General features: G+C 36.2%; 19 protein-coding genes across 22 annotated transcripts in view; 7 read left to right on the forward strand and 12 right to left on the reverse strand.

The window, feature by feature from the left end:
- The first annotated feature begins 2,802 nt into the window (after positions 1 to 2,802).
- LOC125470039 (probable E3 ubiquitin-protein ligase ARI8) lies at positions 2,803 to 10,450 on the forward strand. Its single transcript, XM_048568438.1, has 15 exons — positions 2,803 to 3,291; positions 4,481 to 4,605; positions 4,851 to 4,956; positions 5,079 to 5,169; positions 5,734 to 5,906; positions 6,435 to 6,539; positions 6,862 to 6,950; positions 7,600 to 7,707; positions 7,937 to 8,027; positions 8,135 to 8,224; positions 8,910 to 8,957; positions 9,152 to 9,223; positions 9,297 to 9,396; positions 9,472 to 9,598; positions 9,713 to 10,450. The coding sequence occupies exons 1-15, from the start codon at positions 3,109 to 3,111 to the stop codon at positions 9,981 to 9,983; spliced, it is 1,779 nt and encodes a 592-aa protein (XP_048424395.1). The 5' UTR covers positions 2,803 to 3,108; the 3' UTR covers positions 9,984 to 10,450.
- A 228-nt stretch (positions 10,451 to 10,678) lies between these two features.
- Positions 10,679 to 14,126, reverse strand: LOC103951942 (putative metallophosphoesterase At3g03305). 2 transcript variants are annotated; one of them, XM_048568437.1, is made up of 5 exons: positions 13,655 to 14,126; positions 13,263 to 13,504; positions 11,719 to 13,020; positions 11,458 to 11,640; positions 10,679 to 11,148 (listed from the first exon to the last, which is right to left on the reverse strand). In XM_048568437.1, exons 1-5 carry the CDS (start codon positions 13,980 to 13,982, stop codon positions 11,032 to 11,034), a joined length of 2,172 nt encoding a protein of 723 aa, XP_048424394.1. In that variant the 5' UTR covers positions 13,983 to 14,126; the 3' UTR covers positions 10,679 to 11,031. The 2 variants fall into 2 exon arrangements, with proteins under 2 accessions (XP_048424394.1, XP_048424393.1); XM_048568436.1 differs by having other exon boundaries at positions 11,458 to 13,020.
- A 94-nt stretch (positions 14,127 to 14,220) lies between these two features.
- LOC125470040 (ycf20-like protein) lies at positions 14,221 to 16,426 on the forward strand. The gene is made up of 3 exons (XM_048568440.1): positions 14,221 to 14,405; positions 15,021 to 15,190; positions 15,803 to 16,426. The coding sequence occupies exons 1-3, from the start codon at positions 14,394 to 14,396 to the stop codon at positions 16,245 to 16,247; spliced, it is 627 nt and encodes a 208-aa protein (XP_048424397.1). The 5' UTR covers positions 14,221 to 14,393; the 3' UTR covers positions 16,248 to 16,426.
- A 326-nt stretch (positions 16,427 to 16,752) lies between these two features.
- Positions 16,753 to 18,503, reverse strand: LOC125468168 (protein FAR1-RELATED SEQUENCE 5-like). Its single transcript, XM_048568439.1, has 3 exons — positions 18,337 to 18,503; positions 17,413 to 17,899; positions 16,753 to 17,072 (listed from the first exon to the last, which is right to left on the reverse strand). The coding sequence occupies exons 1-3, from the start codon at positions 18,342 to 18,344 to the stop codon at positions 16,872 to 16,874; spliced, it is 696 nt and encodes a 231-aa protein (XP_048424396.1). The 5' UTR covers positions 18,345 to 18,503; the 3' UTR covers positions 16,753 to 16,871.
- A 10,192-nt stretch (positions 18,504 to 28,695) lies between these two features.
- LOC103951943 (AP2-like ethylene-responsive transcription factor BBM1) lies at positions 28,696 to 33,243 on the forward strand. Its single transcript, XM_048568603.1, has 9 exons — positions 28,696 to 29,203; positions 29,396 to 30,176; positions 30,308 to 30,390; positions 30,595 to 30,603; positions 30,714 to 30,802; positions 31,265 to 31,338; positions 31,492 to 31,542; positions 31,734 to 31,810; positions 31,943 to 33,243. Exons 1-9 carry the CDS (start codon positions 28,876 to 28,878, stop codon positions 32,962 to 32,964), a joined length of 2,514 nt encoding a protein of 837 aa, XP_048424560.1. The 5' UTR covers positions 28,696 to 28,875; the 3' UTR covers positions 32,965 to 33,243.
- Positions 33,244 to 38,740: 5,497 nt separating this feature from the next.
- On the reverse strand, positions 38,741 to 44,051 carry LOC125469940 (phospholipase A(1) LCAT3-like). 2 transcript variants are annotated; one of them, XM_048568188.1, is made up of 11 exons: positions 43,157 to 44,051; positions 42,470 to 42,561; positions 42,247 to 42,374; positions 41,946 to 42,081; positions 41,787 to 41,838; positions 41,435 to 41,535; positions 40,696 to 40,800; positions 40,187 to 40,344; positions 39,744 to 39,798; positions 39,205 to 39,258; positions 38,741 to 39,060 (listed from the first exon to the last, which is right to left on the reverse strand). In XM_048568188.1, the coding sequence occupies exons 1-11, from the start codon at positions 43,383 to 43,385 to the stop codon at positions 38,887 to 38,889; spliced, it is 1,284 nt and encodes a 427-aa protein (XP_048424145.1). In that variant the 5' UTR covers positions 43,386 to 44,051; the 3' UTR covers positions 38,741 to 38,886. The 2 variants fall into 2 exon arrangements, with proteins under 2 accessions (XP_048424145.1, XP_048424144.1); XM_048568187.1 differs by having other exon boundaries at positions 40,696 to 40,875.
- Positions 44,052 to 44,188: 137 nt separating this feature from the next.
- Positions 44,189 to 45,808, reverse strand: LOC125469942 (60S ribosomal protein L38-like). Its single transcript, XM_048568189.1, has 3 exons — positions 45,658 to 45,808; positions 44,659 to 44,842; positions 44,189 to 44,415 (listed from the first exon to the last, which is right to left on the reverse strand). Exons 1-3 carry the CDS (start codon positions 45,658 to 45,660, stop codon positions 44,393 to 44,395), a joined length of 210 nt encoding a protein of 69 aa, XP_048424146.1. The 5' UTR covers positions 45,661 to 45,808; the 3' UTR covers positions 44,189 to 44,392.
- Positions 45,809 to 46,132: 324 nt separating this feature from the next.
- Positions 46,133 to 49,436, forward strand: LOC103951842 (peptide chain release factor PrfB1, chloroplastic). Its single transcript, XM_009363308.3, has 7 exons — positions 46,133 to 46,447; positions 46,846 to 46,905; positions 47,026 to 47,246; positions 47,525 to 47,728; positions 48,106 to 48,321; positions 48,596 to 48,782; positions 49,029 to 49,436. The coding sequence occupies exons 1-7, from the start codon at positions 46,270 to 46,272 to the stop codon at positions 49,331 to 49,333; spliced, it is 1,371 nt and encodes a 456-aa protein (XP_009361583.2). The 5' UTR covers positions 46,133 to 46,269; the 3' UTR covers positions 49,334 to 49,436.
- An 858-nt stretch (positions 49,437 to 50,294) lies between these two features.
- Positions 50,295 to 52,246, forward strand: LOC103932468 (acyl carrier protein 2, mitochondrial-like). Its single transcript, XM_009342089.3, has 2 exons — positions 50,295 to 50,553; positions 51,773 to 52,246. The coding sequence occupies exons 1-2, from the start codon at positions 50,329 to 50,331 to the stop codon at positions 51,947 to 51,949; spliced, it is 402 nt and encodes a 133-aa protein (XP_009340364.2). The 5' UTR covers positions 50,295 to 50,328; the 3' UTR covers positions 51,950 to 52,246.
- A 2,264-nt stretch (positions 52,247 to 54,510) lies between these two features.
- Positions 54,511 to 58,950, forward strand: LOC103951844 (calreticulin-3-like). The gene is made up of 14 exons (XM_048568555.1): positions 54,511 to 54,732; positions 55,121 to 55,231; positions 55,504 to 55,696; positions 56,241 to 56,499; positions 56,672 to 56,728; positions 56,831 to 56,878; positions 57,080 to 57,166; positions 57,507 to 57,564; positions 57,682 to 57,749; positions 57,829 to 57,921; positions 58,005 to 58,061; positions 58,149 to 58,238; positions 58,533 to 58,559; positions 58,660 to 58,950. The coding sequence occupies exons 1-14, from the start codon at positions 54,618 to 54,620 to the stop codon at positions 58,669 to 58,671; spliced, it is 1,275 nt and encodes a 424-aa protein (XP_048424512.1). The 5' UTR covers positions 54,511 to 54,617; the 3' UTR covers positions 58,672 to 58,950.
- A 645-nt stretch (positions 58,951 to 59,595) lies between these two features.
- Positions 59,596 to 62,530, reverse strand: LOC125470086 (ER membrane protein complex subunit 10-like). Its single transcript, XM_048568557.1, has 8 exons — positions 62,128 to 62,530; positions 61,603 to 61,665; positions 61,415 to 61,510; positions 61,067 to 61,114; positions 60,757 to 60,828; positions 60,541 to 60,599; positions 60,060 to 60,156; positions 59,596 to 59,960 (listed from the first exon to the last, which is right to left on the reverse strand). The coding sequence occupies exons 1-8, from the start codon at positions 62,476 to 62,478 to the stop codon at positions 59,808 to 59,810; spliced, it is 939 nt and encodes a 312-aa protein (XP_048424514.1). The 5' UTR covers positions 62,479 to 62,530; the 3' UTR covers positions 59,596 to 59,807.
- A 212-nt stretch (positions 62,531 to 62,742) lies between these two features.
- Positions 62,743 to 67,667, forward strand: LOC103932463 (putative RNA-binding protein Luc7-like 2). Its single transcript, XM_009342085.3, has 13 exons — positions 62,743 to 62,947; positions 63,041 to 63,093; positions 63,222 to 63,390; positions 63,489 to 63,552; positions 63,940 to 64,019; positions 64,158 to 64,311; positions 64,508 to 64,569; positions 64,731 to 64,793; positions 64,947 to 65,005; positions 65,333 to 65,414; positions 66,385 to 66,431; positions 66,555 to 66,800; positions 67,294 to 67,667. The coding sequence occupies exons 1-13, from the start codon at positions 62,801 to 62,803 to the stop codon at positions 67,310 to 67,312; spliced, it is 1,245 nt and encodes a 414-aa protein (XP_009340360.2). The 5' UTR covers positions 62,743 to 62,800; the 3' UTR covers positions 67,313 to 67,667.
- Positions 67,668 to 89,841: 22,174 nt separating this feature from the next.
- LOC125469971 (protein TIC 20-II, chloroplastic) lies at positions 89,842 to 90,666 on the reverse strand. The gene has a single exon (XM_048568271.1). The coding sequence runs from the start codon at positions 90,605 to 90,607 to the stop codon at positions 89,969 to 89,971; it is 639 nt and encodes a 212-aa protein (XP_048424228.1). The 5' UTR covers positions 90,608 to 90,666; the 3' UTR covers positions 89,842 to 89,968.
- A 7,077-nt stretch (positions 90,667 to 97,743) lies between these two features.
- On the reverse strand, positions 97,744 to 115,798 carry LOC125470025 (replication protein A 70 kDa DNA-binding subunit-like). Its single transcript, XM_048568370.1, has 12 exons — positions 115,788 to 115,798; positions 108,883 to 108,959; positions 103,253 to 103,400; positions 102,267 to 102,540; positions 102,061 to 102,160; positions 101,844 to 101,968; positions 101,692 to 101,773; positions 101,476 to 101,608; positions 101,161 to 101,318; positions 99,959 to 100,408; positions 98,103 to 98,255; positions 97,744 to 98,012 (listed from the first exon to the last, which is right to left on the reverse strand). Exons 3-12 carry the CDS (start codon positions 103,394 to 103,396, stop codon positions 97,985 to 97,987), a joined length of 1,647 nt encoding a protein of 548 aa, XP_048424327.1. The 5' UTR covers positions 103,397 to 103,400; positions 108,883 to 108,959; positions 115,788 to 115,798; the 3' UTR covers positions 97,744 to 97,984.
- Positions 105,637 to 108,876, reverse strand: LOC125470024. The gene is made up of 2 exons (XM_048568369.1): positions 108,036 to 108,876; positions 105,637 to 107,910 (listed from the first exon to the last, which is right to left on the reverse strand). Exons 1-2 carry the CDS (start codon positions 108,433 to 108,435, stop codon positions 106,511 to 106,513), a joined length of 1,800 nt encoding a protein of 599 aa, XP_048424326.1. The 5' UTR covers positions 108,436 to 108,876; the 3' UTR covers positions 105,637 to 106,510.
- Positions 115,799 to 125,346: 9,548 nt separating the features above from the next.
- Positions 125,347 to 127,790, reverse strand: LOC125470026. The gene is made up of 2 exons (XM_048568371.1): positions 127,231 to 127,790; positions 125,347 to 125,501 (listed from the first exon to the last, which is right to left on the reverse strand). Exons 1-2 carry the CDS (start codon positions 127,774 to 127,776, stop codon positions 125,439 to 125,441), a joined length of 609 nt encoding a protein of 202 aa, XP_048424328.1. The 5' UTR covers positions 127,777 to 127,790; the 3' UTR covers positions 125,347 to 125,438.
- A 509-nt stretch (positions 127,791 to 128,299) lies between these two features.
- On the reverse strand, positions 128,300 to 131,596 carry LOC103932461 (protein kri1-like). Its single transcript, XM_009342080.3, has 2 exons — positions 129,423 to 131,596; positions 128,300 to 128,603 (listed from the first exon to the last, which is right to left on the reverse strand). The coding sequence occupies exon 1, from the start codon at positions 131,458 to 131,460 to the stop codon at positions 129,457 to 129,459; it is 2,004 nt and encodes a 667-aa protein (XP_009340355.2). The 5' UTR covers positions 131,461 to 131,596; the 3' UTR covers positions 128,300 to 128,603; positions 129,423 to 129,456.
- Positions 131,597 to 131,734: 138 nt separating this feature from the next.
- On the reverse strand, positions 131,735 to 136,407 carry LOC103932460 (glutamine--fructose-6-phosphate aminotransferase [isomerizing] 1). Its single transcript, XM_048568368.1, has 11 exons — positions 136,008 to 136,407; positions 135,132 to 135,304; positions 134,896 to 135,007; positions 134,215 to 134,360; positions 133,941 to 134,105; positions 133,369 to 133,720; positions 133,045 to 133,295; positions 132,851 to 132,965; positions 132,472 to 132,727; positions 132,211 to 132,379; positions 131,735 to 131,976 (listed from the first exon to the last, which is right to left on the reverse strand). The coding sequence occupies exons 1-11, from the start codon at positions 136,240 to 136,242 to the stop codon at positions 131,893 to 131,895; spliced, it is 2,058 nt and encodes a 685-aa protein (XP_048424325.1). The 5' UTR covers positions 136,243 to 136,407; the 3' UTR covers positions 131,735 to 131,892.
- A 414-nt stretch (positions 136,408 to 136,821) lies between these two features.
- Positions 136,822 to 138,352, reverse strand: part of LOC103932459 (thioredoxin F-type, chloroplastic-like) — a 1,682-nt gene continuing 151 nt past the window's right edge. Inside the window, exons 1-3 of one of the 2 annotated variants that reach the window (XM_018643788.2) lie at positions 138,078 to 138,352; positions 137,212 to 137,311; positions 136,822 to 137,120 (exon numbers count right to left, since the gene is read on the reverse strand). The exon at positions 138,078 to 138,352 is cut by the window's right edge and continues 151 nt beyond it. In XM_018643788.2, the coding sequence (XP_018499304.2) occupies positions 136,983 to 137,120; positions 137,212 to 137,311; positions 138,078 to 138,352 (513 nt within the window). In that variant the 3' untranslated portion in view covers positions 136,822 to 136,982. The remainder of the gene's footprint in view (positions 137,121 to 137,211; positions 137,312 to 138,077) is intronic. The other variant, XM_009342076.3, reaches the window with a different exon arrangement.

The raw sequence follows: 138,352 nt of genomic DNA on the forward strand, positions 1-138,352 counted from the left end.
TTCTGCATTACTTGGGCCAAATTTTTACTTCATTTTGGATTGTATTTAGCTAAGGAAGGCTTTTTCCATTGTGTGTGATAGGCGTCACCACCTTACCGGTGCTTCAGAATCCCGACAACTCCATACAACCAGATTTTTACACAAACAAGATTTCAGACTTTTTGTCTCTCAAGGCAGCAACTGTATGATTATGTTACCCCTAAAGCCAATCTTGTGCTCATCTGTCATTATTTGGCTTTACCAGTCATAACTTCCATATCAATAATGTCCATGTAAATTTTATTTTCCAACCGGATATAGGTTTCAGATATCTATGAATTTGTGAAATTTGTTGTAGTGGAACTCACAATATATGTGTGTATGTATATAGATAGATAGCTAGATATATAAGTTTCCTTGTATCCATTATCCTGCGTATTCTTGGCAGCCAAATCAGCGCATAGCTGCAGGATGCAGTATCCGTATCTCGTGTTCTCGGACATGCTAAGGGAGAGTCTAATTTGTCTGAGTAGTGAAATTGAATGCTGTCTATTTGTTAGGGAAACTGAGACAAAGAACATGCATTAGAGACTTAGAGTTGGGGGTGGTTGGTTTTGAAGAACTCGGCGGAGAACAAAAGCTTGCTTCAAGGTGACGAAAGTTTCAAATCATGAATTTATGCTAACCAAATGACAAAGACCTCTCTACTTATGTCATGACAAAGGGCATAAGTGAATGTGTGTGCAATATCTATTTGTGAGGAATTCAATTTCCTTTTATATTTGTATGTACACGTTTGTGAAAAATAGTTTATTTTTCATCAATAACACTAATAATATCACAGCTTTGTATCAAATTTGCTGCCAGGGTTAGCAGAGAAAGAGAGCTGGTAGACTTCATTTTTTTGGTTGGGAATATGACACTATTAGAAAAGTAACAAAAGATGATGCGCAATGGATAGCCAAAGTAGTTACTATATGTCCAATCACATAAACAAAAGATGGTTCATAAAAGTTTACCATTACTATAAGATAAAATGAACAATTTGAATGAGAAGAACTCCTTCATGTTTATCGTGGATAAAATTTATGGTTGATAAATTGGTTAACTTGATTGTAGAGAGATTAAATTCATACACCTCAAATTACTTTTTTCATATATTTTTATTTTTTTAATATTTTTTGATATCTGCACAGCACTACCACTTGATAATATATATATATATATATATATATATATATATATATATTAAAAGAGTTAAGAAATAATTTGAGGTATGTGAATATAATCTCTCTTGATTGTATTGTATTGTGTTTTTTTTATCTATTGTAATACTACTAAACACCTCCCTCTTGTGGACAATTTTAAGTCATTGAGGCGGTTGAAATACTACCAAGTGACTCATTAGTCACCATTCACGATAAAAGTCGAACTTGACATCTTGTTACTTAACAAAAAATCTATCTTACTAAGCGGCAGTACAAGGGAGAATTTACACAAACAAAAATGCATAGTAATTTGATTTATCTTTGTAGTTCCAAAAATAAAAAAGAAAATGTTACCTTTATTTCTCGAACCATACTTACCTACTCAAAAATGAGTAGGAATTTCTACTCAAAATTCTTAGGATGTGTTTACGTATCCGTAATCAGAATGAAAATGTAGAATTGTATTCCGATTATGAAATACTCCGGTGTTTACCAAACATCGAAGAATCAAAAAAGCAGTGGGGCCCACACAAATTTTGTAATTTAATCCCTTGTATTGGTGGAATTTGATTCCTTAGATGTAGATGATAATTCAATTCCTGATTGCTTGGGCAATTGGAATGATCTTTTTGTTCCCTTTACGCCATCACTTACTTTTTTTTATTTCCAAAATTATCCTTTATAAACCCATTAACCCTAGTTTAATTATGCACAACTCCTTACTTTTTTTTTTTAATTTTCATGCTCATTTACATTATGCACAACCCCATGCATATGCCGAAGATATGAAAATACAACTTGAGCGAGAAAATTTAAACATGAAAGTAAATACTTAAATTTATAAAAAAAATAAACAAAAGCGTTTTAGTGTGTCTATGAAATAAAAAAACAATTTAATTTTTTTTCTTACTATTATGTATTATATCAAATTTTACTATAAAAAAGTATATAAAATATTTGATTTGGGACAAAGGCATTTTAGTAATCATACTGGTTTATATTCTGATTCTGCTTAATTAGTAAACAGTTTTATGGAATTAGTGTCATTTCTATTCCGATTCTAGAACATTTAAGTAAACAGCTTCAATAGGAATCCGATTCTGACTTCTCATTTCAACTCCCCCTCAATTCAATTTATCCTATTTTCATTACAGTTACATAAACGCGCAATTAGTGTTTTAATCACATAGCTTTGTACATATGATCATAATCGTTCATACTATAAATCACATAGTAAAGATCATTTTTGCAAAAAATAAATAAAAACTAAGGTTGTTTAATCAATCTATTGTAGCAAATGCATAGACAGTTCGTAATACTTTTACCAATTTTGTTCATTTGTTTTTAAATAGATTGATGGTCAACCGTTCATTTGTTTTAAAATAATTTGATGGCCAAATGATCTTAGTTTTAATTGATTTTTTGTAAAGTTGATCTTTATATGATGATTTATAATATAAAAAGTTTTAATTATAAATATGAAGTTCTATAAATAAACAATGAATTGTAACAATTTTAAGAAATTTTGAGTAGAATGAATTGTAATAATTTTGAGAAATTTTGACTAGAAATTCCTGCCCATCTTTCGGCAAAGAGTTCCTATTTCTCCCCCTACCGTGGCCATCCCAGTCATCATGAAAAGCAACATTTTCCTCTCCATTTCCATTTCCATTTCCATTTCCATCTCCTCTGAATCCTTTCTTCTTTCTTTCCCTTTCTTCAATCAACCAATCAACCAGTCAACCACAAAAAACGCTCACACTCTCTTTCCCCCTTTCACGCTCCCTTCTCCTTTGATTTCCATTTCTGCCACTCCCCCTCTCTTTCTCTAATCTAATCACCCCCAATCCCCGTCGGTCCTATGCAAATTAGGATTGATTCCCAATTAGGGTTTTGATCCTTTTGGTCAGAAATCCAAGAAATGGATTCGGACGAAGAGTTCGACATGCTCGACGCCAACGATGACGACGACGACGATTTCTACAGTGGCGGCGATGATGATGCAGCTGGCGCTATGGACAGCGACGACGCTGGAGTTGCTGATTACGAGTTCATCGACAACGACTCCGACGATTCCAATGATGTCGCCTCGCATCGATACCAGGTGGCTTTTCTCTTCAATTATCACAATTTCATATCTTCTCTTTTATTTTCTTTGAAATGATTTTGGTTAATTGATTTTTTATTCTCATGCTTCTTCTGGGTTTTCAAAGTTGAGCCCTTTTAGTACTTGTCCATATGTTAAATATGCTTAATTTTTATATTGGGTCTAATCATAAAAAAATTCTTCTTTTTTTTGTATTCGGCTTTGTGGTAATGTTAGTGTTGCTGATTTTGATCTTAGATTTCATTGATTTATCCGAAATGTAAATTTAGTTCGTGTTGTGGGAATGTTTTAAAAAGTCGGAGCCTTTACTTGTACTGTGGAAATGCTAATTCTGCTAGAATTATTAGCTTCGTTATAATGTTAACAATCCTTGATTTTGATATTTGGGTTAGTTGGGCTAGAGTTACCAAGGAAGGATTTCCGTAGTTGCTGCTATTCCTAACAAAAAAGAGTTTGCATAGATCGTGGGTAAACTATATCTGGTGTTTTTTTCTTTTGTTTACTTGATTTGTAATTTTTTTTTGTTCAGGCCTCGGGCACGTGCGCCCCCCCCCCCCCCCCCCCCCCCCCCCCGTGGCACTTTAGTTGATTTGTTAAAGTCAGGGACTTTTGTTGGTGGATAAAGCCAATTATGTTTATTAGAGAAATTTGGTATTTATTTGATTGGTAGCTGACCATGGTTGAAGTGATTGGGGCTTTTTTCTTTTAATTTTTTATTTTTTATCTTTGTGGTCCTTTGAAGGTTGTTCATTGTTTCGGTGAACTCCAGGGATTTGGTAGCCTTTCTCTTGAAGCATTTGGATCTTGGAACAAGTAAAAGCTAAAACTGATCCATATCGCAGAATGTTGTGTGCTCTCATTGTTGTGTCTAAAGATGAGAAAAGTCTTTTAGTTTAAGATACTGATACATACTAATTGAAATTTTGCACCTTACATGAAACTCGTTAGTGGATTTCTACACACGAATTCCAAACTTTGGAAATTTGTAATGAACTCTACTAGGCTGTGATATCTTTGCTTTATTTTCGCTTTTTTTATTTTATTGCATTATATAATCTCGTTTACTAAGTGTATGTATGGATCTTTAATTTAGGAGTTTTGGATGCTTGTCTATGGGCCAAAAATAAGTTTATCAGTTAGTTGCGGCGCTCATTATTGTTGTAATTTCGTTACATTTTTATTGCAGCAAAACTACACCGTTTTGACAGAGGCTGACATTCGTCAGCATCAAGAGGAGGATATTGTGAGGATATCTACAGTGCTTTCTATTCTAAAAGTTGCAGCTAGCATACTACTCCGCTACTATAATTGGTAAATTGCTGTCTCCAATGTTTGTTTTCTTTGCTTATTTGGCTAATTTCTTTACATGCTGACATGGATTGCCTTTACTCTTACTAATGGATACCTCGGTTATGTGAACCAAATTTAGTTTGTCAGATAATTTCCACTATACCTTGCTCAATTTGTTTGGTGTGCATTTATTTGGTAAGTTGTATACAATGGTGCATTGTTTTTCTGGATTTTCTAATGAACCTATACTTCCTTCATACTCACAGGAGTGTCAGTAAAGTACATGATGAGTGGTTTGCAGATGAAGGAAAGGTTCGCAGGGCTGTTGGCTTGCCCGAGAAACCAGTTGTTGAATACCCTTATGCAAGTGAAGTAAGCAGTCCCTGCTTTCGTATGTCATCAAGTTTGGGCATTTTTTGCTTCAAAGTTTTTTTTTTCCTCCAAACCGTTGTTATTGCTGACAGCTTTGATAACTTGTTTTTGTCTTTTAACAGCTTAATTGTGGGATTTGTTTTGAGACCTATCCTCATGATAAGATGCATGCTGCAGCTTGTGGTCATCCTTTTTGTTCCTCATGCTGGGCAGGTTTGATACAATGTCATATATTTTTTTCTTTTTTCTTCCATGGAAAAGTTGAACTTGTAGTGTGCATGATTTTTTCACTTTTCTATTATCACCAGGGATGCGTTTATATAAGGAGAATGCTGTAATATAAGAAAAGTATGTTCAGCAATTTAGTCAAACTTTTGTTTATAGGTTCCTCAATACATGTGGATCTCTTGCATTTGTGCAAGACCTGTGTTAGTGACTTTATGGTTGCACATAAAAGGCCAGACCGGTCCTCCTTTTGTCATCATTTAGTGGGTCTTTGTTTTCCCATCATATATAGCATTTTCTAGGAGCAATACGTGTAAATTATGAGTGTTGATAAAGAGATGTATTATATGTATTGTAGTTCCGTTTCTTGTACTGCGGATACAATTTTTGTATTTTTACGTCTCTGTCATCTAGTATCCAGTAATCTGAAGTTTACAAATATATATATATATATATATATATATATATATATCATTTTTTCATCTTGTTATTGTTTCCAAATGAGTTTTGAGTTTTGTCTTACGTTCTTTTATCATTTTCCATGTCTTGTAGGCTATATTGGCACGGCCATTAATGATGGCCCTGGATGTTTGATGTTGCACTGTCCGGATCCATCTTGTAGTGCTGTTGTTTTCCAAGATATGATTAATGATTTGGCTTCCTATGAAGAGAAGGAGAAATATTCGCGCTACTTTCTTAGATCTTATGTTGAAGACAATAGGAAGGTAATCCCACGATTCGATCCTTGATCACAATGATCAGCGATTTGTCTATTCTCCCAAAATAAATGCAAAACCTTAGCCGTTATATCTTCTTACTTGCCAAACGTTTAATTAATTTGAGGTTATAGTGATTAAAAACAAGTAGAACCATTCTAGTTGGCGAGTTGATCAATTAGCCTTAGTTGACCCATCTTAAATTCGGTACTAGTGTTTTATGTAAACTAGACATGCAGTTGACTTGGTGACGTCATAGTTAACAGTATATGAGTGAGAAATGTTTTGCAGTGGCAGCTTAGAAGTAAACTTAAAGATTGCTTCATTTCTGACAAGTGATTACAGAAAAATATTTATGTTCTGTACAACTTCATTGCCTTGCCCTAGTTGTTCTGTACAACCAGGGCAAGGTAATGCATGACTTTATGGATTTTCTGTAAGGTTTTAAATGTATATTTTGCATTTGGATGTATTTTTTTACTAGCCTTCATTCAATATTTTGTTGACCATTATTATTTCATGGATGTTTCTCTGTAGACCAAATGGTGTCCTGCTCCAGGCTGTGATTATGCTATAAATTTTATTGTTGGTGGTGGAAGCTATGATGTTACCTGCCGCTGTTCATATAGCTTTTGCTGGAATGTGAGTCTCTTTGAATTTTTCACATATAGTTTTTATCTTCGTTGAATATTGCATGTATGTGCATTTTGTATGGCGTACAGGATAAAGATATGATATGATGCAGCAATGTGAGAAATCTTCAAAAATTAGAATATGATATGTGTTGTAATGATGCATATATACATGGCTTGTTATTTTTTCTTCTTGTTTTATATTTATGCTTTGTTTTATGTTGCATATGAGCCCTTAAGCATTGTATAATACCACTTGGTGCTTCATATGAAGTTATCTTGTGCTTCATAGGTGCTCATGGCATTTACATCATGTGAATTTGACCTTGCAGTGTACTGAGGAAGCTCATCGTCCCGTTGATTGCGGCACTGTGTCAAAATGGATAATGAAGAATAGTGCAGAATCTGAAAATATGAATTGGTACGTAAGCATTAGTTATCGGCGGAATAGTAACCTTATAAAGCAGGAGAATAGTGATCAGATGTGAACATTGGACTTCTCCAGGTCCCATAGGATGATGGGAAAATAATCTATGTGCTGAACCCAAGTAATGTTTGATTAAAGCATGGCCAGTCCCTACCATAATAATTGCTAGACATGTCCAAACCTTATCCTGGAATCCTGGATATCCACTTTGATGTCATATCTACATGACAATCCTGTAGCTAGGCAGTGCGCAAATGCCAATGTTGAAGTGTGGGATGGTGCCGGCCAAAAGAAAAGGTCTGTAATGGTCCCCTTAGTATGGACTTTACAAGTTGGGAGCTGGGTTCTCGATGACTCCCTAAAATATTGTAGTAAAATATATCAACGTTTGCATGTTAAGCTTATAGTTTGGACAAAATTGTGCTTATTCCAGTTCCTAGTTCAAAATATTTTGACGGGTATAGCCACAGAAAGATAGGCAGTCAGGTTTACATCAGGGATGGACTAAAAGAAGACTTAAGTCTTCAAAAATTTCCTTGAGGGCCTATCTCTCTCTGATGCACATGTCATCAATAGCAGCTTCACAAAATATTTTTTTATTGTTTTTAGCTCAAAATACTAAAGTTATATTGATGGATTTCAGGATATTGGCTAATTCCAAGCCCTGCCCAAAGTGCAAACGGCCGATTGAGAAAAACCAAGGTTGTATGCACATCACTTGCACACCACCTTGTAAATTTGAGTTTTGCTGGTAAGCATTTTAGGAACACTACCTTTTGCATTTTGATTTCCTGTGTATAGCAATCATCTGAAAAATGATTTAATATCTTGTGCCCCTTTCCTAGTTTTTTACAAAGGCATAACTTTCTTATGTCAAAGCTTGATTTCATGTCATCATGCGCCTTGTTTGAACACTATCTGCTCAAAAGGAGAAAACAAAATCTTTCTAGAACACTGATACATGTAGTACATGCTTTCAGGCTTTGCCTCGGTGCGTGGTCGGACCATGGTGAAAGGACGGGTGGCTTTTATGCATGTAACCGTTATGAGACAGCAAAGCAGGAGGGAGTGGTATGTTAATGTAGTTTGCATATCTATTATGATGGTCGTGTATTTTCTCAAGCTATTAACTCAGTTTGTGCCATATTATATGATTCTTATCATATTGTTATATACAGTATGATGAGGCAGAGAAACGAAGAGAGATGGCCAAGAACTCTCTGGAGAGGTACACTCATTATTATGAAAGATGGGCAACCAATCAATCGGTAAGTACCTAGTTTGCCTAAGAATTTAGTAAAACTGATATCACTCAGATATCAGGGTTCTGAAGTTCTCATGTATGCACATAGTTCCTAATGTTTAACTATCTAAAAGGCATCTTTCTTAATGAGCCAAGTTCAGTTAACTTATTAGCTATGTTTTACCTCGGTAGTAAACAGTCATACATACATAATGTGACTCTGCATGAACACGTACAGAAGACAAGTTTATATATTTCCTTTACATTGCTGATGTCTACACACGTTACAAACTTGTAGGCAACAAATCTGTTGACAACTAATCATTATGCTTGCTATGTTCAGTTTTCTGAAGTATTGATGTTTGCTCATTGTTGGAAATGTCAATTAGTTATTAAAGTTGGTTGGTTTTTTTAATAAAACAAGTCATGTGGCTTTCTTTGACTTATTTGCTTACTCCTTGATGCTTTAGCAGATGCTTTCTTTGACTTAATGTCAATTGCTTGATGTTTATCATAGGCTTTTTGTGCATGTGCAGATGTTTTTATTTTTTAAATTGATGCTTTAGCAGTTTCTATTTTCTTCTTTGCTGGGGTATAAAATAGTATCTAATAATGTCAAAATACATGTTCTTCATGACAATCTACTATACTTAATAAAATACATTATGTTAGAGTCTAATTTCTTTTTTTTTACCTTTCCTTCACTGCAGTCCCGGCAAAAAGCACTTGCAGATTTGCAGCAGATGCAAACTGTGCATGTAAGTAAAACATTTTACTATCAGGTCTTTCTTGGTTAGTGATTCTGGTATAGGTGATTGATGTGAATATCAATTGTGTAGTTTGTGTTCCTGGGTTTATGCTTGGTGCAGTGTATTTTATATATGTACAATTTTCTCCACCTACTGTTTTCTGTTCAGCGTTTTTAAGTATACTGTCGATGTTGTTATTGTAGCTTGAGAAGCTGAGCGATATCCAGTGCCAACCTGAGTCACAGCTGAAGTTCATTACAGAGGCCTGGCTACAGGTACCCTACAAGTTACCACACTTTTCTACCAAGAGTGTTTTGCTTTTTCTTAGTAAATTTTCTCTATTTTCAGATAGTTGAATGTAGGCGAGTACTAAAATGGACATATGCTTATGGATATTATCTACCGGAGCATGAACATGCCAAGAGACAGTTCTTTGAGTACTTGCAAGGTATGTCATTTTCTCAAGCTTGAAGAGAGGCGATGCATCATGTTGCTTTGTCCTAATTAATATCTGTTTCTGCAGGTGAAGCTGAGTCTGGGTTGGAACGGCTTCATCAATGTGCAGAAAAGGAGCTACAAGTCTACCTTAATGATGAGGACCCATCAAAAGATTTCAATGAGTTCCGCACAAAACTTGCTGGATTGACCAGGTTATGTTCGACTAAAGATATTATGCTATAGTTTTCTGATTGGACGAGTTGACTCGGGTTACAAGGATATAACTTTTCAGTTTATTGATTTACGGTCAATTTCAATGAAAACAGCGTGACTCGAAACTACTTTGAAAATTTAGTTCGAGCTCTGGAGAATGGTCTGTCAGATGTGGATTCCCATGGTGCCTGCAGCAGGACAGTAAGCTCAAAGTGTTTGGGAGGTTCAAGTAAGGGAAGAGGTGGGAGGGGCAAGGCTTCAACATCCAAGTCTAGTGGTTTGAGTAGAAACATTGACGATTTAGGCCACTGGTCCTGTGAACATTGCACCTTTGCAAATGTCAGGTCGGCCAGTGTGTGCCAGATGTGTCAACAGCGCCGGTAACTTGTGTTTCCTATGCAAATTGGCCTAATCGGTTGTGGAAGCCTTGGTTTTGCCTCTTTGGCTGGCAGATTGCAGCGGAGAATTGGCCTGGCGGGTTGGGATTGCAAGTGCGAGGAGGATGCACAAAATAACAAGGGTGGGAGGAAGAGACTGTCTTGCTTGTTTATAGGAACATGAGCTGTATATAGTTCCTGTTGTTCTCCTAGCATTTACGTGGCTGTCTTGATTCATGCAGATGCAAATGCCCAGGATCTGTAATTTTCATGTCATTAATCAGTTGCTGATAAAATTGTAGCAAAGTTTGAATATTTAAAAAAGTCGGGGGTGGTGGTTGTAACTTGCAAGAGTGAACTAGTCCCCTGCTGCGCCTGCGCAAATTAAATAAGTTACGTACTATTTATCTACCTATTTTTCTCATCTTGAATGTTATCGAACGAAATCCCCTTTGGGTTTTCCTTTCGCTCCAATTTCCCTCTGAACTATTCTTTAATTTCCATTGTTTTCTTGTATCATTGTGCAAGTAAAATCCAAATATACGGCGATTTGGATTTTGCGTTCTGACTGAAGTTACATCCGGCGCTTGTTCTTATGATGCTCTAAAATATCGGCTTTGTTGTGACTGAATTAAGATTAACAGAGAATTTTGTATCAAACGGTATTTGACAAGATCAATTCTTCAGCAAGTTCACGTATCATAAGATGCAAAAGAGAGATGAATTGCAAATCCCTCCTCCTTAGAAGCAACCAAGTTACAAAAGTACAATATATCCCTAGCGTGGCCTAGGTGTTAGCTAGGTAGGGGCCTAGGGCTGCCTGCTTTCCCAACACAAGTCATCTCCAACCCCATACGTACAAATGCACCTGCCCTGACAGACATCTAAGACTCAAAGCACCAATTTTCCGGTCGTCTTATTTTGTCACCTGACCCAAACCCAAGTTTGCACGAATGAATCCGCCCTAACCTGGTTACTGGCAAGCAACAAGGAATGCTGATACAACTTGAAGAAATGCGAGTCGAATTTTGCTGCCTGCAATGCGCGCGTGGTAATTATACACTCCTGGTTTTGTAGGCAGTATAAGCCAACAGTAGTGGAATTGCTAGGCTATATCCTGGAAAATGGAGAATGGGATTCATCTCATATGCTTTGATGAGAGTCCTGCAATTCTGCAATCCAGAGACAAAAGAAACATAGAAACCAAAGTACAACATACATAAGTACAATATGCAAACTGATTACAAAGAAAACAAAAGATGCATCTTGATTTATGCCCTCATAGTCATTACTTCAATATGGTTCCCAGGACGATAGAAGCAAGAGAATTCAGTTTGGAGACCTCGCAACGTTTCAGAATGGTGGTTGCAAGGTTCCAAGCACTTCTCTTGCCTCCATTATCTTAAAAAGTCTGGAAAAGTATTCACATATTTACGACATATATTTTAAGCAGAAATGGGGGGCAGTGAAAGAAACCTTACCATAAAGTGCTTCCAACAAACTGCTAAGCAAAGAACCAAAAGTACATTTCGAATCCACCGGTTTCCAACACCAGAATTTGATCTCCTATTACCTGAGTAATCGTACCATAAAGATCTCTTTTCCTCTGGACCATAGTCATCTTCTTTCTTCCCTGTAACAGAGAGGAAATGCTCCCTATAGATCTGTTTTTCAGTAGCCAAAGCAGCAGTCAGGAAAAGAGCAGGAAAAACCACAAAGACGAGATGTGGAAGAACCACTACCATTACATCTGGAGATCCAACATACTCATGTTTTCCCTTCTGATTGAAAGATTTGACCACCCACCCCATATAGGTCATGTATCCTTTATCCTTGCTGTCCGTGAAAACTTGCCCAGTAAACCAGGGGAATAATATAAGGTAGAACAAGTATCCTAAAAAACCAAACCAGGCTACGGGAAGCCTGCAGAGCTCCTGAAAAACCAATCCTACAGCACTAACGAAGCCCTTATTCTTGTAAGTGAAATGCCTAACTGAGAAAGTGAGGATAGCTTTTGGAATAAGGAGGATGGAGAGTATGAAATATACAGCACACCAGAGCATTGGGTAATACAAGGCATCCCATTGACAACCCATGACCATAAATTCCTTCCAGGTCCATGAAGTCATAGTAGTAAGGCCATTAACAGAAAACGGCCTCAAATCAGATAAAATTGATCTGCCCATGAAGTCTGTTGCTTCTATTTGCAACCAATATCTGCTTGGGACTGGATCCTCAAAGGCTCTATGATTCCATGGAGCAACATAAAGATCTCCCCTGGAGGTGTTATCCCCAATCATTTGCATGGGTGCCTCAAATACCAGATTGAGAAATCCAGGTCTTGAGTCATAGATCTTAGTCGTAACTGATGCAATTGGAGAAACAGAAAACACTAGGGCTCTAACTGTGCCATAAGATAAAGGGACCATATCATGACATTCATACTCGTGATGGGATGAAGATGTTGACATGAACCGTGAGTCCAGGGGAAAAGTTGGCAATATGATAGTCTTTTTGGTGCCTGACTTGAAATCAATGTCAACATACGAAACATGGCCTCTATCAATGGCCAAAATTCTCATGGCTCTGCTCCTCCTCCAGTCACCCATCTCCCACTCCCAGAACTCTTTGGCGGCTGGGGCTTCAGTTGAACAGTTAACAGCACTATGAAAATAGGGCTGGTGTACATTAAGCTGGAAAAACTTGTGCAAGGATAAAAAGTGACGACTCAACTGATGGCGCCTCTTCAAGTTTCTGCCAAACCTAGAATGCAGATGCCCACATATATAAGCTGATATGGAATGATTGAGGAATATATCTTTTAGGCTCTTCCCAGAGTTTGAGGTCACTGAGAATGAAAGAGGAAAATGCCCAAAGGAAATCTTGCTTAATGGTTCTTGTGATCTAGAGTCCCACTGTGAGAGGTGTGTATCCAATTCTGCTAATAGTTGATCAGTTGGATGCCCAAAGAGATTAGTTGGACCTCGTAAACCAACAGACATTGTGGTATCGACTCCAACAAAGAGATGCTTCCGATCACCAGTCTGGATGGAAATGAAAGGCGTAAAGTTGGGGAAATGACGAAAAGCTTTTGAATTAACAAACATTTAAGGGAACGGTAGCATCTGTGATCAAAGCATGGGAATTGGGAACGTACATTAAAGTTGAACTGAATGTTGGGTAAACTAAGCACACAAGTTGAGTTGAGTTATTGAATACACGATGACATATAGATATGAAGCATCTCTCTCTGAAACTGAGAGTCTGAAAGTGAGAGGAATAATACCTGAAGAGTGACACTGTTGACATTCCGCCTTCTGCCCAACTGGCCACTGATGCTATACTTTGAAAAGAAATCAAAGGAGCCGCCGAGCTGTGGGACGCCAAAGTTGTCGTGATTTCCTCTGAGATCAAAGAAGAGGGTCTTGTCAAGTCGACTCCTTTTGATGACGTCCTCCATGACGTTGTGGTATTCCAGCCACTCGTCCTCATTTTGCTTCATTGTCAACAAATCCTTGCTTTTTCCATCTGATTAATAATTATACATGAAAATCCAAACATGAGTATGCACTAATCAATACTATGCCTGTGACTGAGAATATTAGTATTCACTAAATATGTTTCATTTCATACATCACCCGTCACCCATCATCCATGTGATGACATATGAAAACAGACCTGTGAGATCACCGGTGATGAAGACGAGAGAAGGGTTGATGAAGGAGAGGGCGGGACCCACGAAATCCTTGAAGTCGAGAGCTCTGTCGGGATGGTGGACGCTGAAATGGAGATCAGAGAGCTGAACCACCCACACAATTGAGTCGGGGCCTCCCTTCACATCTACCGCCCTCCTCAGTTGTTGTTGGAATTCTTCTTCGGATTCTTCAGTCGTTGGTACTGCTACCGCATACAGATTGAGATCGAGATTGAGATATAGAGGGAGGCAGTGGCAGAGCATTATAACCCAAAACACCATCATCAGAATGCCACTCGACCCACCACCCATCTTGTTCCTCAAAAATAAATAAATAATCTTTTGAATATTCCAGTTCCGCTCACCCCAATTCGCCCAATTGCCTTCATTTGCTGGGTCTTGTTCACTCTGCACTGCTGAGATTCGGAAACAGAACAGAAGACGCACACCAATGACCGAGTCATCGCGTGGAGGGCATTTTAGTAAATGACTTTCGTCTTTCGTTTTAGGGATGTATAGTAGTAAACAAAATGTTAAAAAGTGAATGGATTGTTGCAAAAAGTAGACCCAGAGTTACGCTGCTGCTGCTGAATCGCTGAATGAATCTATCTCATCTCGTCTCATCTCGTCTCATGCTCCGGTTTGATAATTGCTGCTTCTGAGACGAAGCCTTGCCACTGCCACTGTCTTCCGACTACTGGCACTTGTTCTCTTCAAAGTTCAATGGCGAGTAATGTAATCTTCTTTATCTTTATCTCTTGTAATTTTATAATTTTTATTATAAATGTTTCCTTATGGCTGGGTGGGTCATGGGTGACTGCGTCCGTCTGTGTCTGGCTTGTTGATTCTTCTGTTCATGCCAAAGGCTCCCGACTCCTGTCCCTAGCAGTAATTGGCTCCAAGTATTTTCCCTTTTGTTCTTTGGGCTTCTTTCTTATGATCATCTGTCTGCCTTGTTTGATTGTTAATTGTATTTTCGCATAAGAAGGGGTTTTTGGGAGGTCAGATCATTATGTATTTTGTTCATTTTCTCTGCTTCCTAGATGAATTCATGTGCAATTTGCTTTCTTTTCTTCATTTCATTTGGTTATGGATGATTGATATCAACAAGTCTATCAAATATGCCAAGACTCACTCACACTAGTATGATTATCAACTTTGCCATGGAATCAATTAGGCTCCACCTCATTCTCCAAAATGAATTTATGTTCATAACTATACAAGAATCAAACTCAAGTGAGCCCCTGTAACAATCCTTAACCTTGAGTCATCATCATCACTGTCCAAATTGAAGGCTTGTGTTGTGTACTCACAATTTCATTTTCTCTTCCTGCCACCCCTCTATTCTAGTTCTTGGCCTCTCGAATAGGAACCGCACCACCACTGGAGAATCAAATCCCTGAAAGATCTTACGTAGCTCTTGCAACTTGTATGATCCACAACTGTTGCAGTGAACCAACTTTTTTCATGGTCCAAACTTCAAAGATTCGCATAAAGTCTCTGCCATTCCCCCAAAGGAGGTATACATATTTTTAGGTCACTCAAAGTTTGTATTGTTCTATGCTATATCTGACTGAGCTTTTGCATTTTCTTTCTGCTTTCTTGTTGTTTACAGAATAAAGTCAACTGCATTATATCTTTATATGAACGGATGACTTGAGATTTCTCGTATTCCTATCAATACCTTAATAATTAGTAGCACTTTATAAATAATGTGAGTTGTATGCATCCTTGTCGCATAGACTGCTTCTGTTGTTCTAGCATTCTTTCTTGGATTTCCTCTTTTTGATCTGCTGTATGCCCACCCTACCTATTTCGGAGTCCCAGAAAATTATGATGTGGAATGATGCCCAAATTTGCTGCAGATTTGGAACTTATTCCAAGATCCTGCCTTCACTAAGAACTAGGGGCTTAAAGGATTGGGAGAGGGATTTACAGAGAATGATTTCAGTCATTTTGGAACTTTTGTTGGCAGTCAACATTATATATCCACATCAAATAAAACTGGTGCCAACTGTATGCAGGAGTTATAAGTTTCCTGGTCCAAATGCTTGCTGTGTACTGATGCCTTGTTTCATAAAAAATATGTTGATGCCCTTCTTAACATGCTTATTTTTGGTATGCTGACGCAGTTTTCAGTCAACAAGACGACAGTGGAGAATAGCCTTTGCCTTGGACACAGGTGGGGTTCCTGATGAGGGTGGGCAAGAGGGCATCAATGGCAACAACTCTAATCTCAATGCCACCCGGTTGGGTCGGATAGTGACTGCAGGTGGGAGACAGCTACTGGAGAAGCTGAATTTAGCCAGGAGAAATTTTCCAATGAAAATATTTCTTCTTCTTTTGGGTTTCTACACGGCAAATGCGTTGGCTACAATCCTTGGGCAGACGGGGGATTGGGATGTTTTGGTTGCGGGTATAGTGGTTGCTGCCATTGAAGGTATTGGCATGCTAATGTATAGAAAGCCCCCCTCTCAATCGAGTGGGAGGCTCAAGTCGTTTGTCATGATGGTGAATTACTGGAAGGCAGGTGTTTGCCTAGGCCTCTTTGTGGATGCTTTTAAATTGGGTAGTTAAAGGTGCTTCTACAGTTGTACCCACCTCAAGTTTGGAAGATGGAGATTTACTACTAAACTTACTTGTGTTTTTAAGTTTTAACGCCCTTTATCCGTCGGTAGGTTGTCCAGTCTAGATCCACCTTTATTGTAAGATGACCAATCTCAACTAAATTTTTGCGAATAAAAGTTTGCCCTGTACATGCAGCTCTCAGTTTAACGTACAAAGCTACTGTCTTACTAAATGAATCCTGCATAAACAAATTTCTTGAATTATGCCTCCGGGGGTTGGGATCATTAGAAGATTTCCCCCTAATGACCGCCAGTTTCGGTATCTTAGGAGTTGGGGGTGGCGGCGAGGACGATGGTGTTGGCGGGAATGGGAGCAGAACGGATGGTACAACCTCACCCCCATAGACCATAGTGCACACAATAATGGCTTAACCTCTCAACTCTAGCATGCTACATTCTACACTCGTTACTTGTGCCAGGACAACCATACGAGCATTTGGATATAGGGTTGGCTGTTTCAAACAAAACACAGCTAACTCATACTTAAGATTTCAAAGTAATACTTCTTCCGCAAAATAAAATAGAAAGTATCAAACTAATGTGAAAATATTCGATGTACATTAGAATGCCAGGCCTATCCTAGGCTACGACGGTTTTTCCCTTCTGATTCAAGCTCCTTGACATTGTCGACAACATGCTGAACTTTCTTCGACAGGTCTTGCGTATGTTCCTCAATGTGATTAAATAGAAGATCAACTATTTCTCTAAGTGCAGCAGACCGCTTTCTCTCGAGGAACAGCTCGTTAGTTAACTCTGCAATCTTTGTCTTATCGTCCTGCAAACACATGACAGAGTGAAAAAAGAAAAGAAGCCTATGGTAAATGAATTTCAGGTCATACTAATGCGATGCAACTGTCATGTCAACTTGTAGGCCTGTTCAATAATGTAACTCTCATATGAAGTCCCCAAAAATATGGCATTGAGCAACATGCGCAGCAGATACATTATGAGCTCTGTAACTCCCAAAAATCCCATTTAATTGACCAAATTAAGTTGCAGAACCTCAATATAAGATTGTTTCAAGTCTAATATGAGTTAATATCCATGACGAAAACAAAAAATTGCTAAGAACAAATTAAAGTCAATAACAACTGTAAAAGATAACGATAACTTACCGGTACTTGATCATTGACCAGTCCTTTTAGAGCTTTGTTGGGAGTCAATGCATGAGTGTGCTCCCTAACGAACCATGTAACAACCCATTTCCCAACACTGAGTTTCTTGATGGACAGCATTGCCCTACAACCTACCCTAGTTTGAGCCCGAGGCTTTAGGGTCTTCTTGTCACGCCTGTCAGGCTTTCGGAAACCCTCTTTGTTGCATACCAATGTCCGCCCAATGACGGTTCCATCGTGTTTGGATCGATACATATCGTTCATACGAGTAACGAAACCCATACGAGTGGCATAGGCATTATAAAATGCCAGTGCACTTTCTTGTGAGTCGAATTCCTGACCCACATACGGCTCATGTGGTTGGACTAGACTTGATCCATCTTTACAAGAATTTGGAGTCCTTTGATCATCATCATCATCATCATCCTGTCCAAAAAGATGACTCATATCTACAAGAGAAGTTCCTACCGATGCACCATCAGATTCACTGCAATAAATACATATTTACATCAAGTTGAGAAGAAATTATAATCGATGGAACTCTAAGGATCCATTCCTGCAGGCTGCAGCTAGTCTTCTAGTGCCAAATCACCCCTATTTCTTTATTCTATTCTATGAGCACTATCACTGCCTGTGGATTTCCCAAATCCGAATTCATGTATTTATCTAATAATATCTAAGCGGAATTAATTATGGATTATGGAACATCGGGAGGAATTGGAGGATGAAGCTCGAACAACACATTATACAATTTAAAAGAAATCAATTTCCATATTATTCCATGGTTCTAACTAAGAAAAACGAAGATTCCCACAAGTAAAATCACAATCGCGCCCAGAAACTAAAAGGAAATTGCAAAACCCAATTCTATTGAATTGACAGAAAATCAATAAGGAAGCCTGAGTAATTGCATGTCAAACTTACTGAGTCATTGAATTTTTTGGAAGCCCCTCCAAATGCTGGCAGTGGTCGCTCAGATGCACACAGACAGCAACCCTTTTGTTTAAAGCGCCAAGCTCAGGCCCTCCGCGATAGGGAACTGGGAGAGGCTTTCTGGTATTTCCATATTTCGTCGAAATAAAAAATAAAAAATATCTACTTATTTTTAAGTTTCTCGCCGAAATATTGTTATGAAATATTTTGGTTGCTCAATAGATAATAAAATTGCTTTAGCATACTTCATAACATTTTTTTTTCCTCATAGTCATGCAAAATATTTTGCGAAAACACAAAAAATATGGGTCAACACTCATAGTTTTTAATTAATTTGCAAATTTCAATAAAAATTATAAAAACGATTTCTCTTCAGCTTCACCATATCGTAAGGTTTTAAAAATCTCGTATAAGAAATTTTCAGATATATTCTTATAGACGGAACATCATTTTGTAAATATTTTAAGCCCCACTATTTTTTTTTTATACTTATTTTTAAGTTTTCAACTTATATATTCTATAAAAAATACTTCGATGCTCAATAAAAGGTAAAACTACTTTCAAATGGTTTATAACACTTTCCTTAATGCCCACACAATTTATTCAGCCAGAATACAAAATTCTATTGCTTTCACAAACATTGTGGGCTAATCAGTTTTGCCTTAAACCTTTCCTTAATACTCACAATTTTTAATCAGTTTTGTAAATTTGTAAAAAAAACCATTATAAAGCTTATTTCTTTTCATCTTTGCTGCACTGTGAGATTTTGAGATTCCACGTAGAACATTCTGGACATATTCCTGTGTGTAGAACTTCCTTTTAGCAATGTTTTGGGCCAATTTTTCTATTTATTTATAAGTTTTCGACTTAAATATTTTATAAAAATAATTTTGATGCTCAATAAATGGTAAAAAAACCGATTACAAATGGTTTGTAACGTTTTCTTAATGCTGACACAAAATATTTTGTGAAAATACAAAATTCAAAATGTTCACAAAAAATGTGGGATTTTAATTGGTTTTGTAATTTTTTTTGCAAAAACTATCATAAAATCTATTTCTTTTAATGTTCGTCACACCGTGAGCTTTTGAAATTTCACGTAGGAGTTTTTGGAAATATTCTTAAGGGCAGAAGACCGTTTTGTAAATGGTTAGGACCCCGCTAATTTTTTTCTACTTGTTGGCTTGAATCTCCTATATAAAAAAAAATACTTTCGTCCAATAAATAGGAAATTCGCCTTGGAATGGTTTATAACTTGTTCTTTTCACGATTACGTAAAATATTTGGAAAAAACACGTCTACCTTCATCCATAGGTCTTGACACAAGGTTATAATTCTAACTCTTCCAAAATGGTATCTCATTGATGGTTCCAACTTCTCAAAAGAGGGTCTTCTTTGCCTTCCACCTAAGCTACGCAGGAAAAACCCAAAAAAATTACTATTAAATCGACAGATAGGTAACATAACATGAAAATCTAATGAGAAAATAATTGTGAGATATCAAATTTACAAATTTTATAGAAATGTTTTATAAAAATTATGAGATATTAAATTGAAATGTTTTAAAGATATTATAAAAAATTAACATCAACCTCAAACCTAAAAAAATAAAATGTAATTTACCCTTTACATTTATTTCGGGTTGTACCTCTCCCTCAGGCTCCCCGCAGTGAAATAATAAACCCCCACAAAAGCACCAAGGGGATCCCCCTTGTGTCATTCGAGGACAAATCCTTTTACCTCAATGCCTGCACAACCCTTTTGCATTTATGGGACAGTGCCAACTCCAACACTATTCTCTCCCTCTCTCTCTCTCTCTCTCTCTACAGGTAGGCAGGCGGGCGGGCGGGCATGAATATGAGATGACTAATCCTCAGCCCAGACTGATCAATTAGTAAGTATTATGGACCCGGCTTTTATGGCCTCTCAGTTCCTATACATTTCTATTTTTTTATATTTTATGTTGTCAAGGTCAGGTCACATCAATATTGTATATTAATTTTTTTATAAAGATAATAAAACAAAAAATAATAATGATATAAAATATTGACGTGTCTTAATCTTGATCGTACAAATAGAAGAGAACTGAGCGGGCATAGTAACCAGGACCAACTATTATTCCAGGCAGGTCAGGCAGGGATCAGCACGGCAGGGCCTTGAATCTTGACTATTCTCTCATTTTCTCTTCTACCATTTACTTTCTAATTCAACAGCCTCCGCTTCTTGGAATTTGGCCTCACGCTCTTTCCAATATTTATAATAATAAAAATCAAACTTCCATTACAAAACAAACAAAAAGAAAGAATAGGAGGGGGGAGGGAGAGAGAGAGAGAGAGAGAGAGAGAGAGAGAGAAAGGAGAAAAATAACGTTTCATCAGGAGCAACACCTGTTACATCTTTTGCCTTCCCCTTCTTTAATTTCGCGCTTCTGTCCCCCTCCAAACTCCCGACTTAACCTTGCCCTTGCCCTCACTCTTCAAGGAAAGTAACGACTTAATATTTAACTCTCTTTTCCTCTGTACGCGCACTCCTCATGTATACTATCCATATACATGTTAACTATAGCATCCGCAAAATTAAATTGATAAATTAAAGTATAATATACAATGAATAGTTTTACTTTTAATTACATGAACGTTTTTTATGGACAACATTGATGTTATTAACAGTGAAATGTTAACTCATCTCTTTCTAATTTTAACAGAATATCATAGCGGGTTGATTGACTAATAAGTTTGTGAGACTTTACTTTTTTTTCCCTTGCTTGAAGTATTGGGGTCTTGCCTTGACTTCCTTTGCTTTGAATTACAAAGGGAAAAAAAATTCATCATCGAAGTGGAATCGGTTGCACTTATGGCTCACTATGTGGTCTCACGTGAGAGGTTTTGTTGAAGAATTTAAAAATCCCACATCGAATTTTAGCATAATAAAGTGCACTATACAATGAAAAGTTCCAATCCTAATTACACCAATGTTCGTTTCTGATAAAAAATATACGCTTGTCAAGTTGTGCATATGGTAAAATTTAAGTGAAAAGACCATATTAATGTATTGAGTAGTGAATCAATAACACTCTCTGAAATCTTGAGAATGACTTCGAAAATAATTTTATAATCATTTTGACTAAATTTTAACTTGAATATAAGAAACATGGTTGGAAATGCTCATATTCTAATTAAGTTCTATCGCTCTGAATTTTTTTCCTTGATTCCTTGAAAAAGAAGAAGAAAGAATACAAAAGGCACTTACAAGACTCAGTTGAGCTACAATATATGCGCATAGATTGTAGTGTAACTTAATATTGATTGAGGATAATGATTTAAGTTATGCCAGCAGCTGAAAATAATGGACTTCCTAGAATAGTCATTTCTGTTTAGGCTTCTTGCGCATTTGGGCTTCTTTCACATGTAGTTCAGTATCATAATAGAGAGTTACTCTTAATCTTACTCTTAGCCCACAAATATGTATACAAGTATTTTTAAATTATGGCTCTATATATGTTTTCTTTAACGTTTTGCTCATAAAGTTTTATTACTTTGGGGCTTCAGCATGTTTTGCTGCATGCTCTGAATTGTGAAACGTGAAGGCCATGGATTCAAGTAATGCATGTAACGTAACCCATGCTTTGCTTTATCGCAAATTCGCAATCACCATTCACCACATCCAGATTAGAACGCAGTTCAGCATATCTATATTGGAGCAAATATGTTTACCGGTCGGCATACATACATGTATAATGTATTCCATATGATCACGACTATTACTCCACGATCAGGTCATCTCATGATTGGTTATAATCTGTAATGATCGATTATGTCTATACAAAGTACACATGCACGTACTTATGTTATAAATATCAAAGACCAGAAATTCATCTCAGTCCTCCAAACTCACAAGTTGCACAAATATTTTGGACAATAAAACACCTCTATGTAATGTGTGTGTCATCTTAATTATAATCACAAAGACTGGTACATGCCTAATTATTCACTTCTTGTTATAATCTTTTCAGATTTTTCTTGTATTCTTTTTTGCAGGGCTTTCATTGTATTTTATTTTATCAATAATATATATTTTACTTTAATTAATGTTTGAAGAGATGAAAGGGTGTTCTGCTTGCCTAATCTTTCTTTATTCTCGATATTAGGGCTGGATTCGGTTCAAAACAGTTCGGTTTTTGCCAAAACTAAAACCGAACCGAAATTTTGATTTGGTTCTTTTTTTTTTTTTTTTGGATTTTTTTGGTTTTGTTTCAGTCCAGTTTGGTTTTTTTTTTTCAGATTTTTTTTTAAATAAGAAATTTGATAAACTAATAAATCTGGAAAGAAACAAATCTGCAACACCAAGAGCAACACAAGCACATAATCGATCAAAATACTATCTTAATCCACAACTCACATCAATAATTACATTCATTCATTTAAAATTCAAATAACTAACAAACCCATAACACCAAAATCGAATAAATCTGCAATACGAACCAAACCAACAACCCATAAATTTACACCAAAATTTACCCTTAAAAAACCCATAAATCGAAAAAATAAATAAGAGAGACTGGGGAGGACAATCACGTTCATCAGACTAGGCATAGACCCTTTGAAAAAGAACACAAGTCCCTCAGTGCCATGGAAGATACTGTCATGGAAATAGATGGCTGCGGAAGTTTGTTCTCACAAATATGAAGCTTGTAATAGAAAGGAGGATGCTCCGCGAAAGTCATATCAGACAGTTCATCTCAAGAAAAAGATCGAGAGGCTCAAAAACAAGGTTGTGGGTGGGCAGTCGAGACGGCAAGACGGAGAGACGACGAGAGTGGGCTGTCGGGATGAAGAGAGGGCTGGCTGCGGGTTATGGAGAAGAATGGGTAAATTGGAGGCAGGGACGAGAGAGAGAAGAGGGGAATGAAAAATAGAAAAGGTGCAGCTGCTACTACCAGTGGCTAGGGTTTTGTTGATCTTTATAAATAGTTTAGTCATATAATCATAACAAAACAAAACCTGTTGCCAAGTTGGTTTCACTGAAACTTTTTGAGCTGGAGCGCATCGATTCGGTTTGACAACTTCGGTTCGATTTTTTTTTTTTTTTTGGTTTTCAATTTTTCAGACCCACCCCTACTCGATATGGTGGTCATAAAAAATTCCGATAAGTATAAACAAATGCTACAGCAAATCAACATTGAGCATACTGTACATGTGGAAGTGGACGCGGCATCCAAAAGGGAGAGATTCTTGTCTCATTCTATTTCCTCGTAGAAAAAGTTTTTTCTTTTCATTGATTTGTGAATCTCAAGCCAATGACTACGCAGTAGAGGCGGAGAATTGAATGGAAGCCATATGTTGATATTGGTGTGTTGCCATTGCCATGTGTATCTCATGTCTTCAATTAAACTACTTGAGCAATATTTGACTACTATACAGTGTAATTCACTTCACTTAACTCGTGGGTGGGCAATGGGTCGATAACTCGACATGGCCACGGGGAGCTAACAGTAATTTCAAACAAAAGACGGTGAAATTTGAAAACTAATTTAAGCCGTTCTTGTTCAAATACTAAATAAATAATGCTCTATTTAGCGTTGTCATTTTGCCGACCCTAACCAAAAGATTGCCACATTGCTCAGTAGTTCTAGGTCAAAAGTCATACTCTCTCTCTCTCTAAAATTTCCTTTACATGATTTTCTCTGTCTAAGAAGGGGGCTAAAGGTAAGGTTAGGAATGATGATGATTTAGATTACCGAGAGCTTTTTTTCTTTTTATTAAATTTTTACGGTGGTAACAGGCTTTGATTAATAATTGTTAACTTATGTTGATAAAATAAATTATTTTTTAAAAATGGTATAGGGCCATGCGTTTTACCGTCTTTGGTTCCTTCCTTCCTTGATGGTCAAACTTATAGGAAGGTGTCTTTCGAAGCTTTCGAGGTGAATCTCTCTCTCTCTCTCTCTCTCTCTCTCTCTTCCTTTCAGCACCACCTACACCCCACCCACCCACCCCCCGCTTTAAGTATTTATTCATTCTTTCTCACTCTGTCACTCTCTGCACCCTAACCCTAAATTCAAATTTTGAAAATACATGCATATATGTGTGTGTGTGTGTATATATATACGTATTGTACATATATATCTAAGAATATACTCTTCTTCGTGTATTTCTATTGGAGATATATGCGTACGTACGTGCAGGATGAAGAAAATGATACCATGGAGTTCAGTGGAAAATATAATAAGGAGAGGTAGGGGGACTGAGAGGCAGAATTGACAAAAAGCACTGAAAATGAAAGGGAAGTGTATATCTGAGAAAAATGGATTTGAAAGCCTGAGTGAGTATAATTGAGAGATATATATAGTATAGGAATAGGAGTTAGATTTTCTGGCAATCGATCTGTCCCTTTCAAAAATGACTAAATTATTGAAAGAGAATGAAATTATAATCAAACTCATCAGACTCGCAGACCCACCCGGAAGACAAGGGTTAATGTCCTCGCATGGGGGTGCAGGCTTCAAGCCTCTCTCTCATACAATATCTCTGCTAGCTGGCTGCATGCCATATACACATATATTGTTGTTTTTCTTTCACTATATATATTCCTTATACAATAATTAAGACTACTTAAGGATTTCATCCCATATCTCCGCCTAACTTTCTCTAATTGTCTGCACTAATCAAACTAACAGTGTTCTTCTTCTTTTTTTTTTTTTTTTTTACAAGCGTGTGAGTCATATTCATATATGCATACATGATATAAGTATATATGGCGAGATAGTAGATAAAGGTAGACAAAGAGATAGAGAGACCCCCGTTTGAAGCGGGCCGGGGGAGCAGATCTATGATTAGGACGAGGGGATAATATATAGTTAAATAATGTGACATGGTTGGATGGAATGTGAAAAAGTTATGGGTGTATTTGTTTGTAAGCAGCAGAGACTCAGAGTCAGAAAGTAAAAGAAGAAGAGAGAGAAGGCAGATGTGCTGCAGGCATGGGCCGAGGCAGAGGCAGCGGCAGGGCAATGCAATGCTAATTGCAGTGAAACATAATGAAACGAAAATGAGAGAAAGATAGTACCAAAAAAAATGAGAGAAAGAAAAGTTAAGCTTTGGTGGAAGGGGATATTGCTAGAGAGAGATTCTACTACGTACGAACAGGTTTTTCACAACAAGCAAATTAAAGAGAGAAAGACATATAGAGTTACTGTCATGCATCACATGAGAAAAGTTAGAGAGAGAGAGATTATTAACCAAATACATGCACCATATGGAAAAAATTTCAATGCTACGTAGTATTAAATGATAAGAAAAATAAATGAGTAAGATGAAAAATTAGAATATCTAACAAATGTTGTATAGAAATTGTATCTAACAACTAAAACAAATCGTAACATTAAAGCTGGACCTAGTATATATACTTTTTTCTTTATTGAAAAGAATATTAATATTCTAAGGTAATTGTTATTAGCACTCCAAAAATCTCATCCTACACTCATCACAAGTGTATTTTTCTTTCTAATTATAGAAAGTTTGGAGTGCAAAATGAGATTTTTGGAGTACCAATAATAATTCCCTATTCTAATCTAGATTAAAGAAAAAATATTTAAACTTAAAATACAATGAGTTGAAGAAAAAATAAAAGAAAGTAAGTGAATTTTGTGAGAGAAGAGAAGAGAAGGGAGAGATTTTAGGTTTGGTAAAATAAAAGAAAGCATAAAAATTTTGTGATTTTTTTTCTTTTAGTGAACAATTAGAGAAATGACTGAAATATATGGGTCGCCCAAGATTAGAGAGCAGACATGAGAGCATCCCTCTCCCACAAATGGTTGAGAATATCTCGTTGATTACACTCGTTTGGAAAATCCTTTTAAATGACTGAAAGGGTTTTAAAAAAAAAAAGTTTTAGAAAATAATTATTAATAAAAATGCAAGTTAATTCTGGAAAAAAATATTTGAACTGCTTCCTACAAGAAGCACCAATTAAGTGAATTTTGAGATATTAATTGGTGTGTACACATATAGGCCTTGTTTGGTATGAAGGATTGGATTAATAGAGATACTAATCATGCATCACATGAGAAAAGTTAGAGAGAGAGAGAGAGAGAGAGAGAGATTATTAACCAAATACATGTAACATATGGAAAATTCTTCAATGCTACATAGTATTAAATGATAAGAAAAATGAATGGGTAAGATTGAAAATAGAATATCTAACCGGCGTTGTATAGAAATTGTATCTAACAGCTAAAACAAATCGTAACATTAAACATGGACCCAATATATATACTTTTTTCTTTATTGAAAAGAAATATTAATATTCTAATCTAGATTAAAGAAAAAAAATTTTGAACTTAAAATACAATGAGTTGAAGAAAAAACATTATATGCCAAAACAAATTCACCATTTACAAGAATTAACAAAGATAATATATTTCAAGAGGACAAGTGGAAAAGGAAATGTGGTCATGGACAGCTTGCAAGAACGGAACAATGTAATATGTAATATCTATATGTGACTACTTTGTTTTGGGAAGAGATCCCCTCCGGATCTCTCCCACCAAATTCTAAGGATACAGAGATCTAGACTCTTGAAATTTGATTAAATGATTACAATTATTATAATTTTTAGAGAGGTTCTACGTTTGTAGCCGTTGGATCAAATTTTAAGAGCCAAGATCTCCGGATCCCTAGAATTTGGTGGGAGAAGGAATCTCTTCCCCTTTGTTTTAAGATTACGAGAGCACTCATGGTCATAGTCTGCATGTATATTAATTAATATATATATATATATATATATATATATCTATATGTATGTATGTATGTATATAATATGAGACCCATGCATGTGTTAGCCAGTCTCATAATCTCCTATGATTATAGCAACTAATTAATTTGAACTATCTAGCATCCACATATAATAGGCTCCACTTGATGGATACACTACCAATTATGGATATACGAACACCTAAAAGGTTTAATTAGTTTATACATTCATTCTAAGTAGTAAACAATTGTAATGGAGTTCATTTAAAATATTAAAAATCAAATTCAATAATATTTTTTTTTTCTTACTCTCGGACGTGTACCTTTTTATTAGTATTGTTAATTTCTCATCTGTCAGTCAATGCTTAGCAAGCAATTCTTGGTACATAGGTCTAATTATATATATATAAAAAAAAATGTATGAATTGATTTGTTAACTTATTCAGCGCGTTTGGCATCTGATTTTCATTTGTGTGTGTACTTAAACATATTGGTGATATTATTGTTTTAAGATCCTTCACAATAGGTTGGAAAAAGGGAGTGTGACACCAATATATTGAGTTCATATAGAAATCACATTTTTACAATGAGTTGAAAATTTTGAGTGTGATTAAACTATATTTTAAACTCGTGAATGTGATACTATCAAACGATTGGGTTCTAGAATATAGCTCTCACAATTATTGAACTAACAATAATATAACAGTAGTATTATAAATATTAAACTCAAATTCCCTAATTCTTATACATAGGTATCTAACTCATTTAAAGTAACATGGAAAACCTAAGCTAGACTCAAATAAATGATTGGATCTCATCAGGACGAAAGATGGAAAAGAAAGTCCAAATTCCAATCCACCGATACGTCATTTTGTGTTTTTGGATATTAACTAGTTAACTAAGATTTAATGCAAAATTACAGTATCACCCAGCTCCACACCACCCCCAACGTCCTATTGTCGTTAATCTTATAAATCAAATAAAAGATCTTGCTCTTGTATTTTATAAGCTTTTCACACATCTTTTTGTAATTTTAATTATTAAATTGGATATATCAAATGAATTTAACGAGTATAATTAAAAAGAAGCGTATAAAAAGGATGTTGTGTTTATCATTTATAGCAGACTTTTAAGAGAAAGGGATATCTATTTTTTTTTTAAAATGAAGAATAGTTGTGGGACCCATATCATATCGAACTTCAACGATCTGAACCTTTTATTTTTCAAGTTGCACCTTTTAGATCATACTTGCAAAATATTTGACATATTTAATTGAGTTCAAAGAAATTGACGAATACTTTGTTGTATAAGAATCAATGAAATTTTATTGTAATAATTAAATACGCAAATGACTTTTTTGCAAAGATGACATATGAATCAAGACTTACAAAGTCAACAATTCAGATCTTTAAAATTTGATATAGAATAGGTCTCACAATTAATCTCTTTAATGCTCGTTATTTATACATGTGTAAGAGGTCGAGGAGGCCGTACGTGTGAAAGAAGTGGAAAGGAAAGAGAGCGAGTGTTAAAAACTTTGTATATAAATGCTTAGGAAGAAATGATAGTCATTTTCAATTGATTCTAGGTCTGCAAATTTTTGACCTTTCCTCCTCTCTATGAGTCCCACATACCGCCATGGAAATGGAGCCTCTGTCTTCTCTCTTTAAACAATAGTTGTTCCTTAACCAGTTGGCCACTTGATCTTCTTTTTCTTCTTCTTCATGCATGGAGTACTAGTTGTCTGATCATCTCTTTTCTTTAACTCAAATCATTTGAGATGGGTTCCATGAACTGGTTGGGGTTCTCTCTTTCCCCTCAAGAAGTAGTTCCGGCTGATCCAATGATATCCGAGGGTGCTGATCGTCGTCGTCATCAGCACGGCCAAGATCTTCATGACTTATCTGACCAGACCACCACACCAGTCTCTCGCTTCGGCTTCAATTACTCTGATGAAATCTCCGGTACCGATGCCTCCGGCGACTGCTTTGATCTCACTAATTCTCATGACGACTCATCCGCCACTACTACTGCTCCTAAGCATCATTCCCTCAACCAGCTCCCTCCATCTTTTGGAATGCTTCATCAAGCTGCGTTCAACTCCCAAGGTTTGTCTACCCCCTTCCTTCCATCCATACAAACACGTTCGTTTCTGATTTCTTTTTCTTTTTTGTTTTTTGGATGAATGACTTTTTCTTCTATTTCTTTTGTCCTGGAGCTAGTTTTCATCATTCGTAAAAATTAAGTTGTAAATTTTAATAATTAATTGTTAATTGGTTCTAGCTACCATATTTTAGCAGGTGCAGATTGGAACATGAACTCATCGGATAGCACCAACTACAAGATCACATCAGACCACCTATCTATGCTGATGGGAAGAAGTAACTCATGCAATACCCTAAACCTTGAAAACCATCATAATCGTCATCATCAACAGCCAAAGCTCGAAAACTTCCTGGGCCGACACTCTTTCATTGCGGATCATCACGATCACATCCAGAGTAGCACTAATTCTGCGCATGGATACAATAATAACACTGCCAGTACTAGTACTACTGACTACATCTTCTCCAGAACCGTCTCTTCTTTGCAGCTTCCATTAGAGAGTGCCGGTCCCACAGATGTCATCAACGGAGACGGTCCAGGCGGGGACATTAATAACAACAGTAGCAGCTCGAATATTGGGCTTTCAATGATCAAGACGTGGCTGAGGAATCAACCGGCACCCCAGCAGCAAGAGATGAACAAAAACGATATCAATGGCATCGGTGTCTCCAACACAAGTACTAGTACTACCGCTAGTACTACCAGCGCACAGACTCTATCGCTTTCGATGAGTACTACCGCTAGTACTACCAGCGCACAGACTCTATCGCTTTCTATGAGTACTGCAGGTGCTACCACTGCTGGAGATCAAACCTGTTCGTCAGATCGAGATAATAATAAGCAGACTGCCGCTGTAACCACTACTCAGTCTGGGATCGATAGCCAGACTAGTACTTCTACTGCTATTGAGGCTGTGCCCAGAAAGTCCATTGATACATTTGGGCAGAGAACTTCTATATACCGTGGTGTAACCAGGTAACTATATAAATAAATAATTTTATCTTATTTCTTCATTTACTATTTTAATTAATTTTTGGATTTTGGGGGTCTAATTAATGTTTTAAATAATTAAGGTTCTACTTTTTTCAATCTATGCGTACACACAGGCACAGATGGACTGGTAGATATGAAGCTCATTTGTGGGATAATAGTTGCCGAAGAGAGGGACAAACTCGGAAGGGAAGGCAAGGTACATAATCCATTTTAATTTAATTGTTGGATCTTTTAGGAAAAAAATATATAAGATTATTTCGTTTCAAGTTTAGTTTATTGATTTATTTAATTAAAGACGCATCATGCATATCATGTTTTTCTTTAACTAATAGTGCTGCGTTTCTTTTGTGCGTTTCTTGATCTGGGCCGCCTTTCCATCTCAATCCTCTTTAATTTGCAGTTTATCTGGGTACGTACAGTTTAAAGGTCAATGCCTTTCTTCACATGATTTTTTCCCCTTTCCGGATCTGCCTTTTTCTATGATCAAACTGAATAATTAATTAAATCCATAATCCATAGGTGGTTATGACAAGGAAGAAAAGGCAGCAAGAGCTTATGACCTAGCAGCATTGAAATATTGGGGTACCACAACCACTACAAACTTCCCGGTGAGTTATAAAACGTAAAAAAAGAAAAAATTAAAGAAAGAGTTCCCACTATTCGAACAAATAATTAAAAGGATTCATGTATGTCGATCGATCATGTTGCCTATTTTGTTTGTGCAACAAAATCTGCTCAATGTGGGCCATTGATATTGACATGCGCACTTAGGTTAGCTTGGAAACTGGGGAACGTGTTTCGACTATATATTAAAAAATATTTCTATATACTGTATACACGCCCAAGTCCCAACTGATATTAAGTATCCTTAATATATAGGGAGGGAAGTGTCAAATATTTACGCAAGTTAATCCCAGAAAATTAAGTATCATTAATCATATATTGTTCGCCGTTGTGAATCTTGTGATGTTATAGATGCATGCATGGCTTTGATTGATTATTATCTAATAATCATGAGATGGATAACCTCTGAGTTTTCTAATATTTTCGATAATTTGAAATAATACCAGATTAGCAACTATGAGAAAGAGGTAGACGAAATGAAGCACATGACAAGACAGGAATTTGTTGCATCTTTGCGAAGGTACGTAAATACATACAAATATATAAATGACCATGAAGCTAGTGGCATCATATCTAAAAACTATGCCATCAATTATAATTCGCTTTGGAGCCAATTAATTATAATGAAATTGCCGATTTAATTATATGTACTCCATGAATTTTCTTGCTGCAGGAAGAGTAGTGGGTTTTCTCGTGGTGCATCCATTTATCGAGGAGTAACAAGGTAATGCAACAGAGTATGCATGTGACGCAATTAAATATGATTTTGATTTGAAAATGCATGGAGGCACCAATTGTGAGTAGCATTCAGTCATCAATGTGAAGATCGGTATTCATATGCATGTAACAAGTAAGCCCTAAATATTACATATGTATAGTTTGTTCATGTAATTAATTTGGTTGCATGTGCAACAGACACCACCAGCATGGGAGATGGCAAGCAAGGATTGGAAGGGTAGCAGGGAACAAAGATCTTTACCTGGGAACCTTCAGTAAGTTCAATTTCTTTTTCCTGCAATGTTAGTTTTAATTTGACCTTGAAATTAATTAAGGTGCTGATGATAACTAGCTTTTTTACTTTATAATTTCCTAATGAATTTCCACATATATATATATATATATAGGTACTCAGGAGGAAGCAGCAGAGGCGTATGACATCGCAGCCATAAAATTCCGGGGACTAAATGCAGTAACAAACTTTGACATGACTAGATACGACGTGAAGTCGATTCTGGAGAGCAGCACATTGCCCATTAATGGTGCTGCGAAGCGACTGAAAGACGTTGAGCAGGCACATCACCAGCATCAGCATGAGATGACTCTACTGGCTGACGGACACCACAGATCAGCGACGGACGATCAACGCGAAAAGCTGATGATGATGACTCGTAGTACTAGTACTAGTAATTGTCACGATCAATATCATCAGCAACTGATAAATGGCGATCATCATGGAATGAGCGTAAATAACGTCTGGCCAACTCTTGCATTGACCCAGGCCGCCGCCGCCGCTGCTCATCAGGCCGTGGCCCCGCCTTTTGGGATGCCTTATTACTCATCAGTGCCATATAATTCTAATGGCGGGCAGAGGGTTTGGTGCAAGCAAGAGCAAGACACTAATTCTCAAAGCTTTTATCAGCCGCAAGATTATCATCATCAAGATCTTCATCATCATCAACTACTTCAGTTGGGAAGTACCCACAATTTCCTTCAGCCAGTCAACCTCCTGGGAAATAGTACTACAACGGATTCTATGGAACATAGCTCAGGTTCTAATTCTGTCATATATAATGGTACTACTGCCGGAGATCACGGTGGCTATATGATCCCTATGGGGACGGTTATAGCTAATGGTCATGAGAATAATAGTAATGCTTTTGGAGATGGCAGTTCCGATCATGATCAGGTGAAAGCGGCGCTAGGTTATGAAAATGTGTTTGGCTCAAGTAGTACTACTACCGCTGCGGATGCTTATAATCATGCAAAGAGCTTGTATTATCTTCCGGTTCAGGCGCCGCAGTCATCATCAGTTTCATCAGTAGGCGTAGCGAAGGGAAGCAGCGAGTATAACAATTGGGTGCCAATAGCAGTTCCAACATCTACTAACAATATGGCTCCTTTCACAGTCTGGAATGACACAAATTAACGCGTATACGTTTCAAATGGATGGACGGTCGAAGGGAGGACGTACTACTGGTCTGGTATATTAGGATGGGGATTAAGAAAAGGATGTATAAATATGGAACGAATTTCCTAATTTTGATTTTTCATTCTGCATCTGTGCTAGTTACTAGATGATGATCACCTACTTAGGTGGGGAAGATAGGCATTTTGTTAATTTGGTCTTTTGTTACTAACTTAATTTGCAGTAGAGTCCTCTATGCAAATTTTGCAAGAGTCTATCTGAATTCAGAAATAGCATCTCTACTTAGCTTTGCAGTTTTGAATAACACATGTATTTCATACATTTGATGCAAAGGTCGATGGAGTTTTAACTCTTCTAGTAGTGTTTCATACAAATTAATCTCTATGTGAAGAGATGACCAAAATAATTGAATTACGTGAATTTATACACAATCAGTTACATTAGTTGGGAAGTGTTGTTCTCGTAGGGTTTTGGGTAAGAGATCATCAAAACATACACAACGTGAAATGTGGATTATTTCACCTTTGGCCGTTTTGTGGACAACAATGCTTAATAACAAGGTTTAATAACAAATATTCATCATAAATTGGAAAGAGAATTCGACGAAAACACATTTCATTATCCATGCATGCATGCACTTTTGTAGTTAGTAGTTCCACGATGAATCAACAAAAGACTAATGCTAGGTAAACTAGATTTATAAATTAAATTTGCAAATTAAATGATGTGTTACCAATAAAAAAAAAAGCACATTAGTCAATATTTAAAGTAATAATTCAATCATCAACTTCTATGTCATTTAGTTAATTTTGTCTACAGATTTAGTCTCTCTAGCACCCTTAACAAAATTCAATGGATGATTATATAAAGAGTAATGCTAGGGAGATCAAATGTGTAGATTAAATTTTGTAAACTTAATGACAGGAAGTTGATGACTAAATTATTATTTAGGTGTTGATTACCACACTTTTTTCTTATTGAGGACACATTATTTAGTTTGTAAATTTAGAACTCTGGTGTATGCTCATCATACACCTCATTATCTGACACGTGTCCTTTCAACTAACTATGGTTAACTTTATTATTAAACGTTCCTTTTCTAATTTTGAAAAAAAAAAATAACTATGGTTAAGTGAAAGGACGAGTGTCAGACAATGGTGTAGCCATGAATTATTCGGTTGGTGGGCTAAGTTATAATTATTACTATGAAATCAAATTTTAATCTTTTGTTGCCTACGTAAAGTTATATAATAGCAAACTTGAAAGCAATAATTTGAAGCAAAAAAATTGTACTATGTTTTTTAGGCTTCTAGCCTTCAAAGCGCCCAACCATGAGATTTAAAATTTTCATTTGTTAAGTAGAATATGTTTATTAAAAATCATCTAATATCCCAAAAGCTTAATATTTTTAATGTTAAAAAATCAAAACTCTCCCTATGTTATAGCTCAAGGGCCTTGTACTTGGCTTGGCTCTGCCAATGATGTCAGATAATGACATGTATGATGACCGTACATCATAATTCTTAATTATGAACAAAAATACACTCTTTAATTTACTTAACATTACCTTTGTACAAAGGGAATTAACAAGAGTAACATGGAGATATATACACGACAAATAAGAAAAATAATAATGTGGCATGAAAATCGAGGAGATGTTTATTTATAGAAATATTTTATCAATTTTGGTTTCAAAGAGAGCCAAGCCAAAGCCCCCGTGGGAACTGGGATTGCATTGGAGAAATCAGCGGAGCACCCGTGCCTTCTTGGATATAATACCACAAAATCCCCCCACAACCACAGCGTAGATCTCTCTCTCTCCCGCACCCTTATCCATGCAAAAATATTTCTTTTTTGGGTAAATGGCATGCAGCAAATGTTACAACCCCGGCCTTAGGCCCCCATTAATGAAGAGCTTTAATTCCACATCACCTGAGGAAAGGTAAGACTTTTGTTATCTTTATATATAAATTCAAGGGATTAATGAATAGTGTTTTTTTGTGTCGCAAGTTTCATAAAAAAATGAACAAAAATACTTTTTAAATAAAAAACTTCAAAAGCAATCCAAAATAATGCATTAAATATGGTAGGGGTATTTTCATCATTTTAACAGCATTTTTTTAATAATTAAAATTTTTTATACAGTTTTTTTATATATATTTTATTTTAATAATTAGTACCTCACAATAAGCTAGCAATAATGTGATTCAATCAGTTGTTATTATTTTCTCTATTTTTAAACACATTCAAACATCTTAAGAGGTGTCTAATGCCAGTTATAAAAAAATCTTTCGCACATGGATAATAGTGTGATTAAATTAGTTGTTAAATGATTATTTTTTTATTTTATTTTAACAAGCAATATTATCTACACTAAGGGGAAGAGTGTGAGCTTAGTTTCACAGTGACTAGTAATAATGTGATTCAATAAGTTGTTTATTAAATATTATTTTCTCTATTCTTAATATAAATTCAATAGAGACAGATTTTATTATGTGGATTCAGTTGCTTTAATTGGTTTATGAGGGGTTTATTCTAGCATGATATAAGATTATTCATTTACTTCAAATATTTAACTTTTCTTTTGTCAATTTACTCATATAAATACATTTAAAATGTCTAAGTACCGCGTAGTACGTCGTGATTCAAAAAATGTCTTTTGCACGCTGGTGAGCGTGTGCATAAAGTCTAGTTACAACTAAAGAGGATCCAACCCCTCCTCGTTCCTATATTCTTTTCTTCCCAAACCATGCGGTCTTGCCCTGTTGTTTATAATAGGATTCTATTCCCTAAAAATTTTCTCTCCTTTCCTCCTTTCTTTTTTGTTTTTTTTTATTTTCATAAAGAAATCAACACAAAATGAATGTTGACTTGACGATCGTGACCGTTCAAATAATAAGGAAAGGAAGAGGAGTAGAATTTAGAAGAGAAAGAATCATACTCTTTTTATTCTCCTTATATATTAGGTTTACATAAAACATCATTCACTCAATTTTTTTTAAACTTCGCACACACCTTTATTCATTTTAGCCATTAATTTGAATAAATTAAACAATAAATACTAATAAAATTAAAATAATTGTATGCGAGTGGCTAAAAAGATGGCCTAGTAATGACCTTATATATAGATAGAATAATAAAAACTTTCACCATCTAATCTTGTAATATTATAGGATAATATGAACTGTCATTTTATCATTTTAAATATGATAATGTTAGAGAGATCAAATTTCTAAACTATGTTTTGTGAACCAAATAAGGTAGATGTTGATGATTGGATTACTAGTTAATTATTTATTAAAATACTAATTTTCGATTGATGACACATCAATTAATTTAAAATTTTGATCATTCTAGCATTATCCTTTTAAATATCAATTATGTTAAGATTGAACCAAATTCAGAATCTAGTCGAAAGCTTCGTAATAAATTATTAAACCCTGCACCTGCAGTGTGCTGCTGCTGCATGGATGCCTCATGCGTGTCTGTGAGACAGACTCTTACTTATGGAACCATATCTCCTCTGGAACATTGAAATTTGATCTAACGGCTACAAAAAGAAAATTTTTCTAAAAGTTATAATAATTGTAGTCGTTTGATCAAATTTCAATTATCCAGATTATTTAATCCTTAGACTCAGTTCCTTTGAATCAGGAGGGGATACGGTTCTTACTTATCTCCTCCAAATACAAATACAAATAGAATCATCCCATAAGCTAACAGGTTCTAGGAATGCTCATTCTCGTCTCTTACTTTTCTCCCGCGGCTCTTTTGGTTGGGGGGGGGTGGTCCGCTCTCCTCTCTAAATTATTTTCTTAGCTAATTAATTATTAATGTATAGAAAATTCACATCGAAACTCCAAACCCTAGCCAGTAAATAAATAAAAACTGTGTTTGGGATTCAAACCTTTTTGACCTTTGACCACACCATTACCATGCACCATCTCTTCGTTCCACATCCCTCTCCCCTGTCTTCTCTTGAATAATATAATAATAATAAATAAAATAAGAAAAAAATAATAATGTTCGAAAGATTAAAATTTTAAATTAAATTTGTAAATTAAATAATTTATTAATAATAAAAAAAATAAGCACGTTAATCAACGTTTAAGTAATAATTCGATTATCAACAAGTACATTATTTGATTTACAAATTTCATTTAAAAAGTACTTGGGATTCCTTAAGTTATAACTAAAGCTTCTTTAGATATATTTCTTGCGGTTGAAGTTGAATTTGGAAGCACAGCTATATATATCTTGGATTTAAGTGTTGGTTGTCACTAATTGGTACTCCGGCGCCGAGTTGATCTTCTTCCTTCCTCACCATGCGTAATTATATAGGTGCCAATTAATTATTAATACATACTCTCTCTATATATTTATTTAGAAGTGCATGCATGCATGAACTTGAATTTATAAATATATATATATATATATATATATATAGGGAAGTGTTATTGGTACTTAAAAAATATCATTTTACACTTCTCATAAGTATATTTTTCTTTCTAAATATAGAAAGTTTGGAATGTAGAATAAAGAATTTGAAATGTCAATAACAATTACATAAATAAATAAATAAATATATATATATATATATAGACATAGCATGGATGGGAACATGCTTTTGCGTGTGACTGAAGGTGGCTGTCTTCCCACGTGAACCACCTCCTCCCCCTTGACTCCTGACCTGAACATGTATATATCATATATGAGATTCTAGTTTTACGTGGTTACCCCTAGTTGCATACTTGGATTGATTATTTGGGTAGGCAGGCTTAATGTATCCATCCTTGTTTTTCCCTACGAACTTGGATGGCAATTAATATTTAACACTGCAAACATTTACACTCAAAAGTTTCATATTACAGTACACAACACCACCAATGAAGCAATGAGCCAAGCGTTAAGTGCACATGTTCCTGCAAACCCAACAAAAGAAGAGTGGTTCTTAAATTTTTAGTAAATTATAAAAAACACCATCACAATTATAATTTTTATATATAAAAGAAATTAAGGAAGTTCATTAGGACGAAAGGAAAAAAGGTTAATGAAAAGGACTTCACACATTTTTAATAATTTTTTTTTTTTTTTGATAATAAGGACAAAAATAAGAGGCAGTGACATTATTGTATATAAGTTAGTCTGGAGCTGGTGGCATAAATATGTTGACCTATGGGTGGAGTCATTTTTTCATAACCGACTGTTTCTTAAGAAACAATTGCCTGCACCACGAAACTTCAACTTATTTTATAATACTACCTCCGCCTTCAAGCTTTAACTTATTTACAATATTGCTACCGCCTCTTGTTCTTATTATTAATAAAGTTCATTAAGCGTAAATTAAGCTTGCATGATGTTCTTCCAAAGTTTTTAGTTTAGCGTGTTTAATTATGAATGATCAAGTGTAATGTTATCTTGACATTGTGGTTCACCTTCAAATCAGCAAAATCAGCCCTTTACAGCTTTAATTGATCATCTACTACTAGTTAGCCGGGTAAAGGATTTGTATATTTACCACTGTGACTTGTGCAAGAACTTGCAATTTACAAATTTGCGAGGAGGAGAGGGGGGCCTCATTTTTTGTCCTTCAGGTTAAAAAGGAAAATGAAAAAGACACACAATCTATACCTTCACTTGGTACTTGGTAGCTAGCCAGCTGCAGGCCAATTGCAAGAATACAAGATCGACAAAACATATTTTCCGTGGCAAAATTCATTCATATATAGTATAGCGTATGTAAATGTGATTTAAATTTAATATCACACGCCACCACTCAATGAAATTAACATGCACGCCAAGAATACTATACAAGTATACATACAGTACTCAAATAACAAATAATGCTAAAAAGCACAGTATTCAGTACAATTCTAAGGTGCTATTATAGTCATAATTTGAACACAGAATTTCCTTCAATTTTCAAGCACGCTTATTTGAAGAGGCGTCTGCAACTCTTGATGTCTTAGAATGTCTGCTGACCTTCTGTTCGACTCCCAACCACCTTAGGATATGTTGAAAAACTGTTTTGTCCCGTAATAGTTCACGGTGCCTTGCAGCTATTGCTACTCTTTCCACTGCAGCAAATCCATCCGCCTGTTTGATAGTAATTAAGATAGAAAGTTCGAACAAATTCGCTCAAATTCTGAAACCATAATAATACTTTGCAAATAAAACTTAGCAGGAACTATTGAAGAGAGCATATATATTAACACTGGGATCATAGGTCGGATAGAGCACCTTTGCTGACTCAGCCGGAACTGTTTCATCTCCATCCACATAAGAATACTGAGGCTGGAAAGAAAGAAATCGTGTAAATCATAAAGAGGACAGGTCATAAAAGCATTAACATCCCAGGGGTACATAATCTTTGTCAAAACTGGATGCTACTATTTGATTAGTAGCTGGATAAAGCAGCAACTGGATTAATCAGAAGTTAGAGGTGCAAGCAAAACAGGGAATAAGAGTCAAGGGTTGATGCGTATAAATGTACGTAAGGGAAATAACAAGAAATGGGAGAGTAACGGTGAATAAAAATAGTGCAGATCATAGCTTCAGAGTCTGGATAATGTTGAACAGCGTGGGACCTAACATTTTCAAAAATAAAGGTGCACGTGTACAACTCTCTTTAACTATGATAGGCTTCAGACCAATGACTACTTCAGCGATCAGAAATCAAAGGACGTATGATCTAGGCTGTTTAAGACTTTGAACCCATGGGATACCTACACACACAACTTTTTGAAAATTCAAGATTTCACAAACAGTAAATAACTCACTATTGAATGGCATATTTCAGACAGGTCCTGAATTGGAGCTGTCTCCGAACCGTAGCTGCATTAGTAAATATATATGTCAGATGCACTACCAAATTCACAGTTGCATAACTTGATAGGGAAATGATACAACTTATGAAGGGAACAGAATGGTGCACCTTCTAGATTGTATATTCATCAAACCATTTTTTTTTTTTTTTTTTTTCACAATGTCAAACCCTGAGAATTTCCATTTAAATTAGTTCTGCTAGTCAATTGCAAACTTAGTTCTGCCTGTGTGCTATAATAAAGGTCTCTGTATCAACTAAGCAACCAGTCATACCAAGGATTGCAAAGCCTGTTCACATGTTTCCTGTTTTGATTTAAGTATGGGTCCAGCTGCTACTTATTTTGGATTTCTATTCCTTTTAAGTATTCCTAATTCATAAAGTAGTTCTCTTACATACCAAACATCAAAAGGGGTGTCGAACGATGTGCCATATACGTTATAGAAGCTGACGCTATCTGGTAGTTTAGCACTGTTCAAAACTTGGCGAGTCTCAGCAGCCCATCTGAGAATAGAACAGTTAAATGGCAAATCTACCGTTTCACCATCATAATTTAGCTGCATTGAAAGAGATTGACATAAGCTCTGGCTATTGATTAAGAGAGAGAGAGAGAAGTCATGGTGATATCAGAATGTGCAGGGAGACGAAACCCGGACAACAATTGCATCCCGAAACTACTATTGTCCACTGGCATTGGCAACATGATTAAACGTGTTACTAGATAAGGTTGTCTATAGTGCTGGCATAGTGTATCCTTCTTGAGCTCTGATAAGTACTGGATTTAATTATATTAAATGTAAAATTGTTTTCCAAAATACAGTACAACAGCGCACGAGAAAGCAAGACATGCCTCAATAATCAAAGCACATGAAATAGTTTTGTAGCAAGAAAAATCTGAAAAGTGGTACCTCATTATATTTCAATGCTTCTTCAAACAAGGGGATGCTTTCAATTGGGCCATAAGACTCCAAATCAACCAAGGTTTCCCCATCCGTAGACTTGTTCCTCCAAACCTGAATTTCGGGCGGCCTTTTCCAATTAAATTTTGGATTTGCCAACATCTCATAGATTGATGGACACTCAATCAACTATATGAGAAACAAATTTATTCAGGTTTAGTTCTTCCTAATAGCAACATCTTGTAGAATAAAAAAGAGTAAGAACTGAAAAATGTAGCCAAATACTTGTTATGGATGAAATGCTATAAAGAACATTAATTTCTTTATTATTTTGATTGGCTGGAGGGATATGCCCAACTTCCTTAAAAAGGAAAATAGGTATGCAAGTCAATTACATATTTCAAGAACGGCATTGAGAAATTCTTTATGGTGTTCAAGTGTTTAAACCAAGTGATTTCTAGGTTCCATTGTGAAATATGTTGGAGATTTTCTTATACACGGTTAGAGCGTATTGAATTGGATCAGATCAGCTGAAGGGTGCGTTTCCCAGAGAAACTCAGCCTTCATGTGTTTTTTGTCACTTCTAGTCTTTCATTTGTATTTTCTAATATATACAGACTCATTCACAGCATGTCATGCTTCCATTTAAGATACTAGGTTGCCAAGAAAGATGATCGCATAATTAACTTTCCAATTATCTAGTTTAAATACAGTCATGAAGCCAAATTAGCTTAATTTAACGTATTACCAGCTGGTGCATAGTCCACCTTGATACAAAAAAGTAACTTCCCAAGCCTTCAACAAACTGTAATCCAGTTAAGAGAGAATCATTGATGCATCCTGGTGCACCTGTAATTTGAATTTAATTCATAATCAACAATCAGGGATGAAAACACAAATATTGCGGTATTGTCAAATGCTTTGACTCCCAGTCTAAGAAGATTAAAGAGATGTTAATCAAAAGAGGCTGAAAGGGAATGCATAGTATGGTTTTCTAGCTACCTGAGAAGATTCAATGGACAGATTCCAATAAGTACCGCTGACATACATTAAAGATTATGTAGTCCAAATACGAAGACGAATGGCATAAAAGGAACTACCTTGAAAAGGGCAAGCTATGCAGATCCATTTACTCACGTACTTTGAAAATACCTGCCGAAGAACGATTTGCCTCTAGTGAGAAGAGGAGTTTATATTTTCTCCATATTTTGATGAAAATTCATAAACTTCAACTAGTCACCAAGAGAAAGTATGCGCACATCAGTATGGAGTGACATAAAACATGTGACTAGCAGTCCACCCATTGAATGCGAAATTATATTTACTTTTCTACCCCCAGAAGCCTTGTAAGCAGTTTCCAGTTTCACCTTAAGACCCTCCATTGACTTGTCAATTCTGCCAACATAATACCCACGGTGGTCAGATTATTGGAAACAAAGAACCAAATTGTCAGACATTGTTGTGATAGTTCAAATACCAGAAATGGTTGCTTGCATACATTTACTATAGAAACTCTAGCCACCAAAAGAAAAAAACAGTAACCAGCCGAAAAAAAGTTACCTAGTGCTTTGTCGAAAATCATATCCGTATCCAAACAAAGTGGTTCCCTTCTTATACCCACACTCGACAAGCATATCAATCATATCATGGAACTGGTACACCTCTTTCAAACGTATCAATTTGACAAACTGGAAACATGAAGAAACATAATATAATAAGCTTTAATTCAGTGATGTCATAACCAAACTATGAAAATATCCATGGGGACAAGTATCATTCTTACCCAGGAAGGATCCAGAATATCAATGGCATACAGGCCGTAATCGTCATCTGGGACCACAATTTCAGTTTCCTTGTCTAGCGTTTCTGTATAACCTGGGAACGCAAATGAGTCTAGTAAGAGGCTGATTCTACACAGAAGTAGAACATGAAAGGAAAAGTAAGAAAATGATAACAGATGCAAAATTGATCTGTAATTTAGCTAGAATAACATGTTTTAGCCATCTTCCACGATACAAACGGTAGGAAACCAACCTGGTGGCGGTTGGATTTGATGCTTCATTCATGTTTATGAGCAGATCATACAAACTAATCTTGAAGGAAAATGATAGCTCTTGAAATAAAATTTTGACTTGGCTCATAAATTTTGAATGAAATGGTGACATGATAGATGAAAGTCGAAACATGTTTGCATGGTCTCGTCCCAGTAGAATACAAGTGAAGATGTCTTAGCAATGAAACGGTAAATCTTAACAATAACTAAAAGTATCATGTCATGCATGGTCTCTTCCCAATCCCAGAAGAATCCAGCAAGCAAACAGTGAGAGATGAGATGATTGACAAAATCCCACACTAGTCTGTCTAGTGTCTTGTCTCTCTTTCCTGCATGCATTTTGGTTTGGTTTCCCAATTGCCACCGACCCAAAACAAGGTTCTCAGTTTCGAAAAATATATAAATAGAGAAAGCAACCTGTTTGGGGATTGTAGATAGACCAGAGCTTCTTCTTGAACTCCAAGTCAGCCAATAAGATCCGGACCCAGACCCGTGTGTCGAAGCCCAACTTCCTCCTCCTGGAGTGCAGAATGGAGCCTCCGATGCCCGACACCAGCAGCACCGGCTCCACCTCCACCTCCGTTTGAGAGGAGGTGCGGTTGTCATGTTCAAAGTCGAAACAGGGGCAGAAGCACTGGCCTGGCATGGATATTGGTTGCCCGTGTTCTCTTGTCTTGTCGTCTCCTCTAGCTCAAGGTATGCAGAGTGAGTCAAAGTGACAAGTACCGAACGTAATTGTATAATGTTGTGTGCAGAAATGATGGATGAGTCCGTTATTGGGAATGAGCTCTTGCATTTGTTTCAAGTGAATATTGAAGGAAGGAATATTCAAATCCTCAAGCCTCAAGCCTCAAGCCAAGGATAATTTTGAGTTTGGTTTCACTTTCACATGTTGTGTGCAGAAATGATGGATGAGTCCGTTATTGGGAATGAGCTAAAAAATGGCTTCAAGTGGAATATTGAAGGAAGTAAGCTCTTGCATTTGTTTTATGCCTTCTTCCTCCTTTGTCTCAATGGTCGAGTTGTTGTACCTAACGGTCCAAGCACGGCACCTCCACTGCCAATTCAACTCAATGCTACTCGTCCTACACACTACAGACTACGACATCTTAGAAGCACATGCCAAACGAAAATCACACTGCGGCATCCTAGAAGCATATACTCATCTACTATATATTTTTTTTACATTTTATTTTATTAAGGAGAGAGGAAAGAGTTCAAATCTATCACAAAAATTTAAGAAATAGGAATTTCAAAATTTGAACAAGAGACGCATAGGTACAAACCTATCCACCAATATATTGGACAATTACTATTACTACTCATCTTCTACGCCTTATCATTCGCTCACGACATGTTTATGTAGGTAGCCACCGCTGTTTCTGTTTCCAATTCCATTTCCTTTCAAAACTGTTAGCTGTAAACTCCAAACGCAAACGCAATCACGCAAACGCAAACCCGATGGATCCATAACCAAAACATCTAAACAATTAACTCAAGTCAACACACATTAACCACAAACATCTCGGAGTTATAACATCTAACACCAACATCATCCGGCCATAAAAATCTTTCAAAGTACAAGCAAAATTAGATTTCATTCCATTGCTACATTCACTAGAATGTGCCGACGAGCCACTCCAAAATCCTGGTTCAAAGATCCTGAACGTTCAAACCTACAAATCAAATTTTTTTTTAAAATTGATTAGTTTTAACTGTGGGTGAGCTTATAGAAAGAAAAAAAAAGTAACAGATGAAAGTCCCCCGATTCAACACAAACTACTCATTCTGCAGGATGAAATAATGAATCCACCGTGCTCCACAACCAAAACATGCACAATGGCAACATCACAATAGGAATAGACTAGTATGAGTTGCCCACCATAATAAATTACACCAGCGATCACAAAAATTTATACCTGGAGGAAGAGATTGCTTCAACTTGTTGGCCTTCTCGGAATCAAACACACAAAGTGTGTAAAGGTACTTGGAGCACCGAACCTTGAACTTGACAGCATCCTTGGTCCTCTTGATTTTGACATTGCGGGCATCCTTCCTTCTTGCGGTTAGAAGGAAATCCTTAATCTCATGGATCTGCTTCGGCTGTTGGTGCACACACATAGTATAAACATTATAGACCAATATACATTCGGAAATTTACATCTAAATAAGGCACGTATGTTCACATGTTTCAACATCTATTATCAATTACTCAAACAGAATTATAGCAGATCCAGATTCTTAGCGACTCAATTACTTTTTAACATTATTATAAAAGACTGGTAGAAGGATACAAAACACCAACAAAGAGTATTATACAAAACACTGTCAGACGCTTCATATGAAAACACCGTGTTTCATCTACCACGAAATCGATAGTAAAATGAAAGTCACACTATTCTGCGACCTCGAAATATTACCCTCTGGTTCAAATTTTAGAATAAAATTAGTAACGGAATTTTAGAACCAGACTACCAGAGATTAAGAAACAATCACAAAACTATGTACAACGGTTTACAACAAACGAGAAGCATTGAGAAAAAATCTTAAAAAATACAAAATCCAATAAACTAATAAGCGAAAATCTTCAAATCTAAAACAAAGTATACTGTAATGATATGTTCACATCTACGGTGCAAACCTGCATCAAATTTGTATATATCTAAATTGAGGATAAAGAAGAGATGAACACACTTCATCTTTTCCTATAATTTATATGATAATAGATACACACCACAGTATATTAGTGGATTCGGTATCAAATATGCATTTCCTTCCACTGCCAATTTCAATATATACAAGTATGGTTTCTGCAGTGCTCCGCTTATCAAATTTGTACATGCAAATTTAGCCAACAAAACCACAAGTTCCAGTGAAGAGCAACATGTGCGCACAAGTAAGGGTGAAAACAAACGTACCATTTTGCTTTTTGCTTGTTGCTTGCTGCGTGCTGGAGGCTGCGAGTTGTCTCTGAAAGTCGGAGTTGGATGTTGAGGCAAGGAGGCTATATACGAGATGAAACCCTAATTTTATAATTATTTTTTATGCCGGTTTTGTCCTTAGGGCTTTTTTTGTGATGTCCAAAGAGGTTAATGGGTATAGGGTTCTGAACCAATTTTAGCCCATTTCGCATTTTCTACTTGTATTGGGCTGAAATGTTATCAATCTGTGCAAACTTCTGAGCCCGTTTGATATTCTCTTGATTTTTTTATATTTTTGTTGGAATTTTTTTTTTTCATTTGGATATTGGTGAAAGGAGGGAAGAAAATGTAAACAATTCGGAGTAAGCGTAATCAAAACGAAACTAGGAGGATGAAAATGTAAACAAAAGTAGTTACCTACAGGAAAGAATGTGAAAATTCAAGTAAACTAGAGAGACTTGTTATTGCAATTTGGTCCCGAACACCACCACACGTCACCCACAGCGTACAAGCTAGGCGGGTTTTCTTTGTTATCCATCCAAATGGAGTCATAAAAATATGTTGGTTTTTTGCAGAGCTTGAACTTCTTGTATCAGCAACACAGCAGCTATGGAGCGTCATCTTCGACCTGTGTGCAGCTCAACGGCCATCTTGTGCCCCTCCAAGCCTCTAATTACTAAGCTGCCACTGTTACTGCAAAAGGCCACTGTTTCTCCTTGCCGTTTACCCTCCTACACTTTCCCTTTATCTGCAAAGCTTTCTACCTCTTATCCGCTTCGTCCTGCAGGTTCTCTCTTTGCGTTTCCATTCCTTGAGCTTTATGGTGCAATTTATTTATGGGATAATATATTGGGGTTGTTCTATTTTTCCGTTTTTGCGAGTGTGTGATTGCAAATTTGCAATTGGTTTTACATATCTCATTAATTTGATGGGTTTCCACTTTCCAGTTATTTATTCATGTGACTATAAGATAATTGAAATTCTTTAATTTTCTGTTTTGGGCTTCTGGTATACTTGCTTTGATTTCCCATGCTTCGTCTTTGAAAAATTCGAGTTTGACGGTTTTAAGGTGGTGCATTTCACAGGTCGTTACCGAAAGCAAAACACTTTTTATTTGATGTCTTTATTGTTTATGTACTGTAGAGAATGAATGCCGAATTGAATTTGATGTTTGGTTTGACTCAGTTTTACTGGCGACGCCGGAGAGCCAAGTGAGCACCGAAGCAAAAGAATGGGCAATGCAAGGTCCGTTTTGAGTGTTTTCCAAGTTTGATTTGAATGAGAGCATGCTTGGTGTAGGATGGTGCTACTTTCATTTGCACATCAATCAGTGACAATGTTGTAATTTCTTCTATTGTCTCACAGATTTTTATTTCTTAAGAAAGGATGTAGAAACTGCTGCTATACGCGTCAAGGAGATAAGGGACTCTGCTTGTCTGCACAAGTTAGAACAAGAAGTAGCCGATTTAGAATTGAAAGCAGCTGATACCACCTTTTGGGATGATCGAGCTAAGGCTCAAGAAAACCTTTCGGCCCTGACTGATGTCAAAGACAGGATAAAATTGCTGAACGAGTTTAAATCACAGGTCTTTGCCCAATTTCTTTAATTCTGTTTAGAATATTGTTTTCGCATCGTTTCTTTGGGGTGACATGGCAACGTCGTTGTTTTTCTGGATAATTGGTTGTGCTTGAAGTGTGATACGGTGATATGACGTGGGCAGTTTTATTAGGAGTACAAAATGATACTGTCTAGTAGGAGATCTTTTGCTAATTTACTCTGCATACGTATATCATTTACAAATATTGAATATCAGAAAGTGAGCTCCTCTTAAATTGCATTGTGAATCAAATTCATTCAATGCAGGTTGAAGATGTAGAAACAATAGTCAAGCTTACTGAAGAGATGGACTCCATAGATCATGGACTTCTTGAAGAGGCCGCCAGTATCATCAAGGAATTGAACAAGGGGATGGATAGGTTTGAGTTAACTCAACTTCTTTCTGGGCCTTACGACAAAGAAGGTGCTGTTATCTTTATTACTGCCGGTGCTGGAGGTACTGATGCACAGGTAATTAGAAAATATGTGCAAAGCAAGAGCGACTAGTTCTTTATGGGTCTTATAAGTTCGATGGGAGTTTTAGATTCTGTGAGATGCATATGTAGGTGCTGTAACGCCATTACAATAAAACATATTGCATTTCTCATGAATGAATTTCTTTTAGAATTAAGACACATCTATCTCATTCATACCTGGCCAAAAGTAGTTTATTTTGAGAATACTGCATGGGGATAGTGAGGCTTTTGTTTCAGCAATTACTGAATTCACCATTACCATCCACTATTCATTCTTTGTGTTGACTTCTATTCAGTTCTGTGGTTTTGTTAGCCTCTTTATTACATGCTTATGTTTTTCTTGTATAAAACCTTTGATAATTCTCAGTGCAGGATTGGGCCGAAATGTTACTCAGAATGTATGTGAGGTGGGCAGAAAAGCAGAGATACAAGACACGAGTAGTTGAGAAATCCCAGGGAGAGGAAGCTGGAATTAAGTCGGCGACAATTGAAGTAGAAGGCCGTTATGCTTATGGGTATTTGTCGGGGGAGAAAGGAACACACCGCATTGTAAGGCAGTCCCCTTTCAATGCCAAAGGTCTCCGCCAGGTATGGGCGAACCTTCTGGTAAACTATGAATTACGGAACATTTAATTACAGAAACTGATTATGAGGGAAGAGGGTTTTCCATATGTGGAGAGCTGACACACGTCAAGTTTGTTAAGTTGAACAGCGTTAGGTGCATAACTAGTTTCTTAAAAATTACTACTGAAAGTGTAACTGTGTGTGTGTGTGTTGGGTGGGGGCGGGGGGCGAATGGGAGGGAGACAGAGTTAACACAACATATCCTATACTGTGTGTTCTAACTTGATGTTATGTGCAGACAAGTTTCTCTGGTGTTGACGTCATGCCACTTCTACCTGAGGAGTCCTTGAAAGTTGAATTACCTGAAGAGGACCTGGACATAAGTTTTTCAAGGGCAGGCGGAAAAGGAGGCCAGAATGTGAACAAAATTGAAAGTGCTGTCCGGATTACTCACATCCCCACTGGTGTTACTGTTCGCTGCACAGGTTTCATTAGCCCCATAATTTCTTTGTTGGTTTTCACCATTGGAAATTATTTCTCTCGTCATTGCATCAAATAAATATTTTCAAAATTTTGTTTGTAGATTTCGTAAGAATGTAAGTTTCTGGCTCCGTTTTGATTTTGCATCCGCTGTGTGGAGCTACTGTGCTATCATTTTGGAATTGTGTAGTATAATGAAGAAGTATGCGAGCTTTGTGATGACATCTATTTTCTTGACTACTACGATGCAGAGGAGAGATCCCAGCTTGCAAACAAGATCAAGGCTCTAGCCAGGTTGAAAGCCAAGCTGCTAGTGATTGCCGAGGAACAAAGGGCGTCGGAAATTAAGCAAATACGAGGAGATGTGGTGAAGGCAGAGTGGGGCCAACAAATAAGAAACTACGTGTTCCATCCATACAAACTCGTCAAGGACGTAAGGACGGGACACGAGACATCGGATATCACTTCGGTAATGGATGGTGATTTGGAGCCGTACATAAAAGCTTACCTGAAGTACAAATACAGTATGAAAGTGACTGCGACTGTAGCTAATTAAAGTAGAGGATGTAATTAATTAATTCTTAATGATCTGCATAATGCTTGAATTGTAAATACTAAATATGATTTGTATGTTTTCTGCTGACATAGTTTCGATGTTATACTTGTGTTGAGCAAAATTTGTCTACTAAACCTTCTGAGTATCCTTTCAGTCCCATTCACATCGCTCATGCTTGCTGCTAAACCAAACACGATAAGATAGAGCTCCAGATCAAAAGATCCATGATGCCTTGTTTCTCCCAAACAGTAAGCTCAATGAGTAAGTGTTGCCCTTGCGTGCTGCTGCTTCGACTCGATTCTCACCAATCTAGAAATTGTATAAAACCAGCAACTCCAAGTCAGTGTGAGAAATGCAGGCAAGGGACAAAAAAGAAAGGGAAACTCATGCTACTCGCAACTCGCAAGTAAACCGGAGAGGTACAGAAACCACCTGGTCCATGAGCCAATTACCAATACTTGGCATGTACCGCACCAAGTACATTACAAGCAGCCGGTGTGGCAAATTTGACTGCTAGAAAAACAAACAGAAACAGAGAAATGAAGACCATCACCACCACCACCACCGCCATCTTCACTTTTCTTCCAACACCGCTTCAGCATTCCACCCCTCCACTCCAGGCAGGATGGAAGGATTGAAGGACTATACTAGTAGATTAGTTACTGCTGGCGGTAAATCGGGTTCGGTTCAGTTATACCGCTGCTTACTTGTTCGGTTGCCTTTCCGGCCCAATCCAACTTTAATTTGGGTCTGGACTTTGGAGGGAGGGTGAAAGTTTTTATCTCTCTGAAAAGCTCACATTTACCCAATCAACGTTAATACAAAAACGACGACGTCTGACACGCTCTCTCCTTCTCTGCCGGTCCCACTCAACACAACAGAAAAGGGCATTCCTCTCTCTCGCCCCTTCCTCTCGTATCATTCCTTCATTCAGTAGAACCGACTGGTATACTGTAGCTAAGCAGCAGTAGAGGCGAGTGAAGAAACGGCTCTCAATGGCGGTGGCTGCGAGGAACTTACTACTCAAGCACCTGAGAGTGCAAGTTCAAACCGTGCCTTCGAACCCTAGCTCCACCGCCCCTCTCTTCCTATCCCCCTTTGCCGCTATCCGACGCCGTCTCTTCTCCGAGGAGGTCAGGGGCACCTTCCTCGACAAGTCTGAGGTCACCGATCGGGTCGTCTCCGTTGTCAAGAACTTCCAGAAGGTCGATCCTTCCAAGGTATAACCTCCGATTTTCTCAGAAAATGGAATTGAAGTTTTATGGAAACGATTTCCTAATGAATTGCAAGGTTGAACTAGTAATTATTTGATTGTTGTTGTTGTAAAAGAAGATCATTTTGTGATCGAGGAGTTGATTCTAAGATCCGTTCTATTGAATTATTAGGGTTTTGGTAATGTCAAACGTTGGGTCATGAAATGTACGCCTATATGTGGAATCGGATTGAAATATTGCTATTTGGGTTTGTAAACATTTTGGGATGATGGTTCTTCCAATGCATCAGCAGTGGCTCATTGATTATTCAATTTTTACACACTATTGTTTTCATGACAAACTAAAGTGCACAGGCAGAGAAAAATTTCGCCTTAATTTTGCTCAAATTTTGCAATGGAGCTTTGTTGTGTTTGTTTTCTTATTCAGTGCTTCGCAGATAGATATTCTTTATAAATTGCAGTTTTTGGTCCTCCGGGATTACTGGAGGCCTCGAGAATCAGATATTTCATCATTAAACTAGAATAGCTATGCGGGCAGAGATAACTATAGCCCTCCCGGAATATATACTTAATCACAAATATTACAATATTGACTAACATTGTTGATAAAGATGGGTTTGATCTCTGGTATTTGCATGTTATTTAGAAGTTGTAAATGTTTGATATTTCATAAACATTCTTTTTGTCTTTCTTCTTTGACCTTACACAAAGAATTGAATGGATTCCTCTATTTTGCTTTTACATGAGTTTCTGTATGGGATTAATGTCTGAACTACAACAATGTGACCCCTTCTTGTTTGTATTTGTTATTGTTTTGCTTGAGTTGGGGCTTACATGTTGTAACCAATATATGGTGAATGTCCCAAAGTCCGACGGATAGTGACATCCAGTGCTGGGATATGAGATACCAAAAAGTGAATTGGCTTTTATCTGTCTGTGGTTGTGATTACCAAACCTCAGCCGTTCTTTTCCCTTTTCTTTTCTAATGTTAATGTATGCACACCTTCATTTATGGCATGTTTCACCTTGAACTTAAATCACAATAAATGTGACGTTCTTTATATCCAAATATATATGTATACGCAACTGACCTCAGAAATTCTATGTACATGTTCCTTTCCGTTCACATTTCATACTGATTTCGTTTATATGGCCATTTTGTTAGTGTGTTTTCATTATATTTAAATAATCTAATCTCCTATGCACTGTTTTTCTTTTTTGAGTAGGTTACACCAAATGCTCATTTTGAAAGTGATCTGGGGTTAGATAGTTTAGATTCTGTGGAGATTGTGATGGCTCTGGAAGAGGAGTTTGGGTTTGAGATCCCCGATAATGAAGCTGACAAGATCAAGTCAATTGGTCAGGCTGTGGACTTTATTTCTTCTCACCCTCAGGCGAAGTAGGGGAAGGGCATGAAGCTCCATTGTTAATTTTCTCCTGTTCCCCGCAAGGATTTAGCTGTTAGAACTTTTGGATCCTCACACCTTGTTTCCCTCCATTTTATAAAGGTGCCTATTTTTGGTATGTTCAAAACTTGAGTGTTTCGGTTCCAGTTTTATGGAAAGTGTGTTGAAAACAACTCTTTGATTGTTTCATTTTTGTTTTGTTCAAATAAAAGCAATCCAGTTTATTGCTTAACAAAATTACAGTCTTATGTGATTACATTATCGTTGACGTTTTATCTGTGGCTTTTGCTCTTATCCTCGACTCGAGTACCTAGTTTGTACTATATTGCTGGTTTGCCTTTCAATGGTTGTGCTAATTCATTGGATGTAGATGTAGTATAATATCATGGTTGTGTATGTGTATGCTTTTATCCTAGGATTAGTGTTGATTAATTTTCATCAACATTGTTCGCTCTAGTTTTTATTCTGTTGTCTTGGGCACGCCTGCTTCTCCTCTAGTTCTTTAAGCCGACTCCTCTAGGCAATGGCATAATTACACATTAGTTTTCCTTCCATGTTAGCAATCAATCATAACACGGTCTAGTTTTTATGCAAATGAATGAATGTGCGAAAGGAATGAAGCCATTAGTCTGCGTTCATCATGTCGTATCATTGACATGAAACGCTGAGGTGTGGCCGTGCCATGTAAGTAAATATCACAAGATGGTCCAAGATAGAGGGGGAAGAAGACTGAAAGTCCATGCTGGCGTCCGTCGTCGTCTCATTCATTTACGTTTCAATTATGGGCCCCCTTATTCCACTGTCCACAGTCTCTCTTCTTCTCTTTTATTGGCCGAGACTACGCAACAGCGAGTGGCCCAGCCTCACAGACTACACTGGTTTTGGCTGGGAGATGACTTTGAATGTCGAGTCAACACAAACATACCAGGAAAGGAATGCCCTTCTTCTTCCACAACATTTACAATTATACATTTTGGCTTGGCTTGGCTTGGTGCCGGCTTGTTTGAAAGTTTTACTCAATAAAGCGTTTTTACTCACTAGTATTTTGTCAGTAGCACTTGTTCGTAGCGCTTCTATGAAAAAGCAATGTGTTGTTTGACAAGCACCTAAATAGGTGCTTCTACATTGCACAGAAGCGCTTTTAATACTATGGTATAGTGTTTGGCTGCCAAATGAAAAATGCAGTTCAGTGGTGATAAATTAAGGACATTATTTTCCAAGGAGCTCGTCTTTCTCCCTCTTACTAGATATGCATCAAGTTCATCTCAATGCAATCACTGCATCCAGAGAGAGGTGTTGAGGGGTGAGGGTCGCCGGACGATGTCACTGGGCTGGTTGAATCAGAGGGATCTTGGGGTGGGGAATAATTCGACGGAAAGGAGGCTTGCAAGAGGGTCGCCGTCGGAAATCTCTGACGAGTCGACAATCCCAGAGAGTCTAAAACAATTTTGATATTTTGTAGAATTTTCAACTTAAAAAATAGGGGTAGTTACGGAGTTGAAAAACTTCATCAAAGGGACCAAATGCTTCACGGTTTTTCACTTGGCAACACTTTAGAGATTAAAAAAAAGACTTCTCAAAAAACCACTCTTTAAGTGCTTTTACTTCTTATCCAAAACACCTTTAAAAATATTACCAATCGACTATTTTTCTAAATGAAAATGCTTTCACTTATTAGGGGACGTTTTTAAATCTCCAAAAACATCATCCAAACAAGCCATAAATCTTGCTCTCCTAACTCGTACAGTCTGTCATGATTAATTGCAGAGCATTGTCTTCCTAGTTGTAGTTGTAGCGAATTTCTTCACCTTCTAGTCTAGTCCTCTTATTTTGGATAATACTAACTGTATGTGAAATGTAACCTGCCACGTATTAACGAAACAATGAAAGACTAATTATATATTCAAACTTGCTTAGTTAAGTTAGTTAGAACAGTGTGTTCGTATTTAGCTTAGATTAGTTTAATGTATATTATCGGTTTGTTTCACATTATCAAATAATAATATACATATAAAATAAGGAAAATTAACGAAAAGTTCTAAAAAAAAACTTTAGTTTTTAATCAAAATGACAAAATAAAAGTCTGAGTGAATGATAACATGAGTGACTTTTAAAGGTAAAAATAGAACAATACCGAAATTTTCATTAAGATTTCCTATAAAATATTAATTTGTGATTGTGCAGCGGCTGGGCTGGGCGCACCGACGAGGAATTCATCGTATAATCATTCACATTATCGAATTTATGACAAAACAATACATAATAATTAATGTCGTAAGATTTAAATTCCAAGAATTTTGATTGGGTGGTGCAACGCATCGTTCTTCTCTGATTGGTTGAATGCATATAAAAGTCCAAGTCAAGAGAGAAGGAGGTCAGAGTCTCTCCCAAACACCACGGCATACGCAGACTTGTACCCCACATGACGACTCAACTCACTCCAACAATAAACTAAGTCAGACTAGTCAGTCTTCCACTTTTCATTTCTCAGGGGAAGGGGAAGGGAAGGGGACTGGGAGGGCATCCCCGAAATTACATGGGAGACTTGGGGGCAAGCTTTTGCATCCCCTGCTATAAGTAAACCAATAACGCAAACACTTATCTCCCATTCAGCTCTTGGCTTTTGGCTTTTGCCATTGCAATTCTTACACTTGCGCAGGCAAATATGGCGAAGCGGCAAAAGCATGATGAGCTGCTTCTGCTACTATTATCACTCTCCTTGCTCTCCTTCTGCTTTCGTTCTTCGCTTTCGGAGATCATTTTCGAGGAGCGCTTCGACGGTATGTATCCATCCTTTTCTCTCCTCCCACTTCCAACTTTCGCTTAAATCTATTTACTTTCTGCTTGAGATTTTTCCTTTTCACTACTTTGCTAACTTTGTTCTGGTTGAATGCTGAGGCTAACTGTCTAACTCTCATTTCCCAGTTTCCCTATCTCCTCTCTCTCTGAATCTGACAAAATATCTATGATTTTCTTTTTCGTCGAAAAATAAATAAATTTTGGGCCGCAGTAAGCTGGTAATAACCAACTTTTGTACAGTTGGTTGGTTGACTTGACTGTCTGTGTTTGAACAACATGTAAAAAGTAACAAGTAAGACCAAGAATATATCTTTCATCTTTCATTCCACCGGAAAATTAATCAGTTAATCTTGATTTGTTTTGGAGTAGACGACGGATGGCGAAGCCGTTGGGTGAAATCCGACTGGAAAAGCAGTGAAGGTAAAGCAGGTTCCTTTAAACACACAGCCGGAAGGTGGGCCGGTGACCACGATGATAAAGGTATCTTCTGATTACCAATTATTCATTCATCACTGCTTGTTTCTTCTTAATTATTTACATATGATATGCCAGCCAACTCAAACTCTTGAGCTCTCCAATTTGATCCATCCATCTTACTACTATTTGACATGCCTTGGTAACAATAATTCTTGTCTTATATGTTTGTCTTTTCAACTTTAACTTTGGGGCGCCGTAGGCTGGTGATAACTTACCAACAGTCAAGGTGGTTAAACTTGTGGTTTTCATTTGTCATGGCACACGAAATCTTGCAGGAATTCAGACATCGAATGATGCCAAGCATTTTGCCATATCTGCAAAGATACCGGAGTTCAGCAATCGGAACAGGACGTTGGTCCTCCAATACTCGATCAAGTTTGAGCAGGAAATTGAATGTGGCGGCGGTTACATAAAGCTTATGTCTGGATTTGTTAATCAGAAGAAATTTGGCGGGGACACTCCGTACAGGTTAGAATTTCAACTCTCTACGTCGCAGGATGAAATGTTTTGAGGCATGTTCGTATGATCCAGTCCTTCATTCTTAAGAACACAATGTAGTTGAAAAGGACTTATTACAGGCACATTTGGTTTTCTAGCTGTAGTTTTTTCATATGATGAGAGTTTCGTAGTGGTCAAATGCAGCCATATGTCAGTGTATATATACCGTATGTGAATGGTGGCCAGGTTGTGCATGTAGAAATTCTTTTTAGTTAATCACCATTCCGCAACACTTGGTAGTCAGTTGGATGACACATGATCATTTTATAGTAGCAATTTGAAACTCGTTTCTTAATCAAAGAGCACCTTTTCTAAATTTTGTAGACTGAACTGCCACAATGAGGTTCCTCAAATTGCTCTGTATAGTTCATACTTCATATAGGGAATTTTCGGTGGTATCTGATACCATAGAAATTGCCGACATATAAGAGGCCAGATTGCCTGTTTATGTATGACGTTCTTTCTTCTTCTCTTTTCCAAATTTCTGACTGTTTGCTGAACTTTTTGTGTGTAGTTTAATGTTTGGCCCCGATATATGTGGCACAGACACAAAGAAGCTCCATGTCATACTCTCCTACCAAGGCCAGAATTACCCCATCAAGAAGGCCTTAGAGTGTGAAACTGACAAGTTGACTCATTTCTACACGTTCATTCTTCGACCAGATGCAACTTATAGTGTCCTAATAGACAACCGAGAAAAGGATTCTGGAAGCATGTACACAGATTGGGATATTCTTCCTCCAAGAAAGATAAAAGATGTTACTGCAAAGAAGGTAGATAAAACATGATTAGTTAGAAAGGGGTTCTAACTAACTATATTGCAATGTTCTCAAAACTCCAGGAAATCTTTTGAGCAACCTTTTCTTAAAAATAATTAAGTTATAAAATTTAACTCTTTACAATTTCGTATTTTAACTTAAAAGTATCATTTTTTGTCCATTACAGCCAGCAGACTGGGATCTTAGAGAATACATTGATGATCCTAATCACATCAAACCTGAGGTATGGGAACTTTTTTTCGTCTCTTCCTAATGCTTGTCTCTGAGACATCTGTTCAGTGGATGTATTACGTGCTACTATTGACGCATATCTTTGGTATTGCAGGGATATGATTCAATTCCGAGAGAAATTCCAGATCCAAAAGCAAAAGAGGTTAGTTGATTAGTTACGGAGCTGTAATATACCCGACATTTGTTTGATCTTTTTGATTTTGGACTCTTATTTGTGTTTTATAATATTAGCTTCCCCTTTTCTAGTTTGATTTTTAGTGTTTTCCTCCTGGGGTTTGATGCATACATGTGGCAAGTTATGAATTTTAATCAAGCAGTTTTGTGTTTTCCCTCTTCTAATTAGCCCGAAGACTGGGATGATGAAGAGAACGGTCTGTGGAAAGCTCCAAAGATACCAAATCCAGCTTACAAAGGACCATGGAGACCCAAGGTTGGTACTGTGGGTTGAGTAAGGTTTTGCGAGGTAGCAGATAGGGTGCATTTTTGCTCACCACCATAAACTATGGTGTATGCTCACCATACACCGAATTAATTCACACGTCTCCTTTCACTTAACCTTGGTTAATTTTTTTTTTCAAAATTTAAAAAGTAAAATTTAATGTGAAAGTTAACTAGAGTTAGGTGAAAGGACACGTGTCAATTGATTAGTTGCATGGTGAGCATACATTATATTTATGGTGGTGAGCAAAAATGCTCCCGTATCTGAAAAACCGGATGTCGATTCTTTTCCGCAGTTTCTAATTACCGTGTGATTTCTTCTGATATGTCAGAAAATCAAGAACCCTAATTACAAAGGGAAATGGAAGATTCCTTGGATTGATAATCCAGGTAACTTTAAATAGATAACTATATAATTTATCTGTCTAGATTGGTGTACATAACTACAACGGCAATTCTAGAGGGGAAAAAAAAGATGCTGAGTTTCATTTTTGTTCTCCTATGCAGAGTTTGAAGATGATCCTGATCTCTACGTGCTTAAGCCAATTAAGTATGTTGGTATCGAAGTTTGGCAGGTAGGACGTTTTCCATTTGCTAGAGGATCGTATGATCATTAGTTCATTATGTTAAAGGGGGTGAAATAATGCGATGCAGGTAAAGGCTGGTTCAGTTTTCGACAACGTTTTAATTTGTGATGATCCCGATTATGCAAAACAAGTGGTCGAGGAAGTTTTCTCCAATAGAGAGGTAAGCCTTTTTTGACTGTTACTAGTATTCTCCAGTTCTCTGGCATACATTTCATCATATGCATTTCTCTTATGGCATTTCAGGTCGAAAAGGATGCCCTTGAAGAAGCAGAAAAAAGGAGAAAAGCACAAGAGGAAGAGGTTCGTGGCCGACATAAATGGTTATTAGAATTTCCTGTCAGGTTTAGTTGAATTCCATTCATTAGTTTTTGAGCTCCTATTGTGCAGGAAGCTCAAAGAGCAAGAGAAGAGGGCGAAAGGAGGAGAAGAGATAGGGATCGAGGTCACCGGGATAGACATAGAGACAGATACCGAAGGGTGTGTTTGAATCTTTTTAGAACTTTCTTACAACTTTCATCCAGTATAGATTTTTTCTATGATCACCTTTGCAATAAAAGGCATTCAAATCTCATCTTGCCTAACCAGTTAGCTCTCGGTCTCATGATATCCTCTTCCCAATGTTGAAAGAGGCCTCAAGTTCGAATCCCCCTCCCCATGATCAAATAATTGGACATTTCGTTGCAATAAATTGACGTAGTCTCAGTGATTTAAGTTGTAACTTGAGTGTTTTTCTTGCCTGCTTCTTCTAACTTTGGATGTTTTATCCTGCAGCACCGTCACTGGGATGACTATGATCATGTAAGCACCAATATTCGTGCTCTCTCTGTATTTGTATAAATAAACTCAAGATTTTATTGCACGCGCACAAATTTATTTACTCATTGGTCTGCGGTTGCAGGACGAGCTATGATTGGATTTCCTCCACCCACCGCCCATCTTCCTCGCGGTTTCGTTTTGAAGAGATTGATAGTCACTTTTTTTCTGCCTTCGTTTCCGAGAAATGCAGTCACTTTTCCTTCATGTTTTAAAATGTCCTTGGCCGTGTAACTTTATTTCTGAATGTATTCTGTATAATGTATTTATCATAAAGTTAGCTTCCGCATGTAATTGTTTATAATAAAAAACAAGTCCACATGTTATAATTTGAGCAGGACGGACGGTATTGTGACGTGCCTCTACTCTTTTGTTCCTTCATATGGTTACAAATTATCCTTGTCCTCTATCTGTATTTACTTCCGAATTCCACACCCTATCCAAACTTCCGCGCTCAAATCACGCAGGTTGTCCGAGTTACCTCCCTTGTTTTCAAGATACGCCTATGTTTGAAGACGACGAGCCTGCCGTTGTGTACAATGATGTGTGCTGCAAAACGGCATTTTAACAACGTGATTATTACAGCTGCAAGAGTGGTTTACAATGGTCTGTTGTACTGGTCGGTTGCCGGCACCTATAATACAGGGTTGGAGAACCAGCTGGAACTAGGATGTGCCTAGGTTTGAATCTCATCGGGGCTATGCGGCTGTATCAGATGATGATCAAATGAATGGATTTGATGGCTTTTGATAGACAGGTTTCCTTGGACCAAAAGATTTGGGATAATTCCTTCCCAAAATTGGTTAAGAACCAAGTCGACCGCAGCGGCAATGAGTTATGGGTGGAAGCTTTCCACCCAAACAACGAGGGCATGCCAATTCGCACAAGTGCCAAGATATCATTTCATTTGCTTGCTTTACGTTTTTTGCAAGCATTGGTATGCCATTTCATGAAGTGGTTACAGTTAATAGCTTGCAATATCATTGTTTCTTGACCTTCTATCAAGCACCAATCAGCACAATAAGTTATCAATACCTGCAAAATTATCTATAATGCTAATCCCGAAATCTTCACCAATTCAACCGTTAAACATCTATTGCAAATTATAACAAAACTTCTAAAACTTTACAACCTCGTGTTGTCCCCACGGGATTAATACAATTAAAAGGCTGAACCTAAAATGTCATTCACTTCAGGTGACGCCACATTGTTAAATAGAAATGTGCAAACCGTCTATCGCCTTCGCACAGCAGAACTTGACCCACGCTGGACTGCAGCTGGCTGCTGAGCTTGGCCAGCTGGCTGACCAGCACCCTCCTCCGCCATGTTCATTGCTTGGGTAATGGCATTCATGACAATGAGCCCAAGAGGGATCGCGTACATCCACTGATAACATTTGAGTAAGGTCAGAATTTATTCTGTCGTCATTATCAGCACAATTAACAGAAGAATGCTACGGAGACAATTAATTCTGTCGATACTCACATATTTAGCCCAAAAAGACCTTTCTGGTGGTGGTATAATTTCACCTTCTCCTACCTCGCCCCCAACCCCAAGAATATCCTCAGCAAACACTGGAGCTCTGTGGAAACATTTGGCAATACGATATTTACAAAGACATGATGATCAGCATAATGATGAACCTATAAATAGTATCAGCATTTAACTTCAGGCAACTGGATCATTCCATACATTACTGATCCGCCGCACATACCCCCATATATAATGCAGATCAACCAGATTAAATGGCAATTTCATAGCCACATTTTCTACCCATAACCAGAAAATAATCGAAATCAACAGAATTGATACCAATGCACCGTCTATTCTCTTAGATAATAAGATTCACCATTTTCTACTGACAGAAGTTGAAATAATTTAAAACCTTCTGTGACAGTTTAAGCAAGCAGACCATGCCAGGATCAGAACATATACTGGAGAAAGAACAAATGCAAAATAAATTCACCTTGGTGCCTGCTCACTATTCTTCAAAACCGTGTGAGAGTTAAAGGACCATTTTCCAGGCTGAAAATACAAATAACAAAAGCCATTGAATTAAGGTATGCTAATTCAACAAAACTCTATTTACATCCTCAAAAATAGGGTTTGAGGTATCGTATTTCAGTCATCTTAGGTTCATGAACAAAAAAGACCAGGAACAAAAGGGTTGATCCCAACTTACAAGTTTCATTTGCCGAGGGTATGGACATGCCCCAGCAGAACCATAATTAACTGCCAAAATGTTAATTCCATCCTGCAAATACAAATTTAATCAAAGATAAAATTTCCATATGATAAAAAAAAATTAACCAAGATTGTGTTCCATTTATCTCTGGGTCTAATTTGAAAATCATGCTGATTGGAGAACATTCTTCGAACTGTTCCCATTAAGATTACAGTGACTGATACATAGGAGTTTAGAAGTAAAACCAAAGGGTAACATGTGAAAAACAACAGCAAGAGTTTACAACTCGATCAAATTTGAAGGTTACCGTGTGTATAACAAAATGCTCATCCAAACCCTCTCGTGGAAGACATCTCTGGATATTTAGAAACATTGTTAGTATACCTGCAGCTTTACTAAATCACATATACACGTAATCATAAAACCATCAGAGATAAACAGCATGTACAGCTACAATGCTATTACAGTAGTAATTATGATCAAAAGAAGTTACTCTGACAGAAAACAAAAAAAGTTACAGGAACATCTTTTTTCAAGCGTAGTTTCAGATTGCAAATATACAAGATGGTGCAAAGAAACACAATTAGAAAAGGATATGATCTGCTGGAAATAATAGAACCAAATCCTTGCTTAACAGAGGGCACTTAAGACTTACCGCTTTTACAGACGAAATGACATAATCCCTCCCAGGAGGATTCAAAACACTTGATGGCAATCTTATCCTATAGAAGTCATCTCCCTTCAATAGCAACTGCAAGAAAAAACATTGACATTTCAAATAAAGACAGAAACCAATTGGAAATGATAAAAGCAAAAAGGACAAGTTTAGAGGAGAAAGCTTACTGCAAACTTCTCCTTCTCCTCTTCGGTAAAGGCATTCCTCGAAAACCGCAGCTTTGTGAGTGTCTGTGACCAATACAGCCATGTCATAGTTAAGCTACTTCTTAGGTTTCTACAAATATAACGTGATATACAAGGCATGAGAGTGCTTAAGTAGGAAAAACTAAGCCTGACACAGTGATCGTATAGGTGCTAAAGTTACTAGTCTTAAGTAAAATTCCTAAGTTCATCATCATGTGCTTGCATCCATTGCGTTGCACCTAAAGAATTTATCAACAATACATTCCTTTCTTTTCGGTTTTCGCCTAAATTTCTATGCAACCGTTTTACAAGACAAACAAATCCGGTTCAAAATATAGAATGCGATCTCAAATCATCAATAACCTGAACCCCAATTCAATGACAACCAAATCCAACTGCAAAACCTGAAATTGCAGTTGAAAACTCTCTCGTTCACAAAAAAGTTTCCTCCTTTTCTGAGCAACCAAAACATACAAGAAAAAAACTAAAAAGAAGGAAGCAACCAACCTGACCCCCGTGATTCCAGGTCTTTAAGCGAGCACTGAAGGTACCAGCCGGCGAGAAATCAGAGTCCCCAAAGGCGTGATCGAGCTGGAACTGGATCTTTGAGTCCGAATCCAGATCCGAAAACCTCTTCCGGGTCGTCGATGCAGTTGTCGATGGTGGCGGAGGCGTGGGTCGTGTGAATGTGAGATCAGGAGACTTGGTGTGCAGCCCTCCTTCTAGACCGAACTCCTCGTCGTCCACCAGGAGCTCATCGGATTGGAAAGCTGCTGCTACTGTAATACAGAGCACGGCGGAGATTACGAAGATCAACCGCCGGTGGGACGACTGAGAGGAGGAGCGAGAGAGCGCCATCGAGTTTCAGTTGAAGTCCGCGACTTTTGTGAGGAGGAGAGAGGGTGAGGACTGGAGGTGAACGATAATAGGGCCCAAAAAGTGAAAATCGTAATGGGCCTGGGCCGGCCTTAATATATATTAACTCACGAGGGCATATCAGGAAAACAAATATTATAAACACACTCCAAATCCTCCCGAGTATTCTTTTTTCCCCAAACCCTCCAAGTCCGCAACAGACGAGCCCTAAATTCTCTCTCTGAGCAAACCCAAAACGCCAACTGAAAAGTCACCAATTCCAAAGCCGTAGAGGACGACGACTGGAGAGGGATTGTGAGCGGCCATGGACGCGCTGAGGAAGCAGCTCGACCAGCTCATGGGGGCCAACCGAAATGGCGACGTTCGGGAGGTCAACCGCAAGTATTACGATCGCGATGTGTGTCGCCTCTACTTGGTCGGCCTCTGCCCCCACGAGCTTTTTCAGTTAACGGTAAATCAAACCCCTTGGCATTTTTTGTTTAATAGCACGAGGCCTTTTGCCGTAATCGTCAACTTTGATGGCGTTTGTTGTTTTCGTTCTCAGAAAATGGATATGGGTCCGTGCCCTAAGGTCCACTCTTTGCAGCTCAGAAAAGAGTATCCTTTAATGCAATTGATTACTTCAATTTCATTTAATAATTGATGTGCATTTGAAATTCTGAAATGGAAATATTGTTGTTTATACAATTCGATGATACCACTAGGGAAGCTTAACTCTAACCCAGATACGAAGAAGCAAAAGCAAAAGGGACTGATAACTATGACAGAGACCTGGAGGATGTCATAGATAGGCTCATTGTTGAGTGTGATAGGAAAATTACTAGAGCTCTTAAGCGCCTCGAGGATGATGATGCCAAGGCTGCTATTGCCATTTCTGTCTCTGAAGTTACTCAGGTGGTCCATCATTCTATCTATTATCTTTATCTTTTCTTTATATATAAGGTAAAAGAATCTTATAGACTGCCTATTTATTGATTCTTTTGCAATTCCAGACACCAGAGATACTTGAGTTGTCAAAGCAGATCAAGGAGAAGTTGAAAGAAGTTGATCAATATGGTAACCTTTAGATAAATGCTCCGTAGCTACTGATGTCTCTTTTACCTTTGTTATTTTTCTTTTTTCTAGATTGCTATTTCAAATCAAAGCATACCCTATCTTTGGTTTGCTCGATGTTGTGTGTGTGGATGTGTGTTTTTAACAATACATAAATGGTTCACATTGCTTTTTAAGATTTGTTAATCCACTAAAGTCAATGAGTCACTCAGATGTATACTTAAATTTTGACTTTTGTACTACATTTCCACAGTTACTTTGACTGCCGATCTTATGTTTTCAAGCCTTTTGTTTCCAGTTTGTCTTTATTTACCAAAAAAAGTTCAGTTCTTATAATTTTCAGTTCTTGAATATGTATTAGAAATTTTATTTTGTGATTCAAATCTGCAGATCTTGAAGGCAAAACAGATCTTAAGATTCGGGCTTTGGAGATAGTAGAAGAACTCAGAGGCATTAGAGCAGATAAACAGGTACATAGTAAGTTATTGACAACTTTATTTGTATACTGGAATATCTTATGCTGCTCCAGTGTATTATTCTCTGATGTTGTGGACATGTTGACAAGTTTGTCGGCACCTTGACTTAAATGTTTTTTTCCCTATTAATAGTCCACGTTACTTCTGGACGCTTTCAATAAGGACCGGGCAGCTTTACCTCAACCCCTGCCAAACCCACCTCCTTTGGCACCCTTGCCTGTAGTTGTTCCTGATGCAAGAACACAGGAAATGATAAATGAAAAGTTGAAGAAGGCAGAGGACCTTGGTAAGTGAAATGAATATTCAAGTTTTCTGGATTTGGCCTGTCATGTGGTTTATCAATTGAGAATACATATCTTTTTATTAAGTTCAGAGTAAGGACTTTGTTAATTTAACTAGTTAATGCTCTGATACAGCTAGGGCTATTTTATGTCTTAAGAATCAGGTTATATGTTGTCCCTAAACCTCTTTAACATCTTCAGGTGAGCAAGGTATGGTTGATGAAGCACAGAAGGCGTTGGAAGAGGCTGAAGCACTGAAGAAGGTATTATTAGATAAGAGAATAATATTTTGGGGATGGTAATTAAGTGTTTCACCTACTCTACTAACCTTTTAACATCATTCTTTTGTTCTGAGTTTGCATTTTTGTGTTCTTTTTTACTTCCTGTAAATGGCTGCTGAGTGACTTCATTATTCTCTGTTTAGCTGCCTGCCAGACAAGAGCCTATCGTGGATTCCTCCAAGTACACTGCTGCTGATGTTCGTATTGTGAGTTCATTTTTCCTTTATCTATACTCATAGATATCACTTTGGGCAAGTGTGAGGAGTAGATTTTCATTTAATATCAGGGTTATACTGTTGTGCAACTCTTGTTTTTTCTTTCAAGCAACTCTTAACTTGTTCATCATGGTGTTGTTTCAGACTGATCAAAAGCTACGCGTTTGTGACATCTGTGGAGCATTTTTGAGTGTTTATGACAGGTAAAGGTTGATTTGTGTAGTCCTGCTTGCTACCTTAGTTACTAGCTGTCCTAGGCACGCAAAAATTAGTATTTGGGGTTTCAAGTGCTTCATCTTTTGACCCAACGATTATGCCTCCTTGTCACCAGCAGGCTCTTGTGCCCAGTTTTACGAGGATAACTTTTGCAGCTAAAGAATGTGCGTCTATTTTTGTTTTATGTTTATAGATCATGCTATTCTTGGCTAGAAAAATTAAGGGGAATCAACGGTACATGAACATGACCTGTTAGGGCTATTACATTTCTGAATTAAATGAATATTCTGATTTTTTTTTCTTGTGGTTTTCAGTGACCGTCGTTTAGCTGACCACTTTGGCGGGAAGCTTCATTTAGGCTATATACAAATCCGTGAGAAGTTAGCAGAGCTGCAGGTAAAGATGATCCATTTTGTAATTATGTCATTTTTTTTGTTGGTTAAAAAATGGGTCGAAGAACTGGAAATTTGTACTGGATAGTGGATACTGTTTCGACAAATACGTTTCTACATTTTGGCCAAAGTAGATCTGAAAATATGTTGTCATAGTATTACATTTTTATCTGCAAAATCTTTGAATTTCATTAAGTTTGTATTCTGAAGCTGTTGGTTCAGGCGCTATGGTATAATGTTTCAAATCTATAGAGATTCTCATAAATGTGGTATCTGTGAGTATAAAATTTTCTACCATCTTATTCACTGATATAATTATTGACTCTGAATTCATAGTTCTCTGAAGTCAAGTTGTCCAAGTCTTGCACTTATCAGATATTCTTAAGGATTACGAAGCATTTTTGGGGGAAAAAATTATTATATGCTGCGAGGATGTATTCATATACTTTTGTTGTAGGATGTTTTTTGTCAGCGACATCTTTAAGATGGGTGCATGCATAACATATATAGGTTATGAATTAGGAATGGCTTTCCTCACTGTATCGTGTACTGAGGCCACACTGTTTAAGTTCTGTTTTGATAGTAGTAAGTTTACTGCCGACAAAGTACTTTCCTTTTTTGAAGAATTTTAAGAGTATGTTGGATTATAGCTTGTGTACCTATGAGAAGAGTACACAATACACCCGTTTGGTTGTAGTCACCATCTATATTTGCCATTCCCTACAATAGTCAAATGACTGTTGAAAAAAGGAATGTTGATGGATATCTAAGTGATTTTTTAAGTCACCGTGAAAGTGTTTTACATGTTGACTTTATCAGTGAGCATCCCGAGTTGCTAATTTTCGTTAATTTTGATCTTGAATGGTGCTTACCAAATATGACCATGTTATATCTCTCCACCAAGAGATTTGGTGTTTCGTGCCATCCTATTAAAAGGTTTGCCGATTGTACTTTTTTGGCTATTTATATTTCAGGAAGAGAGAAACAAGAGTCGTAAGGTTGATAGGTCTGATGATAGGAGGTATGTTATTTTGCTCTTTTAGTCTTATATAAATTTTTATTCATAATTTATTTTTTATGTTAAGTTCTTATAATTACAATTCCTTTTTATTTTATTTTATTTTTATAATTATTTACCATGTAGATCAAAGGAGCGAAGTAAGGAATGTGAAAGGGAATCAAGTAGGGATAGAGAACGTGGAGCTAGCCGGGACCGGGGTAGGGATTATGATCGTAGGAGCAGAGATCGCGATAGGTACTATGATCGAGATCGTGGATATGATCGCGATCGTGACAGAGATTCAGATCGCTCCCGCAATTATGATTCGAGAAGTCGCCGTAGGTCACGCTCACGATCGAGGGAACGTTCCAGGGATTATGATCGCCACAGGTGCGTGCTCTTCCATGGTGGCTGATTTTTAATTAGTTCTGTTTATTTGACATGCAATTAGTTTTTTGTTCTTGAAACTCTAATAAACAAAGCACCAAAACACATGCGATACTTTCAGAAATTATTGTCTTTAATAGGTTTTTTTTTTTAGTATTTCTTTACTGAAAAGAGCTATGAGCTTTTTATTATTTTGAAAATAGGCCTAGTGCTTTTAATTGTTAGTTTATAACATGCCTTGACCAGCATTTTTATGAGAGAATTGGAGGCTTGTCAACCTGTGTACTCTTCCCAATTGTCATTTTTCATAGTCTTGCCTATTAAAGTCATTGGTCTATTAGAGAGGGGCTACCTTTTATTGACCACAAGCCATGTTGGTAATTGATTGCATTAGTGATTTTAGTGATTAAGAGATTTTCCTTATCCTGTATATGTATGTCGAACAAGTGGATACCTTTTAGTGATCGTTGTCTGATATAATAATTTGTTCTTCCAGGCGTTATGATCGGTACTAGGTGATCCTTGCTGTGCTGCATGTGGAGAAAAGGATGTTTGTGTTCTTATCTAGGTCAGTTTTTAAACTCATGTACCAAGATAAAATTATGGTTATTCCAAATTGTGTGTTTTTTGCTGGAGTTGAGCTGTTTCTCCTGTGATGGGTATAAGGACTGCTGCTTAGTTTTTCTCAACTTCGTGTTTAAGAGGTATGTTTGGGAGGTATGTTTTACTTTGTTTTTAAGATATAGCTACCTGCATGTTACTTAAATATTTGGCCGTAGAGGAGTGTCTGATTTAAGTAGTCACTCCTGCTATCTTGAATTCGACTTCAATTAAAGAGACTGGTGGGCTGATTTCCAGCATCCGTTGTCATCATTTAGTGTAATCCATATGGATTGATGTGGGTAAGGGTGGTGTCGGAACTTAACTTTACATGATACGCATCAATCCTTGCATGGAAGAGGACGAAAGCTGTCGGAACAATTTTAGGAGTGAAGTTCTCGTTGGCACAAAATTGTCTTGTGCGGTATGTGATACGGTTTTGTTATATCAGTGATCTTGTGCGTTTAACTTTTTTCTGAACATAAAATACGTTTGGTGATGTATGACCTATATCTGGCATGAGAAAATTCAATCGACCTCATAACATGGTGGTCAAGTCATGTAATTCACTAACATGTAACTGTTTACAATTTGTCGTCAAAGTCTTGAGTTTTTGCAACTGGTCTTTTACCTTTTGTTTTTATCTCGGGGTTTGATTACAGGTTTTTATTTTTTAAGATTTTAGTGAAATTATTGTAATGATTAGAAAGTAGTGGTTTAAAATCTCTCATTGTGATTAGTTGCCCCAAGTGAGATCCTGCTAACACATACTGTCGTAAAATGTTTTAATCCACGGAAAATGCTGGCAAACCATTCACGATTTTTAACCGGTTTTGAATTTTTTGCAAAAACCATTCATTTTTTCACTACTTTTTTTTTTTTTTTTTTTTTTTTGGTGTTTTACTACTAATTATTTTATTTATTGCTCGGTTTTCAGCTGATCTATTCTATAAAAGTGATACTTGTGGCTTATTAAAAGGTAAAATTGGTTTCAAATTCCTTATAAAGTTTTCTTTAATATTTTGAAATTTCAGGTAGGACGATTTAAAGATGTTCTTGGGGGCAGAAATCTGCTTTGGCAATGGTTTGGGAATACTTATATTTTGTTTTATGGCTCAAAAATGGAGAAACTCCTAAATGCCCGCCTTAATCTCATGGAGAATATTTCGTGAATATAAAACAAAACTCGCATTTTTCTATGGGTTTTGGAAATGAGTGAAGAAGATTCTGTAGGACTTTCCGTTCGGTGTTCATAGTTATGGCAATGCATAGAGTTCCACTACTATTCTTTTTAATTTATAAAAATTCATTTGTGAATCAATAAATGGTAAAACTGTTCCAAATGTCTTATAAAGTTTTTCAAAAGGCACGGGATAACATTTTTTTCTTTTTAGTCGGTTTACAAAAATCATCATTTAATGTATTTGTTTTCACCTTCATCCCACCAAAAGGTTTTGAAAACTAATGTGAGTAATTCCTTCGATAGTGGGAATCCATTTTGGCAATGCTTTGGGAACAATGTTTGGCTACTCAAAGATGAGTAGGAACTTCTACTCAAAATTCTCAATATTGTTCGTTGTCAATTTATAGAACTTTATGTTTATAATTAGAACTGTTCATATTATAAATCATCCTATGAAGATCGTCTTTGCAAAAAATCAATTAAAACTAAGATCGTTTAGTCATCAAACTCTTTAAAAACAAATAATCGGAATTGGTAAAAGCATTACGGACCGTTTATGTATTTGCTACAATAGATTGTCTAAACGACCTTAATTTTAATTTATTTTTACAGAGATGATCCTTACAATGTGATCATAAGCATAAAGCTTTGTGATTAAAATACTAAAAGTTATGAGTAGGAGTTCTTACTCATCTTTGAGTAGCCAAGTATTGTTCATGCTTTGGACCTTAATATTGTATTTCACTTATTCTATTAAAATACATTTGTGGCTCAAATCGCTTCCAAATGTCTTATAAAGTTTTCCTTAATTCTCACAGAAAACATTTGGTGAAATTTACAGTTTTCACAAAAATTATGGGTTAACATTCACGGTTTTTGGTCGCTTTTGCAAAATATTACATAAGTCATCGTTCAAACTATTTATTTTCACTTTCGTTTCACCGTCTAGTTTTAAAAATTAAAGAAGATCTTCCATTGATATTCTTAAGGGTGGAACCTCATTTTAACAATATTTTGAGCCTCACAACTATATTTTTCACTTATTTTTTTAGTTTTCGAGTTAAATATTACATTGAGTATACATTTATTGCTTAAAAAACTGTGAAACTGCTTTCAAATGCCTTATAAAGGTTTCCTTCAAGCTCAATGAAAATACTTCGCAAAAAAAAAAAAAAAATCGCATTTTCACAAAAAAAAAAAAAAAAAAAAAAGGTTAATACTCATGGTTTTTAGTTGGTTTTGCAAATTCGTACATAAATCATAGTTCAACGTACTTATTTCACCTTCGCCTCACCATGGAGTTCTAAAATTTAAGTAAGACTTTCCATTGATATTCTTGAGGATGGAACTCCCCATTTTAGCAAAGTTTTGAGCCTCCCTATTGTATTTTTCACTTATTTTCTTAGTTTTCAACACAGATATTATACTAAATATACATTTATTGATCAATAAAACATAAAATCACTTCAAAATGCCTTATAAAGTTTACCTAAATGATCACGGAAAATATTTCGCGAAAATAAGAAATTTGCATTTTTACAAAAAATGTTGGTTAAAACTCACAGTTTTTAGTTGGTTTTGCAAATTTTTACATAAATCATTATTCAAATAATTTATTTTCACTTTCGCCTCACCGTTAATTTTGAAAGTTAAGTAAGACTTTCCGTTGATATTCTTGAGGATGGAACCCCATTTTAACAATTTTTTGAGCCTCACTGTTATATTTTTCATTTATTTTCCTAATTTTCGGTTTAAATATTACACTAAATATATATTTACTACTCTATAAATCGTAAAACCGCTTACAAATGCCTTATAAAGTTTTGCTTAAAGCTCATGGAAAATATTTCGCGAAAACAAAAAGTTTACATTTTTCACAAAAAAAAGTTGGCTAACACTCTCGATTTTTAGTTGATTTGCAAATTCGTACATAAATCATAGCTCAACCTACTTATTTCACCTTCACCTCATCATGAAATTTTCAAAATTTAAGTAAGACTTTCTATGGATATTCTTGAGGATGAAATCCCATTTTAACAATGTTTTGAGCCTCACTACTTTATTTTTCATTTATTTTCATAGTTTTCGGCTTAAATATTATACCAAATATACATTTATTACTCAATAAATCGTAAAATCACTTCCAAATCACTTATAAAGTTTTCCTTAAAGCTCACAGATAATATTTTGCGAAGATAAAAAATTCTCTTTTTTCACAAAAAACGTAGGTATTGATTTTGCAAATTCGTACATAAATCATAGTTCAACATACTTATTTCACATTCAGCTCACCGTGAAGTTTTGAAAATTAAATAAGACTTTCCGTTGATATTCTTGAGGATGGAACCCCATTTTAACAACATTTTGAGCCTCACTACTATATTTTTCATTTATTTATCTAGTTTTCGGTTTAAATATTATACTAAATATACCTTTATAACTCAATAAACCTTAAAATCGTTTCTAAATACCTTATAAAGTTTTCCTTAAAACGCACGGAAAATATTTTGCGAAAAGAATAAATTTGCATTTTGCACAAAAAAATGTGGGTTGGTCATAGTTTTCAGTCGGTTTTGCGAGTTTTTACATGAATCATCATTGAGTCTATTTATTTCACCTTCGGCTCACCTTTAAGTTTTGAAAGTTAAAGTAAGACTTTCCGTTGATATTCTTAAGGGTGGAACCCCATTTTAACAATGTATTGAGCCTCACAACTCTATTTTTCACTTATTATCTTAGTTTTTGTGTTAAGTATTGTACTGAATATACATTAATTGCTCAAAAAACTGTAAAACCGCTTCCAAATGCCTTATAAAGTTTTCCTTAATGCTCACGAAACATATTTTACCAAAAGAGAAAATTTGTATTTTTCACAAAAAAATGTGGGTGTCACGGTTTTTAGTCGGTTTGGAAATTTTTACATAAATCATCATTCAAACTATTTAAGGGTTTTATCACAAATGGTTCCTGAAATTGACACACCCCATTAAGATAGTCCTTGAATCCACACAGAAACTTTGACTAGAAAAAAAAAAAAAAAAAAAAACCAATTAATTAATTTTAATCCCATAGTTACCACTACGAAAAACCCTTATCCTGCTCCAGCTTCTCCATTGTTGGAGCCTGCAAGCTAATCTCTACATCAATGCTCCTCCTCCCGCTCTTCCCCTGGTACAAATACGCCATCCCGTCGAGCTGATTGTTCGACCCGCTTCTCATCCCCTCGGGTTTTCCCCATCCAAAATCCACCTCATAGACCTAGAATATTGGCTAGCTCCGCACCGCCACGCAGTTCACTTCCGGGTCCTTCAACTCGAAAAGCGTATGCGAGCTCTCCCACTTCGTGTTCCTCTGTCCGACCGTTTCGCGTTGTGCCCCTCGATTGCTGACACACCCCGACCGAAGTCAAGACGTGCTAGCCGTCATGTGAGGGTGACGTAGCCAAGTGCGTAACAAAAGTGTATATGATAATAAGAAAAGGTGTATTAATAAAAATAAAAACCAACTAAAACTTAGCTATACTAAAGATAATACTAAGTGTGTGGAAGTAACTCATTCAAGCTACAAATGTTTCAGAGCATAGGCATCACAAATGCAGTCAAACTGAACAAGTACTAATTATACAAACCAGGGAGAAAATCCCTACATTTATTTATAGAAATGTCAGAATCGTCGAGAAGTCCTCGTAAGCCACCAAAGATGATCAGCTACCTAGAACTTGGAGGGGCGCAAAACAGAAGGATGAGTGGGCAAAAACAAAGTGTTTGAAAACACATTTATCTTTTCTGAACATAGTAACCCCTCACTGTAAAACCCGTATAGTTTCCAGAAAATAATACTACATATATATAAAACAACGCACAAGAGCAGTGAAACCCAAAATATACCATTTCATAACGTTTAAATCATGTAAGCCAGGTGTAGAAACAATGTAAGATAACATGCCAGTCAGAGTCACTTAATGTGACCTGTATGATTGGAACAATAGCTCATAACCCTAGGCTAGCACACGAATCAGAGTCACCTGATGTGACCTATACGACATGCTAAGTATAAATATGTATGCTCAAATGCTACAGTCACGTGAAGGCTGTGCGATAAATCACGGGTCACCTACGAGTCAGAACCACCTATTGTGGTCTGTACGACAGGTTAGCACAAGCCTTGGATCCAAGGTGAGCGTGCAGTGCGGGAGGTGAACGATTACGTGAAGGGTAGCCCTAATCCCTAGGCGGGAGCACTAATACTGGGTTTGTAAACATTTTGGGATGATGGTGAATGATCACGTGAAGGCTGGTCCTAATCCCAAAATGTTTAAATATTATACTAAATATACATTTATTACTCTATAAATCGTAAAATCACTTCCAAATTACTTATGAAGTTTTCCTTCATGCTCATAGATAATATTTCACGAAAATAAAAAATTCTCATTTTTCACAAAAAAAAGTGGGTTAACACTCAACAAACCTTAAAATCACTTCCAAATGTTTTATAAATTTTTCCTTAAAATGCACGGAAAATATTTCGCGAATAGAAAAAAATTGTATTTTTCACAAAAAATATGGCGTCAACACTTACGGTTTTCAGTTGGTTTTTCAAGTTTTTACATGAATCATTGTTCAATCTATTTATTTTCACCTTCGCCTCACATTTTAGTTTTGAAAGTTAAAGTAAGACTTTCATTTGATATTTAAGGATGATACCCCATTTTAACAATGTATTGAGCCTCACAACTATATTTTTTTTCACTTATTCTCTTAGTTTTTGTGCTAAATATTATATAAAAAAACATTTATTGCTCAAAAAACTGTAAAACTGCTTCCAAATGGCTTATAAAGTTTTTCTTAAAGCTCAGGAAAAATATTTCAAGAAATTAAAAAAAATTTATTTTTCACCAAAAAATGTGGGTTAACACTCACAGTTTTTAGTTGGTTTTGCAAATTCGTACATAAATCATAGTTCAACATACTTAGTTCTCCTTCGCCTCACAGTGAAGTTTTCAAAATTAAAGTAAGACTTTCCGTTGATATTCTTGAGGATGGAACCTCATTTTAACAATGTTTTGAGCCTCACTGCTATTTTTTTCAATTATTTTCCTAGTTTTTGGTTTAAATATTAAACTAAATACACAGTTAATACTCTATAAGTCGTAAAATCACTTCCAAATGCCTCATAAAGTTTTCCTTAAAGCTCATCGAAAATATTTCGCAAAAATAAAAAAAAAAATTTATTTTTCACAAAAAATGTGGGTTAACACACACGGTTTTTAATCGGTTTTCCAAATTCGTACATAAATTGTCGCCCCATTTATTTATGTCACCTTCACCTCCCCGTGAAGTTTTGAAAATTGAAATAAGACTTTTTATTGAAATTCTTGAGGACGTAACCCCATTTCAGCAACGTTTTGATCCTTGCTATTGTATTTTTCACTTATTTTCTTAGTTTTCAGCTTAGATATTATACTAAATATACATTTATTGCACAATAAAACGTAAAAGAGCCTCCAAATGCCTTATAAAGTTTTCCTTAATGCTTACAGAAAATATTTCGCGAAAATAAAAAATTTATTTTTCACAAAAAATATGGGTTAACACTCACAGTTTTTAGTCAGTTTTGCAAATTTGTACATATATCACCGTTTAATCTATTTATTTTCACTTTCGCCTCAATATGAAGTTTTGAAAATAAAGGTGAGACTTTCCATTGAGATTCTTGAGGTGGAACCCCATTTGACAATGTTTTGGTCTTCACTATTGTATTTTTCACTTATTTTTTTTTCCAGTTTTCGAGTTAAATATTCTACTAAGTATACATTTGTTGCTCAATAAATCATAAAACCACTTCCAAACACCTTATGAAGTTTTCCCTAATGCTCACGGAAAATATTTCACAAAAATAAAAATTTGCATTTTTGACCCAAAAAACGTGGGTTAACACTCACGATTTTTAGTCGGTTTTACAAATTCGCACATAAATCATCGTTCAATCTATTTGTTTTCACCTTCACCTCATCATGAAATTTTGAAAATTAAGATAAGATCTTCCGTTGAGAATCTTGAGGGTGGAACCCCATTTGACAATGTTTTGGTCCTCACTATTGTATTTTTCAACTTATTTTTTCAGTTTTCAGCTTAAATATTCTACTAAGTATACATTTGTTGCTCAATAAATCATAAAACTGCTTCCAAACACCTTATAAAGTTATCCTCACAGAAAATATTTCGTAAAACTAAAAATTTGCATTTTTGACCAAAAAAATGTGACTCACGATTTTTAGTCGATTCTACAAATTCGTACATAAATCATTCGTTCAATGTAATTGTTTTCAACTTCGCCTCACCGTGAAATTTTGAAAATTAAGGTAAGACTTTCCGTTAAGATTCTTGAGGGTGGAACCCCATTTGACAATGTTTTGGTCCTCACAATTCTATTTTTCACTTATTTTTTTACTTTTCGGCTTAAATATTCTACTAAGTATACATTTGTTGCTCAATAAATCATAAAACTGCTACCAAACACCTTATAAAGTTTTCCTTAAGGCTTGCAGAAAATTTTTTGCAAAAATAAAAATTTTCATTTTTGACAAAAAAAACGTGGCTTAACAAACTCACAACTTTTAGTCGTTTTTGCAAATTCGTTCATAAATCACCGTTCAATCTATTTAATTTCACCTTAGCCTCCATGTGAAGTTTTGAAAATTAAGGAGAGACTTTCCATTGAGATTCTTTAGGGTGGAACCCCAATTGACAATGTTTTATTCCTCACTATAGTATTTTTCACTTACTTCTTTTAGTTTTTGGCTTAAATATTTCACTAAGTATACATTTGTTGCTCAATAAATCATAAAACTGCTTCCAAACACCTTGTAAAGTTTTCCATAATGCTCCTGGAAAATATTTCACAAAAATAAAAAATTTCATTTTTGACAAAAAAACGTGGGTTAACACTCACAATTTTTAGTCGGTTTTGCAAATTAGTACATAAATCACCGTTCAATCTATTTATTTCCAACTTTGCTTCAATGTGAAATTTTGAAAATTAAGGTGAGACTTTCAATTGAGATTCATGAGGGTGGAACCCTATTTGACAATGTTCTGGTCCTCACTATCGTATTTTTCACTTAGTTTTTTTAAGTTTTTGGCTTAAATATTCCACTAAGTAAACATTTGTTGCTCAATAAATCATAAAACTGCTTCCAAACACCTTATAAACTTTTCCTTAATGCTCGCGGAAAATATTTCACAAAAATAACAAAAAATTCGTTTTGGACCAAAAAAGGTGGGTGTTAACACTCACGATATTTAGTCGGTTTTGCAAATTCGTACACAAATCACCGTTCAATCTATTTACTTTCACATTCGCCTCAATGTGAAGTTTTAAAAATTAAGGTGAGACATTTCATTGAGATTGTTGAAAGTAGAACCCCATTTGACAATGTTTTGGTCCTCACTATTGTATTCTTCCCTTATTTTTTCAGTTTACGGCTTAAATATTCTACTAAGTATAATTTGTTGCTCAATAAATCATAAAACTGCTTCCAAATACCTTATAAAGTTTTGCTTAATGCTCATGGAAAATATTTCGCAAAAATAAAAATTTTCGTTTTTGACCAAAAAAACATGGGTGTCACGGTTTTTAGTCGGTTTTACAAATTCGTACATAAATCACCATTCAATCTATTTATTTTCATCTTCGCCTCAATGTGAAGTTTTGAAAATGAAGGAAAGACTTTCCATTGAGATTCCTGAGGGTGGAACCCCATTTGACAATGTTTTGGTGCTCACTTTTGTACTTTTAAATTTTTTTTTCTTTTCAGTTTTCGGTTTAAATATTCTACTAAGTATACATTCGTTGCTCAATAAAAATCATAAAACTACTTCCAAACACCTTATAAAGTTTTCCTTAATGCTCGCGGAAAATATTTGGCAAAAATAAATTTTTTCATTTTTGACCAAAAAAACGTCGGTTAACGCTCACGATTTTTTGTCAGTTTTATAAATTCGTACATAAATGATCGTTTAATCTATCTGTTTTCACAATCGCCTCATCATGTAATTTTGAAAATTAAGCTAAGACTTTCTGTTGAGATTCTTGAGGATGAAACCCCATTTGACAATGTTTTGGTCTTCACTATTGTATTTTTCACTTATTTTTTCAGTTTTCGGTTTAAATATTCTACTAAGTACACATTTGTAGCTCAATAAATCATCAAACCAATTCCAAACATGTTACCAAGTTTTCCATAATCCACGCGCAAAATATTTCGCAAAAATAAAAATTTGCATTTTTGACCAAAAAAAACATGGGTTAACACTCACGATTTTTAGTCGTTTTACAAATTCGTACATAAATCTTCGTTCAATCTATATGTTCACCACACCGTGAAATTTTGAAAATTAAGATAAGACTTTTCGTAGAAATTCTTGAGGGTGGAACCCCATTTGACAATGTTTTGGTCCTCACTATTGCATTTTTCACTTATTTTTTCAGTTTTCGGCTTAAATATTCTACTACGTACAAATTTGTTGCTCAATAAATCATACAACTGCTTCCAAACACTTTATAAATTTTTCCTTAATGGCCGCAGAATATATTTCGCAAAAACAAAAATTTTCATTTTTGACCAAAAAACGTAGGTTAACACTCACGGTTTTTAGTCGAATTTGCAAATCCGTATATAAATCACCGTTCAATCTATTTATTTTCACCTTCACCTCAATGTGAAGTTTTGAAAATTAAGGGGAGACTTTCCATAGAGGTTCTTGAGGGTGGAACCCCACTTGACAATGTTTTGGTCTTCACTATTTTATATTTCACTTATTTTTTCAGTTTTTGGCTTAAATATTCTACTAAGAATACATTTGTTACTCAATAAATCATAAAACCACTTCCAAACACCTTAAAAAAATTTCCTTAATGCTCGCAGAAAATATTTACAAATTTTTTTTTTTTTCATTTTTGAACATAAAAACGTGGGTTAACACTCACGATTTTTGGTCGGTTTTACAAATTCGTACATTAAGACATTCCTTTGTTTTCACCTTTGCCTCATTGTGAAATTTTGAAAATTATGATAAGACATTCCTTGAGAATCTTGAGGGTGAAACCCCATTTGACAATGTTTTGGTCCTCACTATTGTATTTTTCACTTATTTTTTCTATTTTCGGCTTAAATATTCTACTAAGTATACATGTTGCTCAATAAATCATAAAACCACTTCCAAACACCTTATAAAGTTTTCCTTAATGCTCATGGAAAATATTTCGCAAAAAATAAAAATTTGCATTTTTGACCCAAAAAACGTGGGTTAACACTAACGATTTTTGGTCGGTTTTTCAAATTCGTATATAAATCATTGTTCAATCTATTTGTTTTCACCTTCGCCTCATCATGAAATTTTGAAAATTAAGATAAGACATTCTGTTGAGAATCTTGAGGGTGGAACCCCATTTGACAATGTTTTGGCCTTCACTATTGCATTTTTCACTTATTTTTTCAGTTTTTGGCTTAAATATTCTACTAAGAATGCATTTGTTGCTCAATAAATCATAAAACCACTTCCAAACACCTTAAAAAGTTGTCCTTAATGCTCGCGGAAAATATTTACAAAAATAAAAATTTTCATTTTTGAACATAAAAACGTGGGTTAACACTCACGATTTTTAGTCAGTTTTACAAATTCGTACATAAATCATCGTTCAACCTATTTGTTTTCATCTTTGACTCATTGTGAAATTTTGAAAATTAAGATAAGACTTTCCATTGAGAATCTTGAGGGTGGAATCCCATTTGACAATGTTTGGGTCCTCACTATTGTATTTTTCACTTATTTTTTCTATTTTCGGCTTAAATATTCTACTATGTATACATGTTGCTCAATAAATCATAAAACTGCTTCCAAATAGCTTATAAAGTTCTCCTTAATGCCCAAGGAAAATATTTCACAAAAATAAAAAGTTTCATTTTTGACTGAAAAAACGTAGGTGTTGACTTACGACTTTTAGTCTGTTTTGCAAATTTGTACATAAATAACCATTCAATCTATTTCTTTTCAACTGCACCTCAATGTGAAGTTTTGAAAATTAAGGTGAGACTTTCCATTGAGATTTTGGAGGGTGGAACCCCATTTGACAATGTTTTGGTCCTCACTATTGTATTTTTCACTTATTTTTTCTGTTTTAGGTTTAAATATTCAACTAAGTATACATTTGTAGCTCGATAAATCATCAAACCAATTGCAAATAACTTACAAAGTTTTTGATAATGCTCGCGGAAAATATTTCGTAAAAATAAAAATTTGCATTTTTCACCAAAAAAACATGGGTTGACACTCACAATTTTAGTCGTTTTAAAAATTCCTACATAAATCTTCGTTCAATATGTTTTCACCTTCACCACACTGTGAAATTTTGAAAATTAAGATAAGACTTTTCGTTGAGATTCTTGACGGTGGAATTCCATTTGACAATGTTTTGGTCTTCACTATTGTATTTTTCACTTATTTTTTTTTTAGTTTTTGGTTTGCATATTTTACTAAGTATACATTTATTGCTAAATAAATCATCAAACCGCTTCCAAACACCTGACAAAGTTTTCCTTAATGCTTGCGAAAACTATTACTCAAAAATAAAAATTTGCATTTTTGACCAAAAATACGTGGGTTAACACTCATGATTTTTAGTCGGTTTTATAAATTCGCACATAAATCATCATTCAATCTATATGTTTTCACCTTCGCCTCACCATGAAATTTTGAAAATTAAGGTAAGAATTTCCGTTGAGATTCTTGACGGTGGAACCCATTTGACAATGTTTTGGTCTTCACTATTGTATTTCTCACTTATTTTTTTAGTTTTCAGCTTAAATATTCTACTAAGTATACATTTGTTGCACAATAAATCATAAAACCGCTTCCAAACAAGTTATAAAAATTTTCCTTAATGCTCGCTGAAAATATTTCGCAAAAAAAAATAATTTGCATTTTTGACAAAAAAATACGTGGGTTAAACACTCACGATTTTTAGTCGGTTTACAAATTCGTACATAAATCATTGTTTAATCTATTTGTTTTCATATTCGCCTCACCATGAAATTTTGAAAATTAAGGTAAGACTTTCCGTTGAGATTCCTAAGGGTGGAACTCCATTTGACAATGTTTTGGTCCTCACTATTGTATTTTTCACTTATTTTTTTCAGTTTTCAGCTTCAATATTCTACTAAGTATACATTTGTTGCTCAATAAATCATAAAATCGCTTCCAAACACCTTATAAAGTTTTCCTTAATGCTCACGGAAAATATTGCCCAAAAATAAAAATTTGCATTTTTGACCAAAAAAAACGTGGGTGTTACTCATGATTTTTAGTCGGTCTTACAAATTCGTACATAAATCATCGTTCAATCTATTTGTTTTCACCTTCGCCTCATCGTGAAATTTTGAAAATTAAGATAAGACTTTCAGTTGGGATTCTTGACGGTGGAACCCCATCTGACAATGTTTTGGTCCTCACTATTGTATTTTTCACTTATTTTTTCTGTTTTCGGCTTAAATATTCTACTAAGTATACATGTTGCTCAATAAATCATAAAACCGCTTCCAAACACCTTATAAAGTTTTCCATAATGCTCACGGAAAATATTTTACAAAAATAAAAATTTGCATTTTTGACCCAAAAAACATGGGTGCTCACGATTTTTAGTCAGTTTTACAAATTTATACATAAATCATCGTTCAATCTATTTGTTTTCACCTTTGCCTCATCATGGAATTTTGAAAATTAAGATCAGACCTTCCGTTGAGAATCTTGAGGGTGGAACCCCATTTGATAATGTTTTGGTCCTCACTATTTCATTTTTCACTTATTTTTTCAGTTTTCGGCTTAAATATTCTATTAAGTATACATTTGTTGCTCAATAAATCATAAAACTACTTCCAAACACCATATAAAGTTTTCCATAATCCTCGCAGAAAACATTTTGCAAAAAAAAAAAAATTTCATTTTTGACCAAAAAAACGTGGGTTAACATTCATTGCTTTTAGTCGGTTTTGCAAATTCGTACATAAATCATCGTTCAATCTATTTTTTTTTAGCTTCACCTCAATGTGGAGTTTTGAAAATTAAGGTGAGACTTTCCATTGAGATTCTTGAGGGTGGAACCCCATTTAACAGTTTTTGGTCCACATTATTGTATTTTTCACATATTTTTTTTTTTAGTTTTCTGCTCAAATATTCTACTAAGTATACATTTGTTGCTCAATAAATCATACAACCACTTCCAAACACCTGATAAAGTTTTCCTTAATGCTCGCGGAAAATATTTTACAAAAATAAAAATTTACATTTTTGACCAAAAAAACGTGGGTACTCACAATTTTTTGTCGGTTTTACAATTTCGTACATAAATCATTCGTTCAATCTATTTGTTTTCACCTTCGCCTCATCGTGAAAGTTTGAAAAGTAAGGTAAGACTTTATGTTAAGATTCTTTAGGGTGGAACCCCGTTTGACAATGTTTTGGTCCTCACAATTCTATTTTTCACTTATTTTTTTAGTTTTTGACTTAAATATTTTACTAAGTACACATTTGTTGCTCAATAAATCATAAAACCGCTTCCAAACACCTTATATAGTTTTCCTTAATGCTCGTGGAAACTATTTTGCAAAAATAAAAATTTTCATTTTTCACCAAAAAAACAAGGGTTTACACTCATGGCTTTTAGTCGGTTTTGTAAATTCGTATATAAATCACCGTTCAATCAATTTATTTTCACCTTCACTTGAATATGAAGTTTTGAAAATTAAGGTGAGACTTTCCATTGAGATTCTTGAGGGTGGAACCCCATATGACAATGTTTTGGTCCTCACTATAGTATTTTTCACTTACTTCTTTCAGTTTGTGGCTTAAATATTCCACTAAGTATACATTTGCTGCTCAATAAATCATAAACTCGCTTCGAAACACCTTATATAGTTTTCCTTAAAACACATGGAAAATATTTCACAAAAATAAAAAAATTTCATTTTGGACCAAAAGAATGTGGGTTAACACTCACAGTTTTTTCAAATTTGTACATAAATTGTCGTTCAAACTATTTCTTTTCAACTTCGCCTCACCGTGATGTTTGAAAATTATAGTAATACTTTCCGTTATATTCTTGAGGGTGCAACCCAATTGTAACAATATTTTGGGCTTTCGACTTAAATAGTCTACAAAATATACATTTGTTGCTAAAAAAATCTTAAAGTCCGCTTCCAGCTGCCTTATAAATTTTCCTTAATGCTTATGGAAAATGTTTCACGAAAATATAATATTTGCATAAAAAAAGGGTTAATATTCATGGTTTTTTGTTGGTTTTTACAAATTCGTACATAAATCGTCGTTCAAACTATTCACCTTCGCCTCACTGTGAAATTTGAAAATTATAGTAATACTTTTTGTTATGTTCTTGAGGGTGGAACCCCATTTTAACAATGTTTTGGGCCTCCCTACTACACTTTTCACTCATTTTTTTAGTTTTCGACTTAAATAGTCTACTAAATATGCACAATAAATCGTAAATCCGCTTCTAAATGCCTTATGATAATTTTTCTTAATGCTCATGGAAAATATTTCGCGAAAATAAAAAATTTGCATTTTTGACAAAAAAGTGGGTTAACACTCACGTTTTTTGTCAGTTTTTACAAAGTCGTACATAAATCATCGTTCAAACTCTTTATTTTCACCTTCGCCTCACTGTGAAGTTTGAAAATTAAAGTAATACTTTCTTTTAATATTGTTGAGGGCGGAACCCCATTTTAACAATATTTTGGGCTCACTACTATATTTTTCACTTATTTTTTTAGTTTTCGACGTAAATAGTCTACTAAATATACATTTGTTGTTCAATAAATCGTAAATCCGCTTCCAAATGCCTTATAAAATTTTCCTTAATGTTCACGGAAAATATTTTTCGAAAATAAAAAATTTGCACTTTTGACGAAAAAAACGTGGGCTAATACTCATGGTTTTTAGTTAGTTTCTACAAATTCGTACATAAATTGTCCTTAAAACTATTTATTTTCACCTTCACCTTAACTTGAAGTTTGAAAATTATAGTAATACTTTTTGTTATATTCTTGATGGTGGAGCCCCATTTTAACAATGTTTTGGGCCTTACTACTATATTTTTCACTCATTGTTTTTGTTTTCGTTTTGAATAGTCTACTAAATATACAGTTGTTGCTCAATAAGTCGTAAAACCACTTCCAAATGCCTTATAAATTTTGCTTAATGTTCACAGAAAATATTTTGCGAAAATAAAAAATTTGCATTTTTGACAAAAAAACATGGGTTAACACTCATAGTTTTTAGTCGATTTTTTCAAATTCGTACATAAATCGTCATTCAAACTATTTATTTTCACCTTCACCTCACTATGAAGTTTGAAAAATAAAATAATACTTTCCGTTAATATTCTGGAGGGAGGAACCTAATTTTAACAATGTTTTAGGCCTCACTACTATATTTTTCACTTATTTTTTTAGTTTTCGCCTTAAATAGTCTACTAAATAACCATTTGTTGCTCAATAAATCGTAAATCCACTACCAACTACCTTATAAAATTTTTCTTAATGCTCACGGAAAATATTTCACAAAAATAAAATATTTGCATATTTTTACAAAAAACGTGGGTTAACACTCATAGTTTTTAGTCGATTTTTACAAATTCGTACATAAATCGTCGTTCAAACTATTTATTTTCACCTTCGCCTAATCGTGAAGTTTGAAAATTATAGTAGTACTTCTTGTTATATTCTTGAGGGTGGAACCCCATTTTAACAATGCTTTAGGACTCGCTACTATATTTTTCACTTATTTTTTTAGTTTTTGACTTAAATAGTCTACTAAATATCCATTTATTGCTCAATAAATTGTGAATATGCCTTATAAAATTTTCCTTAATGCCCCCGGAAATTTTTCGAGAAAATAAAAAATTTGCATTTTTGACAAAAAAACGTGTGTTAACATTCATTGTTTTTGGTCAGTTTTTTCAAATTCGTAAAAAAATCGTCATTCAAACTATTTATTTTTACATTCACCTCACCGTGATGTTTAAAAATTATAGTGTCATATCCCGACCCGGGCGGGATCACTTCCCGAGCCCGACTCCACCGTAGCACGATATTGTCTGCTTTGGGCCCCCAGCACACCCTCACGGTTTTGTTTCTGGGAACTCACACGAGAACTTCCCAATGGGTCACCCATCATGGGAGTGCTCTCGCGCGCTACTCGCTTAACTTCGGAGTTCCTACGGAACCCGAAGCCAGTGAGCTCCTAAAAGGCCTTGTGCTAGGTAGAGATGGGAATATAGATATAAGGATCACTTCCCTAGGCGATGTGGGATATCACAATCCACCCCCTTAGGGGCCCGACGTCCTCGTCGGCACACACGCGGCCAGGGTTAGGCTCTGATACCAAATTGTCACATCCCCGCCCGGGTGGGATCACTTCCCGAGCCCGACTCCACCTTAGCACGATATTGTTCGCTTTGGGCCCCCAGCACACCCTCACGGTTTTGTTTCTGGGAACTCACACGAGAACTTCCTAATGGGTCACCCATCATGGGAGTGCTCTCACGCGCTACTCGCTTAACTTCGGAGTTCCTATGGAACCCGAAGCCAGTGAGCTCTCAAAAGGCCTCGTGCTAGGTAGAGATGGGAATATACATATAAGGATCACTTCCCTGGGTGATGTGAGATGTCACATATAGTACTTCTTTTTGTTGTATTCTTGAGGGTGGAACCCAATTTTAACAATGTTGTGGGCATCACAACTATATTTTTCACTTATTTTTTTAGTTTTCGACACAATAATCTACTAAATATACATTTGTTGCTCAATAAATCATAAATCCGCTTCCAAATGCCAATTAAATTTTCCTTAATGCTCATGAAAAATGTTTTGTGAAAAAAAAAAATTTGCCTTTTTGACAAAAAAACATGGGTGTTACACTCACGATTTTTTGGCAGTTTTTACAAATTTGTACATAAATCGTTGTTCAAACTATTTATTTTCACCTTCGCCTCACCGTTAAGTTTGAAAATTAAAGTAATACTTTTTGTTAACATTCTTGAGGGTGGAACCTTATTTTAACAATGTTTTGGGCCTCACAACTATATTTTTCACTTATTTTTTAAGTTTTTGACTTAAATACTCTACTAAATATACATTTGTTGCTCAATAAATCGTAAATCCACTTCCAAATGGCTTATAAAATTTTCCTTAATGCTCACAGAAAATATTTAGTAAAAATAAAAAATTTGCATTTTTTAACAAAAAACATGGGTAAACACTGATTGGTTTTAGTCAGTTTTTACAAATTCATACATAAATCGTCGTACAAACTATTTATTTTTACCTTCACCTCATCGTGAAGTTTGAAAATTATAGTAATACTTTACGTTATATTCTTGTGGGTGGAACGCAATTTTAACAATGTTTTGGCCTCACTACTATATTTTTCCTTTATTTTTTTGTTTTCGATTTAAATAGTCTACTAAATATACATTTGTTGCTCAATAAATCGTAAATCCACTTCCAAATGTGTAACATCCCACATAGTCAGTTTCTACAACTTCGTACATAAATCGTTGTTAATTTTTCACCTTCACCTCACCATGAAGTTTGAAGATTATAGTAATACTTTTTGTTATATTGTTGAGGGTGGGACGCCATTTTAACAATGTTTTGGGCCTCCCTACCATATTTTTCACTTATTTTTCACTTATTTTTATAGTTTTCGACTTAAATAGTCTACTAAATATACATTTGTTGCTCAATAAATCGTAAACTTGCTTCCAAATAAATAAATGAAATAGAAAAGGATACGATCGGTACTTTGATACCGATTTTCCACCGTAACTGTCGTTAGTGTATTAGCAACAGTTCCATGTATGAATCGTTAGCTTTCTACTGAACCCCTTTCAATTTTTCCTTTTTAGTTTTTGGCTTATGTTTGTTTTAGTTCTCTTACTATAACAACAAACTATCAAACTCATATTCTTCAAAATATATTTTTTCATGCAAATACTAAATATATTCTTGAGGGTGGAACCCCATTTAAACAATGTTTTGTGCCTCACTACTATATATTTTCACTTATTTTTTTAGTTTTTGACTTAAATAACCTACTAAATATATATTTGGTGCTCAATAAATCGTAAATCCGCTTCCAAATGCCTTATAAAATTTTCCTTAATGCTCACGGAAAATATTTCACAAAAATAAAAAATTTGCATTTTTGGCAAAAAAAACGTGGTTTACACTCATGTTTTTTAGTTGGTTTTTACAAATTTGTACATAAATCGTCGTTTAAACAATTTATTTTTAGATTCGCTTCAACATGAAGTTAAAAACTCAAAGTAATACTTTCCAGTAATATTCTTCAAGGTCGAACCCAATTTTAACAATGTTTTGGGCCTCACTGCTATATATTCCACTTATTTTTTTGTTTTCAAATTAAATAACCTACTAAATATATATTTGTTACTCAATAAATCGCAAATCCGCTACCAAATGCCTTATAAATTTTCCTTAATGCCTACTGAAAATATTTCAAGAATTTTTTTTTTTGCATTTTTGCAAATTCGTACATTAATCACCGTTCCATGAATTTATTTTCACCTTTGCCTAAATGTGAAGTTTTGAAAATTAAAGTGAGACTTTCCATTGAGATTCTAGAGGGTGGAACCCCATTTGTCAATGTTTTGGTCCTCACTATAGTCTTTTTCACCTCTTTCAGTTTTTGGCATAAATATTCCACTAAGTATACATTTGTTGCTCAATAAATCATAAAACCACTTCCAAACACCTTATAAATTTTTCCTTAAAACTCGTGGAAAATATTTCACAAAAATAAAAAATTTCATTTTTGACCAAAAAAATGTGGGTGTCATGGCTTTTAGTCGACTTTGCAAATTCGTACATAAATCACCGTTCAATCTATTTATTTTCACCTTCACCTCAATGTGAAGTTTTGAAAATTAGGGTGTGACTTTCCATTGAGATTCTTGAGGGTGGAACCCCATTTGACAATGTTTTGGTTCTCACTATTGTATTTTTCACTTTTTTTTTTCTTCAATTTTTGGCTTAAATATTCCACTAAGTATACATTTGTTACTCAATAAATCATAAAACTGCTTCCAAACACCTTATAAATTTTTCCTTAATGCTCGCGAAAAATATTTTGCAAAAGTAAATTTTATCATTTTTGACCAAAAAACGTGGGTTAACTCACGACTTTTAGTCGGTTTTGCAAATTTGTACATAAATCACCGTTCAATCTATTTATTTTTACATTCACCTCAATGTGAAGTTTTGAAAATTAAGGTGAGACCTTTCATTGAGATTCTTGAGGGTGGAACCCCATTGGACAATGTTTTGGTCCTCACTATTGTATTTTTCACTCATTTTTTCAGTTTTCGGCTTAAATATTCTACTAAGAATACATTTGTTGCTCAATAAATCATAAAAACACTTCCAAACACATTAAAAAGTTCTCCTTAATGCTCACATAAAATATTTACAAAAATAAAAATTTTCATTTTTTACCAAAAAAACGTGGGTTAACAACACTCACAATTTTTAGTCGGTTTTACAAATTCGTACATAAATCATCATTCAAACTATTTGCTCTTACCTTCGCCTCATCGTGAAATTTTGAAAATTAAGGTAAGACTTTCTGTTGTGATTCTTAACGGTGGAATCCCATTTGACAATGTTTTGGTATTCACTATTGTATTTTTCACTTATTTTTTCAATTTTTGGCTTAAATATTCTACTAAGTACACATTTGTTGCTCAATAAATCATCAAACTGCTTCCAAACACCTTCTAATTTTTTCCTTAATGCTCGTGGAAAATATTTCTCAAAAATAAAAATTTTCATTTTTGACCAAAAAACGTGGGTTAACACTCACGCTTTTTAGTCCGTATTGCAAATTTGTACATAAATCACTATTCAATCTATTTATTTTCACCTTCGCCTCTATGGGAAGTTTTGAAAATTAAGGGGAAACTTTCCATAGAGATTCTTGAGGGTGGAACTCCACTTGACAATGTTTTGATCCTTGCTATTGTAATTTTCACTTATTTTTTCAGTTTTCGACCTAAATATTCTACTAAGTATAGATTTGTTGCTCAATAAATCATAAAACTGCTTCCAAGCACCTTAAAAAGTTTTCCTTAATGCTCGCGGAAAATATTTACAAAAATAAAAAATTTCATTTTTGACCAAAAAAAGTGGGTTAACACTCACGAATTGTAGTCGGTTTTACAAATTCATACATAAATCATCATTCATACTATTTGTTCCCACCTTCACCTTATCATGAAATTTTGGAAATTAAGGTATGACTTTTCATTGAAAGTCTTGAGGGTGGAACCCCATTTGACAATGTTTTGGTCCTCACTATTGTATTTTTCACTTATTTTTTCAGTTTTCGGCTTAAATATTCTACTAAGTATACATTTGTTGCTCAATAAATCCTAAAACCGCTTCCAAACACATTATAAAGTTTTCTTTAATGCTCGCAGAAAATATTTCGCAAAAATAAAAAATTTCATTTTTGACCAAAGAAACGTGGGTTAATACTCACGATTTTTAGTCGGTTTTACAAATTCGTAAATAAATCATCGTTCAATCTGTTTGTTTTCATCTTCACCTCACCGTGAAATTTTGAAAATTAAGGTGAGACATTCCGTTGGGATTCTTGAGGGTGGAACCCCATTTGACAATGTTTTGGTCATCACTATTGTATTTTTCACTTATTTTTTAAGTTTTCGACTTAAATATTTTACTAAGTATACATTTGTTGCTCAATAAATCATAAAACCGCTTCCAAACACCTTATAAAGTTTCCCTTAATGCTAGCGGAAAATATTTCGCAAAAATAAAAATTTGCATTTTTGACCAAAAAAACGTGGGTTAACACTCACGACCCTATTTTTGACAAATTTTCTTAGTTTTCGATTTAAATATTATACTAAGTGTACATTTATTGCTCAAAAAGCTGTAAAACTGCTTCCAAATGCCTTATAAAGCTTTCTTGAAAGCTCACGGAAAATATTTTGTGAAAATAAAAAATTCGCATTTTTCACCAAAAAAAGGACGCACTCACGGTTTTTAGTTGGTTTTGTAAATTTGTATATAAATCATAGTTCAATGTAATTATTTCACCTTCGCCTCACTGTGAAATTTGTATGACTTTCCGCTGATATTCTTGATGATGGAACCCCATTTGAACAATGTTTTGAGCCTCACTGCTATATTTTTCATTAATTCCTAGTTTTTGGCTTAAATAATATATTGAATATACATTTATTACTCAATAATCCATAAAATCGCTTCGAAATGCCTTATAAAGTTTTTCTTAATGCTCACAGAAATATTTCACGAAAATAAAATAAAAAAAAATTATTTTTAACAAAAAACATGGGTTAACACACTCACAGTTTTTATTTGATTTTGCCAATTCGTACATAGATAGATCACTATTCATCCTATTTATTTTCACCTCCCCCTCACATAAAGTCTTGAAAATTAAAGAAAGACTTTTCGTTGATATTCTTAAAGGTGGAACCCTATTTCAACAATGTTTTGAGCCTCACTACTATTTTTTTCACTAGTTAAATATTATACCAAATATACATTTATTGCTCAATACACCGTAAAACCGATTCCAAATGCCTTATAAAGTTTTCCTTAACGCTCATGAAAAATATTTTGCAAAAAAAAAAAAAATGTATTTTTCACCAAAAACATGACCCACCCCATCCCACCAAAAAAACACTCACGGTTTTGCAAATTTGTACATAAATCATCATTCAAATTATTTATTGCTTAATAAACCTTTAAACCGCTTCCAAATGTACTAAATATACTAAATGAACCGTTAAACCTTTAAACCGCTTCCAAATATACTAAATATACATATATTTTTCACTTATTTTCTTAGTTTCACGTTCGCTTGGCATTAAAGTAAAGCTTTCCGTTGATATTTTTGAGAGTGAAACCCGATTTTAATAATGTTTCGAGCCTCGTTACTTCAATTTTCTATTAAATATGCCATACAAAGTCGTCAACAACATGCTCATAAAAAATATTTCGCAAAATAATAACATTAGTCAATTTTACAAACAATGTTTTAAGTTAACAAGGTTATTATTTTCAAATATCAATCCTTAGACCTCTTAATTAATTAAGTTGCCAAGATAAGAAATGCACCACCAAACAAATCAACCGACCAAAACTGGAATTGAAATCGGTTACACAATTAAGCAAATAAAATTATGAAACGAAATTATACAACACAAAAGCCGGACCAAAATTGGAAAAGTTGTGATTTTTTAGAGCTGCCGGCCGGCGGCATCAGCAACAAAGGGCAGGTACGGAGTCCGACCCAAAATGCAGTTAACCAAACCATAAACGAAGCAGAAAACGCTGAACACGAAAATACCATTATGCCCCCAAACCATGAGCTTGTACCCCAACCCGGCCCTACCCGGACTGAAAATCCTCTGGAGCAGCAGCGGCAGTACCAACAGGACGTCCAGCGTCACCGCCTGCATCGCGTTGAACCGCACGTAGTGGTTGAAGCTTGGGTTTCTGACGACGCCCAGGTAGAGGGCAAAGAAGGCCACGAAGCTCGAGTACGGCATCGACCGATAGAGGCTCAGCAAGGGGATCAAGGGTTCGAAGAGGAGGCCCAATTTGGGGAATTGGATAAACAGGTAGCGTCCATACTGGAGGGAGTTGAAGAAAGGGAGGGTGTAAGCGACAGCGGAGATCAATCGATCCGTGGCGGGGGTCGGTGTGCTGCAGGTGATGGCGGAGGATTTGGGTTTGGATTTTCGGCTGACAAGTTGAGGGAAGGAGAGTGACCGGGTGGAGAGGGTTGAGGGGAAAGCGCGCGACGCGGAGGAGGGAACGTAAGATTTGGGGATTAGGGTTTTGGGGGTGGCGGAGAGTTGGAGGAGAAAGGCCATAGCTGCTAGCTGCCAGGTTTGGGGTTGCTTGTGTCGTGTTGTGTGAGAAAATCAAAGTGAAAGTGAAGAGAAAGATTTGAGAATTGGGCTTGGATGTTTTAATTGTCACTTTATTGGGCTGGAAACTGAGGCCCAAATTGAGCTTGTTTGATGGACAATCTTTGACGGTAAAATGAAACAGAGACGATATTATTTTGTACATAACTGTACCGCCTCTAATTGGAAGGTTTCACTGCCATTGTGGCATCCCGGTTTAATCATGGAAAAACTCAACATAGTAATACATTATTTGATTAGGACGCTAGGTGGTGACGAATACATTTTATGTAAATCATTCCCTTTGTTCTCAAAACTGGTGTGGCTAACAAAGGTTGAATGAGTGAATGTTTCTCCTTGTTGGACTTGAGCTTTGCAAACAAATGATCATAGACACAACTTAAATGGTTCTCCTTCAAAACTGGACTATGTCCACTGAGTTTCTTGGATAAATTTGGGAACAAGGTTACAAGTAGCACTTGGCTAGAATAGGTCATGGGCTTGATTGCTAAGAGGACGCTCTGAGGCCATGGGCTTCATGAAGCGCTCAGCTTCACTTTTCCATGCTCATTGGACCTCGACTTTCCTTTGAACCTATGTTCCTTTGGATTTGTCGGGGTCGGATAGGCCCCTGTTAACAAGTCTCTCAACTCCTTGTCCAAGGACTTTTCTTAGGCAGGGAGTTGCATAGGTCAATTGGGGTTTGAGGGTGGCACCTGGGTGTTGTGTAGCCTTCCCAGTATAGGGTGCCTTTAGTGATTGGCTTCTTCATCTGTGATCACTTGGAGTAGAATCCTATCAATCGCCAGACTCATGAGTTGGGAGCTAGTGCTGTTAAGAACACGTGCTTGGAGCACATGTCCATTGCAGGTGAGTGGCGGAATCGAGGTGGCCCTGTATTTAAGGTGCAATAGACAGGCGTGACCTCATAACTCGTGAAGTTGTTTCACATTCCCTTTGCTTCAAAGATTGAGTAAGTGGGCCTCCACATCAGGATCTAGTCGTTTTGGTGCTTTTTTTTACCAACAACTGAGATTGTGTGCTCTGGGCTATATAAATTCCTTCCTTCTGGTGGAATGCCTACTTCATTCTGCCTTCTTCAACTGAAACTCTATCGAACCCGAGACCATTTCTTGTGACCTAAGTCTTACCAGTTACAAGCCTCAAACCTCTTTCTCTAAATTTTCTCAGGTTAGCTCCTTGTGCTTGTACTTTTTTCTTTTGTTTTTCCTTTAATATAGTTAGCTATGGTTTGGACAACATTATGAATTTTATGTTGTGGGTTGCCACTAACGTCAATGGGGACCAAATCTGGCTAGTTTAGTTCGTAAAGTGGGGTAAGGCATCCTTTATGACTTAGTGGTGGAGGCCACTGTTTGGAGTTGTAAGTGTGAAAAAATCACGGCTCATTTGTTTAACAATTTGGTAAGAGTCAATTTGTGAATCTAAGAGTTAGAGAGCAATTTAGGAGAATCTTTTCCTTTGGCTAGATTTGAGGCATGATTGTTCACACTATATTGTCATAAGGTATAGCTTGATGTTCAAGACATTGGTGAAGTGCTAATTCAAATTTTTGGTTTGCTTATTTGAGCTTTGCATAGATCTTTTGGCTCGTATCTATTAGTTTCCATAATGAATTTGTTGGAGAACATTTCAAGTTTTGAAGACTTTTGAATTTTTTGAGTCATGGTGGATGTCAATTTTCAAAGGAATTTGGTGCATGTTTACGTTTGTATTTTGGTATCCCAATTGGAAGTGTGTATTTGATTTGGAAGTTTGTTGATTTCTCGTCGAGGTGGAGTTTGTTGTGATTTACAGCTCAAAATCAGGATGGTTTAGAAATTAAGTTTGTATTACCTATTTTGTTTTGGTCCTATTGGGTTTGGATTTGACTTCTTGATTGAATTCTTTGTTTGGTGAATAGATTTTGTTAATTACCTATTTGTTTAGATTTGTATTTACTCCCAATTATAATTAGGATTCTCATTGTAACCTAAGTCATATTCATAATTAATAGGATCATAGGGTTAGTTCATTTTGTGCGCCTCACCATGGTTTACATATATTTTTCTCTTTTAGTTTTGGGTAGAGGTCACCGTTTGGACTTGAGAGTGTGGTAAATTCATGGCTCATTCATTTAGCAATTTGGTGACAATCAATTTATGAATCTGAGAGTCAGATAGCAATTTGGGAGAAAATTATCAGTTTGTTGGGTTCTATACTTGTTTGGTTTAGAGTTTGTAATTTATGGGACTTGGGTTGTGAAAGTTTAAACACTTTTTTGTAATCTCCATTTTTTTAGTGAAATTCCTTGACGTGCTTCGCTCGTGGACTTAGGCTTTACGTCAAACCACGTTAATCTCTTGTGTTTTTATTTAGAGATTGTTTGTTTTTTCGTTTTCGCTTACGATGCTGATATTTGTACTTGCGTTTTCTTCCGCTTGCTCATAAAAGTACACAACAAGGCCTTTTCTGATGAACTTTTCAAGTCATGTGTTCAATTGCCTCTCCACCCCTTCTTTATAGAGTTCTTGCTCATATAAGCCTAGCTCTACACTAACTCAACTTGAACACCATTTGTTTTTTCCTTAGCATGTATGTGCTCTAGAAAAAGCACCATCAGACAAAGCCAGTCTCAGCCTGGTCAAACACTGTTATAAGCTAAGAAATAGTTCTGGTCAGGTCGAGTTCTGTCACGTGCTCGACCCGTGCTTGCTTTTAGCCGATAATCCCTCCAACCAGTGATCGTACAAGGAGAACTAATTCTTCATTGGCGAAAACTGGAGAGCTTCGTGATGATGATGTTACAGGCGCTCGGGTCACCAAGAGTTTTAGGGCGAAGGGTAAGAAACAACATAAGTGGCAACTTGGTGGTTCCTGTCTTAAATGTCTTCTATTTTTTTTTTCTTTATTTATTGTAGAAGACTGGCCGAAAAAGGTTTCTTTCTCATAAGATGAGGGCTTCAACTAACGATGATCACCTCTTTATGTTCGGAAGAGCTTTCAACCGATGCAATACTGATCGTCGTCTAGATGCCACAATCTTCTACTAGGTAAACCATGTTGGACCCCGACACTTGCCGTTATCTTTTTTTTTTTCTATTCATTCCCATAACTTATGTTCTTAACGAGCCTTAATACCTTCGTCATTTTATTCACCTTATGTACTTATAGTTGACCTTTGTCCCATAGAGGGGGAGATGGCTAAAATGAACATGGAGGCCGAAAAGATCACTTGTCAGGTGATAGGGAAAAGCTCGGAATAAGTTGGTCGATCATGAAGGGCCAAACGCCTCATCGAGTGGTCACGACCTTTTTATAGGAAATGTACCACATGATTCCTCCAGCCCTCATGGGGGAAGGTTGGCCTAAAAAAGCCCAATTGTGAGCAACTCCAATACTCTGATCGCTAAAAAGCAGGCACTCGGTTCTTCTGCTCATCTTCGCCTAGAGAGGCTTAGGTCAAACGCTGAGTTGGTCGTATAATCAGGGATCATTTTGACAAAGAGATAGACACGTTATTGTCTTTCTGCATGGGCTTCTCCAAGGAGACGATGTCTCTAATGACGCAGTTAGCGAAAACGACAACATGTCCAACGAGCAGATAACATTTGCCTTCGACCTAACGTCGGGTAAACATCCTCCTTTTATTTGACATTTTCTATTCACGGCTATATTCTCTTATTGTTGAGATTTCCTTTTTAACTTCTTATGCATCTTGTGTTCGCACACTATTAAGCGCTTAAGTGGCCTTTCAAACAAAGGAAACAAAGGAAACAAAGCACTAGTCATGAACAAGTTATGAATGAGCTGAATGAGGCTGTGAAGGAAAAAAAGCAGGAGCTTGGGTCTTCTAGCTGAGTGATTGAGGCTCCCAACCTCAAGAATGCCCGGTTTAAGCAGCAAATAGAGCAGGTTGAGAATGAGCTAAGTAAGGCTTCATGTGACAAGCTTCAAGCAAGCTTTGAGCTGGGGGGCTAAGGACGCATTTCGAGCCCTTTGGGAAGAGAATGAACGCATGTAAAAGACCCATCAATACACTATGTCCAACAACAATCTGGACACGAGTGATTTTCTCCAAGACTTATGAGGGTGTCAAGTTCTACAGTTGCCTTTGTCTCCAAGTCGACTTAGAGTTTTACAAAAAGATGAAGGTAATTTTCCCTGACTATGTCATGGATGTCAAAATGACAAGGAAGAAGGCTCCGACCAAGAAAGGGTTGAGGACAGGTCGTGGTAAAAAAGCCCACTGCCACCAACAACATCGTTTTCCAACTTCCTAAGCCTACTGCTTAGCCTGGCCTTGAGCCCACCAGTGCTTAAACAACTAACCCTGAGGTCGATCAGCTCGAGAAAGAAGCCCTGTCGTCTAGGACATGCTAGACTATGCTTTATGGGTTTTTTATTTTTATTTTTTATTATATATATATATATATATAATTTTATTAAGTGTGCCTTTTTATTCCTTTATCGCAATGAGGATGTTTGTGGGAACATGGGTTAACTTTACCATGACAGCGAAAGTTAATTAAAGTTTCATTAAGTACATAGTGGTCGAGTACATTTGTGCGTGCAAGCTTTTTAGTGTGGCAAAGACCAATGTGGCTAATTTTGTTTTTCAACAAAACTTTTTTCATTCAAAAAAAGAAAACATATCCGCACATAAGCCACTTGCACCTCACACAAAAAACGTGGGCAAGTCTTCTATTTCCATTTAGTGGTGTAATACCCCTGCCACCTTACTAGAGACGTGATCTTGTTCCTATCACTTTAGAAAATAACAAGATAACCAAATATGGTATGTTGTTCCTACCATTATCCAACTTGCTCGACTTGCGTTGAACAGCGAGCCTTTTGAATTCTCCCACCCATGAGTTGCCCGACATGTTTTTAAAAGACTACCCTCCGAACATTTGATATTCAATAGGTAAATCGATAAGTCTTCCTTGGTAACCGATCAATCATTGGTTTGACGCTGATTTGTCTAGAGTTGCCTTGAAAATGAATAGGGTGCACATGGCCCCTATTTACGAACATCCTGATTTATCTGTCTTTCTACCCAACTTCGGTAATACTAGTCCCGAAGATTCGTATCACCAAACATTTGTCACAAACTCTTTATGAATTGTTCCAAAGACCATCTATTCTTTCTCGGGTGTTATCCTTTATAGACATGCAAGGAAAATGCCATCTTATGTAGAGTTTAACAAATGGGTGTACTTGTTGCTTGGACATGTAGACTTGCAGAAATGTCGAGTAGTGCCTCCGGAACATCATTATGCTTGTTGTCGCGGTCGGATCGCTCAATATGCTATAGGGTTTGATGTTGATGACCACCAAGCGGCTCTACGACACGCTCGATTGTCACTTTGGTCATCACTTTCATGGTTGATGCATAACATACTCGTGTTGATGTCCGATCTCTCCGGACAGTTTATACTCTTGCGAAAGTCGAGAACTTCATTACCAACATCCTCTGATTAATAAAGACATTTATCTCAGCCAAGAGCAGTCGTCCCAAGATTATGTTACAAGACGACAGGGAATCCACTATGGTGAATTGGTAGTTGTGTTTACTCTCTTATGATGGCTCCTGATAGACAGGGTGTAACTCATCTGCCCAATTTAGTGTATTACGATAGCCCCGAAGCTATGAGATGAGCCACCTTCCAGCAAAGGAGATCCCGATTGACCATCGTTGATCGAAAATCGAGGGAAAAATCACATTCACCGAACTCTTGTTGTCAATAAACACTTGAGAAACACCGACAATTTCAACAAATACAACTCGGGAGTTATCATGAGGTTGTAAGACTCCAAAACCATCTTCTTCCCTAAACATCACTAGCGTTTCTGATAGCCTTCTCACCTTGAATGGTCAGTCCATGGTCCCGACCGAAAAGGAATATGATTTGGACTGCCGAGAAGCCCAAGCGTATGTTTTTTGCATTCAATTAGAGTTCCCTGCCAATGTCGATCCCCTGTGAGATTGTAGATTACCTATCTCTTTACTGTGTCACCAGTCTGAAAAATGCTTGGGGCTTGTGAAATGCCTTAGAAGATAGGTTGTTATCTAGGCATGTAATCATTGAGTTGCCTTTTTCAACTACAGTCTATATAATCATTGATAAGATGGATGTGATCCGGGTGATAGCGACAGAAATTGGTCTCGTCATTCATTCTGAATACTGGTTGTTGTCGCAGTGTGCTAAAGAGTTACAACTCCACCAAGGGGAACATCTTCTATGGAGAAATATTAAAAGGAGTATACGACTTGTTACAGTCATATCACTCGGCTCTACTATTATTGCCGATAAGAAACCTCTCGAACTTCCTTTTTTTTTTTTTTTTTGCCGATCGGTCGTGCACGACTCCTAGTCTAGATTTGGTGAGTATGCTCAGGCCATCAACCTTTCTTGTTGGTGCCACAATTTGCATTCTCTTTATGTTTAGCAACTTGGCCTTGGAATAACAAATGGGTTTTCTGAGTAGGTCTTTGAAGGTCACGAAGGGATTTCTGTTCAAGTGAAAATTGAAATCCCTGCTAGCAAATCCTCTCATCAAAGCCTGGTAGGCAATGGCAACATTTGCACCTAGCATACTCATTATTGAAACAAGATATGTAATCCCTCAAGGACCGACCAGGAGCTTGCTTTACTATGGCCACAATCAGCCGATGTATATTGTCTCTTAGATATAACTAGTAAATGTGCCCGCGCGATGCCGCGGGACTTGAATACATGATGTTGAGCTGTATGATGAAGATATGTTTTATTTGAATAAATTTAACACTATGAAGAATGAAGAGAGGGATAGATGAGTGAATGGGGTTGATAAGATATGTAGTTTTGTTTTTATATACATTCAACTTAACTGATGTGAAAAGACATTGGTCAATTAACAGAACGAAACTGAACGTTTTGGTTCCTTAATAAGCAGAAGTAACATGTAGTTTACACAAATGTTGGCCTTGTAGTAAAGGTGGCAAAATAGATGTCATTTAAGTTAGGCACATGTTTGAGCAGTTGACAAAACATATAAAAACTATTTTGTTCTTATTCTAGCATCATAGTTTTGAAGCACAAACGCGCAAAGTAAAAACTATGCAAGATGTTTGTTTCCTTAAGAAACAGGAGTAACATGTTGTCCACACATATTTTGCCATTACATTTAAGATGGCAAAATATGTCTTGTAGGTTGGTTATCTATTTCAGTAGTTACCAAAAAACAAAAAGAGTGTTTCGTTGTTGTTGAAGCAGTCAAGTCCTTAAGCTAAAATGTTGAAAGGCAAAAAGATGTAGAAAGCCTTGCTGCAGTCGATCACGGAGATTGCGGTGTTAACTATTTCTGAGAGTGGACATCTTCCGCACTATAACAAAGAATATAAATCATAGTTTAACAAATGCTACCATGATGTTTGTTATGTAGGTGTATGCTGGAAAAACAAATTGTAATTTACCTATCTTTGGTTTTTTTGGTTTGAGATTTTGTTTTGAGTGTGGCTATCGGCACTTTGTCTGCTGGTTCAATTTTGGGGACAACCAGATTGTGGAATTCTTTAGCAATTCTAGCAGAATTGGTTGTGTCTGCTTGGTCGCTGCGAGGTTTTTTGCTGTCAATGAAGGTACAAATTTATAAGGTTAGAGAACATCTAAGGAAGGGAGAATGGGACCAGTGAAAGTAAACATAAAAACTGAAACACCCCCATCTCTCTGCAAATCTTACAAACAAAATCCCAAACGTAATCCTTGAAATCCAAACAGACCTAATTCAGAAACCGTTTCTCTCAGACACCCCATACCATAGAAAATGCACCCTACACCCCAAACATAATGCTCAGTGGCCAGATAACAATCAGTGCAGGTTGATCAAGATAGCACAACAATCCTCTAAAGGAAAACAAACAACGAATTGACTTCAAGAAGAATCTGTATCATTTATTCAGTGAAGCACCCAGAGTTGGAAAAGAGTAAAATTTAAATTGAAAAACAATAATCTAATAGAGACAAATTTATAACAGAAAACCATTAGAATCTTTACAGAAACCAACAAAAATGGCTGCAAGTTAAAATTCTTAAAATTTGATATTTGGCTTTAAATTTCCCTAATGTTTATAATAGTTAGTGAAAACAAAATTGGACACATCAGTAAGAATACACCGTTGTAACACGTTGCAATCATTAGTGCATGTATATAGAGACACATCTGAGATGGGAAAAAAGCCCAAAAAAAAAAACAATTGAAAACACTGCAAAATTAATATATAAAAGCAAATGAGTGCTGCTTCACCTATCTGAAATGAATGAAAGGCTTTACTGAAATGAAAGCCTACCAGGTGGAAATAGAAATAAACTATATAGTTGGGTTTTGTACATGGTTAGATCTTTGGTGTTCGGGAATTATGCTAAAAGGCAGACTAATCAAATGATTACGCTTAGAACTATAATGTTTGAATTTTTAAAAACTGTTAACTGATTGAAAAACCACACCATTTAAAGAATCGGTGGAGATCAGAATAAGTATGAAATACTGCATAGATAAATGAACAGGCATTTATATAATTTTTTTTCTCAGCATGGCAGCAACAATCAGAAAAAGAAAAGGAGAAAATGTATGGGATAAATTTAAAGTCTATTTGAAAGGTTCAATATATTTGTTTGTCCTTGCGGCAAGAAGTAAAGAAACATGGAAATCAGGTTGATTTCTTCTGTGTTAGAATTATTGATGCAGTGAATGCAGCACGGCCTTCCAGTGTTAAAATTATTGATACAGGTACAAAAACAACAAAAAATCATGTGCAATCGAATCAAGTGTTGAAAAAGCAAAGAAGAAGTAGATGTTCATTATGAAACCTATAGTAAGAAAAAACAGAGCTCAAATATGTTGGCTTGGTTTGCAATAGTATAGCTAGTAAGAATGCAAGTGGAAGAATTGTTCTGAAGAGAAATATATAATCAAAAGCAACTAAAAGTAAGCTATTGGAAGAAATTTAGAAACTCACAAACACCAGCACTAAGTCAGACGCAAGCTCAACACAATTTAAATAGTAAAAATTCAAATATATATATATATATATATATATATATATATATATACACACATATATGCTCTTGAATTGAGAACTTCATCAAAAGCATATATACATATATGCTCTTAAAACATAACAAACCAATAAAAAAAAAAGAGTTAAATGGAATCCCATGGTCAATGGGGTATCAAATTGTAAACACTATAAGTCTAAAATTGTAGTATACCTAAGAGAAGCATGGTTTGGAAGATTTACACATGAGATTTTAAAGCAAGAGAAAACTTTACCTGTCAGATTTGTCCGCTTCATTAGGAAACAATGCTCTTTTTGAAGTCTTTGTGGGTGCAACTAACTGGGGTTGTTGATTTGGTCGGTGAGAAGGCATCACTGGGCTGGGGGTCGCTTGAGTCATAATATGTGTTCCTACGGAGGGAGTAGGTGTTTTTGGTATGACTAAGGCAATTGTTGGGCTCGAAAGCGGTTGATCTTGGAGTAGTCCATGAACTATGAAGTCTGTCTTTCCAAAGTCAGTGTTTTGATTTCCAAAAGAGAGCTGAAATTGTTTTGTTGTGCCGACCAAATTTTTTAGAGTTGGTGGAAGTATGAAAGGATCCTGATGTCCATCTTCTATCACCAGAGTGTGGCAAGAAACACGAAGTATTTTTTCGGCATGTCTTCCTATCATGAGGAAGTTGTGCTGATTTGTGCTATCTTCCACAATAAGATCTATTTTGAACCTAGGTAAGATGAGGATATTTGGTTGTTAGGAAAACAATACTGGTAATAGCAATCTTGTGCGTAATGTACCAAATGCAATAGAACCACTGTAATGTAGGGTATGCATGTATAAAATGGATAGAAAGACAAATTATTTAGAATTAATTTACCTCACATCAACATATTGTGCAGAATGAGAAGTGTATGTTTGAAAGTTTTGAGTTAATCAATCATGGAACAACATTATAAGTTGATTTTAGCTGCTGGCTCTATAAAGTAGAAGCACAAATGGAAATGATGGTTCCCAAAGTGTGTAAAACATAGTTTAACAATTAATATGATGTTCAAAAGTTGTGCACTGGAAGTTTAGTTCCAAACTAATGAACATGTGTAAATATGAATAAGCACGACTAAAACACATAAAATAAGGATGAGTGCAATCCAATGACATAGAAAATAGATTGTTGTAGGCTACAATTCTTAATTGGAACAAATTTAAAAGGATATTTGACAATGGTCCTATTTAGAATCACAGCTGTTAAGCAGAAAGTGATAACCAAAGAAGAATTTTCGAAATGATTGTTGAATGAATTTTTTATAGCAAGGCCTGTGATGCACACCATAGGGGCATCCTTTGTATGGATGAAGGATCATTTATGTATTATGTAATCCTTGGGGAGACGACTTATTTGTCATAATCGCAAGATAATAAAAAAGGATTCAGCAACGTATTATAAGCATCATATGTAAAATAGGGGTAAAAGTATATTACCATGGTTCGGGTAATTTGTTTATGAACCCATGTTCATTGCACTCAAACGATTCAGAGTTTTTCTTGACAACTTTATGGCAAGACGGGCATGATTTGTACCACCAGCCCTTAGTCAAATCGAATTCAACAATAGTTGCTTGGCATACGAAACTTGCATTCTGTTATGGAAACATGAGGTTTTGAAATTAACTTTGCAAACATGGAGTATAAACAGATAGAGAAGCAAAGCAAGAGATGGTCAAGTTAGATGCAGCACGAAAATCTATTAGTAAAAAGAGGTGATTTCAGTGAATAGTTTGGTGATGACAAACTAACCTTGTGCAAGGCAGGATCAAGTAAAAGCAATTCGTCAATTGTTTTTGACTCAGTAGTAGCACTGACTGCACGGCCCGTATACATCTCAGCTGAGGTGGGCAGGATTTGAAGAGGTGATCTGCTATGCTTAAACCTGTTTTGTGCATGTTTAGGGTGAGAAAAATTAATCGAAGAAATATAAACGAAAAAGTTATTAAAGAAGGGTTGTTGATTTACTTGTGTTTGTATTCAGAGAGTTGTGGAATCTCTGGATTGAAAACACAAACGGTTGATCCTGTGCTTCCGAGAACAGGTTTTCCTGTAAATATGAGATAACAATTAACAAACTGAAACTTTAAGTAGTTAGATAATGTATGGCAGGGTATAACCTTGGTATTGTTTTACTTTCAGGCTTGTGAAAGCACAAAATACGGGTGGCAAAAGTTCTTGTATTCCACTGCTCTCAAAACCTGTTGCAGCCTCTCCCCATAAGGTTATTCTCACTGTTTCGTCTCTGTAAGTAATACAAAAGATGATGGTTTGGTATATGTCATAAATAGGGTGGCATATACATAATATTTAGAGTTTAACATAAATAGAAATTACCTAATGTTTTGCAAGTTTAGATTTCTCTTCTTTGCAACTCTTGTGTTCTGGATAGTGATTTCTTCAGTTGGCTGCACAGCCGTTAGGCAACCAAACACATCTACATATAATATTTAATGGGAGGAATGAGTGGACACTGAAGGCAACAAAAACATATAAATGATCAACTTAGATGTTTGAGCGGCACTTGAAACTAAATTTGTTACCTGTAAGCTCAACATCGTTGTCGATTCTCTGATGAAGTTGATTAAGCTCAATTAAATTGAACCAGTGCATTGGGAGTTCTTGACTTGTTTTGTGAATAGGAACGATTGTGGTTTTCCTATTCAATTCAATGATAGCTGCATGAGGGACAACCTTGCTTGATCTCTTGTTGTGAATGACACGAAATTTGTTGATTTCATATGCATTGCCGACACTTAGACGGTCCAAAAAAAATTGGATGTCTCGACCGTTGATGGTTCCGTGAACCGCATCTCTCTTTTAGAAGGAGAATTTTAAGATTAGACATAATACTAAATGAGTGGGATAACATTTAATGCATATAGTTTAAGAATCACGTAAACATGCAATATAGTCTAGTTGTGACTACTTAGATAGCATTTAAGATCATATGCAAGATAACAGTGGAGATTATTCAAAGAATCAAATCGGTAGTAGTTGAAGCAACCTTGCAAAATGACATTTAGTTTGATTTGTATAGGTTAAAAAACAACGAAGAAAAATTAAGGAAAAGAAGACTTGATAGTTCATACTTAGTTTTGTTTCTAGAGTCATAAAAGCTTCCTCAAACAGAACAAAATATAATATTTGTAGTGAAATCCAAAGATAGGAAAAGTGTGCATGGTGCACTGTGAATTTTTTTTTGTTTTTTTTGAACAAAATTTATTGAAAGCCATGCCATCATATGGAGAAAATAGGTTTTTCATTTGTTGTTTATCTGCATGAACTTTTTAACCCAGTATAAATTTAATGTTAAGCCCAAGATCATATCTAGTGAAACAATTAATCAGACAAATGGTAATTATGTAAGCGATGCATAATTGGGTAGCAAAGTGTATAAATCAGTTTCTTCGTGGAATTTAGTCTATGTTTGATTACAAAGTTTGTTGTATTGAGAACATGGCATGCACATTTGGATACGTAAAAATGCTAGCATTCAACGATAAGTAAGAAGGTGTAAAAATCTTACATCCTTATCAACGAAGACGCAATCAAGACTTATAGGTTGAGGATTGTCTCCAATGCTTTTCGTGACCCATATTCTGCATACCCTGATGTGGAGTTTGTTTGCTGGCTGGTATGGCGTCAGAAAACGAATTGCTTGCTCCTCCATTAATCTAGATATATAAACAATTTAGGAACAAATTAAATTCAAAATTGAATAACGTGATTTAACAAATAAGTAGTGAAGTCATGTTTACAAAAATAAACAAATGGACAAAATAATAATACAAAGTTATACCTTCTTGTAAATGTTTTAAAACATCTTTATAAACTATGTTTTTTGTATAACCGTAAGGCATGTCGCTATTGTGAGCAATAACGATTTTGAGACCCTTTTTTGAGGTGACTCTGGATAGCGCAACATATAGTTGTCCATGTGAAAAAACAGTTTGCGATAGATATAGGCCAACAATTTTTAAGGATTGTCCTTGGCTTTTGTTGATTGTCATCGCATAACAAAGTTTAAGGGGGAATTGTCGCCTTTGTAGAGTAAAGGGATATTTATGCTGAGATGATTCAGTAATTATCCTGGGGATATAAACTTTTTCACCAATGTTGCTTCCCGTTATGATTGTTGCTTGTATAATTCTGTCGTTCAATTGCATCACAACCAATCGTGTTCCATTACACAATCCACTGCTTTGGTTTAAATTTCTAAGCAACATCACTGGGGTGCCAACTTTCAAATCTAACTTGTGGTGCGGTAAACCAGGTAAATCAAGTTGGTTTAGAAATTCATTTGGATAAAGCACATCTAAATTTTCTAAATTTTCTGTTGAAGAAGTGACTGAATCAAAACTGAGATAGGTACGATTTTCGCCGGGCACCATACCCAACATAAAAGCGTTTATTTCAGTTGTTGTATCATTTCGTGGTGTGACAATAGCTCTTTCTTTCAAATATGGCACATCTCGGAAATTAGTTTTGAAATTCGTATACACAGCTGAAACCATAGCTTTGATAGGATCTTCATCAAAATGGATAAGGAATTGTTCTGGAATTTGAACCCAAGAGCTTTCTTCATTAGTTGAAGGTAAAGAGTTGGTAGCAGTATCGTTGCCAATGTCTAATATCCACTTTGCAAAATGAGCGAGTTCTTGTTTTTCTCTTTCGTCCAAACTTGGTTTCGAAAGCCTCATGTTTTGCTTCAAACAAAATTTTGTTAAATATGGCCAAAGGTATGAACTCGTCAATGAAGCTTCGACAATGTCAGCAACACTTCCGTTTGGAACAACAGGAAGAATTTGTCTGAAGTCACCTCCAAAAAGAATCGGCTTACCTCCAAACGGCAAATGGTCAAAACCTGGTTTTGACCCCTTAAGAACATCACGAAAGGACCTATCTAGGGTTTCAAAACATCGTTTATGATTCATAGGGGCTTCATCCCAAATAATGAGAGCAGCTTCAGTGATTAGTTTTGCAAGATGAGTCCCTTTTTTAATTTCACAAACCGAGCAATCTGTGATGTTGATAGGAATTTTAAATCTAGAGTGAGCCGTTCTTCCACCAGGAAGTAAGAGGGAGGCAATTCCAGATGAAGCCACTGCTAAAACAATTTGATTTTGGGATCTAATTCTAGCCATGATGGTGGTCCACAAAAAAGTTTTGCCTGTTCCACCATGACCATGTACAAAAAACAGGCCAGATCTGTTGTTGTGAATTGTTTGTATGACACTGTCATAAACATATTTTTGCTCTTTATTTAACAGCCTGAATAGGTTTGAGTGCTCATGTTTTAGTGAGTCAACATTGTAATCTAACTCTTCCCTCAAACTCCTATTTGTAATTCTATCCATCATCAACTTGTTTGGTTGTGGTAGGTGATGCTTTGACAAAGAGCTATTCGAAGCAGCAAACAATTTCTCTAACTCGTACAAAAGTGAGTTTCTAAGTTGATCTTGGTACTTAGAGACATCTTGTAGGCCAAAAGCATTCATCATGTTTTTCGAAATGTCATCACACATCGTTTTCCAATGTGTTTCAAATAGAGTTGATGGATTAGCAACATTACAAAAGAGAACCAATGTGACAAACAATTGCCTTAATTGAAAGGATGACGCAGTGACAACCGCTTCTAACATAGCACTATTCCATTCCTTATCATCCCCTAATAATCCAAGCGAGGTGCATGCAGCTTGGAATGTGGGTTCAAGAATGCCTTTGACGGTCCTTAAATCATTAAAACTAAAGCTGCCTTTTTGGTAATTTAATAGCAACCTCAAATAGTATAATTCACCCGCAGCAGGGTGAATATACGCAACCCTTCCTAGAGATCTACCTCTTTTTCTACGGGTCCACTGTTTTTCATCATTTTTCCAAACATACTTGGTAGGAAACTCAACGTAAGCTAACGTACGTGCATCAGGGTCTTGGACATTGGTTTGAAACCACTGTGTTAACATAGTGCTTTCAAGATTTGGGTGGTTAACAACATGGTTTAGATCAGCAGTCTCTCTAAAAACAACATTTTGGTCAGATGGAAGGTGTACAGACAACCTCTCAACCGATGGTTCTCTAAAATGAATGTGAAATTGTAACAATCTCCACACTGCTTCGTATGGGCATAAGTATCTACAGTTTAGGTAAGCCACAACCTCATCAAACTCGTCATCCTGAAAAACAGCTCTAGTTCGATCAACACCTTTAGTTATGTACTTAAAAAGATACTTAATGAGTGTTGATTGACAACATGATTCAACGTTTATATGTGCTTGATACTTCAACAATAGCTCACGGTTGTAAGGGACAACAAATGTATTATCTAGCTTGATTCCGTTTTTTAGAACAAACAGATTTTGTATATCTCGACGCTTATATGCAACGAAACCCTCTGTGGAAAAAGTGGTTTCACTTGTGAAAGATTTAGGAAATTTTTTTGAACATTTGTTTTCTTTCATGCAAGGTGAAAATTGATTCGCAACACCACATGGGCCGTGGATCATGTACTGCGAAACTGCATCATACCCAGCTTTGTCACGTTCTTCATCAGGAAGCTCAGCCGAAATGATAGAATCAACATCGTAAGGAGAATGACATTTATAATGTTGATTGACCCATAGCAAGATATGACAATGAGGAAGACCTCTTTTTTGGAACTCAACCGTGTAAATCACTGTTTAAAAAAAAAAAAAAATATGCAGGAGTATCAAAACCATAGACTCTTAGGACTTGCAGTGATAAAATAGAAACAAATAAAAGGAAAAAATTGGTCAACAATAAAGAACTAACCAGATTCGACATCGCCAAAAGGTTTTCCTGATTTGAGGTATTTAATCAAATGGTCAAGTTTTGCTTTAAAAATTCTGGAAATTAAATCTGGCCTGTCTTCAGCTTTACAACCAGGTTTATCACGCAGATCTTCAATAATTTCAGGCCATTTAGCATTGCATGTGAAAGTGATAAATAAATCAGGATTTCCAAGGTGGCGACATATAGCCATGGCATCTTGATAATTATTTATCATATATCTAACACTGCCAGTAAATGAAGTTGGGAGAATGACCCTTTTGCCAACAGAAGAACTGGTTGCATTTCCTGCTTTGAGCGCTTCATGAATTCCTTTAAGACCTTCTGTTCTAAAAGAATCTTGATTTGCCCTAATGAAATCTAACCTATCTTCTTCAAGTGTGGCATATGCATCAACTAAGTATTGTTGAAACAATCTGCCGCCTTTCAACAGGGTGTCACTATGTCCTGGTCTATCTTGAATTTGATAACCCAAAAATGCTCTCATTGATACCCCCCCAGTCTTTGGTTTTTTGCCCCTAAAATTTGGATTCCAAGGAAGACCTTTCCGGTACCCATCTTGACCGTATGGGAAAAGAAGAGGATATTGTAGAGCCATGTATTTAGGATGTAACTTTGTGATTCTTTGGAGGCCATCTGTCCTATGCTCCACAACAATATCTCTTTCGGTGTGAAATTGGCCAATGTCCCCAACTATTAAGCCACCTATCTCGTCACATGTTGGCAAATTGTATTGTACATCATGGTTACTCTGTGCACCGTACAAACGTAGACGTAAATTACTTGTGGACCTTTCATCAATTCTATCCCTGGCTTGCCTAAAAAGTTGAACAACCTCATTACACTCGTCTAGCATTTTAATGAGGCCACTAACAACCGTTTGATCGAGTTTTTCAGATGCTTCTGATCTGTTCAAACAACCGATACGATTACTGACTTCATTTTGAGTGTCATAAATGTAGAGCTGTGCAAATTTAGGATTGTCGCCTTCTGGAGGCAACAAAGAACCCATCAAATGATGCACTTGACCATTAATTTTAAAAACATATGGACCTCGACCTTTGTTGATCGATGGATCAACTTTGGCCCCCATTGAAGTTAATGCCATCATTGAATTATACGATCTAATATTTCTTTTAAACTGTAAAAAGCTTTGAGAATTTGTGGGGTTTAACAATTCATCCAAAAAAATGGGTGTGGGTTTAGCACGTGGGAATTGAACTTTTTGACTCATGCAACACGCAGTAAACTGCGGGGTAGAAATAGAAGAAGTACGCTCAGGATGGTTCTTTGTCTGCTCTGCAGACCAAAATAGAGCACTGCAATATTGACATTGGCAATTTCTTAATCCAAAATCAACATATTCTGGATCAATCCCTATAAAAACAATGAATAATAGAAGCATACATCAAACCAATTGATAGAAGTTAATTAACGAAGATAAGCCAAATTTTGAAATCAGCAGCAAAATGTAAACAAAGTTATATTGAAAGAGTGCATACTCTTTCTTTTTTTCTGATAGGTGGCCTGCCCAGTGATGAGCGGGTTTTTAACAGAATGAATAGTTGGAGCATCTTTGGCTAACAACCGGCGCATAGTGGCATGGTCAGCAAGAAAAAGGGGTACAGAAATTTGATGAGAACTTGTTCCAGCTGCTGAATGTGAGGTAAGAAGACCTCGAACAGGAGTATGTTGTTCAAAACTTGATGTAAATGTTTGGGGAGGGTTGTTTCCTTTGTTTAAAAATAGTAAAGAGGTTGAAGTATTGTTGTATTCGTCGTCATAACTGATGGGAACATCTTGTAATACGATATCATCAAGATTAACAACCGCAATAGATGTAGGCGAATCAGCACGCTCAGTTCTAGCGGCATTCCTAGATAGCCCTATTCTTCTAGACATAAATCTACATAAACGGAAAAAACCACAAAGCAATGGTTTACTTTCTAACAGAAGGAATGTGATGATGAAACAACTATCTTAACCATATGAAATGAGCGGTGAACCAAAACCCATTCAAGCAAGAGGTTATCAGTATCGCAAACACTTTGTTAACATAATAGTAAAAACATAATCCTAATCTTTTTAGATTAGAATGAAGAATAGAGACAATTGATTTGTAATTGCTTCCTTAAATAGTGTGGTTTGTCAGTGCAGAGTGGAAAATTAATGATTAAAGTGAATGATGATTGCAAAAAAATGGTGATAAAGGAAAGCAGCATAAATATTGAATAACGACGTTACTATGATCCAAAAAAGCATGCATAGACGATTGAACATGTAAACCGAGAAAAGAGTAACAATAAAAAATAAAAAGTTAAAGGCTCTTTAAAGGGACAAAAATCTAACCGTTGTAGAGACGAAAGCGTAGCTGTGAATGAATGCCACGAAAGAACAGTGCAGGACTCCAACGATAAAAACAAAACCTAGAGAAATAGGAAGACAAAATATAAACACATATATAATCAAAGAGAAGCCAAAGACAGAACAAACATCGAACTATAAAAACTAATGCACGGCTCAACGACATTAATATAAGACATGCATTTATAAATTTGATAGAAACAAACAAATTATTTAGGTTTGACTCACTTTAGACCGATAGATAGTGCAAGATGAAAAGTGTATATTTAAGAGTGTAAGCCCTTAATTTCCAACAATAAATATATTTTAACAGTCGAAGACGGAGTTGCACCTCACGTAGTTAATCAACAACATATGTAGAAACATTTGTGATGGATGCTAAAGGATATGCATCATTTGAGAGTTCGAAGATTAAAGCTTGCATTCAGTATATGTTAGATCCTGTAAACGTTGGAAAACTTTTTCATTAAATATGTTTAGGGAAACGTAGAAATCTATGATGCGATTCCATTGTTCCGTTTCACAAAGTTTGTAGGTTGGACTCTTATTAAACGGTGAGCTTGATACAAATTATTAATGATAGATATACTCTAGGATGTTTGGAGTTTAAGCACTACCACTTAAACATGTCAACAATACTCCAGGATGTTTTGAGTTTAAGCACCACCACTTAAACATGTCAACACGTCGATAAGTTGACTGGAACAACTTTATTTATAAGAAATAAAAATTGAAAAGAATCATGAAAAATCTGTGATGGTGGAAAAAATGGATTGAAATCACTCCAAGGTAAGTAAACATAAGAAACATTTTATCACGGTCATAATTCAACTTGAAATTCCTGTCTAACGTGATGAACAACTTTGTATCCATAGCTGAAGACCCTAAAAATGTAAACCCCTAATCCATACTTTTAAATTGACACCCTCTAATAAAATCGTATCCAACTGTATGAATCACTTTGAAGTAGTTAAAAACCATTAAGTTGAGAAGTCATTAAAGATCCAAACATTAAAATCATTGTAGAGGAACAGTGAGGTGACCAATGTCGGCTGTTTTCACAGTTATCAACACAACTACGAAACCATGAGCATTAATCTTGCCACCTAGGCAAACCTCACCATCTCTAAACCCACCCTTTGCACACCGCAAGGACCTTTTCTATTTACAATTGTTGCATTGTTTGCATAATATGATGCCTTCCATATTCAAATAGTTACATACCAACCGAGAATAATAATATAAATTCGTCGCTCACCCCTTTTTCCCCATTTGAAAAACCACCCGAAAAACCACATTAATTACCATAGTTTTCAAGAATTCAGATATGGCTGCAAAGAATGAACTAACACAGCATAAAACATATGTGTTGGAGTAACCAATTAAAAATTGTTGAAGGACCAACCAAAATTTTCAAAGTTAAAAATGAGAATAGAATCTTCATAAAAACAACTAAATTTGCAATTTAAAAACAAACGAATAATATCAAAACATTAATAGAAGAACTGTTTTATTAGTGTATAACCAACAAAGAAGCATGAGTCAAATGATCGTATCAAGAAAAAGAGAAATGGAAAAAATATATAAGCAGAGAAACATATTCCTAGCACGCCAACACTTCATCCTTGAACGGTAAAAGGGTTAATTGTTTACATTATTGATGTTATGACCAAACAAAAGAGGTTTACATGGCGTTTATCTTATCTAACACCCGTTAAGTCTCTATACATTGAAAACCTAGAAGGATGTTACGGTGGAGGCAAGAAAGAGCAACAAAATTCCAATTTTGTAGCAACAACCAAACTTGTAGATCCCACCGAAAACCCGCCAAAAAATATGTTAAACTTCTTCATTCAACGGAAGTTGTTCTTTCGGCGAATTACTACGATTTTCAGGCGAATGGATAGTGTGGACGACCAATTTGTTTCGGTTTGCACCCTTACCATAAACACGCAAACCCATCCTTGTTTTTTCTATTTTGACTTCTTCCTTTGTACTGGGTCCTGGGGGAGTTTCTCTATATATCTGTATCCTTCTTCGAATCTTGTTATTGTTTCGAGCCTCAATCAGTTCCTTTAAATTTTTAACCAAAACTCCTCCTAGAATTTGTTGTTCGCTTCGATCAATCTCTTTGACCATTTTATCTATCCTGAATCACAAATTAAATATAGTGTCAATACTTATGTTTTTTAGAAAAATCTGTTTAGCTTGTAGGTCTTAGAATAACACAGTAAAAAAATTTAAAAATTTAAATATAGAAGCGGTGAGTTTTTTGGAAATAACTTAGATTTGTTCGGAGAGCGTAGTTATTAACAGCACTTATTAATGTACTTTGGCACGGATGAGAGGGTTGACTCTTAGGAAAACCTAACGAAAACACCAACCACACCAAGCACACCAACCAAGCAAAGTAACTAAGGTTTGAAGAGTGGTTTGGAAGATTCCAAACGCGACAAAGAAAGAAAGCAATTGACAAAAAAAAAACATATAAAATGGCTAACAACATTCGATTAAGAATTAGGAACACTCGGTTAAAGCAAAATCATAGATGACACCAATGTACCTTTGAACAATAATAGAATGGTTGAGACTAAGTTAAAACCAACAAAAACAAAGAAACCAATGAACTTGTGAAGTATCAAAAGATCACAGAGATAACGAAGAATGAAAACAAAGCAGGTAGCAAACGAATGACATAAGCTGATAAAACCAAACAATCGACTGAAACATGATAAATCTGCATTAACACAACCAGAAAGCACGGGGAAACAATGTATCTTAGTTTAGGTGACATACCAAAGCCTTGATTCAGATGCAATAGGTGCGGATCCCTAGATGAAAGGCAGCAAGAAGAGCAGATCACAACGTTGCAATAACACCTTGATCTAAACTACAACAAATCAATGAGATTGAGAGTTAGAATTTGAAGCGCAAACAAATGGATACAGGAAAAGTAACTCAATTTGTGACAGTGCAACGGACTCTAACTGGGACAGTTCAATGGACTTAATGTACGACAAATTCACATTTAACGAAAGAAAAGTTGATTATAATGGGAATGCATCTTCTGTCACCATATTAATTTAAAGGCCTAAAGTAAGGATGAGGTATCGTAATCGGTTTTGAATTAGTACAGGGGTTAGAGCTTGAGAACTTTGGTTTTAGAAGGAATAGGCTAAATTGAGCCAATAATGGTTCACGACCTAGCATCCATAGCACATTACACTTCATGTACAGCCTAAACTAATAGAAAATATCAAAAATTGTCGAAAACAAACACTAATTTTTTAGAGCCTGAACTGATACAAATTAGAAACACCTCAATTCGCTTGCCTTCATTATTCACTTTATATCTTAAGAATAATGACTAAATAGTTTTAAATATTAAACATTCCACAATCAAAAAGATTAAACACTTGAATCAGTACTAATAGTCATTTCACCCAAATTCATGATTGCAAGATCCTTAATATAGTATGTCTTGACAACAGATTCAATGATCATATTATATGCATGGATGTAAAAAAACAGATGCATATATAGTTATATACACATCTATGCATGCATACCTATAGAGGTATGTACATACACACACAGATGCATACATACACATGTATATACACATGTATATATGCATACATATACATATAGCTATGCAGATGCTTATACATATATTTAGAGATATTCTTAGGTATATATTGATAAATATACTATTTTGGCTAAACCGAAGTTGAGCAGACATAATACAAATAAGGAAATTATGGATTTTAGAACAACAAATAAATTTTGGCCAGCATCTGTCCAGAATATATTAAAATACAGAACATGCATGAGGAATTATGTTTTACATTATCTCACTTGATATGATATTCAAAGGAAAAATAATTTTGACAGGAGTGCGAAATATTTGAGAAAAGATAAAAAAAGATTGGATCTTAAATAACATTGATTAGTCTAAATTAATACCTTCCACTATATGAGAAAAATTAGATTGTTTCTCCATTTCTTAAAGACAGAAACCTCACTCTAACATTGTACGAAACAGTGCACTCAACAGCCTAATCTCCCCAACACCCAACTAAACAGCCTATAAACATCCATTAGAATTTTAAAGAAAACAAAGGGTAAATCTCAGAAGGGTTTAACTGACGACCAGTCATTTATGCTTGATAATGTTCTGAATTTTTAAAAACTGTTAACTGATTGAAAAACCACACCATTTAAAGAACCGGTGGAAATCAGAATAAGTATGAAATACTACATAGATAAATGAACAGCCATTAATAAATTTTTTTTTCTCAGCATGGCAGCAACAATCAGAAAAAGAAAAGGAGAAAATCTATGGGATAAATTTAAAGTCTATTTGAAAGGTTCAATATATTTGTTTGTCAAACTCAGTGATCAAACTTCATACTCATGCTTTCCAAAAAGAAAAGAAAACGAAAAACTGAAATCATTGACAAATCCAAGCAATATAGTAGCTACTATTAAGATCCAAAACGAATTGTGGAAAGTATGGGGACCAAACACTATTAGAAGTTGGAAAGATATGATGATGCAGCAGTTTGACAACACAGTTTGGGAAACTTTGGGTAGGAAATATGCTCGCAAGGAAAACCGACAATGAGTGAGTATGACTCTCAAAGCTGGTTATGTCTAAATTACTAAATTACCATGATCGTTGTTGGTTCGTTTTCACCGATGGTCTACTTTGTATTCAAGTTCTTGTAAAGAAAATTGGTCTTTTAACATGCTCTTTTCTAAATTTAAAAAAGATCGTAATTTATTAATAAATTCAATTCCCAAATTGAAATTGCAAAGAAAATAGATCTGTTAGATGCTCATGTCTTTCTTGGTACAGATACTCATATTGTTTTTAATTAGCATCACACATCATGATATTAAAGTTCTAATCATGTTAAACCTATGCCATGTAGCATATGCATTCAACTCAATACCCTAAAATTACAGCCAAAATTAATTGATATTATGAAGAAGTTGAGACTTTACCAAAGCAGCAAGGTAGCAGTTGCAAAATTCAGAGTCAAAAGCTTTCACTTTGTTTCGATCTGCAAAATACCAAAAAGACATTTACGATTGAGGAAAGAAAACACATTTGATTAAAGAATGCACTTCAGCCATTATCAAATTGTCAACCGAGCGTAATGTATAAAACTATACAAATTTACACAACCAAACTTTATACTTTTTATCAGCGAAAAAAACAGCAATTTACCTAACAATAAACATGAAATTACATATTCAAATTGATTCGACAGTTTTTAAAGATTCAAAAACTGAACCAACAGACATTTTTTTTAATATCAAACTCATTGTGTCATCTGAATTCACTTGTATACATAAGCTACCAATGCAATCACTCTGCTACCACATTTGGTAAGCTATTAATAGCAGAGGAAAAAAAAATTTACAGAACAAACTCGCAATCAAAATGAGTTACGATCTGAAATAAGAGCATAGCGATCAAACTATTCGATAAGAAACGATGAATCAAAGCAATTTTCTATCAAACAACTAAGGACCTAACTTGTAACGTCTATAGGGTAACCTACACTTAAAAGAATTAACCATGCCAAAAGCACGGTATAAATGAACTAAATTACGAACTCGAGAAATAAAAAGCGTAAACGTTAAACAATTTAAAAGAAAAGAAAACAGCCTTTACTTCGGCTCTTGTTTCCTTCCCCTTTTCTTTTCCCAGATACTTCCTAGTGGGAAATATAAACCTTTAATTAAGTGAACACGTCAGCCAAAAAATTGACAGGATTAGAGCAAAAGAAAGCAACTAAGAGGTCTAACTTATGTGGTTGAGCACTCTGGGTTACCAAAGATATAATATACATACACATACATATATACGCATATACATGTATATATACGTACGTATATATACATACGTACGTATATATGTATGTATGCATACATACATACGTATATATGTATATATGTATACATACGTATATATGTATATATGCATACATACATACATATATATATTTATGTATATGTACATATATATATATATATATATATGTATATATAAGCATTCGTTAAACTTTAGACGTATGCAAAAGTTTTGATAATGTTAAACCAATGAGACCTTAAATAGATATTCCATACATAGAAAAATTACCATATTTGGTTACAACATTAATATCCATAAGCCAAATTATTCATATGTGAACATAGGCATCTGTAAAGTCTGAAAAACATTGGCTTGTTCATGACTTATAATCAAATACTGCATGAAAGTAATAAGAAATGTAAATCTATATTAACAACATGCCTGAGTCATCTTCTACACGAACCTCAATTAAATGACAGAAGTAATAATTAGCAAATAGTAATTGTATAGCTTCAGTCTTATCAGAATGCAATCATGCTGAACTCTAATTGAAGGTCTAATAGCCATGCATCTTTGCAAATATACAATTATAAACCATCAGAAAAGAACATGACAGATTCAAACCATTATGCAAAAACAGCAAGAGACTTTCACACAATAACAGAATTGCATAGACAAAATTTAAACCAAAAAAAAAGAAAGAACTATCGGACCTATGGAGAAACAGAGGTTACAAAGAACATTTGATAAACAATTAAAAACACTGGGTTAGATAAGAATCACATAGACCCAGAGACTTTCACACAATAACAGAATTGCATAGACAAAATTTAAACGAAAAAAAACGAACTATCGGACCTTTGGAGTATCAGAGGTTACAAAGATAATGAAGAATGAGAAACAAAGCTTAGAACAAACGTATAATATAAGCTGAAATAACCAAACAGTCATGTTAAAAATTATAAAATCGCACTGTCTGAAATGGAAAGCATGGGGAAACAATGTATTGAAGTTCAGGACATACCAAAGGCTTGATTGAAATCTAATGGCTCAGAACCCCTTGATTAAAGGCAACAGCAAGAGCAGATTATGATTCTATGATGTGAGCGCGATCTAAACTACAAAAAGCAGTGAGACTGAGATTAAGAATTTGAAGTGCAAACAAACAGTTACAATAAAAGTAACTTAAATTGTGATCGTATAACGGACTCAATCTGTGAAAGTTCACCAAATAAAGGGCAAGTCTCAGAATATTAAACATAAAAACTGAAACACCCCCATCTCTTTGCAAATCTTACAAACAAAATCCCAAACGTAATCCTTGAAATCCAAACAGACCTAATTCAGAAACCATTTCTCTCGGACACCCCATACCATAGAAAATGCACCCTATACCCCGAACATAATGCTTAGTGGCCAAATAGCAATCTGTGCAGGTTGATCAAGATGTCACTAATTAGTTTTTGTGAACAGATGGTTAACCATTTTGCCAAATTTTTTTTTGCAGAAAGTGGACCATGTTTAACTTTAAAAGACAATCGCTATTTTGCCTAGACAGATTGCATCACCAATGGCTTGTCACATTTTCACAGAAATGAACAATGCCGATTGACAGATGGACAGACCTGAATGGTACCAACTGAAGCACAACAATCCTCCAAAGGAAAACAAACAACGAAATGACTTCAAGAAAAATCTGTATCATTTATTCAATGAAGCACCCTAAGTTGGAAAAGAGTAAAATTTAAATTGAAAAACAACAATCTAATAGAGACAAATTTATAACAGAAAACCATTAGAATCTTTACAGAAACCAACAAAAATGGCTGCAAGTTAAAATTCTTAAAATTTGATATTTGGCTTTAAATTTCCCTAATGTTTATAATAATTAGTGAAAACAAAATTGGACACATCAGTTAAGAATACACCAAAGTTAATACACCGTTGTAACACATTGCAATCATTAGTGCATGTATATAGAGACACATCTGAGATGGGGAAAAGGCCCAAAAAAAAAAAAAAAACAAAAACAAATTTTCAAAATATAGCAAAATTAATATATAAAAGCAAAAGAGTGTTGTTTCACCTATCTGAAATGAAATGAAAGGCTTTACTGAAATGAAGGCCTACCAGGTGCAATAGAAATAAACTATATAGTTGGCCCTTGTACATGGTTAGATCTTTGGTCTCCTGGAATTATATTAAAAGGCAGACTAATCAAATGATTACGCTTAGAACTATAATGTTGTTTGAATTTTTAAAAACTGTTAACTGATTGAAAAACTACACCATTTAAAGAATCAGTGGAGTTCAGAATAAGTATGAAATACTCCATAGGTAAATGAACAACCATTAATATAATTTTTTTTCTCAGCATGACAACAACAAACTCAATGATCAAACTTCATACTCATGCTTTTCAAAAAGAAAAGAAGACAAAAAACTGAAATCATTGACAATTCCAAGCAATATAACAACTATTATTAAGATCCAAAACGAATTGTGGAAAGTATGGGGACCAAACACTATTAGAAGTTGGAAAGATATGCTGATGCAGCAGTTTGACAACACAGTTTGGGAAACTTTGGGTAGGAAATTTGCTCGCAAGGAAAACCAACAATGGGTGAGTATGACTCTCAAAGCTGGTTTATGTTTAAATTACTAAATTACCATAATCGTTGTTGGTTCATTTTCACCGATGGTCTACTTTGTATTCAAGTTCTTGTAAAGAAAATTGGTCTTTTAACATGCTCTTTTCTAAATTTTAAAAAGGATCGTAATTTTGTTAATAAATTCAATTCCCAAATTGAAATTGCAAAGAAAGTAGATCCGTTAGATGCTCATGTCTTTCTTGGTACAGATACTCATATTGTGCTTAATTAGCATCACAAATCATGATATTAAAGTTGTAATCATGTTAAACCTATGCCATGTAGCATATGCATTCAACTCAATACCCTAAAATTACAGCCAAAATTAATTGATATTATCAAAAAGTTGAGACTTTACCAAAGCAGCAAGGTAGCGGTTGCAAAATTCACAATCAAAAGCTTTCACTTTGTTTCGATCTGCAAAATACCAAACAGACATGTTGAGGAAAGAAAACACATTTGATTAAAGAATGCACTTCAGCCATTATCAAATTGTCAACCAAGCGAAATATATAAAACTATACAAATTTACACAACCAAACTCTATACTTTTTATCAACGAAAAAAACAGCAATTTACCTAACAATAAACATGAAATTACATATTCAAATTGATTCGACAGGTTTTAAAGATTCAAAAACTGAACCAACAGACTTTTTTTTTAATATCAAACTCATTGTGTCATCTGAATTCACTTGTATACATAAGCTACCAACGCAATCGCTCTGCTACCACATGTGGTAAGCTATTAATAGCAGAGGAAAAAAAAAATTACAGAACAAACTCGCAACCAAAATGAGTTACGATCTAAAATAAGAGCGTAGTGATCAAACTATCCGATAAAAACAATGAATCAAAGCAATTTTCTATCAAACAACTAAGGACCTAAATTGTAATGTCTATAGGGTAACCTGCACTTAAAAGAATTAAGCATGCCAAAAGCACGGTATAAATGAACTAAATTACGAACTCGACAAATAAAAAGCGTAAACGTTAAACAATTTAAAAGAAAAGAAAGCAGCCTTTACTTTGGCTCTTGTTTCCTTCCCCTTTTCTTTTCCCAGATACTTCCTAGTGGGAAATATAAACCTTTAATTAAGTGAACACGTCAGCAAAAAAATTGACAGGATTAGATCAAAAGAAAGCAACTAAAAGGTCTAACTTATGTGGTTGAGCACTCTGGGTTAACAAATACCCATCTAACCCTAACCACTATGGTTTTTAAATTATTCTATCTAGTTACAGTGATGAGGTTTCACTGGCAGTTGACGAACAGTCATTTATATTTGATGATGTTCTCAACGACCATTCGGATAAAGCAGTTAAAATGTGTTCTGGAATCGCACACCCTGTGAAGGGATCGACACCAGACCACATCCCTAGAAACCGGCCCTAAAAAACCATACTCATACCTCCCTTATGCGTTCCCTTTCTTCCAAGTTAGGTTGCCTTGCTGGATTATGGCCAAGTGACAGATCTACCGGATGAGTTGAGACTTGGTTATGCTAACCTTGTTCTTGCCATTGTTGACGGTGACCCTATTAGAGCATCAGAGAGCCACAGGTAATGACTGCACTGATATTGCCTTAATTCAAACTAAGCTATTAAGGCAAGAGAAACTAAGGTTGAGACATGACCTGCAAACTGTGTGCAAGTGCATGTGAGTGCAAGGCTCACGGAGACAAAATCGCAATAGAGAAAATAGGTGAATTAGATCATCAAACGCTGTATCAATAAGTGAGATTGAATAGAATGGGGTGTCATTGTTGTGCTCAATTTGGATACTGGTATATACATGTTTTGACGGTCGGTACATACATATTTCCAAAGATATAATCAAGTTTATTGGAATATACATACATATATATATATATGGCGGTTACTAAATAAGGAAACAATTCCATCCCTTTTAGATCTTATATGTATATATAAGCATTCGTTAAACTTCAGACATATGCAAAAGTTTTGATAATGTTAAACCAATGAGACCTTAAATAGATATTCCATACATAGAACAATTACCATATGTGCTCACAACATTAATATCCATAAGCCAAATTATTCATATGCGAACATAGGCATCTGTAAAGTCTGAAAAACATTGACTTGTTCATGACTTATAATCAAATATTGCAGGAAAGTAATAAGAAACGTAAATCTATACTAACAACATGCCTGAGTCCTCTTCTACACGAACCTCAATTAAATGACAGAAGTAATAATTAGCAAATAGTAATTGTATAGCTTCGGTCTTATCACAATGCAATCATGCTGATCTCTAATTGAAGGTCTAATAGCCATGCATCTTTGCAAATATACAATTATAAACCATCAGAAAAGAACATGACAGATTCAAACCATTATGCAAAAACAGCAACCAATGCAAACCATTAAGCACAGATTCAAACCTGAGCTTCAAACAAAATTATATAGTGTTAATCTACGTTTGATTAACTTTACAAATTTGTGAGATTTCTACTTGGTAGTTCCATGAAGTCTTTCTGGTTTTAATTTTTTCAAAACTGAAGGGTGACTTGGGTAAGAATTCATCTGACTTGGGTCATAACATAACATAAAATAAACCAAAGTTTCTTGTAACATGACTGTTACAAACTTGAAACATAGTACAGATAGGTAAGGTCTGAAGGCTCATTGGACCTACTTGGGCTTACAAATCTTCTCAAAGTTTCTGCTTCCCTAGAAGTTGGGTGGCTGAACCTAATTTTCAACCACATATGCAATTCAAACAACATGCCTAATATTGAAGAACATGTCCAATCTTTAAGCACATTTACCAAACAGATTTAGAACACTATAAAATCCTCTTAGTAGCAGAATATAAACATAAAAATCCAATAGAAAGCATACCAGAAGCAACCGAGAAATGGGAAAATGGCAATCTTATTCTTACCCATGAAAGTACTCCCACTACTTTTCTTACTTTTCAATTCAGTTTTGTTCACAACTTTAAGTTCATTTGCTACAGTATCCCTACTCCCCTAGTCGTAAAAATAACCTTACAAACAATATTAAGCAGCACTATTTAAGAATCTAAAAACAGGCCAAACTAACTACACAGAGAAGACAGAGACTGAAACATGGAGACATGCAACACAAAACCTAATGGTTGAAATCCAACCAAATCTAATCGTTCAACCTAATGCGTTTAATCCGAAATCTAATGGTTGAAATCCAACCAAACCTAGTCCTTAAACCTATTGAAATTAAAACCATATGCCAATTGGCAAATTGGCAGATCAGAGTTGAGTGGAAAATGGTTGACTTGACTAATAAGTGAGTGATGAGTTTTAAAGCTGTTAAGATGTATTTTGGAATCAGTCCTCTCACAGATCAATTAATTCAAATCGTAGTTAAATACTAATAGTGGCTTTAAAGAATGTAGGCTTGGTTTTAAAATAAAATAAATAAATAAATAAACCCAGAGCTTTCAGTTTAAGCACCACCCTCCAATGCCAACAGAAAACACACACAAACAGGACATGATTAACATGAAAATGAAGCTGAAACGAAAGTAAAGTTGAGCCTAAGTTGAAATGGATTAAAAGGATGATTTTTGCAGCTGAAGAACAACATTGTTACCAAATAATACGAAATGATTCTCTCCAAGTTAGAAAAAGGACACTATATACTGTATCAACAAAAAAATAGAAGGAAAAAGTTTTCATGAATAAGGAGATGATAACGAAAGGTTTAGGATATACCTGCTGCTATGAATTACAGATTCCTGTGGATGAGGCTCTTTGTTTCTCAAAAACTTGCAGGTGGTTGAGCTGCAAGTATACATGACATGGCAAAAAATTAGAGGGAAAAAGAGTTTGTATCCAAACACAGTAAGGAGAATTATATTAGAAATTAGTTTGTATAAAAGTTAACAAAAGTTAACAAAAAATTTTTAAATGGATTGAGAAATACCTCAGTAATGGTCTCTTTGGTGGCTGTTGTGTGAATGAGGGGTTTGATGTGTATGTTTTTGCTGGATCTACATGCATATGAAAAATAAAATTTATAAGTGCATCCCAAAAATACAGAAGCAACCAAGAAATGGAAAAACAACCTAGGAACATAGAGATATTCGAATGATGTGAAGTGGAAAAGGAACCTGAAGGTGATTTGGTGAGAAGCAAATAGTAGGAAAGTATGAAGAAACACACAAATGAGCAGAGTGTAACCCCATTATTTATAAAGACAGAAAGCTAAAAAGCCTAAACTCCCTAATTAAAAAACAATAAAGTTAAAAAGGAGACTGAATTTTGTTTACACATAAGCAAAGGAAAAAAAATTTCTGAAAAACACAAATATCAACATACTGCAGTCCCCTAATTTAGAAAAACAAAGAGTAAACTGTAATAGTTAGCTAAACAATTATAAATATCTATGACCAGCTATCATGAAGGGAAAATTAGCCGTGACAATTTAACAGTGTAGCCCCCTTATTTACAAAGACAAAGAGCAAGCTGTAAACTTAACTAAACAACTTTAAAATATGTATGACAACTTTAATGAAGGAAAAATGAGCTATCACAATTTTAATAAAGGGAATGGCAAATCAAACAGTCAACAGCAAATTGAAAACAATAAACTGTGTAAACTTATATATGTTTTACGAAATTTTTTTTTTATTTGTTAAGCTTTCATGTTGCTGTAAATTTAGGTGTTTTCTCTCTGTTGGTGTATCTGCTTAAACTTGTCACACGTTGGTTAATCTTATGGAATATTGGATATACTTCACAGCTTACTGCGTATGTGCAATGGAGCAGCACAAATTTATCTACATTATGGTTGTCAGCACAATGGATTAGGTTGTAGGAAAAATGTGGACATATAGCTAATCCTAGAGGTGATCTAAACAACCTGCTAAAGACTAAGAGCAAGCCCTAATAGTTAAGTAAACAATATGAAATATCTATGATAGCATTAATGAGAGAAAAAATATCTATGACAATTTTAATAAATGAAATGGCTAATCAAACAGTAAACAACAATTAAAAACAATAAACTGAAAAAAGTTAAATCCTAAGGTGGGCTAAACAATCTATAAAGATCTATGACAATTTTAATGGAGGAACAAAATATCCCTAACAATTCTAAAACAGAAAAAGATCAATCACACAAAAAGTAATCAAGAAAAAAACAAATTAAATCAGTGGAAGATCCTAATTGACAAAAACAGAGACATAATCTAGCACCCAATTGAACAATTTATAGACATCCGTTAGAATTTGAATGAAAGAACAAAATATAAAAGAAAATTTTAACAAATCAAATGGCAATTAGGCACCAAACAATGAAAACAAAAGCAGTGCAATACCTTTTGAATCAAGGGAGAAAAATGAAAACCCAGACGCTGCCATTCGTCCCTGAGGCATGCCCTCCTCACCGACTCTGTGCGTAACCCGTCAACCCTAAAGAATACACACACCCATGCTTTCCGCTGTGTATCTCTCTCCCTGTCCATCTCTCTCTCTAAAATGGGAGAAAATCCCATAGATTCTGGCAGAGGAGCTAGCAAAATCTTTCTCTCACTCAGTCCAAATCCCTAGCTCCCATCCGTCTCCAATCTGTCAGGCCCTATGTCTCCTCTTCTGTAGTCGCTCTGTCCCCTCTCTTCCCTCGCCACGGCGACACCCAGCTGTCTCCGAGTCAAAAATGGGAGCCACTGTCTCTCTCAAATTCGTCAGCCGTGATGTCCCCTTCCCCTCTCTCCCCGAGTCTCTGTCCCCCTTTCTCTCCGCTCGACACAGCGACACCCAGCTGGAGTCATCGTCTCTCTCCAATCTGTCAGCCATGATATCCCCTCCCCTCTCTCCCCGAGTCGAAAGCTGCGAACGGTCGAAAATCAGTTCTTAAGCCTGAGTGGCAATTGTGTAAATAAAACGAAAGTGTGTTAAAAGCAACCGAGTGGCAATCCTGTAAATAAACTGAAATGTGGTGCAAAACACTGTTCATTTCTACAGTGCAATTTTGCCAGCTTCTTTAGACTAAAGTAATTATATACTTATCAAGAAAGACTTGCCTGAACTTGGAAAAGGATGTGATCGATCCTGGGGGGATATGTTTAAACCAGTCTCATGTTGCCACTCTTAAGGTGTTGGGGACTAGACAACACTTGGTGCCGTCGTTATTCTCATGACCCTCCATTGCATAGATGAAGGCAACTAGGTGGTCGTACAGGTCGATGAGCCTTTGTAGCTTGCATCGTGAAAGACATGGCATCACCATTCTTCGACTCATTAAGCAAGGCCTTGAAAAATGGAAGGGCAATTATTCCTCAGAGTAATATGGGTTCTTGGGTCTAGAGGCCTTCTCAATTTCCCCCAACCAATCTCATACACTCTTTATCTTTTCACCCATTACTTATTTCAAAGTGGACTGTAGATTGGGGCCGCTCTGGGTTTCTCGTTTGAGTTATGGACTACCAACTCGACGACTTATGCTTCATTCTCCTTGGCGTCTTCCTCTACTTAGGCTTTTCCTCGATTGATGACCTCACAAAGGTCCTCACCCCACTTTCCACATTTCATGGAAAAATGGTCGACATGCGTTTGGCCACTGAGGTGATCTACACCTTGTCGAGAAATGCTTTTTATTCTCTTGGAAAAGAGTGTTCTAAGCATGAAGGTTTCCTACCTTGTTCATTTCTCCCATATCGGCTAGGATGATCTCTATTTTTTCCTCCAAATTGGATAGTTTGGCCTTCTCAGCTATCATTCTCCTCTAAGGGGTCATTGGCTAGGGATTTCTTTCTTTCTTCTACTTGTCATGCTCGTCAGATAGTGTGTACAACGCTCTGCCACAGAGTGTTCTTAGATTTGTTTAGTAGTAACACGCAACCAAGTTGAATGCGTATCCCCACAAACAGTGCCAAACTATTAACGCTCAAAACTAATTAAGCTAACAAAGGTTGAATGAGTTGAATGTTTGTCCTTGATGGTCTTGGGCTTTGTAAACAAATGATAATAGACACATGACTTATGTGGTTCACCCCTCAAACTGGGTTACGTCCATTGCGTTTCTTGGTCCTTGTTCCCTTGTCTGGCCACCACATGCTTTGATATTGACATCTGACTAAGTTTGCCCCTTCTGTTCTTAGGATATCGTGCCTTAAAGTTGTCAGTCGCCAACTTGACCTTTGGTGCTCGAAAAGCACTTTATGAGGAAGTGCTCGACTTGATTGTTGACAGGACTCTTTGAGGCCATAGGCTTCTTGAAGTGGTCGACTTTACTTTTCCATGCTCATTGGACATTGACTTTCCTTTTGACATGTGTTCCTCTGGACCAATGTTCCTATAGGCTGTGTACTTATGGGGCTATCGGGGTCGAAAAGACCCTCCATTAACACTACTAATAAAGTTGAGACAATGATACACAATGTGTTACAATAATATTGATCTCCCTATGTTTATCCGACTCCTATAATACTACAGTTTCAAGCTCTCAATTTGAATAATCAATGAGTTCAGTACCAAAATTTTCATAAGTAAAGCAACAAAATGTATAGACAAAAGATAGAAGGGAATACGTATAACAAAGGAAGGGAAAATGCAAGCATATCATGCCAAGCGAAGGAACCAAAAAATCTCAACATATATTATCACACAAGAAATCAAGTTTTTCACCCACATCATTTACAAAAGAAACTCAATCCAGAACTCATGTCATTGTATCTACAATATGTAAAACTTAGATGATATAGTAATTGGCATAAATTTCAAGAAAACTAGTCACCCATGATCCCATCTCCCCCTCTCACCCTATCTTCATTGCCTCTTCCATATTCACTCCCGTCTTTACCAAAATTGTTCTAATTTTCCCCGCAAAGACACAAGTACCCGGCCAACATATACATACAGCATAGCAAGCAACCAAGGACACGTACTTAAAGCTTAGGACCTGCCAAACTAGAACCTTTGACATCCACTTCAGAGAAAAGAGGAGCAGTAAAATCATATAGAAGACCCCAAAGTTGATTGAGTTAACTTCAATCATATCTCTGCCTCCACAACCTAAGAATCGGCCCTCAGCTCACTTCTCCGACCAACTCCATACCCAAGATTCAGTGATTCATTCTGCAAATTTAATATTCAACAACTTTAGCACCAGCTCTATCAGACACAAAAAATTTAATTGAAAGTGGCAAGGAAACATCAAGCGGCGGCGTGATAATTAGTGAAATTTCATAATCCATAAAAACAAGAATCACATCATAAACTTACACACATCCACTCAGAATTTTACATGCCTCTATATATTAAATCTCGTCTACCAACAGTTGACAAAGTGAAGAATAGATATTTCTTAAACCACCCAAAATATCGGCATAAAGAAGTTAAATGAGAGGAGAAAGAGAAAATAATAGGTAAATACTAATCCAAACAAAGATCAAAGTGCCTCAACCGATTGATACTGCTTGGGTTCGCTATAACGAATCCTTGCAATTGCAGACTATTTGAAAATCTCAAAATGAAACCAAGACAAACATCACCAGCCAGAAAACAAACTAACTTGATATTTTAAAAGAAGAGTATATTCATGTAACATATCGGGTCCCAAGAATTTTTTTTGTCTTCATGAAAATTCCTGTAATGTTAGTTGTCTATCGCACAAGATGAATATACATTTGAAAATAGTTTCAACCTCAAAGATTGTTCTATACTCAATGAATATTGAATAATACAAACCCTCGGGACAGACAGACAACAATTACAGCAACAACAATGCTGTTCAAACCTTTAGAAGCTACTGAAAATGTATTAATGCTTTCACAAGAATGAAATCTTGCGCATGGATTCTAGGTTTAACTCAACTGGACATAAGACACAGAAAAAGGAGGCGGAACAAAACCCAAAAAATTAATAGGGAAGAATGTGCTACATATTTACACACATGAATCAAGCGTGTCCCAAAAGGTCCAGTTATTGGAAGAGTCGACTCAAAATTTATGCAGAGTTTGTGAGTTACGTGAAATTCTACAATCCACCCCATGTTCCTCTAAATTAAATCCCTGCATACTAGTGTACACTTTATTAGTCCACCACCACCACCACCTATACTACTACCACCAACACCACACATGATGGCCCACCACCATTCCGGATATTGGAAATTTGAAACTAATGGAAACGCCCATAAATCAGATCATTAAGGCCTAGTTTGGTATGTTGAAAAAAGAAATGAAAAAATTGTGACTAACTTAGAGGTAGGAAAAGGATTGCTCAAGAACAAACATTATCCATTCCAATCCTCTCCATGGTGCGAGGATTAGATGGGAGAAGTTTTCTTCATGTCTAATCCTCTTCAAATCCCCTCACAATGAAAAATCATTCTCATCTACTTTCAATATGCCTTGAATTTAGAGGTTTATCCCCCTCAATCTAATCCTTTCTACCAAATGAGCCCTAAATAGCTCATGTCTATTAGAATCCGCTAAAATCTACAACAAATTTCGGACAATAAAATCCATGTATAATTCACTCAAAGTCCATGTGGAGTCTATGGAAGTCAATCCAAACCCCCTCAAATCCATGGACTTATACCTCCGTCAAAATCCCTTAAAATCTCAATTGAACACACACACCCAAACCCTAACGGTTGGTTCGGGCCTAGTTGTCCACTCCTTACAAATTGTTTCAACCAGCGAATTATGTGTGTTCTTTCTTTAACTAATGAATTAGCTGAGAAAGCATAACATTGTTCCTAAATAAAAACATGAGACCATAGTAAATCCTAAAATTGGAAACCTTAATCAGATCAACAAAACCCCAGGACACAAAACGAAGTAGATTATAAGAAATTAACCACAAACGACGACGACCCAGATGGGGAAGAGGAATAGTGGTTGGTGTCCTGGACGGCAGGATTGAAGTTGGGATCAGAAGGGTCAACGGCGGTGCAATCAGGTGGCGATTCGAAGAGGGACAAAGAGAACTGCTTGTCGACGACGCCGACGTCGAAATAAATGAGGCCGGAGCTTGGTACATCGACTCTGATCCCCTTCACAGGAAACCAGAGGAAGAGCTCCTGAGCCGACACGCCCGATAAGTTGGCGATTCGTCCGAAAGACAGAAAGCCGGAAACGTTAAAATCGTAGAGCACCTGGTTCTCGAACTTGGCGTGGCAGGGCTGCTCTAGCAACACTCGGAATTCGCCGGTGGTGCCGTTGAGAGAATAGTCGGTTATGCCCTTGGGGAGAAGGCCAATCGGCAAGCCTTGCTTCCGCAGGTGGTCGTAGATGCTCGACGACGGAGATCGGCTGGCAGGGAGGGGGAGGAGGAGCGCCACGACCACGACGCAGAGGATCAAAACCCATGTTTCAGAAATTAGGGATTTGGGGAAAGAACCCATCTTTCCTTCTTACCCTCGTGCTGTGATCCCGGGTGAGACCGTGAGAGACAGAGAAGAGAGCGAGTTCCTGTTGTGTTTGTTGGGTGGTTCTGATTGTTTAAGGTTTTGAGGAAAGAGATATTTTTTACTTATGTTTTGGTTGATTTGTTTGTTTGGGAGGGGACACAAAGACAGTGTGTCATTGGGGTGTTTTTAAATAGTGTTAATATGTGCTGTGTTGGAAGTGGGAAGTTATAGAATGCAGGCTGGATTGCTAGCTAATTTGGGTTTGTGTTTCCATATGTAACCAATTCGGTTCCTTTTTCATGTCTTGACAATTGAGACATCTAAAGTGGGTACGTGTGGCACTGAAATACTGCAACGTGGTATAACCAATTCCCATGGTATATTGATGACATGCACCATGCTGCCATAAATACAACAAAATGGCAGCCTCCAAATAATTCTGATGAGTGGCAACAAACAAAGAAAAAAAGCGCGGATATCACTTGTCAACACAGAAAAGAAGAAACATTCAATTTGATTGTAATAGAACACATGAACAAGATTATACATAAGAAACATTTGGCAGATCGTCCACATTGATAAATAGTTGTATTCAAGAACAGGAAAAACACAATGATTTTAGTTTATTTAGATTTCTAAACCCTAAGTTTACATAAAATGCAAAAACAAAAAATGACAATCTCAATCGACAAGTCTTCCTTTCAACTTGTTCTCAACTGGTTAGTCTCTGCTATGCTATCAACTCAACAAAACCCTCAATATACTTTGCCTTTGCAAAATTGTAGTCCGTCTTCATGTTATAAATACCAAACAACCATCACCTATGGACATAAGAACCAAATGAGCTAACGTGTATGATTTCAACTAAAATCCAAAAAGAGCATCAGTCTACATAATCCATAACATTGAAGGAGATCACACCGATGCTATGAAATATTTACCACCCACAGACATATGTAAACAAAATTAAAGAATAAGGCATTGTTTTCGCTTAATCTAAAGTGTATGAGACTAAGGCTAAGAAATAACCTAGCTAACAAACAGGAAATCGCAGAAAATGACTAAAAGACCGGTATGGTTTCAATGAACATCACTTGTGCAAAGAGAAATTTATGCATCAGAAATGGATGGGCTTCTATACACAACTTTATAAATGACTATGGTTCGCATTAGTACAACTCAATCATGGTGTTCTTCCTGTCTTGCTTTTCCTTTCCTCAAGCATAATAGTACAGATATAAATCTAAGGTGCAACAGTGACAACATTCACCAGAGTTCAGCATGCCATTGCACAATTTCTCCTTTCCACTGCCCTAACCCATTCAATGTTCTCCCTTCCAATGACTAAACCATACAATAGTACATGCCCCCCATTATAGTATCAGCTTGTATATCTACAACCAATTTTTCCCGAAAAAGACTGACTTTGACCGACAAAGAGCTTCCACACACTAGGTATAGTTTTAAATTCTAACCTACACTACAAGGCAATAACAATTTATTTCCAGCAACCACATCAGAGCATTAAACTACAGAAACATACAATGCAAAAAAGGGAGAGGGGCAAGACAATAACAAAAAGCAAAGAAACAAACACTGTATGATATAAGCTTAAGGTTATAAGTTTGTGCAAGAATTACCTGTCCACTGCTCTGATTTAACTAGTGGTTCAGATCAGTGCTTCCCTTTTTTCTTAGATTTTACAGGTACCACCCCATATGCCATGAGCCTAGAAGCTGGTAATTTTCGTGCAGCTTGGAGACGCCTCCTTCTAGCACTCCTGGATTCTTTTTTATCACCATTTGAGTCCCCTACTTGTTCTTTCCCATGTTCCGGGGCAGCCATTGATGATTGCCCTGCGGCACCCTTTGATAAGCTTGAACCCTTAGCTGCTTCACTTATTCTCAGCTTCTTGTGATTCTTTTTATTACCCACATTTCCTTGTCTGAAAATCTCTTTAGCTTTCTGCTTTATCTCCATTCTCTTGTTGTTTGGTACCTTCCACTCTTTCTCTGTATAAGGGGCAAGCTTCTTTAAAGACACATATTGATTCAACTCCTTTTCATCCATCGCTAATATCTCAGCAGTAGTCAAGCCATATCTATTAGGTTTTATTTTAGCATATTTGAATCTGGTCTTCAATTCTCCAATTGTATCCTCATAATCCAACTTATAGTATTCATCCATCATCTCCTTCTTAGCTCTCTCCAATAAACCTAATTTACGCTTTTTCTCTTGTTTATCTTCCTCACTCATTTTTCCTTCCTCTTCATCTTCACCTTCCTCCTCCTCTTCCTCTTCCTCTTCCTCTTCCACTTCCACTTCCTCTTCCTCTTCCTCATGGTCACCAACATTTTCCTTTTTCTGCTTCAAAGCCTTCTCCCTTGCAGCTAAGAACCCATCACCAGACCCAACAGTATCCCAACCTTTAGGAAGCCCAAGCAACTCATCCTCCTTATCAAAGTCCGGTTTCTCAGTCTCATCATCATACTCGTCCATATCACTATAATGCCCTAAGTCAGCATCCTCCGCCTGATAATACTCCTCACCAAAAGCCTTCTTCATCATCCTATCATACTCTTGTGGATCAAATTCCTTCTCCAACTCCTTTGGATTAAATGTAGACACCTCCCCCTCCTTAAGTCCCGCAATCTCCATTATCTTCTTAACCTTCTCATCATTCTCCTTCTTCTTCAAATTCTTCAAATGCCTCAACTCCTCCTCCCTCTCCAACCTTGCAATCTCCATCCTCTCCTCCTTGCTCTTCCTCTGCTCCTTCCTCACCTTGACCTTCTTCCTTACCGACCCCTCAACTTGCCTGGAATGCCCCATAATCCAATCACCTGCATTCTCCTGGAACCTGTGCTCATACTCCTCCTGCCTTTCGATCTCCATCTCATCCTCAGACACCATCTCCAAATCCTCCTCCTTTAGCTCGGGATCCTTATCCTCCTTCCACAGCTGATCTTTAAAGAACTTCTTGAGAAACACAGCATTTTCATCAGATTCGGGGAAACACTCATCTAATGCCTTCTCATACTGATCATTATCAACACTATCACCATCATCATCCCCCGCAGCATTCTTGTTCTTCTCTATCAAAAACTCACCACCATCATCCTCCTCGGCTGCGGCGGCCTGTAAGAATTCTCTCCTTATCCGCTCTTGTTCTTCGTTGTAGACCTTACTGTTTTTACCAATGTTCTTGTCATCCTCCTCCGCCAGTTCCGGGCCGTCCTCGATCAAATGCTTAGCGTTAACATCTTTCAAGTACATCTTCCTCTTATTCTTCGCCTTTCCCTCTCCCTCTCCCTCTCCCTCTCCTCCATTGTTTCCGATAATTTCGGTTCCATCAGAATTAAACAAAACAACATCTTTGTTTTTCAAGATAGGGTCTTGCTTTTTTACCTTGAGCAGACCATCCAAAAACTCTAATTCTCTCTTCTTGGAATTGGTGACATGGACGTAGTCGTCGTCCGATTCAAAATCCGGTTCAGAGTCTGAATCATCGGAGGGGTCAGCTACGAGGCCTCGCTTCTTCAGTTCCTCATAGCGCTGGAGCTCCTCCCGCTTCTTGTTGTGTTCGTACCTGCGAGCGAAATCTTCATTGATTTTGAGCTGCGGTACATCGTCGTTCTCGGAGTCGCTGCCGCCGTCAAATAGTTGAAGAACGCCCATATTGCTTCCGCCGAGTAGTATTCAGGGTTTCAAGGCGTTCGACCTGACTAGCTTTGCTCCTGCCTGAACGGACTCCCTTTTTATATTTGTTTAATTTAGGACCGGAAATTAAAAATTCCACCCGCGTCTCTGATTTTTAAAACTTTTGCTACAGATGGAGGTAAAATGAAAATCACTTTTGTTTCTTTTTATACAAGGCATCTAATTCGAAATTCAAGTAGGGGCAGGGTGGTTAGCATTGTTCATAGCACCAAAAGATTTACAAAGCCGAAGATGTACAAGCTCAGCAGAGCATCATGCATTACCAACAACATACATATTACAACCTCAGCAAAATAATCTCTCTTAACAAAAGGTCCTAATATTGTTCTCAGCGTAATTTAAAACACACACACACAAGTATATTCAGGTATGTCCATCCATTCAACTTCTTTACTGCGTAGTCACGCTCTTTGCAAGATTCCGAGGCTGATCCACATTGAAACCTCTTAGAACGGTGAGATGGTATGCCAGCAGCTGCACCAGGGAAAGAAAACAAAGATATCACATTTTTGTGGGAGATCCGGACAAGTTCGAATGAAGAACTATCCATCCATCTATCATCTATACAGAGTCACACTAATAATAATAATAATAATAATAAATAAATAAAGTAAATACGGCTTAAGCATTAAAGTCTGGCATGAGAAGCTCCAACCTAAATACTGATGTCATATGCAATATAAAGCCAGGAGGAAAATAGATAAATACCTGCAATGGAACAATGTTAACTACGGGTTGAAGACAATCCTCAAGCTGAGGAACTTCAATCACTCGACAAGTCCCCCCAGGGCACACTGATGCAGCATCTCCTTTTGAACACATTACTATGAGTCGACCTTTGCGGGCATGAAGCTGCTGAATAACTGACTGCTGCTTACTGTAAAGTACCACAGGTCATTAATAAGAAAATCAGGTACGTTTGCAAAAGCATGCACGTGTTCCCAACTGTGAGTCTGTGACAGGACAAACCTGAAGCAAGCATCACGGGTGGCAATCACAAGTGTAGGGAGAGTTTCATCAACTAAAGCCAAAGGGCCATGTTTCATTTCACCGGCTAGTATTCCTTCACTGTGCATAAGGGCCACTTCCTTTACCTTTAAAGCACCCTCTAGAGATGTTGCGTAGTTGTATCCTCTCCCAAACACAAGAAGTGACTGCTCAGCTATCAGTTCCTGTGCAAGATCCTTCATCATCCCGTCAAGCTTCAGGACCTCTCTGACTTTGTCTGCACAGAACGTAAAGAACAAACCGACAAAGTCATTTTATAATGACTTCTTACAAGTTCTTGGAAAACAATAAAGAAATGCACTGCAGTTGACATGGTAAGAAGAGAAAAGCTGGAACTTACTTGGTAACTCAAATACACCGTCAATTATAGCCTCTCTTCGTGCTTGATTAGAAATTGTGTCACCTCCTATAGCTAGTGCTAGCATAGCCATCACCACTATTTGACTCGTGTATGCCTATTCAAGATGATGAGAAGACAGTCAAATTAAAACACAAAATCACAAAAGCAAGAATAGAATAAAGTAACAAAGTTACCTTGGTGCTTGCCACACCAATCTCAGCGCCAGCATTTATATGAACACCGCAGTGTGTATTCCTGGCTATAGCGCTATCAACAGTATTTGTTATGCCAACGCATAATGCACCATTTTCCAACGCATATTCCAAGGCACTCAGAGTATCTGCTGTTTCACCAGATTGACTGACAAAGACAGCTGTATCTTCTCTGTATATAGGTCCTTGCCGATCCAACAAATCACTAGCAATTTCCATTGTGACAGGAATACCTATAAACCAGAAAAGAATCAGAACTATTGAAAACAATCGGGAAAGGATTTCTGACAGACAAAAAACACTGACCAGAAAGTTCTTCCAAGATAGGTCTTGCAGCTAAAGCAGCATTGTAGCTTGTACCACAACCAATGAAAACAATTCGCCTGCTTTGCCTAATTGTTTTAAGGTGATCCTTCAGTCCACCAAGGAGAACAGTCTTGGCTTTGCAGGAACCTCCACGTAAAAGCCTCCCCCTCATTGTGGTAGTTAAAGATTCAGGCTGTTCATGAATTTCTTTCTGCATATAATGTTTGTAACTCCCTTTGTTTATTTGTTCAACCTCCATCTCAAGAATGGACAAAGCTCGTTGTACTGATGCAACCCTTGAAAGGCCACCATGCTGTCCTTTATCGAACTTCATGATGGAAACACCTCCATCCTGAAACAATCACCACAATGGAGAAAAAAAAAACGAAACTTCTATGAGCACATAGCTCAAGTTTCCAAAGCAATTAAGCACAACTAGCAAAGAAACCAGAATCAATAACATCTTGGCCCAGCATGATGTTAGAGTAAGAAAACTAGCTCAAATTTCCCCAAGCATCATGCCAAAATGGATGTGTCCTATTAAAAAATAATAAAAGACAATACTCAAGTACCTTCAGATGTACCACTTCACCATCCTCAATCACCAAAACCTTTTTAGTGTGTTCAACTACAGCATTGGCATCACTGGATAAAAAGAGTTCTTTAGGATGTCCACTTTTTGAAAGGAAATTATCATCGTGAAATGCAGATCCACCGCTAGCATTTTCGTTAAATTCCTAACAGAGATCAAGCCAAAAGTGTCAATGAGAAACTGTGGTGGGCACTTGTAATTAGAAGCTTCAAATTAGCTAAAATTGTTAAGCATTTATTCCAAATAAAGCATACTCTGACACCAAGGAGCAATGGACTGCCACGCTTGCAAGCAATCAACTCATTCGGATAATGCCGGCTTTTAAAAATCAGGGCATATGCACCTTCAAGATGCCTCATAACCTCAAGCACAACTTGACTAAATGTGATAGTCTGGTCACCTGAAACATAAACATCACACTCTAATATCGGCCTAGACTGTGCTTCAAAGATTTATGTGAAACAGTAAAAAGTATTCCGAGAAACAATACAACCAAAGGAAATGCAGTTTATCAGTATTGGCATAACACAATGATTGGCTTTATATACTACCCCCAACAACAGTAAAATGCACTCATCCTAAAATGCACTCATATCCAATGAAGGCACTTTTCCTGCCTTGGCTACCATGTTTTTTGGGCAAATATGATAGGAAGATGTGAGCTACAGGGTGACAAAATGCTTCTTGCCTCTAAGAACAATTCATAGGGAAAACCTCTTTAGTATATCAGTTAATAAGTTCTTTTCTAATTTACAAGCACATAAGACTGTCAAAATATCAGTTCACGAGTTCTGAATCGATAACTAAAAGTAATAATCATATGTACTATAAATAAATTTCAATTCAACATTTGCAAATATAAAATTTGAACTCCAAATTGTAGGTTATACATATGAAGCAAATGTTTAGCTACTTCTAATCGTATATAAAGTTACCTTCTCCTTCCTTAGCTTTATCATAAACATATTTAGCAAGCTTTGGAATTACTTCTGTGTCTGTTTCAGATTCAAAGGTGAATCCGTGCCGAACTAGTGATTGCTTTAAGGCCTGAAAAAGTGAACAAGAAGGTAAATCAGCATAAGCCATTGATGACAGAGGCTGTTTAATCTAGAAGCCAAAACAACAATCAAGAGACACGTAACAAGTTTCACTGCAGAAATCTTAAACAAACCTCATAATTAGTGATGACTCCATTGTGAACAACCAAAAATTCATTTCCAGAACCAGAGCTCTGTGGATGGCTGTTCCTTGGAGCTGGCTCTCCATGAGTGGCCCACCGGGTGTGCGCTATTCCAGCATGGTGAGAGAAAGAATCTTCCAAATTTAAATCTGTTTCAGCAACCTCTGGATTTACAAAACCAACGTTAACTTTTGATTAGTTTCTTAGTAGTGAGAACTTTGCAAAACCCCAAAACTTGAATTCAAACTCCTATTACCCATATTTATTTATGGTTTCTAGGGCAATATAATTCGTAGTCCCCATAAGGTTTGTCCGAGGACGAAGTGAGGTTGCATAATGTAATAAATGCATAAGAAGGAAAATGTCAAAGAGACCGATGTTAAAGAAACTACTGCTTGCATTATCATTCTGTAGGTAAGCTTGAGCTGCCATTGTCTGCTCTATAAACCCCACCCACTAACAACTTAACCAATCAAAACTTCATCGAACAATGATCACTATTACTGGGTTAACCCGCCAAATTAAACCTGACCACTTTAACTGGGTCAATTTTTGTTCAAAAAGAGTTTACCGCTAATTTTCTACACCATTTTCTCGGCAACCAAACAGAATGTACAAAAATATTATCCCGATTAACAACTTAACAATCAAAACGTCATCGGAAAGCAATGAAGCAAAGAAATTCAACCTACGATCATTCTCACTGGTTGACCCGCCAAATTAACCCGGACCACTTTTCTGGGTCAATTTTCGTTCCGAACAAAGTTTCCAGTTAATTTTCTCCGCCAATTTCCCGGCAACCAAACAGAAAGTAGAAAGAAACAAATAAGGAACAAGAATAGAAAGATTGAGAATGAAAGGAGTTACCTTGGTATACGGATTTGACGAGGGTCTCGATGTTTCCCTCCTGACGGAAAACGAGCGGGTGAGGCGGGGAAGATTGGGGGGTGTTTGGATCGAAGGAATAAGAATTATCGATGGAAATCCCGGCGGAATCGTATCCCCGGTATTCCAAACGCCTCAGGCCATTGAAAAGCACCTGAAGAATGTAGCGCCTCTCCCTGTTAACGTTGTAATTCAGATACGCAAATATTCCACACATTTCTGATTTCTCTCTCTTCCTCTTCCCCTTCTTCTCCTTCTTCTGCGACTTGTTCTGGGTTTTAGGGAGAGAAAGAGAAGAGGATGGATTAAGAAAAGTTTACCTGTCAAATTTGACCCTTGACTTTCTTTTGGGATTTGAATTTTCAACTTTATTGTGTTTGTGTGTTTGGGATCTGTAAAATGGACTGACAAATCTTCTCTTTTTGACAAATCTTCTCTTTTTAATTTATTTATGGTAAGTTAGCGAGAAATAAGAAGCTTCCACAAATTTTACTATCTTTTAAATGAAAGTTGGAGACTTCCATGATAAGGATTTTCTTGGGTAGATTGTAATAAGGATTTTAAGTAAACGATTGATAGATTTTTTTAGTGTATCAGGAACACGGTTTGGCAAACAAATGGAAGCTTCAAAAAAATTATCATTCTCCCCATTAACACTTGGCGTACCAAATCATATTCCCGGTACACAAAAATCTCTCCACCTTTTACCTAAAATCCTTATTATAATGCAGTTTCTTCATTCAAATTTCCACTGCAATTTCAAAGAAAATCCTTATAATATAAACACCGTATGCTATTTCTAAGAAGGCACATTATGGACCTGCTTACATTTCTTCATTCAAATTTCCACTGCAATTTCAAAGAAAACGTCACATGGATACATACAAGTAGAATAATCAGCCCGGCGGATGTTTTTCTTTACGTTATAAACAGCTCATGGAGAAAATCTAAAGGGTTTTAGCTCGATCTAACAGCGTCTATAGCAACAACTAAATCATCAAATTTGGCCCCCGTCACTTCTTTTACAACCTTGTTGTCCTTCAAGATCTTGAAAGTTGGCACCACCCTTATCCCAAGCTCCTTCGCCAATGGCTGCTAACAAGAAAGAATCACCATTTTAAACGTAAGACATAGCACAGCGACGCAGTTGAGGAAAACAAATTCAACCATGACAGATAGAACCAACCTTATTTTCTTGGCTACAGTCAAGCTTTAAAAATACGACATCGAGGTACTCCTTGGACAATTCTTGAAATTTTGGAGCAATCACTTTGCAAGGACCGCACCTGCACAGAACAATGGAGTAAGTAATCTTAAATGCGTATTTAGGTGCACGCTGTACTCTTGGTTCTCTTCGCGTGAAAGGCTTGTGCTTGTAGCCTTGCACTGTATTAGATGCAGATAACGTCGCCGTGAACTGATATCATGCATAAAGTTGACAGGGGAAGGATCAGTGCTCTTTTAAGTCATCTAATTCGAATAGTCATAATGACGGGACTGGCGGCAAATAAGAAAAAAATCAACAAACAGGTAGCCCAATTAACCAAGAAGATGGCCGGGATCGGTACAAGAATCGTCACTGGTTACAATAGTTCATTTCCAAGGGCTTCTCTAATCCAAACAACCTACCTGACCTAGCAAAATAGGATTATATTCAAATCACGCGTACATGGGAATGATATCTTACATAAGCAACTTAGAGCAGCACCATACGATTCCAGTTTCCACACAAAAACTTGTCGCGATTAAAGTCCGCAAACTCAAACAACATTTTTGCTTTTACGTGACATTTTTTGCACAAAAATAACTTTCTGAAACCAAACCTTGAACTGAAATCAACATTCTGAAATTCCGCTAAAGAAAAATCCTAAACTTTCAAATTCCACTTCCAATTGGTTTGTACTGATAAATTCGCCAAATTTGTCTGAACTTAGCCTAAACATACTTAAATATTCTTGCTTTCTTACTTTTCGTTTCCTTTCTTTTGAATTTATGCTTGGATTTTCTCGGAGACCAATCACAAAGTTGAAGTATAAGCATAAAAAGACATACCATTGGGTATACATATCAAGGACGACGGTCTTGTCGCCGGCTGCCTTGACGATGGGCCAGAAGGTGTCCTTGTCGACCTCCGTGACTTGGCCCACATTCACAGTGGGACCCACAGTGTCCAAGTTCGACCTCACCGTACACTTCCAGGAACCCCTCTTCTTCTTACTCAATCCAATTCCCACCGCCGCACTCTTCCTCTGCGAAAGGAAGCAGCTTCTGCTGGAGCTCGGACTGGGAGCAGAAGAGGAGGAGCAAATGATCGGGTACTTGGCGGC

The sequence above is a fragment of a genome, unplaced genomic scaffold (assembly GCF_019419815.1).
Source record: "Pyrus x bretschneideri cultivar Hongxiangsu unplaced genomic scaffold, Pyrus_bretschneideri_v1 Contig48, whole genome shotgun sequence".
Taxonomy (NCBI): Eukaryota; Viridiplantae; Streptophyta; class Magnoliopsida; order Rosales; family Rosaceae; genus Pyrus; species Pyrus x bretschneideri.

What these genes read in the sequence shown, in the direction of transcription:
- LOC103932468 (XM_009342089.3), top strand. Translation starts at nt 50,329, where the DNA reads ATGGCGGTGGCTGCGAGGAACTTACTACTCAAGCACCTGAGAGTGCAA. An exon ending in AGAAGGTCGATCCTTCCAAG is followed by an intron (nt 50,554 to 51,772) that starts GTATAACCTCCG and finishes TTTTTTGAGTAG; the next exon opens with GTTACACCAAATGCTCATTT.
- LOC103932463 (XM_009342085.3), top strand. Translation starts at nt 62,801, where the DNA reads ATGGACGCGCTGAGGAAGCAGCTCGACCAGCTCATGGGGGCCAACCGA. An exon ending in TCTTTGCAGCTCAGAAAAGA is followed by an intron (nt 63,094 to 63,221) that starts GTATCCTTTAAT and finishes ACTCTAACCCAG; the next exon opens with ATACGAAGAAGCAAAAGCAA. An exon ending in GATAGGTCTGATGATAGGAG is followed by an intron (nt 66,432 to 66,554) that starts GTATGTTATTTT and finishes TTTACCATGTAG; the next exon opens with ATCAAAGGAGCGAAGTAAGG.
- LOC125468168 (XM_048568439.1), bottom strand. An exon ending in TGGTCAATGATCAAGTACCG is followed by an intron (nt 17,073 to 17,412) that starts GTAAGTTATCGT and finishes ATGTGTTTGCAG; the next exon opens with GACGATAAGACAAAGATTGC.
- LOC125469940 (XM_048568187.1), bottom strand. Translation starts at nt 43,385, where the DNA reads ATGCCAGGCCAGTGCTTCTGCCCCTGTTTCGACTTTGAACATGACAAC. An exon ending in TTATGTCACTCCATACTGAT is followed by an intron (nt 41,839 to 41,945) that starts GTGCGCATACTT and finishes GTTCTTCGGCAG; the next exon opens with GTATTTTCAAAGTACGTGAG. An exon ending in CTGAAATATGCCATTCAATA is followed by an intron (nt 39,259 to 39,743) that starts GTGAGTTATTTA and finishes CTTTCTTTCCAG; the next exon opens with CCTCAGTATTCTTATGTGGA.
- LOC125470039 (XM_048568438.1), top strand. Translation starts at nt 3,109, where the DNA reads ATGGATTCGGACGAAGAGTTCGACATGCTCGACGCCAACGATGACGAC. An exon ending in TTGTTCCTCATGCTGGGCAG is followed by an intron (nt 5,170 to 5,733) that starts GTTTGATACAAT and finishes CATGTCTTGTAG; the next exon opens with GCTATATTGGCACGGCCATT. An exon ending in CAGCAAAGCAGGAGGGAGTG is followed by an intron (nt 8,028 to 8,134) that starts GTATGTTAATGT and finishes TGTTATATACAG; the next exon opens with TATGATGAGGCAGAGAAACG.
- LOC125470040 (XM_048568440.1), top strand. An exon ending in CTGCCATTCCCCCAAAGGAG is followed by an intron (nt 15,191 to 15,802) that starts GTATACATATTT and finishes ATGCTGACGCAG; the next exon opens with TTTTCAGTCAACAAGACGAC.
- LOC103932461 (XM_009342080.3), bottom strand. Translation starts at nt 131,460, where the DNA reads ATGGGCGTTCTTCAACTATTTGACGGCGGCAGCGACTCCGAGAACGAC.
- LOC125470025 (XM_048568370.1), bottom strand. Translation starts at nt 103,396, where the DNA reads ATGGAGGAGCAAGCAATTCGTTTTCTGACGCCATACCAGCCAGCAAAC. An exon ending in GCGTCTTCGTTGATAAGGAT is followed by an intron (nt 102,541 to 103,252) that starts GTAAGATTTTTA and finishes TCCTTCTAAAAG; the next exon opens with AGAGATGCGGTTCACGGAAC. An exon ending in GAAGCGGACAAATCTGACAG is followed by an intron (nt 98,256 to 99,958) that starts GTAAAGTTTTCT and finishes CTTCATTGACAG; the next exon opens with CAAAAAACCTCGCAGCGACC.
- LOC125469971 (XM_048568271.1), bottom strand. Translation starts at nt 90,607, where the DNA reads ATGGCCTTTCTCCTCCAACTCTCCGCCACCCCCAAAACCCTAATCCCC.
- LOC125469942 (XM_048568189.1), bottom strand. An exon ending in GAAGCAATCTCTTCCTCCAG is followed by an intron (nt 44,416 to 44,658) that starts GTATAAATTTTT and finishes TTTGATTTGTAG; the next exon opens with GTTTGAACGTTCAGGATCTT.
- LOC103951942 (XM_048568436.1), bottom strand. Translation starts at nt 13,982, where the DNA reads ATGGGTGGTGGGTCGAGTGGCATTCTGATGATGGTGTTTTGGGTTATA. An exon ending in CATCACCGGTGATCTCACAG is followed by an intron (nt 13,505 to 13,654) that starts GTCTGTTTTCAT and finishes ATTATTAATCAG; the next exon opens with ATGGAAAAAGCAAGGATTTG. An exon ending in TCAACAGTGTCACTCTTCAG is followed by an intron (nt 13,021 to 13,262) that starts GTATTATTCCTC and finishes ATTTCCATCCAG; the next exon opens with ACTGGTGATCGGAAGCATCT.
- LOC103951943 (XM_048568603.1), top strand. Translation starts at nt 28,876, where the DNA reads ATGGGTTCCATGAACTGGTTGGGGTTCTCTCTTTCCCCTCAAGAAGTA. An exon ending in TTTGTTGCATCTTTGCGAAG is followed by an intron (nt 31,339 to 31,491) that starts GTACGTAAATAC and finishes TTCTTGCTGCAG; the next exon opens with GAAGAGTAGTGGGTTTTCTC. An exon ending in TCTTTACCTGGGAACCTTCA is followed by an intron (nt 31,811 to 31,942) that starts GTAAGTTCAATT and finishes ATATATATATAG; the next exon opens with GTACTCAGGAGGAAGCAGCA.
- LOC103932460 (XM_048568368.1), bottom strand. Translation starts at nt 136,242, where the DNA reads ATGTGTGGAATATTTGCGTATCTGAATTACAACGTTAACAGGGAGAGG. An exon ending in CGGTGTATTTGAGTTACCAA is followed by an intron (nt 132,728 to 132,850) that starts GTAAGTTCCAGC and finishes CGTTCTGTGCAG; the next exon opens with ACAAAGTCAGAGAGGTCCTG. An exon ending in TTAACATTGTTCCATTGCAG is followed by an intron (nt 131,977 to 132,210) that starts GTATTTATCTAT and finishes TCCCTGGTGCAG; the next exon opens with CTGCTGGCATACCATCTCAC.
- LOC125470086 (XM_048568557.1), bottom strand. Translation starts at nt 62,478, where the DNA reads ATGGCGCTCTCTCGCTCCTCCTCTCAGTCGTCCCACCGGCGGTTGATC. An exon ending in TCATTTCGTCTGTAAAAGCG is followed by an intron (nt 61,115 to 61,414) that starts GTAAGTCTTAAG and finishes CTAAATATCCAG; the next exon opens with AGATGTCTTCCACGAGAGGG. An exon ending in AGCATTTTGTTATACACACG is followed by an intron (nt 60,829 to 61,066) that starts GTAACCTTCAAA and finishes TTGTATTTGCAG; the next exon opens with GATGGAATTAACATTTTGGC.
- LOC103951844 (XM_048568555.1), top strand. Translation starts at nt 54,618, where the DNA reads ATGGCGAAGCGGCAAAAGCATGATGAGCTGCTTCTGCTACTATTATCA. An exon ending in GGCGGGGACACTCCGTACAG is followed by an intron (nt 55,697 to 56,240) that starts GTTAGAATTTCA and finishes TTTTGTGTGTAG; the next exon opens with TTTAATGTTTGGCCCCGATA. An exon ending in ATAGAGACAGATACCGAAGG is followed by an intron (nt 58,239 to 58,532) that starts GTGTGTTTGAAT and finishes TTTATCCTGCAG; the next exon opens with CACCGTCACTGGGATGACTA.
- LOC125470026 (XM_048568371.1), bottom strand. Translation starts at nt 127,776, where the DNA reads ATGGGTTCTTTCCCCAAATCCCTAATTTCTGAAACATGGGTTTTGATC. An exon ending in CTGGGTCGTCGTCGTTTGTG is followed by an intron (nt 125,502 to 127,230) that starts GTTAATTTCTTA and finishes TTAAATTTGCAG; the next exon opens with AATGAATCACTGAATCTTGG.
- LOC103951842 (XM_009363308.3), top strand. Translation starts at nt 46,270, where the DNA reads ATGGAGCGTCATCTTCGACCTGTGTGCAGCTCAACGGCCATCTTGTGC. An exon ending in TTATCCGCTTCGTCCTGCAG is followed by an intron (nt 46,448 to 46,845) that starts GTTCTCTCTTTG and finishes GGTTTGACTCAG; the next exon opens with TTTTACTGGCGACGCCGGAG. An exon ending in TGAACGAGTTTAAATCACAG is followed by an intron (nt 47,247 to 47,524) that starts GTCTTTGCCCAA and finishes CATTCAATGCAG; the next exon opens with GTTGAAGATGTAGAAACAAT.
- LOC125470024 (XM_048568369.1), bottom strand. Translation starts at nt 108,435, where the DNA reads ATGTCTAGAAGAATAGGGCTATCTAGGAATGCCGCTAGAACTGAGCGT. An exon ending in CTATCAGAAAAAAAGAAAGA is followed by an intron (nt 107,911 to 108,035) that starts GTATGCACTCTT and finishes TTGTTTTTATAG; the next exon opens with GGATTGATCCAGAATATGTT.